Here is a 121,896-nt window from a genome sequence, read left to right on the forward strand (position 1 = left end):
TTAATGGGTGTAGAGGACTTCCCTGGTGGCCCAGTGATTAAGACTCCAGGCTTCCACTGTGGGGGGGCACAGGTTCAATCCCTGGTCAGGGAACTAAGATCCCACATACTCCATGGCACAGCCAAAAAAAAAGGGGTGTAGAGTTTCAGTTTTGCAAGATGAAGAGTTCTGGAGATTCGTTGTACAACAATGTGACTATACTTAACACCATTGAACTATACACTTAAAATGGTTAAAATGGTAACTTTTATATATATACATGTTTTTTAATTAATTTATTTATTTTTGGCTGCATGTGTCTTCGTTGCTGCGTGCGAGCTTCTCATCGCAGTGGCTTCTCTTGTTGTGGAGCACGGGCTGTAGGTGCGCAGGCTTCAGTAGTTGTGGCTCGCGGGCTCTAGAGCGCAGGCTCAGTAGTTGTGGCGCACGGGCTTAGTTGCTCCACGGCGTGCGGGATCTTCCCAGACCAGGGATCGAACCCATGTTCCCTGCACTGGGAGGTGGATTCTTAACCACTGCGCCACCAAGGAAGTCCCCAAAATGGAAACTTTTATGTTACGTATATTTTATCACAATAAAAAAAAAAACAGTAAGTGATAGGGATAATAAGCACATAGTAGGTGCTTGACTTCATGCAATAGAATCATAATAAATATTTGTTGAAGGAAGATGGGAAGAAGTGATGCTGACAGGTGATCTCAGACGTCAGGGTGAACATGAGAACGGACATCTTCCCTTTCCCAGGACAGCCTTCCAACTGACCTTCTCCTTGGGGTGATAAATCAGTTATCCTTCCTGTTCTCATCTCAACCCTAAACTTTCCTCCTCTCATCCCTTCTGACAACAGCATGGCTCCAAGTTCAACCTAAGCTGGAACGTCATCCCTGAGAACTGTATCTTCCCGGTCAGTGCTGTCGGTGGCGGCCATGTCTTTGTTGATTCCATGGCTACAAGTTCTCAGATCATAGAACTTCAAAACTGCAAGGGCTTTGAGCAGCCTCGTGAGATTTAAGAGATTTATGTCCTATCTAATAAAAATATATAAGTACAAAAAACATTTAAAACAGTGGCTTATCAAAAGCTCCAGAACAGGAAGCAGTGAGACAAGGCTAACCAGCCCCACCCCCTGGGGAGCAGCAGCCAGAGTGTGGGACAAGTTCCTCCCCTCAGTGCCTTGTGATGGGGTCACCGCCCTGCAAGAGGAAAGGCTCTCCTGTGGTCAGTGTCACTCCAAGGCCCATTGGTCCTAGTTTTTGCCAGGATAACAGGGCAGGTTGAGTCTGTTCATAGCAGGACTCTCGGCCCAGAGGTAGGTGTCAGATCCTCCAGGGCAAGCAAGGCAGAGAATCTGAGCCCCAAACTCGCTGGCTGGCTCTGCAACTGCCCGGACAGCTCCTGGAGCCCCTGTGGCCGAGCACTGGCCTTTGAGCAGCCCTGACTCACAACAGCTTCGCTGCCTGATTGTCCAGGACACACGGAATGCCGGACTGCATTGAAACATTGGTGGCCGTTGCAGGTAGAATTCATCCCAAGGGGATGGATTTTATTAAGACCCTCCCGCCCCCAGGATTTCTGGGCTTGGAGTGCTTCCTGAACTTCCCCTGAACAACTTTAACCCAGCGGGATGGAGAGGGAAGCTCATTTTGGGGCCAGAGGAGTTGGTAGCAATGAGTGGAAGCTCAAGTCTAGGGAAGAGAAGGGGAGATGGGATGTGCAAAGAGTCAGGAGGACCAAACCTGGGGCGCTACACCGCACCCGTCCACAGCCACGTGGATGTTTGAACAACCAGTTTCTCCCAGTTGCTTTGGTTGTCTGGGACCACTCCAGACCTCTATTTCTAAGTGGCAAGAACAAAAGGATACCACTGTACCCTCTCCCAAAGCCTTGCAAAGGACACCCCTTCACCTCTGCTCCCAGGTGTGGGATGAGATAAGAGAAGTCAGCATCTTCCCCCCCCAAGAGTCAAAGCCATAGGGTTTCTGATCTTGGAGAGCCCTTGCTGCATCCTGGGGGTCTGAGTGGCTTCATCCTGGCTTAATGCAGAAGCACAAGGGTCCCCAGGGACTGCTGGCCTTTATCCGAGGGCTCCTTTGTTTGATGGGTTTAATAACTACCTTCCAATTAGACCAAATCTCACCCACCCTGGGCTCGAGCAAGTTTCAGTTTCACCTTCATCATTCATTGTAGGCTCCAAATCTCACGTGGATGGTACCCAAGAACCCACGGGCTGCCCAGGTCATGCTGGGCTGGGTGAGATAGGGTGGATGGGGGCAAGAATCACATCCCTCCAGAGACAAATACAGGCAGTGGATCCTTCCCAGGAATGGGAGCTGGAGAGTAGATCAGAACACAAGTGTTTTACACTTTGCAGATCTCTTGCCTCACCCATTAACATTTCACTGGAGAAAAGCACTAAAGCTAAGATGACCATGGAAATACCATCCAAACTGGGACCCTTGTGATAGCAAAAGGGGGAGTCATTAATAATTATGCTGGGAAACAACATATAAAGGGCTACGATATAGATCATCCATTCCCCAGTGAAGGAACAGATCAAATAGGAGGAGAACCCAGTCATCACCATTTCTCTCCCTCCCTTACATGATTACAAAACAAAAGCATACGCCTCTCCTCATCAGAGCAGGTAGAACTGTCAGTTTCCAACAGGGACACCAAAACTAGCAAGCCATCAAACTAGGCACCCTTTGCCTGCCTAAGGCTATTCCCATGGGTGCAGTCAGCTCTGTCCCTTTTGGTCTGTGCTCAAATCAGAAGAAAATCTGGCTGGTAGTCCTTGTTACAAGGGGACAGCCAGGACCTCAGGGTGGGAACACAGATTTTTCAGTTATTAAGAAGCCACTCCCTGGAGGTGCAGCAATGGGGAGTACTTCCTCATAGGGAGGGAAACGTGTGTGCCAATGAGCACAAGCAGCCAATTCCATAATTCCACATTCAGCCTGCAGGGGGCAACATCTCTCTAGCAATGACCACAGTGCAAGCGACGCGGCAGGAAACCCTTTTAATCGGCCGAGGAATAGGGTTTTGTTTCAGTAAAAAATCAGGTCCATATATTTCCAGTAAGTAATTTTCACCCCTACATATTTTCACATAGGGATGTTACTCTTTTTCTATTTACAGTGCTAGGTACAGAGTAAGTTTTTAACAAATAAATACTTATGGATTGATCCGTTGGTTGACGATAACACAGACTTGCCTGAGGCGTGGAAAGTACAGGGTGAGATAGGAGGGAAGAAATTAGAGATTGGTGAATGTGCGTTAGAAAGCACTTTCCTCTCTGGTTAATAGCTTGCCCAGGCCGGGAAGTGCGTTTGAAAATTTCGGAAAGATCTCTCTCCAAGAACAAACCATTATTAATTTAATTCTTTAAAAACAGAAAATAAAATAGTAATCTTGGTTTCTAAAGCTTCCTCATTTTAAAGTCCATCCTACATACACGTTAGGTCAATGAGTTCAGGTTTATGCAGGTTTCTACACGTTTAAAGCTTTGACATTGAGACTCATGCCTTTCAGATGCATTGATTCTGAAGCACCTCCACCCCTATTCCCACCTAGGCTCGTAAGAGACTGGCTGAGGCCATCCAAGTCCACCCACCGCTGAGAAGGGACTGATGAGGTTCATTTCACCAGGCAGTCCTGCCCGCAGAGCAGGGCAGCCTGCCTGGCCTTGGCTGGCCCAGCCGTAGACACGCCCATGTTTTGAGTCAGTAACATTCCTTTTCCCACAGAACAGGCTGCAGGCCCCTGCCCTGCAGCCATCTGTCCACCTCTCAGACTGGGCTCCATTGTCCAAGCAGCAGACAATCAGCACCTTTAATACTACCCGTGCCCCTGAGCACCCTGACCCCAGGGAGACCCCTTTTCTGGAGAGACCGACAGACTCAGGCAGTTTCGGAGGGAAGGCCTGGAGGGAGAGGAGCCAGACAGTCTGTCCATGGGAGAGGGACACACAGTCCTTAGCACCCTGGAGGGCAGTGTCTCCCACAAAAGCTGCGAACAGATGTTTCAGCTTCGCCTCTGATGACCCTGGGCCAACCAATGGCCCCCCATCTTCCAGGGCTCGTGGTCACATTGTTTCACTGGGTAAAGCCTCTACGGGAGAGGAGGCAGCAAGGTGACCGAAGGAAGGGCAGCTGGGAGGGAGACCTCTGGGGTCCCGCAGCCCAGCAGGGCCATGGCAGCCAGAGGGAGCAGCCTCCCTGCCAGGCCAGGAGTGGACAATGCAGGAGCCCGCCGCCTTCTTCCACTCGCTGACTTGCTGCCTGTCCTCTGGGAGAGACCTCAGTTTCGCTGCTGGCCACAGCTCCCTCCCGCTCAGGGCCCTCGGTACATGCACAGGAGGAATGTCGGGGCCACATCTTCCCCGGAGGGGGCCGAGGCTGCAGGTGGGCGAGTCACCCTGAGTAGGGCAGGGAGCGGGTGGCCCCACAGCCAGGGCCCCGCCCTGGGAACGGTGTGTCTGGCGAGGGTGGCAGGCCACCGGCCCAGAAGCAGCGGTGGCAGCTCCCTTTCTTCCCTGCCCCGCGGTGTGGTCAAAGAGGGGCCTTGACCGAGGGACGCCTGTGGATCTCAGAAGCAAAGAGGGTTGGGAAGCCCTGGGAAGCAAGGGTCAACGTGGGGAGGGCGGCAGAGTCACAGAGAAGTACAGCGGGCACGGCAGAAGGTGGTGGGCCCGGCCCTGCCCATCCTGCTCCCCGGCCAGAAAAGTCTCTCCGTGCCGCCAGGCCCCATCCTTGCTTCACCATGACAACCAGGCGGCACCCAGCTTGGCCTGAGCTGACCCAAGGGTAGGGTCTGGGGTGAGGGTAAGGGAGGTGGCGCCCCTGTCCTTTGCGGGTGAGGCCGGCCCCCACGTGGAGCGCTGGCAAAGAGGAGCCGCGGAGAGTCAGGCCTCCCCCTCCCCCTCCCTCCTGCCCCCAGTGAGGAAGGACCTGGGCGGCGGGGAGGGGCGCCCATCACTTTCCCACCGCGGGAAGCGCAGAGGGCGCTCCGGGCTGGGTCGCCATGATGTGGTAGATGGACTCGCGGAAGCGCTGGTCCCGGCTGAGCCGCTTGGCCACCTCCTTCAGCTCCTGTATGTTGTTGGCTTCCAGCTGGGAGGTCATGAAGGACTGGGACGGCTTCACTGGGGATACGGTGGCCCCACGGGCCGGCCGTGAACAGCCCTCCCTCCACTGGGGCACAGCCCTGTCCCCAACCCCAGCCCCCCTCCCTCGCACCCCATCCTCCAGCCCCTCCCGGCCCATGGGCTTCCATGACCCCGGGAGAAGCCCAAGGTTGGGGGAGCCGGGCTCGGGCCACACTCGGGGCTGGGTGGGCCAGCCCCTCTCCCTCCCCGCCCTGCCCTCTTCCTGCCTAGTCACCGACAGCCCCTACCGTCCCACCCGCCAGGGCCCGGGGTGGGGGGGCGGGGGAACAGCCACACCCACCGTCATTCCAGGAGGTGCTGGACCGGCGCCGGTGGAAGCGGCAGCTCTTGATGCGGCGAGTGGCCGCCTTGTGGATGTACACGGAGTTCTTCATGATGACCGGCATCTTGGCCTCCAGCTCCGCATTCCGGATGCACTCTTCAAAGAACCCTGCGGCCGCAGTTCCACTGCACCCTCCCCTCCTGCCCGCCCCTCCCCTCCCCAGGATCCTGGTGGGGTGGAGAGGGAAATACGCTGACTCCCATCCCTTTGAAGACCTAAGTCACCTGCCAAAGGGGGCAGAACTTCAGGCTTTCCCCCCACCCCGGATCCAAGAGCCAAAGGCAGCCACGCCCAGGAGATGCCCATCAACACCTATGGGTCACCTAGTGCACACCAGGCCCCCGAGTGGCGCTCCGGCCCCAGGCCGGGCTCCGCAGGGCCTGGACGGCTGGGCAGAGCTCGAGGGCTGGGCCGGCGGCGGGGGCAGGGCTTACTCTTCAGGTGGCTCACGTCAGCCCGCATCCTCTCCTCCTTCTGCTTGTTCCGCACCTTGGAGTTGAGCCCTTGTTCCAGGCTCCGCAAGGCCCCCTCTGCCTCCCGCAGACGCCTCTCCAGTTCCACGCGGACCTTCACCTCAGCCTGAGGGGAGAGGCGAGGAGAGGGAAATGGGTCCTGGCGGGGCAGCTACCATCCCTTGGAGGCCTTCCCTGATCACCCGTGGCTCAGCGGGCTTTCTCGCCTCCGGACTGGGATGGAAGTTACCACATCCTGCTTCTTGTCTTACGCCCTCCACCCGATGGCCGATGGCTGGGACTCAGCCCCTGCACCGGACAGGTGTCTCCAATGATGCCCCGCCGCAGGTCAGGCTCAGGGCTTCCCCTCGTGGTGGCTGCACTGCCTGCACCTGGCTGGTCAGATTAGCGGGGCTCATTCAGGAAGTTGCCCGGTGAGGGGAGGGATGTGAGGGAAGTGTCTCCAGGTGAGGGAAGTAAGCCTCCACGTGAGGGGAGGGCCCCGAGCACCACGTGCTCCCAGTGGCCCAGCACCTTGAGCTCCCGCTCGGCCTGCTGCTTCTCCGCCGTCAGCTCCTGCAGCGAGTTCTGTAGCGCCTGGGATTGGCTGGAATAGAACTCCCGCTCCTCCTCCAGGGCCCGCGAGCGTTCCTCGTTCTCCTTCATCCTGCCCCGGGGAGAGGTGTTCACTCAGGACCCACTCACCAACGGGGCTTCCAGTGGGAGGGCGGCCCCTCGTAGGGACCTGGCTGGAGAAACCTGAAACCCTGCTTCATGAGCCCCAGAACTGGCTGGGTCCTGTCTCCCAGGTGGTGATGGGGGTAATGTGGTCAGTGAGGGGAGTCCTGGGTCCACGTCTTGCTAGTTCTGTGAGCTCAGGGAGGTCCTCCAACCCCTCCAAGGCTCAGTTTCCTCATCTGTAAAATGGGGCTGAGAGGACCTGCCCAGCCTGTCACAAAGCTCTGTTAGATAGGCCTAATGACTGTCTGTCTGGGTCACACCATTGCAAGAGACAATTATCAAGTCTGTTTAGGATAGTGAAGGATTGCTTCCCATTTGTCTGGTGGGGAAACTGAGTCCTAGCCAAAAGGAAGTGAGTGACCCATTTGATCGAGGACAACTAGAACCCAAGAGCCCAGGTGTCCAGTTCACGGAGAGTCTCCTCTATGGACTCAGGGGTTCAGGGCTCCCTCACCGCTTCTCCGCCAGGAGCTTCTCCTCCAAGAGCTGCTGCATCTTCTCCTCTATCTGCCTCAGGTTGCTATGGAGACCCCCACTGGGAGGGGGCTCCTCGCTCTGATTGGCCAGTGTCTGCAGCTGGTTCTCATTCTCCTCCAGCATTTCCAGGGTTTTCTTCTTCTCTATGGAGAGTTCCTGGCATGGAGGGAGGCGAAGAAGAGAAAGAGCCTAAGTCAGGTTCTCTGCCATGGCTGCCCTCACCTGGATTTCAATTCCGGGAAGTGAGGCTCTCCTCGCTCAGTCCTCTGAGGGACACCTGAAATGTCTTCATTCTTCCCTGAGGTAAAAGGCCAGCGAGGATCTCCTTCCTCCCACTGAGGCAAGGCTACTCCTCCACCGAGGAAGTCAGGGAGGAGCCCAGCTCGTGGCAGTGGACGTGGACGGGGCACCTACTACAACAGGGACCAAAGGCTCAAGGGCATCGTGAGCTTCTGGGGTCCTTGTTCCTCCAGGAACAAGTGAGGGAGTGTGCTGGGCTTGTGTGAAGAACACCCAACAGGAACCAGTCCAAGAGCAGACTTAGACATTCTCCCCACTTATCAGACTGGGATCTTGCACTACTAAGAAATTCTGGAGTTGAAACTACCCATAAGAACGACTTCCTGTGGTAAGACAGGGAAAGATAAACAAATAAAGGCACCACAAAGCCGCAGTCAGTCAAGGGAGAACAGAAACCTTGCGATCCGCAAGGCAGTTCATGAATCTGGTAACCATCACGGATCTCCCACGACATGCCAGGCTCACTCGAGGTGCTGGGCTTGGAGAGAACTTAAGATGCAACCTAGTGAAGCTCACTGTTGGGAAAACACAACGTCATGTGTCAAGTGCATTAACAGATGTACAAAGTGCCGTGGGGACCCAGAGCTCAGAGCAAATCCCTCCTTCGAAGAGTCAGGGAACCTTGACTACAGTGATATTTGAGCTGAGCTTTAGAAGGGTGAAAGTGTTCTCTAGGCAGAGAAGAGGTGAGAGCACGTTCTGGGGAGAAGGAGCAGTGTGGGCAAAGGTGTGGAGGATGGAGGTCACGGCTTCCTCGGGGCACTTGTGTTCAGTGGTTTAAACCAGATGTGGGGATGTCATTGTGCCGCGTGTGGAGGGGCAGCAGAGGGAGAGGGGACAGGAGGGTAGCAGAGGCTGGGGCCAGAGTGTGCACCTGGACGCCCTGCTAAAGAGTTGGCACCTTGTCCTTGACACATGCCCCCTCCTCCTCCTCCCTCGCTGTTTCCGTATCAAGTGGAGGTGATCTGGCAGTGGATTTTCCCTCACGCTCAATTTCACCAGGGAACAGCTCAGTGAATGAGCCGCAAGAAGGAAGTGGTGGGTGGCCGTGCAGCCCACCCTAATCGATCCTCCATCGAGTATAAAAATATAAGCACTGGGGCTTCCCTGGTGGCGCAGTGGTTGAGAGTCCGCCTGCCGATGCAGGGGACGCGGGTTCGTGCCCTGGTCCGGGAAGATCCCATCATGCCCCGGAGCGGCTGGGCCCGTGGGCCATGGCCGCTGAGCCTGCGTGTCCGGAGCCTGTGCTCCGCAACGGGAGAGGCCACAACAGTGAGAGGCCCACGTACCACAAAAAAAAATATATATATATATATATATATATATATAAGCACTAAAGAAGGTGGATTTCCAGTCATGGCCAGGGCAAACTTGAATTTGCCCTCAAGTGTCAGCTGGAGTTCCCAATGGTCCACAGAGAAGAAACCCTTTAGATCAGCTCCCCTTTGTGCCCCGTTTCCCTTGCAGATAACTCTCTGGGGCAACACTGCTGGAAAAAACTGTATCACGTGGCCCAACCGACCATGGCTCCCTCCAGGCAGCCAGCCTGCCAGTGGCCCCTCACCTCCAGCATCTGCTGTAAGGACTCTGTGAGGCGCCTCAGCTCCTTTTTCTCTTGCTCCACACCCTTGAGGCATCTTGCAGTCAGTTCTAGCTCCCTGCAGGGACAGAGGGCTGGGTATGGCAGTGTCCACCCCCCCCAGGCCCCTTCGTGGCTTCGGCTTCACAGAAGTCTATGCGGCTTCCCTATACAGCTCAGAGGGCTCTTTGGAAGGCCAGCCCCTCACGTGGCTGGGTGCTGCCAGCAGCTGTAGGAGCCCAGGGCTGAACGGAGGAGATCCCGGCCAAGTGGGGCTGAAGTCACTTGCTCCAGGTGTACATGAATCTGTCAAAATAAATCCAGGGCCACCCCAAGGGCAAAGAGGAGTACTGGAGAAACAATGGCCTCACCCTGTCTTCCCTGCACAGCCCTTGCTACAGTCTGCTCACTCTGACATGGGACATGGCTGAGGCCCTTCTCTGGGGTGACAAACTCCTTGCTGCTGTCTTAACAAGCCTGGGTCCCCTTGGGCCTTTACACCCGGTTTCCCTTCCTCCTGCTTGTGATGCCTTTTCCTTCTCCCACCCATTTTCCAACTCCTACCACCCTTCAAGGCCCAGCACAATCTAACCTCTGTTGAAACCCACATATATCTTAATTCCTATAAAACAGGGGGTCTGTGCTGTGCCCTTGAGCACCTGTTTGTACATCATTGTAAACACTGTTGATGTTTCCTGGGTGTGAGTCTGGTTTTCCCAACCAGAGCCTCAAGGGAGAGAGGGCTTATCTTCCATCCCAGGGTCTGGCACGATTCTGGAAGTGAGCAGGTGCTTGGCCATGAGTTGATGAGAGTCTCTGAGCTTCTCCCTCCCCAAAACACATGGCTAATGACTTTCTTTTATAAAGCTGTTTCAAGAACACTCTTTCTGGGCTATCACTGATAATCAGTAGTGATGATGGTGCTGGGGATGATAATGATGGTGATGGTGACAACAACCAGCACCATTAACAGTAACCAGAGCAGTTGTCTCCAAGTTCATGGATAGGCTACATAGAATGACCTGGAGGGACTTCCCTCGTGGCGCAGTGGTTAAGAATGCGCCCGTCAATGCAGGGGACATGGGTTTGATCCCCGGTCCGGGAAGACCCCACATGCCGTGGAGCACCTAAGCCCATGCTCCTCAACAAGAGAAGCCACCGCAATGAGAAGCCCGTGCACCGCAATGGAGAGTTGCCTCCGCTCGCCACAACTAGAGAAAGCCCGCGAGCAGCAATGAATAACCAACGCAGAAAAAAAAAAAAAAAAAGGAAAAGAAAAAGTAACGACCTGGAGAACTTTTTAAAGTACAGTAAGTCCCCTACATACGAACCTTCAAGTTGCAAACTTTCAAAGATGTGAACATGCATTCGCATGTCCAATCACGTAAGTTAGTTTACGTGTCTGGCGTACATTGTCACGTGCGTGCACCCTCTACAAATGGTTGTGCTTTTGTGTGCTTTACTGTACAGTACTGTATAGAGTACAGAGTACAGTATCTTTATCTCAAGCCCAGGAAAGAGCTACTACCCACACGTCACTGGATCGTTTTTTCAAGAGGGTGGATAGAATTGAATCCAGCAAGGAACCAGACCTGTGCCATCAGCGTCAGGCGTGAGTGAAATGGCAGCTCGCCCTCCACCTCCTGTTGCTGACAGTCCTTCAGCTCTACCATCTCCCACCTCCCCTCCCTCCTCCAGTCAGTAACTCTTCTTGCCTGTTCACTCGATGCCAGGCCCTGTATGCCAGTTGTACTGTACTACTGTACTTTTCAAGGTACTATGCTGTAAGATCAAAAAAGTTTTCTTTATTTTCTGTGTTTGTTTTATATGTATTATTTGTGTGAAAAGTATTATAAACCTATTACAGTACAGTACTATACAGCCGATTGGGTCAGTTGGGTACCTAGGCTAAATCTGTTGGACTTACAAATTGGACTTAGGAACAAGCTCTTGGAACGGAACTCGTTCATGTGTAGGGGACTTACTGTATAGATGTCTGGGTCCTAACTTCAGCAGATTCTAATCCTCTTAGATGATTATAATATGCAACTGGGTTTGCAAACCATACACAGACTAAAGATCCCAAGGGACAGACATCATTAGCCAGAATGTGAAGAGACTGTGCAGGAAAGACAGGGGATGTTGAGGATTTTGGCCAAGGGCACCTCCAGACCAGCCTGACCTGTCTGCCCCGGGTAAGGGAGGTTTGCCCGAGGCAGGAGGGGGTCGTTGCTCATGGGGATTTCTGATTGCACCTGCCCATGCGTCATGCTCCAGGGTGCAGAAGTGGCTCATCGGTGTGGGGTCTGCAGCTTTTTCTGGGCACACTCCAAGGCCTGGAGCATTGGGAGGACAGATCTAAACCAAGCCATCAAGCAGTGAGGATCTCCTGGGGGGAGGCCTCTCCAGCCTAATGGGAAACATGGGTCCTACATGTCCTAGCCTGGGTGCACCTTGCCCCCGCCCCATTCCCCCAGGCACCACCACCACCTCTTATTTTTTTTATTATTATTTTTTTTTGCGGTACGCGGGCCTCTCACTGCTGTGGCCTCTCCCGTTGCGGAGCACAGGCTCCGGACGCGCAGGCTCAGCAGCCATGGCTCACAGGCCCAGCCGCTCCGCGGCATGTGGGATCTTCCCGGACCAGGGCACGAACCCGCGTCCCCTGCATCAGCAGGCGGACTCTCAACCACTGCGCCACCAGGGAAGCCCCACCACCACCTCTTGATCTGCTCCTGTTCCATCTTCAGCTCCTGTACCACCTCCTCAAACTGCTGCTTCTCGGCCTCCAGCACCTGGTTCAGGCGCTCAAGCTCCTGAAGAGAATCAGAGAGGAAGAAAAGCGTCACAGGCAGCAAAGGGCTCCTGAGGCCAGGAAGCCCCGCTCTAACCCAGGGGACCCTCTGCGGTTCAGCACAGTCTGCACCAGACCTGGAATTAAGCCCTGAGGAGCCCTGGTCCCATTCAGTGACACACAGTCTCAATGAAACCGAGATCTGTGATGAACTGGGCTCACTTAAGACACACTTAGAATATATATGCATACGTGTGTGTGTGTGTGTGTGTGTATAGAAATGAATCACTTTGCTGTACACCTGAAACTAACACAACATTGTAAATCAACCATACTACAATAAAAATTTCAAAAATAAATAAAAAATGAAACAAAACAAGAACACACTTAGCATGCTGAGCTAGGGTTTAGAAAGGATCCCAACATTATCTCCTGCGACAGGATGTGATGATAATTCTAGATGTCTGCTCCACTAGGCAACTCCAGTCACTCGCACCCTAAGGCGTGTTGGCTGGCCCCCAAGCCCTGGAGGGAAACGTGTGTGTGTGTGTGTGTGTGTGTGTGTGTGTGTGTAGATTTCCATTAAAGATCCCTGGCGTGGCACCTGTTAGAAGCCGCAAAGGAAAGCTATTCCCAATCCCAAAGTCAGAGAGTAAAGCCCTTTTCCTCAAGGCATCTGGGAAACAATGAGCACAGGTGGCTGCAGCCTCCCCTGGACTCACCCGCAAGGGAACAGTATAGCCAGAAAGCCCAGGACAAGCTGGCCCGGGGAACCAGACCAGTCCCTTCAGGATTGCCGGCGAGCTCAAGTGTTTTCCCAGCAAGCAGGTGCCCCCCAGGGGTTCTGTTTTCCTGGGGTTCAGTGGCAGGTGGTATTGAGGGGTGCACTTCAAGCCAAGGGTGGTTAGAAGCATTCTGTGACAACTGTTTTGTCCTTCCACATTTTACGCTGTGGGAGGATATTATTTCTAGATCCACTTTCTCTCTCATCTTCTAGCTCCAAATTACGCCCTCATTCTTCACCCAGGGGCTTTGTTCTCAAGGAATGGAAACCCCACCAGGGGGTGGGGCTGCCTGTGGGGAGAAGTTGCCCTTGGCTGAGGAGAATCAGAGAAGGAATAAAACCCAAAGGAAAGGGAAGAGTCCGATTAGTGACCCTAGAGTCACTAAAACTAATGTTTTCAAAGAACGTTCAATGACATGGAAGACTGCTGAAGGTACAGTGTTAATGAAGGTAAAATGAAAGGTATCATGAAAAAGACCATAAAACTGAATATCTGATGTGATCCTATTATGTTTAAGATATATATAAGAATATTATATAGGAAAAAAGACCAAGGACAAACACCAAAAAGTTGACAGTAGGGGCTTCCCTGGTGGTGCAGTGGTTAGGAATCCACCTGTCAATGCAGGGGACACGGGTTCGAGCCCTGGTCCAGGAAGATCCCACATGCTGTGGAGCAACAAAGCCTGTGCGCCACAGCTACTGAGCCTGCGCTCTAGAGCCCGCGAGCCACAACTACTGAGCCTGCGCTCTAGAGCCTGCGAGCCACAACTACTGAGCCTGCACTCTGGAGCCCGCGAGCCACAACTACTGAAGCCCGTGGGCCTAGAGCCCGTGCTCCGCAACAAGAGAAGCCACCACAGTGAGAAGCCCGCGCACCGCAACGAAGAGCAGCCCCCGCTCGACGCAACTAGAGAGAAGCCCACGCGCAGCAACGAAGACCCAACACAGCCAAAACTAAATAAATAAAATAAATTAAAAAAAAAAAGTTGACAGTAATTACCGATCAGTTGTGGGGTTAAGGATAAAATATGTTTTCTTCTTCATGTTTTCCAAATTTTCTACAAAAAGCACGATTTCTACCATTAGGGGTTAAAGTTCTATATTAAAGAGGAAAAAGAAAGAAAATCTCCTTCCTGGTTGCTCCCTTCCTTTCCACCTTCCATTTCATCTGGGTGATTCTTAAATGAAGCTGATGTCCAGGTAGAGCCTAAGAATGCTGATGGGAGTGGAACACACAACCTGTAACTGAAGCAGCCAGAACTTTCTGTTCACACGGCCCAAGGCGGCATGAATGTTTGCGGCACCGCTGCCATGACTGGGGTCAGCTAAGACCCCCTGCAGCTGAAGGCTTTCTCCACCACATCATGCTTGTGCTTCTGACTTTTTTTTTTTCTTTTTTTTTTTTTTGCTTCTGACTCTTGCACCTGACTTAAGTTGCCAAAGTATGAGGTTGGAAAGAAGGCACTAGACGGCAAATTCCAGCTCCACGGAAGGAAGAGCTTCCAAATAGTGGAGCAATAATGCAAAGGATACCTCCGGAGGTAGTGAGCTGCCCATGCCAGAATCAGGATCAGTAACCATCAGGGAGGTCGGCAGAGAGCCTCACCTTGAAAGGGGCCGTCCTTTCCAGCTCCAAGAGTCTGAGTTCTGACTGGGAGCACCCCGCATGGCAGGAACCCTGCCTGACTTGGCCCTGGGCATTTCTGATTTCCCATGTGCCTGCCCACATGCAAGGCTGAGTTCTCACAGTTCAACCAGAAAAGGGAAGGTAGGCAGGCTGCCCTCCTCCAGGGGATAAGAGTGATGATAAGGGAGCCAGGGACAACTGAGGGACCTGCACCCAAGGAACGGCATTGTCTTCTGACCCCAGGGCAGAAGAGCCCAGGATGGTTCCCTTTGAACTCTCAGCTCGTACCCCAAGAGTTCCCTGCCCTTTCTGCCAAGTGGAGGATGTCAGAGCTGCACCATCACACAGCGCGTATCTGCACAGGCCTTACCGGTCCACAAAGCACTCCCTGGCTTCTATTTCACTGAGCCCCTCAGCAACCTGGGAGCTCGTCAGGCACAGCCATCACTCTTACTGGAGCATCACAGAGCCAAATTTGTCCAAGGTCACACAGTCAGTGATAGACTGGTACCAGACCCTGAGTCTCCTTTTAAACCAGACTGCCTCTTGGAGACCAGAGAATCTTCAGCTTCTCACTGGGCCATTGTACCAAATGCCTTTCTAAGTGGCCCAAGCAAGGTACTCCCAGACCATCTCTGTGACCTGCAGTGGAGATGGGAAAGGTAAAGGGGGCAGGTGGATCCATAATATAGATAAACAAGTTAAGGAAGGAAAACCCTTGACGGAAGGACTCCGTGAGTTCTATTCCCAATCTAGAGCACACAGCTGACACCGGAATGAGAACCTGAGCACATCCTCTCCCTCCTGCCAGCCCAGAGCAGTCTTCACCAAGGTGGACCCAAGCTGGACCCGAGTGAGTCTTGTTCACATTTTGTACCCAAAACCCAGGACGTTCACAGCTGGCAGGTCTCCTTCCTTCAGCGTGCTACGGCTTTAAGCAACGTCTGTGAGCAGTGGGTCTCTGCTGGCCTCATTTCCTGGCTAAAGACCTAGATAGAGTGTCTAAATTTTCCTCGGGCTGACTGCTGTCCCAGATTTAGTCTCTCTGATGGATAAGTCTGTCTCTCTCTGCCAGCGGCTGTGTCTGTCACTCCATCCCATCCCCTGGCTTCCTAAATTACCTGCTTTTAAGTTGCTGACAACCCACCAGAAGTCTCACTTTTCAAAATGTACAGAACTGTATGAAGAAAATGCCAAACTCCTAATGTGGGAAGAGCCCAGATGACAGCCCGGACCCAGCAGCCCACACGCTGCTGTGGGGGAGAAGGCTCAATGCCGTCATGGTGCCAATCCTCAGATCCGTGCAGTCCTAATACAAATCCTCAACAGATTTTCTTTTCTGTTTGTCTGGGTTTGGGTTTTTTGTTCATTTGTTTGTTTTGTAATTGACAAAATGATACTGAAGTCCAGCTGGAAGAAAAATAGGGCAAGAATATCTGATACATTTTTGGAAGAAGAAAAATGAGGGTGGATTGTCCTCAAGATGTAATGTAAAATTATAAGAATCAAAAATATTCATTCATCAAGTCATTCCACAACATTTATCATGCACCCATCCTGGGCCAGGTGCTCTGCCAGGCCCCGGGAGTGTTTGGGGTGCTACAGGGCCATGATGCTTCTTGACTGTCGGGCCCGTTTCTGAGCCCAGTGACGGGTGGTTGGAAAGGGTGGGGAGTTTGCAAGAGTCAAGTCAGAGAGGCAGGCACTGAGCCCAGGCTGATGGGCCCAGCCCTGGACTTGCCTGGGAGAGACAAGGAACAGGAACCAGGCAAAGAGAAGTGGACCAAATCAGGCCCTCCCTCTGCAGGCACCTCAGGGTATGCCACTCTGGGGCAGTTCAAGTGCAGGATGGGCTAATTAATGATCGTAACACTCACAAATGTAGATGTTCATTAAGCATGTACTATGTGCTAAGCACTTTCTATGTAACACCTCACTGAATCCTCAAAACATCCCTGATAAGATGGGTTCTATTATTATCCCCATTTTCCACATGAGACTATTAATGTTCAGAGAGGTTAGGTAACTTGCCCAAGGTCACACAGCCAGAAGCAGTGAAGGTCCAATCCAGACACAGGCAGCCTGACTTGAAGTCAGCACCGCTAACCACTACCCTACCCTGCCCTTCAGGGGTGGTCGTGATTTCTCAGAACAGGCAAGGCCCAGTGCTGCATGGAGATCCCAAACGGCATGGACTTCAGCAGCCCCCGTCTTCAAATGAGGCAAGGGTCTCCTTCACGCCGCAGCCTGCCCCCAGCCAATGCTTGGCCTCCTTAGAACTTGTACGTTGACATTTAGAGGATGAAGGAACCTCTGATATCATCCAACCCAATCACCTTTATGGTGCCAGAAGCCCCGCTGTGGATGAGAAAGGCCACCGCAGCCTCCTGTGAATATCACCAGTGACAAGCAGCTCATTACCTCCTGACACAGCTTATAAAATTTTTGAATGGCTCTTTCTCTAGAAAGTGATCACCCACTCTTTTTATTTTCCTCCCCCGCGACTGGCAAGGAGAAATACACTTCTTGCCAAGAAGCAACAGCAAGTCCCAAGCACTGTCATCTCATTGGCCTCCCTGCTCTGCCCGTCTGATTTCCCAGCGAGTTGTCTGGGTGCCCATCTCCCCTACACCACTCCCTAATGCCAGGAACACAAGTCAGTACACTGTGGCTGTGAAAGGGCCCACAGAGCGGGAGGCGGCGGGGAGCAGCCTCGATGCGCCCCTACCTCTCTCTGCTCCCTCTGAAGGCAGAGTTCTTCAGTCTCTTCCATCAGTTTGTCTGCCAAAGCAAGTACACACGCTGTCACGAAAAGCTCACTCCAGATCCAGTCCTGAGGGGTCAGTGCCTGCGATCGCCTCCACCACCCCCAGCTCCTCCCGAGGAAGAGGTCGGCACTGCCGTGCCCAGGCCAGAGGGGGTGGGGCAGCTCCCGGGGATGGACGCTCCACACTGGCCTGAGCTGCTACACTCCCGTCCCGGCGCTGTCCCTGCTTCGTGCATTCATAAGACAATGACAGCTCATCTTTGGAAGCTCAGGTGGGTCTCTGCACCCCCGGGTTAACCTCTGTGCTGGTGTCTGGCTAGTGAGGCAGGGCAGGTCCTGGGGGCAGAGGGTGTCTGGAGCAGGCAGAAGGGAACCAGTGCTGGGGCCCCACTTGTCTAAGCAGGGGAGAGGGTCCCAGGCAAAGGACCGACCTCCCAGGCTCACCTCCTTCTTTCTCAAACAGAGCATGCCTACCAGCCAGTCAGGAACAGAGGGGCCTAGAACCTTAAAGTGGGCTGGGGGTCATCACTGGGACCAAGTCCAGACCTTTGGGGCCCTGGGCAGGATAACGTCAATTCCATTAGTGGGACCCTTACCGCATGCCTGACACAAGAGCTTCCAGGCGTTTTCTTATTTAACCCGATCCTCATACCACCTCTAAAAGCTAGGAACAAAAATGTCTCCATTTTAAGGATGAGGAAACTGAAACTTAGGCTGAGCTGCCTAAAGATACACACAGCTGATGGAGAAATGACAAAGCTGGGTCCAGAGGCCAGGCTCCTAACCACCTGCCTCCTGCCTCCTGTCACGCTGGCCCAGAGGACATGTATCACGCCATAGAGCCCTCCAGGCTCCGAGCCAGTCTCTGGCTCCTCATAGCCTGCTAAGCCCCACCCAAGACACGCTCTCTCAGTCCTGCATCAAGCCCTGGGCTGCAGCCCCCGGCCCTGAAATGCTACCGTCAGGGAGCCTCAGTTTCCAGCCCATCCCTCAGCCAACCTAAATACTCCTGCTTCTCCTTGGCCAGCTGCAGCCCCTGGGCCTCTAGGCTTTTGATCATGGCTTCTCCCAGCTGGGCATTCTTCCAAGTCCTGGGGAGGGAGGGCAGATGGGACAGGAGAGAAGAGGAAGAAACACAAAATCGTTAAAACAGAAGGGTGGAGGAGAAAGAGAACGTGCATGGTGTGTACTCGCCATTCTTTCTCCTCCAGAATCCCAGCTCGCATTCACCTCGGCACCCGCGGCTCTGGGCACGCCACCAGCATCGATCAGTTACAGTCCCCGGAGGCTGGCCCAGGCTGCAAAGTGGGCCACCGTGGGCTGGGCCAACAGAACTTTGGGAGCAGGGAAGAGATTGCTTCCTGGACTGCTTTCTACACCATTGAATGCCCACCACCTGGCACAAGGCCTGGCACGGGGCAGGCACTCAGCATTATTTGTGGAACTAAAAGCACGACCCAGCATGAATAGGCAGGGGCTGGGACAGGGCTTTGTGTGCAAATGGATAGCGCTGGGCTGGAGGTTTCTGTGATCTGGACTCTGATGTACAAAGCACCAGCTCTGGTCTGAGCTAGGGTTAATTATGGGCCTGGGGAGATGAGACGGGTGTCAGGAGGCAGCCAAATCCTCCTAGCGATGCTGGGTTTGGTCCTGAGAGCTGGAGACAAACGGTGCCCACGTCTGCCACCTGTGACTCTAGACAAGCAAACTCACTTTGCTCAAAGCTCACTTAGGAGACCCCCCAAAGATGCTCGACATCTGGTCTGTCTCCTCTCCCCACAATAACCAGCTCCCACAGCCCTGTCCTCCCCACCCTGCCCTCTCCTAGGATGCTCAGTGCCCACCGGGATCCCAGCAGAGAGGCAGGGAGATCAGGGTCAGCACAGCCCACACCCTTTCCCCTTCTGGACCCTCAGGCTGACCCCTCCTGCCCATGCGCACTTACACCTTCCCGGACTCCTGCAGCATCTCCAGCCACTGGGTCTGCTCAAACTCCGACTCGGCAGCCAGCAAGATGTTCCCCTGCCGGGAAGAGGAGCCACGGTTGTGTCTGAGAGGAGGCCACCTTGAGGACCATGGAGGCCACGGCCAGGCCTCTGCAGGCCCTGTTCTGCTCTCCCACCCGACATCCCCAAGTCACTGACACTCTTCCCAGGCCAGCCCACTGGAGGGGTTGCCCTTAGGGAGCCTGGGGTCCCAGAGAAGCTGCTCTGCCCCTGCTGAGCCCAGGCCAAGGGGAGAGCCTTACTCACGTGGAAATCCTGGTGGGAGATTTTCATGGCGTAGGGCATGCTGGGCTCTTCCTTAGCCTCCACCAGGCAGCCCCCCAGAGGGATGACACCCTGAGAAAGAATCAGAAGAGGCGCCCGCCCAGCCCAGGTCACTCAAGGCCTCTGGGAGCCCTCAGCCATAGCCAGGTGTTGCCCAGGGCCCAAGAGGAAGCCAGACCAGAACTTTCCCAGAGGGGGCACTGGAGGGGTCCAGGGTGGCTTGTGCCCCCAGAAGGACTTGTTTTCCAGACTCCCTGACCAGAGCAGGACAACAGATGGTACCCTACCCTCAGAGGATACCAGCCCCTGTTTTCCCCACTGGGCCCTCCCCCGTTGTGGCCCTGGGGAGAGGCCCCCTCACCTTAGGATGTATATTGAAGTATTTGTTGGTTTCAAAGCTCTTTTTTTCACTCTCAGAGTAGTAAAGAAGAAAGCTCTCTTTGATGATGAAAAACCTATAGCAGGTGGTGGGGAAGGAGGGGCAACAGGAGAGAAGGGGTGAGGTTTCTCGGGACGATAAGAGTGACCTTGAGGGGCCCACGCTGACATGGGGAGCCCCTGGGGACACCAGCTCAGACTCATCCTCACCAACTCATGTGCCACATCCGGGCAAAGGCCTCAGCTGGTCAGTGGCACCAGTGGAAGTGGGCACAAGAGGCCTTCAGTGGCTTCCACAACCGGCTCCTCCAGCCCCTGAGCCGCCACACAGGGGGTTTCTGTGGTCCTTCCCCTCAGGTACCTTCAGCCCCGTGAGCCATCACCTTGGTCCCTTAGGGTCTACCCCAGGAGAGGCAGGAGGAGGGCACGAAGACACAGGATCCCGAGGTGGGTCTTTTGACAAGTGGTCCTGAAGACTGGCAGTCAAATGGGGTGTGGGTACCAGGCTGGTGAGGCCAGGCCTGCCGCCTACACGTGATACCCGCATTGCCTCTGGGCTCAGCTGCTCCACAGCCTCCTTCTGGGATGGGGGTCTAACTTAGGATCTCTGGGCCCTTGGTGCTTTCTGACTGATGCCCACAGCTGGAGCATGGCCTAGGGACTCTCACAGACCTCGCGCTTGGAGCTGACTAGGATAAGACACCAGGTGCCCTCCAGGGGAAGATCCAATTGGAACTGAGAGCCCCGAGGCTCTGGGACACTCAGAGTGGCTGGCTCCTTCCTCCTAGGGCCCCTGCTAATGTCACTGTTGGAGCCATGGGACTTGGGGGAGCCAGAAACAGCGCTCAGATGGGCTCATGACAGCCAACAGCATGAGTCTCCCCAGCTCTGTGTTCAGCGACACCGTACCGGTAGCTGATATCAGTCATACTGTGAGTATTTACACCTGAAAATCATCAAATGTTCCAAAGCAGTGCTGCACCCCACCCCCCTCCCAAGAGAGCCAGTTGTTAAATATTTATCAGCACATCACTGGTTGGACACACCCTCTTGGGAGGGGCTTGAAAAGTTGCTGGCGAATCTCTGAAGGTGCTACCAGCCCTGGGACCCTTCCTGAGGCCGCGGCTACCGCGGGAGGGTCGCTGGCATGGCTGACAGCTACCGTCTCACCTCCCCTAGGAAAGGAGCTCAGCTCTGTCCTCTGCTGTGTGCCTCACCCCAACCGCGTTCTTTATTTGCACCGACCCTCTCTGCCCAGCCAGATACTGAGGGGAGCTGTGGACCTCAGAGGTGACATCCTGCTAATGCCAACTCTTCCCTCAGTGGAGGAAGAGCACACGAATGCCACCCTCTGCGGAACCGCAGGCACCTCCTGGGCCCCCCAGCACCTGACCCCTGCCCACCTTCTTGGCCTTCCCACCACTTCTGCCCCTCAGCCTCTCTGCTCGAGGCGAACACCGAGCTCACTGCCTACTGCCTTACTATGTTTTGCGTGATCCTGCGAAGGAGATTGTGCAGCTCTCCCAGGAGTGCCCACTGGTTGAACCTGCCTCACCCTCGGTGACCAGCCCAGCCCACACTGCCGTCGGAGTTCCTCCCGCACTTGCTGACTGGCCATGAGCTTGGCACTTAGCTCCATAGCCACACCCCGTGTGTTCATCTTGTCTGGAGGGGACACTGGGCTCCTAGAGGGCGGGCCACGGTCCCTCAGTCCTGTGGGATGAGAGAGATGTCCCCAGAGAGTTGCAAGGGCAATTCAGAGTAGTTAAGAACACAGACCTGCCGCTTCTCAGCTGCGGGGCCTTGGGCAATAAGCTCACCTCTCTGAGCATCGTGTATTCACCTGTAGGATGAGGCTGATAATACCAACCTCGTCTGGTTGTTGCGAGGATCAAGTGAGATTGTGCTCATCGCTCTGCCAATTCACAGAAGACCCAGGACAGGGCTGAGTGACGCATTCCCAAGGTCCCATTACCCACAGGAAAACGGGAGGCAGCCACCTGCTGGGGACCCTTCTCCTCCCTTTTCAATGGCTTCTGAAATACTGCTATGGACTGAACTGTGTTCCCCCAGATTCATATGTTGAAGCCCTAACCCCCAATGTGACTGTATCTGGAGATAGGGTCTCTGGGCAGTAATTAAAGTTAAATGAGGTCAAGAAGTAGGGCCATAATCCAACATGACTGTGGCCTTCCAGGAGGAAGCATTTGCTCTCCCACTCTGCCACTTGAGAACAAAGTGAGAAGGCAGCCGTCTGCAAGCCAGGAAGAGGGTCCTTACCAGAACCTGCCTATGTCAGCACCTGATCTCAGACTTCCAGCCTCCAAGAACGGTGAGAAAATAAATTTCTGTTGTTTAGCAGAAGGGTTTAACAGTTCGACTGTTTACTCAGTCTGTGGTATTTGCCTGAACTAAGATAAATACCTTCGTGCCTTCCTGATACTTCTGCAGCACCCTCCTCACTCAGAGCAAAGCACTGTGTCAGGGATGGATGTGGGTGGCAGGTAGAAGGTCTCTAGACACACGGGCAGGGAGAGAACGGGGCTCTGGAGGCAAACTATCTCCATCCCTCAAGCCACAGCCTCAAGCAAGCTCCCTGCCTCACCGAGTCTTTCCTTCAAAGCTCCTCTATAAAAAAAAAAAAAAAAAAAAAAAAAAGCTCCTCTATAAAATGAGGGTGCAGATATCTGTCTCTTGGGGCTGATATGAAGATACATTCATTGATTCAGCAAAGAATCGCTGCACTCCCACCTACGCCAGGCAATGTTCTGGGTGTTGGGGAAAGAGTTGTCGACAAGAGACATGCAAATATCTGTCCCCATAGAGCTTATACTTGAATGAGTGTGTGTAGTGGGAAGGCAGATGGTAAATAAGTAAGAAAGAAATGCCATGTACTAGACGTCGATAAATGCTATGGAGGAAAATAAAACAGGGTAAGTTACGGGGTGAGGGGTGAGTCGGGGAGGTTTTGATATTAAACAGAATGGTCAGGAAGAGCCTGAAGGTAACATTTGCGGAGAGGTTAGTGTTCCAGGCAGAGGAACTGCAGGTGCAAAGGCCCTGGGGTCGGAAGTGTGCCTGGCTCTGGAAGGAACGGAGGCTGCAGCATGGCTGCAGCAGAGGGAGCCAGGTAGAAAGCAGATTGTGTAAGAGGCTGTTGGCTACTGTAATAACATTAATGATAAAGCTAATGTTCACTTAGCACTTATCCCAAGCCATGCCTTATTCCAAGCAGTTACCTCTGCTAATTCATTTAATACTATTATCCTATGAGGCAGGTGTCTGCGTATCTATGGGCAGAAATGAAGCAGAAAGGTGACACAACCCGCTGAAGGTCAGACTGCTAGTTGTTAGAGGCTGGTTTTTCCTCTAAGAGGTACGGCCACTGAGGGTTCTGAGAGGGGTGACATGATCTGACTCACACTGCAAAAGGTTCAGCCTGGCTGCTGGGCTGAGAACAGATTGTTGGCGGGGAGTGTCGGGGAGGGGGGGAGGCACAGGGATCCATTAGTGGCCACAAGAGGGGCAAGAAAGGATCCGGTGGATAAAGGCCCATAAAGTCCTCCGCACTTGTCTGCCACGCAGGATGTGTCCCCAGATGTCACGGCCCTCCTCCCCTTGCCCTCTGAAGGAGGGCACAGAGAGGCAGGGGAAGACGGATGTCCAGGGTAGCCTTTGTTCCACGCCAGCCAGACTTCAGCAGGCCTCAGGGCCCCCATGGCTGCAGGGGCTGTGAAGGGCCCATGCGCCATGCGTGCCAAGACTGGCCCTGTTGCAGCTGCTGTCGGTTTGGTTTGGGTAGGGGTGAGGGTCACAGGGAGGGGAGCCGGCACGGACCTGGAGGAGGAGGGTGACTCCCTGGCTGGCAAGGAAGAGGATGGCCCAAGAAAGGGCATATTTGGCCAGCACACTTCGAGGACCCAAAGGGCTGGCTTTGCTTATAACTCCGCCTCAGTGCCTGCCCACTGCTCCAGCTGATGACTCAGGCTTCACCTCAGCAGGTGGGGGCCCAGGGCCTGAGTGCCCCTGCACAGAAGGCCACTTCCTCTTCCTGCCCCTTTCTCCGAAGTCCCCTTACTCCCAGGCCTCTCATTCTGACTGCAAGCCAGGGGCCGCCTCCTTCTGGGCCTTGCAGAGTTGGGCTGGCTGAGTAAGGGTCGGAGATAGTCACTGATTACTTAGCTGTTCTCATGTACTGGCTTCCATGCAGAACGTACGTATCAGTATTGGATCCATGTAACAATCCTGGAAGGTAGGGCTTTTTGTTCCCATTTTACAGATGAGGAAACTGAGGCTTAGAGGTGAAGTAACACATGCAAGGTCACACAGCCAGGGCAGAGGTGGAGCTGGGACTGGAACCCAAAGACAACAGCCCCTGCTTCTACGCCCACACCACACTGTCTTGGGAGCTACTCTGGTCTTCGTGCCAGCGCCTGGGCAGGAGACAGATGGGCCAAAGGCAGTAGGTGTTAAGGCCGGGGTAGCCAAGGGTCAGAGCTCTGCCACTTACCAGCAGTGTGACCAGGGCAAGTCCCCTGATCTCTCTAGGTCTCAGGTCCCCCAGAGTAACTTGAGGATAATAATAGTACGTACATCTCTTAGGGCTGTCGGGATAATGAAATGAGTTTGTTCACATAAAGACTTCGAACATTGTGAGACACATGGTAAATATTCCTTAAGTGTTTACTTTTATTACTACTATTTTATTTATTATTATTAGGTTCAATGTCTGCCGCAGCCTCCCCTGACCTCTTTTCCCATTTGTGCTCACAAAAGCTCCTCCTGGCGGGAGCTCTTGGCTCCAGCCCAGCTGGCCAGCTCGCCATCCTCCAAACACACAGCACTTTCCTGCATTTGCCCCTCCCTCCTGTCCAAGGCCCACCCTTCTATCCAGGCCAACTTCAGTCCTGGGCGAAGCTTTGCCTCCAGCCCTGGCCCTCAGGGCCTCCCTGTCCAGCCCACTGTGCTGTGGGGAAGCCCAGAGAGTGTACGTGAGTCTGTGTCTGGGGGGTCAGTGTCTACCCTGGCTGCCTCTTCTCTCTGGTTTTAAAGAATTTAAGTATTTTCACCTCTAGACTAAGGAGCATTTATGAGATACCAAGACACTCATTTTTCTAAGTGTTTTATTGACATTATCTCATTTAAATCTCTCATAACAATTCTAAGAGATGGGGGTGTTTGTTTTTCCACTTCACTGGTGAGGAAACTGAGGCACAGAAAGATTCAGCAACTAGCAAAGGGCAAACTGGGAACTCAGCTCTGTCTGCCTGTTACCGAACCAGGTTCGTTTGCCTGACGCACAGCAAGCCAAATGCTGAGAGGCCGAGGTTTGCAGCAGAGACAGGGGCATATGTGGAGTGGCCGGTAGCTCCTGTTATGTGTATATTAATACCACATTGGCAGTTAAAACCTACTGAGAGAACATTAGACAACTTGGCTCCAACAAGGGTCATCACGAGAGCCTGGATCGACCTCTTGGGAAATATCTTCTTATGGATCCCATCAGGAATAAGGTCGATAATTGAGGGATTTACTTAAACTGTCATTTTTTATGTGCTTGCTAGGACCTATACTCCTTCTTGCTAAAACTCTGTACTTGCTCTTTGCCACGCACGCTTAAGCCCCAAGTTCTAATCCATACGATGACCAATCGATGACCAATCAACATAAAGACCCAGACCACCACCCCACCCCCCCTGCCAAAAAAAAAAAAGAAAAGACCCAGACCCAGAGCCTTGGTCCCATATTTGCAATGAAAGGCAAAACAATTCCATTCCTCAAATCCTCTGCAGGCCTTCGCCCCTTAACAGCAGAAAGTAGGCCTCTTCCCTCAAGACTGAGGAATTGGATCAAAAGATAGGGGAGGACTGAAACTGTGCCCCATAGGGTTCAAAACCCATAACAGAAACTGGTGACTCACAGAAACTCTCGAGCTTGTCTTACAGAACTGCAGATAAGGGAACGGCTTCTTTAAAACCCCTCTGCTTGTAACACAACAAAACCTGCTGAAACCGGAGGGACCCAACCCCGCAGATCCCAGTCTGCACAGAATAGACTTGCTTGCCCCATAGGTGACCTTTTGACGTCACAGCCCCAAATTCCCCCACGGTTCATACCAAACTCACCTGGAATTTGCACACGGGTCCCATGAAGAAGTCTGTAACTCAGATACGCCTGCGCAGAACACCTCTTTCCTCACCTCCTTCCCTCCAATCACCTCTCCCCATGCCTCAGACCACCCTGTTTGTTTATACCATAAATACCCCAAGCTCCTCGCCTTCCGGGAGACTTATTCTCCCGTCTCCTCACTTGGCTGCCTTGTGAATAAAACTTCCCTCTGCTGTAAACCTGGGTGGCTCAGTGCTTGGCTTGCTGTGCGTGGGGCAAACAAACCTGGTTGCGTCACATGCTGACAGAGCTCAGGTTCTCGAGTGCTGTGCTCTCTGATGCCTGCCCCTCATCGCTGCACTTGTCTCTCCTCATGGCTTCAGACCTGGCATCGTTGTTTGCCTTCTTAGAGCTTCTCTCTGCAAAGTGATTGTAAGCTCCTGGCCGGCTCAGGTCAGACAGCGCGAATGAATTACCTGGTACAGCCTGGGCCCTGGGGCTTGATGATTTCCTGCCCTCAGGGAGCAAATGCAGGAGCGAGAGTTGTATAAATCAATAATTTGAGAACTACTCAATGCTTATCAAGCTCCTCGTTTGTGCCAGGCACTGTTTTAGTAACATCAGAATGTTTGTTAACTACTCATTCCTCACGTGAGCTAGATGAGGTAAGTGGAGAACAGAGAGGTTAAGTAACATGCCCCAGCTTACACAGCTGGTAAGTGGGGAGCTGGGATCATTACAAAGCACCAGGGTGCCCTGTGACGTGGTAAGTTTGTATGAGACACCGGAAGAGTACAGACCAGTAAGCAACAAATGGTTTGGGTGTCCAGCCAAGGGAGTGGCAAGTGAGAGGAGGTGACAACTGAGCAGGGTTTGGAAGAATGAATAGGAGTATCTAGGAAACTGAGAGGAAGAGGAAAGGGGAGATGCATTCCAGACAGAAGCAACAGCAGATGCAACGAATAGTGTGTTCGAGGTTATCGGAATATGTCTGGCATTACTGGCAGGTAGGTGCCAAAGGGGTGGGCAGTGGTGTGGGAGGAGGGAGGGTAGGGGGTGAGTCAAGGTCAAAGAGACAAGTGGGGACCAGACCAGGGTGGGGCGTGTGGTCCTTGTGAGAAGGTGGGGCTGCTTCTTGCAGATGAAGGGAGCTGCCAGTGGGTTTCAAACAGGGCACTTGTGAGGTCAAATTGCAGTTGTAGACATGGTGACGGTGGCTTTGAGGGCTCCACACCCCGGCAAAGGCGCAGATTAGAGTTATTGGTTATAACAGAGTTATTGGTTATTGCTGATAAGAATCAGCAGGGCTTGTTGAATAGACAAGAGTGGGGAGAGCAGAGGGGATGACATGAGGGCCAGGCCCTAGCTTGGGTGACAGGGTGGACACAGGTGCAATCCAAGCTGAACTAGGGAAACTTCCTAAGCTATGCCTCCATTTTACTCCCCTCCTCAGTGCTCTGAAGGTTGACGAGGGCTCAAGCAGAGCTCGAGAGCTAACATAGGCCTCACAGTCGATCCAGCTGGAAGTGAGGGAAAAAATGTTACTTAGACCCACAGGTACCTTCTAGGCTGGGTGGGTCCTGGCAAAGAAAGGCCCATCTACTCTGCCCGAGCTCCTTAATGTTTGGAGATGCAAAAGCCAAGCGTGGGCGTACGGGCTGGAAAGGGCTTTGCATCACAGAGTGAGAGAAACTTGGAGTTGGGGGAAATCCTGGAGGGCGGTGGGGAGGAGGGGTGATGGGAGAATGCAGAGGAGAGAGGATGCAGGGAAGTTGCACGAGCCCCGGTCCTACAGGGTCAAGAGATAGCAGTGAACGATCCCAGCTCTGATGCTAGTGAGATGCGGTGCCTGGAAAGCTCGAGAAACTAGGGAGCTGACCCTCAACTAGGTGCTTGCACCTCTGGGATTTAAGTGCCTCCTCCACCCTGCTCTTTGCTGAACCTTCCCCTCAGCACAGTCTACTAGACCCCCAAAGACCTTGTGTGGAGGCTGGTGAATCTGTGTGGCGGGGGTGGGGTGGGCGCAAAGACGGAGGAACGAGCCGGAGTCCGTATCTGCTAGTGCAACAAGAAGCATCTACACTGGGCAGCCAATTCATCCAAAAACAAGGAAACAAGAGCTTAGAGCCCCTCGGGGATCAGCAGAAACCCTGCGCAGGCTTTACACTTCCTCAGGTCTTCCTGTGGGATGAGACCTTGGGCCAGACGTCTCACTCTCAAGAGGGCAGCCGGAGCCCAGCGGACGTGCGAGCTGCCCATGGGTTACGTTTCACGGGAAGGCGGGATACGCAGCCTGGCTGCCCCTCCTTCCCTGGGCACAAACGTCCAGCACAGAACCAGCACACAGGCTCCCCCATCCCTGAGCCCCTCAGGCACTGAGAACGGGGGTGTGGGGTTTGAAGCCAGGTAAACCCTAGAGCCAGGGAAGGACAGCTTATCAGAAGTGTCCCTTTCAGAAGTGACAGAAGGAAGGTAGAAATGACACAGCCCTCGGTGCGTGTCCCTTTTCATTCTTTCCGGGTGGCCTTGTATGCTCACGGGATGCTCATCCTGGCCTCTGCCACTTGCCTGGCTCTAGGTCTGAGATGACAGGACAGGAGGAATCCTGCCTGTGACGTATTGATACATGGGTGATGACAAGTTAGGGTTTAGGAAGAGATCATCAAGTCCAAGGGGCTCCAAAACATGTGAGGATTCTTCAAACAACACAGTAAAGACGAGCTTACTAGGTCAAGCAGGTAACCTTGCAAAGGCACTGGGTGAAATGGGAGGGGCCTTGGAGCCCCGCCTTCTCTCACTGCCCCCCTGTGGTGGAGTCGAGGCACTTGTAGGATCACCATGGAACAGAGTTTAAAAGCCACAATTTGATCCATTTCCATTCTGTGGATGAGACACTGCCAGCCAGTGAGATGTGACACAGCCATGCCTCGGCCTGAGTCATGCGCTGGTCACCGGCAGAGCTGGGACTGGAACTCAGAGGTCCTGCCTCTAAGCATGGGTTCACCTGCCACCAACGGCCACAGCTGCTCTCAAAAGAAATGGCTTTATATTTCCAAGTCTTGGACATAAGGAAGTTGAATTGCCTGAAAGGGTTCTGGCCCCCATTTTCAAAGAGGCCATCAACAGCCTCCACTGCCAGCTCCCTGGGAGGGCGGGGAGAGGAAGAAGTGTGTCTTGTCGGCACAACCAACTCCTTTAACTTTGGTGCAGGCGAATCAGCACAGGACCGCAGTGAAGCCTGAAATAATGGGTGTTAATTTCATCTTACAGCTGTGCTGCGATCCGGAGAGCGTACCCATCTCCTTAAGCTAAGGACTCCGTGTAACCTCGATACCACCACCTCAGAAGGGGCAGGGTGCGATGGACAGAGGGATCTGGGGAGATCCCTGCGCTGCCACCTAGCCACTGCCTACCACCAAATGCTGTCCTTCTAAAAGAAGTTTGGAGAACACAAGTTGATTAGAAAAAGAGGGGCCTGCGGGCACCCTCCAGCTGGGACAGAACAAGCAGAAATGCTGCAGCTGTGCTGGGGGGACACCTCCCAGTCAGCTGTGAGAAACGCTACATAAGCCAGAAAGTGAGACCAAATCCCAGTGTCACTAGCGTGAGGCAGAGCCTAGCGCATGGAGGTGATATGCTAGCTCTTCCCCTCAGCCCTTTGGGACAGCTCAGTACCGCAGTGTCACCTTTAGGAAGCGGCGCTCAGAGCCAAAGATGAAACTCCCGGACCCAAATCTCTGTGTGAAGAAAGTTTCCCCGAGTCTTTTTGGTATGATGACCACTAACTGCGCAGATCACCTCTCCACACCTGCGCAGGTTGTGGCCTGAGATTTGGGAAATCAAGCCACTGTCTCCATGGTTTCCCCGGCACCTCGTGGACACCGTGAGTCTCAGCTCCCTGAGGCAGGACCCACCGATGTTCCCCAAGAGTGAGCTGCTGCTGGGCTAGGCTCAGGGCCCACTAGTCACCTTACACCTGGGGGGCTGGGGGAGGAGGGACGGGAGTGTGGACGCTCCTGCTGCAGGAAGGAATGGGCTGGGCCCGCCTCATCAGGGGCTCCAGCCTTGGGAGGTGTTGGGAGGGATTTGGGAGAGGGACTGGAATGCTGGGGAAAGTATGAAGCCCTGAGAGAGAGCTGGCCTGTCTGCTGGACCAGCCCTACCACGGGGCTGACACCAGCCAAGGCAGAGATGCTCTACTCCCTTCCTCCTTGTCTCTGAGCACCCGCATCTCCACTGCTCACAGGTTAGGGGGAGGACAGAGTCATCCGCCTTGCCCTCTAGACACCTCTTCCAGATCCTCTTACCTCTGCTAAGGAATGTTTTTGATTCCTTTCTCTTTTCGTTGTTCATGGAAAACTAGCTGACCCTTCAGCTCAAAGGCACCTTCCCGCCCCGGGAAGGGCAGGACTGCTGGGGCACCAGGAGCTGGAGGCACAGCCCCGAAACACACCCTGAGCGGAAGAGGTTTTACAGAACCCAGCTGGCCGCAGCCGCCGCCATCCTGCCCGTTCGTTATTTATGTGGCTTGGGCGCCTTTCCAGGGCCCCTCCTCTTAGCTGTCCCCCTCCCAGGGCATCGATCGCCCTAATGGCAAGGCTCTGCAGTGGCGGGCCTGAGCGGCCCCTTCCCAGGCCTTCCTGCAGCTGCTAATTAGCTGGAGTCCACAGACTGCACTTCGCAGATGGGGAACTGGGACCCAGGGGCCCCTGCTGGGCGTTGAAAGGGAGCTACGCTTAGCATCATGCCTCCCGCATCCCAGACCCTCTCTGGCTGGCTGTTGCTGATCCAAGGCTAAATCGTGTGTGTGTGTGTGTGTGTGTGTGTGTGTGTGTGTGTGTGTGTGTGTCTGGTGTGTTCCCAGAACTGTGAACGTGGACAGAGGCCTAGAGTGGGCAGGGGGAGTCTTTTCACAGTGGCAACTCCAGAATTCCCCCAAAGGAAGGGAACAGAAGTGACAGTGTCCTTGGAAGGGGGCTGGAGGGCTTGACTTTGCAGGGCATGTACACTGCTCTGACTTGGATTGGACGGTTTCTGAGTGGCTGTAGGGGTTACTGGTGGAGCTCCTTGGGGTGGGGGCACTACAGCTCTCCAAGGCCCCCTTGGCTCCATCACTGTGCTTTTAGCTGGAGCTTTTGTCCCCAACACCTCCCAGCCCTGGAATCAACTGTAGCTGCAGGGGGCCAGGTCCCCACACCTGAGGGTTGCAGACCCCTAGCATTTACTAGGGATGCAATCAGGTGAAAATGCCTGGAAAGAGACATCTTGGATGTCCGGAGGTAATACCAAGGACAGCAGCCAGACCCAGTGGAGGAGTGTGGGCTGCCTGGAGCAGCTGAGGTAGAAGTGGTGATGGGCCACTCTGCTAATGGTTCTTAAAGTTATAAGCAGCCTTCCCACCACCACTCGGGCGCCCTGGTAGAGACAAGCTTGCTCCTGGCGCTCGGGAACTGCAGCTCAGACAGCATAGCCCTGGAAACCCCTCACAAGATGCTCTCCATGCTGCCCCAGGCCTCCATTCAGGGGATCAGAGATAAGCTGAACTTTGGAGGAACTCAAGGAGCCTACATCCCATTAAACCCTAGAGTGAAATCCAGCAGAACTAACAAAAGTATGCGAAACCAGGTATGTGAAACACCATCTACAGCTCCGTTTGTTCTGTGGTCTTGCAGACATATTAAATTATTCATCAAAACAGAACATCAGAACCAACCACTACCGTGTCTCCGTGAACTGTGTTCCTGGGAACATATGAAGCCCCCCCTGCTCAGGGGCAGACTCATAGTGTGGGTTGGGAAGGGGCATCTAGACACAATTCTAGTTTCCTGGGCAGGATCATGCCTCCAGGGAGGGGCCAATCAGGGTCTGAGTTCACTAGGCCATTCCATAGAAAACCTCAGAACTGAGATGGGCTTGTCCAGAAGGTGTCCCATTGCTCCTGAAACCAGCATTGGGAGCTTCCTGCAAATTCAGGGCTGTGAACTCCCCCTTCCTCCAATACCTTCCAGGCTCATTTATGAGTGGAAAGTAGCTACTGATGTCTGGGGAGTGTGGCCTCTGAGTTGGGACCAGGAAGCTGATGCTGAAAGACCCAGGCTGCTCTGACCTTCCCAACCACTCCTTCCAAGGGATCCATCCTTCTAACAGGACCAGTCCATCCTTTCCCCCACTTTCCTCAGTCTCTGCCCCATCTCCCTTGAAATATATGCATTTCAAGGGACAGTTGGAGGGGCTCCTAGCATCACTCCTCCAGGGGTGGGCACAGAGCCTTCTAGGCCCTTCTCCTGGCCGGTGCCTTTCAGAAGCTCTCTCAGTGTATGTACCAGTTGGGGGTAGGCGGAAGTGGGGGGTGGGACGTAGGACACCCATGTCCCACCTTAAGTGCACTTCTAGAAGCCTGGAGCAGGGGAGTTGTGAAGATGATGGAACCCAGTGGGGCCCCCAGGAGGCTATCTTTGGCTGGAGACAGGGCTTCTTCCTCCTCAGCAGAGTATGGCCCAATCTGACCCAGCTGGGCTCCTACCACGGCCACGATCTCTTCAGCCCACACCCACTCTCCCCAACCCGACTTAAATCCATTCTGCAGAGAACTCAGCGGTCCCACCCCAGCTCGACCAGCCTCGGGCGGAGATGACCCAGCCCAGGCTAGGATCCACATCTTCCAGGAGGAGCCAGCGTAGAGTGAAATGGGCCGAGGCCAAGGTCACAAAGGAGGGCAGAGGTAGGACGGTAATGAAGGGTTTGGTAGGGGGTCCTTCGGCCCTGGCTCCCTCCCCCGGCGGTCCTCACCGGGCGCGGCAGGGGCACTCACCGTCGGGACCACTTGGCCGACGGCCTCCCGAAGGGCCGCTTCCACAGCACACCATAGAGCTGCACTTTGGTGCTGATGTCCAGCGCGTCCGAGTCAGCCTGCTCCAGAGACGGCGAGGGCGACACCGAGTTGGATTTGGACGTGAACATCCTGCTTCAGCGGGGCTGCCCCAGCCGGGCCCACCCGCTCCCCGGGGCCGGCACGGATGCGGGGCTCCGGGCGAGGGCGGGCGCGGCGGGAGGCTGCGGGGCGTCGGCGTCGGCAGGCGCCTCCGGGCGCCGTCGGGGCGCGTCGCAGCCGGCGGAGACGCGAGGCGGCTCCGACCGAGAGCTGCTGCGTTAAAGCGCGCGGAGCCCGGAGCGCCGCGGCAACTGGCGAGGGGCACGCAGCCTGCGGCTAGGGCTCGGGGCTGCGCTGGGCCAGGCGGGAACTCGGCGGGGAGGGAGGCTCAGCCTCCAGCCAGCAGCATCGCCCACCCCCCTCCCTGAGACAGCCCCAATTCTGGTGGCCCCGATTGGCTGGGCGGGGCAGGTGAGCTGGCTGGAGGCCGGCCGCGAGCGCCAATCAGTGCGGGCGCCGGCGGTAGGGCCGGGCTCCGTGCGTCCGGAAGGTCCCGGCGGGTCGCGCGGCCCCGAGACTAGGCCCCAGCACTTCCCCACCCCCACCCCGCGTACCCATTTCTCCCCCGGGTTTCCTCTCGGTGGCAGCGCCCACATCGAAACCGGGAACACGTCTGCTCTGTGACGGGCTTGGAGTCACTGCTGCAGATCCCTACTCGCTCTGGGTGGGGGAGAGCAGATGACCGGGCTTGGAATCCCACCTCAGTCCTTACATGACTCCGTGAAGCTGCGGTGAGCCTCAGTTTTCTCTCCTGTAGAGCGGAGACGCCTGTACCTTCTCAGGCAGGGCGGGGACCAGGTAAGACTTCAGCCAGTGCCCGAGCGCCCGCCCCGAGAGGAGGCTCCATCGGGGCTGTCAGCCCCTCCCCGCCTGCTCTGTTGGGTCTCACTTTGTACCACCGCTGCCGCGCCCGGATCGGATTTCTTTTCCCAGAACTTGGCTGCCTGCGTCGGCATTTGGCACTCAGTGCCGATCCCGAACGGTCAGTGCAGCTACTGTCCGTGATTTATCTGCACGCCTGGCCCGTGCTCCCTGGGGCCTGGCGCTCCATCCACTTCCGCTCCTCTCGGCGCCTCTAGATGACCGGCTCACTTTCCGGCGGGTGCAGACGTCTGTCCTGCCTCTGGGGACCGCCCGCGGAGTGGCTCTGTTAGCGTCGCTGCGTGCAGGCACCGCTCCAAAGGCAGGGAAGTGAGTCTGCTCGGAGAGGCAGCCGGCTGGACCACGCGGCAGTCATCCTACTCTTGGCCGCGGAGTTGCAGGCCATCTCTGGACAGTCAGGATTCTTCCGGCACTTGGGAAAACCACTTACCCCCTCAGGGGCTCTGATGCCGCAGCTGTAAGATAAAGACGTCAGATTGGAGCAGAAGTTTGCAAATAGGTAGCCTGAGTGCCAAATCACTTTATAGATAGACGTTATTAATTTGCCCAAGCAAAAGTAAAAACTTGAGGTATAATTAAAATATGACAAAACGCACAGATCTCAGGTATTTATTTGATGAAGTTAATTTGATGAATGTATACACCAAGCCACCAGCACCCAAAGCAAGATGCAGAACATTTCCATCGCCCCAGAAAGTTCCCTTATGCTCCTGCTGGCCAACTTCCCATCCTCACTCCGACCCAGGCAAAGCACTTTCAGACTCTTATCAACATTGGCACGCCTTTTTAAAAGTTGAAAATTTTAATGTCTAAAATGGCATTCTCTACAGAGCAGCCATCCCCTGGAGTCCTTTGCTAAGCCTGCTTCACTCATTATTACCTGCCTGGCTTCTCGTTGCAGGCATTTGAATTTGTGATCCTCACTAGATGCTCCTCCGAGGCCTTCCCAGGCCTAACACGTTATGAGTCTAGTTAAGAAGGGGCTTAATAAAGGGCTTCCGCACCCTGGCACCCTTCCCCTAACCAAGTCTTGGGTTCCCAAGCCCAGGCAACACCCTCTTGTTTCTCACTGTCCAAAGGGGCCCATCTGAATTCCCTTGTGCCCCTCGGGGCTCATGTTTCCCTGCAGAACATCTCAGGCACAGCTTTAACACAGGGTCCAGGGCCTGAGTCCACCAGGCGGGAAGAGACAGGACTAGGAAGATGATGAGAGCCCATGGAGAGCATACAAAGTGGACACTTCACACTTTGGGAGGTTATTTTTGACATGTTTTCATGCTTGGAAAACTTGCCACTTTAGGAGTTTTGTTTTTTTCCAGATGGAAGCTAGAAAACTTGGGTCACAAGCTTGTGGTGTGGAGTTCACTGGTTGGGGCAACAGGACAGGACTAAGTTGCAGGGGACAAGCATGAGGGAAGAGAACGCACCGCCACCAGTTTCTCAAGGGTAAGTACCGGAGGCATCTGACTTGCTTTGGGGGTCAGCTGTGGCGGTAAGGTTGCGTGCCCAACGCAGCCAGCAGCATTTGACTGGCCACACGGACAGTCACAGGCAGGTGGGCTCCTGGCAGCACACACGTGGCAGCATCAACAGCCTCCCCGTCAGGCTGCTTCTGCCGCATGGTTCTGGATAGCATTCCTGGAAGCTTCACCCCAGGTCAGCCCCTGGTTCCTTAGCCCTGCCAATGTCCTTTTAATAAATTAATTCCTCTTCTGCTTAATCAGGTCAGTACCAGTTTTAGCTGCTTGTGATGAAGGACTGGGGATGAGCCATAGGTGGGAGAAAGGCAGGATGCCTGGAATCATTTTTAAGGGAGTCCTTCCCAAGGAGAAGGGCTGAGTGAGCCCAGATGGTTCCTGGGAAAGAACCATCTTCATTCTGTTTCTTCTGTGGAAGAAATAGAGCACAAGTTCCTTCAGCAGCAAAGAGAAAGCAATCTTTGCCCATTCCCTCTGCAGACAGGACATCTGAAGAGACCTTAGCTACTGGTAGTTAAGGAGAGGTGGAAACACTGCCCTGAGACAAACAGCATGAGTTTGATGGTCCACTAGGTACTTGAGTGGCTTCTGCTTCCCTCAACTAACCAGTCCAGATCATGCTAAGTCAGCCTTGGGAGACGCCGTTTCTGCTTCCACTCTGTGCTCCAGCTGGTGGCAGTGCTGAATGCCTGGCAGATGCTTCTGCATGAGACAAAACAAGCTGGGTGCCAATCCACTGCCCCGGCCCAAGTGTGGGCCAGGGCTGCCCAGTCTTATCGGGAAGCAAGTCGGGGTGGAAATTCAGGGACCTAGTGCTCTACAGGCTCAAATACAGAGATGATGTTCTGAATATATGATTTACATCTTATCTATTTCATTTCATTTTTGAAACAGCCCCGATGAGGTGTGTGTTACTTTTAGTTTTCCTGATGAAAAAAATGAAGTTCAAAAAAGTTGTCTAGGGCTTCCCTGGTGGAGCAATGGTTGAGAGTCCGCCTGCTGACGCAGGGGACACGGGTTCGTGCCCCGGTCCGGGAAGATCCCACATGCCGTGGAGCGGCTGGGCCCGTGAGCCATGGCCGCTGAGCCTGCGTGTCTGGAGCCTGTGCTCCACAACGGGAGAGGTCACAACAGTGAGAGGTCCGTGTACCGCAAATAAATAAATAAATAAATAAATAAATAAGTTATCTCCCTAAGGTCACCCAGCGAGTCATTTCCTGGAACGTGACAGACCCTCAGATACGTGTTGAATGAGGGAAAGGCAGGATGGAGAGACTTGATTTGGTCTGAATCCTAAGCCCATACCTGTCACACCGCAGCACACTGCCGAGTGAGGGGCAGTCTGGGAAAGTGCTGGACCTTTCTTTCAGTCTCTCCCCTTTTTTCTAGTAATTTCTCTCAATTGCCAACTCACCTAAGCCTCTGAGTTCCCGCAGAATTGAAAACTCCTTACACTGTAAAATTCCAGCCTCTCAGCTGTGTTCAGGGATAGACTCCTAATAATGAGCACACATTTTCTGATAGTTTTTATTTTCTCGCCAGCTTTCCTGAGATATGATTGACAAATAAAAATTGTATATATTTAGTATACAATATGATTTTTTAAAGATGTACAGTATGATAGTTTAATATACATATGCATTGGGAAATGCTTACCACAATCAAGTTAGTTAATACATCCATCACCTCACAGAGTTACTGTTTTTGTGTGTGTGTGGTGAGAACATTTAAGATCTACTCTATTGGAAACAGACTCACAGACATAGAGAACAGACTTATCGTTGCCAAGGGGGCAGGGGGATGAGAGACGGATGGAATGGGAGTTTGGGATTAGCAGATTCAAACTATTATATGTAGGTGTGTAAACAACAAGGTCCTACTGTATAGCACAGGGAACTATATTCAATATCCTGTGATAAACCATAATGGAAAAGAATATGCAAAAGAATGTACATATATGTATAACTGAATCACTTTGCTGTACAGCAGAAATTAACACAACATTGTAAATCAACTATACATCAATAAAATAAATTTTTAAAAAAAGATCTACTCTGTTGGCAAATTTCAAGTATACAATACAGTATTATTAAGTGTACATTATATCTCCAGGACTTATTCATCTTATAACTGAAAGTTTTACCCTTTGACCAACATCTCCCCATTTCTCCCACCTTCCAGCCCCTGGCAACCACTGTTCTACTGTCTGGTTCTATGAATTTGACTTTTTTAGATTCCACAGATAAGTGAAATCATACAGTATTTGTCTTTCTGTGTCTGACTTATTTCACTTAGCATGATGTCCTCCAGGTTCATCCACGTTGCTGCAAATGGCAGAATTTCCTTCTTTTTTATGGTAAAATAATATTCCAGTGTGTGTGTGTGTGTGTGTGTGTGTGTGTGTGTGTGTGTGTGTGAAATGTTCTTTCTCCATTCAGCCATCAACAGACACTTGCAGTTGTTTCCATATCTTGGCTATTGTAAATAATGCTGCAATGAACATGGGAATGCAGATAGCTCTTTAATACACTGATTTCATTTCCTTTGGATATATATTCCAGAAGTGGAATTGCTGGATCATATGGTAGTTCTATTTTTAATTTTTTGAGGAACCTCCATTCTGTATTCCATAGTGACTGTACCAATTTACATTCCCACCAACAGTGTACAAGGGTTCCCTTTTCTCTACATCCTCACAAATACTCATCTCTTGTCTTAATGAGAATAGCCATCCTAACAGGTGTGAAGTGCTATCTCATTGTGGTGTTTTTTGGGGGGTTTTTTGGTGTTTTTTTTTTGCGGTACGCGGACCTCTCACTGTTGTGGCCTCTCCCGTTGCGGAGCACAGTCTCCGGACGCACAGGCTCAGCGGCCATGGCTCACAGGCCCACCCACTCCACGGCATGTGGGATCCTCCCGGACTGGGGCACGAACCCACATCCCCTGCATCGGCAGGTGGACTCTCAACCACTGCGCCACCAGGGAAGCCCTCATTGTGGTTTTGATTTGCGTTTCCCTGATGATTAGTGATGCTGAACACCTTTTCATGTACCTGTTGGCCATTTGTATTTCTTCTTTAGAAATATGTCTATTCAGGTCCCTTGCCCATTTTTTTTTTTTTTTTAATTTGTGGTATGCGGGCCTCTCACTGTTGTGGCCTCTCCTGTTGCAGAGCACAGGCTCTGGACGTGCAGGCTCAGTGGCCATGGCTCACGGGCCCAGCCGCTCTGCGGCATGTGGGATCTTCCCAGACTGGGGCACGAACCCGTGTCCCCTGCATCGGCAGGCGGACTCAACCACTGCGCCACCGGGGAAGCCCTTGCCCACTTTTTAATCAGGTTGCTTTTTTGCTATTGAATTGTATGAGTTCCTTACATATTTTGGATGTTAACCCTTTATCAGATAAATTGTTTGCAACTCATTTCTCCCATTCCATAGTTTTTGTTTTTTTTTTCCATTTTGTTGATTGTTTTCTTTACTGTGAAAAACATACATTTTCATGATGTTGCTTTTATCCATGATCTGCAGGCTCATGTGATGGTCACCATTGTTCCATGAAACAGGTATTAGCATGGCTGTTGGATATGACCAGCCCATGGTAGTTAAATGTGTGAGTACTGACAGGGATCCAGCTCTCTGATCTTACACTTCAGCCAGAGCAAGCCAGACACAGAGTCTTACTTAACGCACTCCGGCCAGGGATGGGCAGGAAGACATTCTCAGACAGGGAACAGTGACAAGGGTCTTCCTGGAGTCACATCCTGATTGGGCCTCAAAAGCTCCCAGCAACTTGGACAGAAGTAGCTCTTCCCATAGTGCCATCTCCTCAGCCCTCAGCCCTCTCTGACCCTGACCCCACCCTCAGGCAAGCAAGCCAGGCTGATGCCAAGTGAAGGACCCAGGAACACTTCTACTGCAGGTTCCTTGAGCTGTCCCGGTGCCCATGTCGGTCTGATGGCTCGGCCCAGCCCAAGTATGCCTATAGGGCCAAGAAGCAGAAGAAACAGAAAAGATCTGGGCTCCAGGCCAGGCCTTGCTATAGTATCAAATCTCTTCCATAGAAGCTCTTTTCCTCCTCCAACGCTAATTCCATCATTCAGGCTCCTGTCCGGGATTCCACAGGGTATGGAACCAATTCAGCTGAAACTACACTCTCCTCTTGGTTCCTGGGGACCTTTGCCCATCCTTCCATCCTAGCACGTGTCTGTCTGCCTTGTTTGGAGTTTTTCTGTGTATGTCCCTTCCAGACTGTGAGCTCCTTGAAGAGAGGGTCCAGGGCATGTAGTAGGCGCTCAGCAAATGCTTAGTGAACTGATTTGTCTTCACTTGGCCCGTTCAGACGCGAGTTTCTTGTTTCAATTTGCCACCTGAGTGGAGACTGACTTCTCAGGCCCTCAGCTGACCCTCATCTACAAAACAGAATCTGTGGGGTGGCTGAGAATGGCCATGAAACAATCTTTAGATGGCAGGCTTGTCGCCTGCTTTTAGCGTTAAAGTGGGTTTAATTCCAGGTTCTGCCATTAGCTGTGTGAACTGAGAACAATCATTGGACTTCTCTGGGCTTCCCAGCTTGCTTCATGTAGTCAGTCCTCTTCCACTTGTACCCCTGAAAAGCCTTTTCAAATGACTCCCCACCTACAGCAGGATCCCCGAAGGAATCTCAGCTTGTCACCCTCACTCACATGATCTTCTCAAGACTCAAAGGTGATCATATGAGCCTCCTGTTTAAAGCCCTGGAATGGGTCTCCATTCCTTCAACTTCAGCTGCCAGCTCCTGACCTTTGACTAATACTCTCCACAATCTGGTCCCAACTTATTGTCACGGTCACCCCTTGTCACCTTGTCCCACATTCTCTGCTCCAGCCACACCGGTTCTAATATTCTGAGGAGCTACCACGCGCTTTCACATCTTCTTTTCACTTGTTCTCTCTAGAGTCTAGAATGTCTTTCTTAACTTCCCCAAATCCTACTTCAAGATTCAGCTCAAATGACTCTTCTTTTGTGAAGCCCTTTCTGATGCCACCCCTTCTGAGGATTGAAACACTTACCTCTTTTTATCGAATTGTATTCCACTTTGACTGCATTTCCTATGACCAAGGGTAGGTCTCAGACGCCTATACTAAGGGGCAGGGCTTGGCTGCCCACAGGGGAACCCGAGGGGGAAGGGAGGGGGGTAAATGGCACCACGGGTAAGGTCAAAGCCAGCAGCCGAAGGACGAAGGGGATGGGGGATCAAAGGAGCGCACGTGTGGGCCCCGGGCAAACCCCCATTCTAAACGTCTTGAGACCGAGAGGCCATTGCACCAAACTAGACAGCTCTGTTCTCATCAGCAGGGTCAGCCTCTTGCTAGGCTTCTACCCTCTCTGCCAAACACCTGCTCACACTCAGGGTTGCCAATGTGATGTATTTCTGGGGGTGGCCAAGGATCTCCTGCCCTGCCAGCCTTTTCACTGCACTGACGCGGGCTCTTGGTACCCAACGGCATTGCTGAGGACAGCACGCTGCTCAGAAACACTGAAGGTACAAAGGGCTCCCCCTCGTGGGTGATGTGTGGACTCAAATGTAAACATTAATTTGGCTTCTAAGAACAAGTATTGAATATAATATTTTATTAGGGGACGGGGGGCGGTGTTCAATCTGACCAAAAAGCCCATAGCCATTTGTTGTCTCAATCTCACACACTCCCAGAACGTCTGAGGGAGAGCCAGGATGCTGGTTCCTCCTCTAGAACAGAGCCAGCAGTTCATGGGACCAGGTGCCAGGGGCTTGGGTACCAGTGGTAGCTCCATCTTGACTCAGTGAAAAGACCTTGGGCAAGTTACTTTGAAACGTTTGTGACTTCATATATATCATATATGATATTTGATATATGAAGGGCCCCTTCATATATCAAAAGGGGCCCTTCCAACTCTCAGCATCACGTCATCCTTGGACTCTTTCTTCTAGGTCCAATAGCATGTTCTTTTCTGATTTCTCAAAGTACTGAGCAGGGGAAGGGCAGAGACAGAAGAGGAGAAGGTAACACAGGTTCTCCTCACATTCCCAGTCCCACCCCACCGTCAGCGCAGGGGAAGACTCATTTCACACAGGGGCTGGAGCGGGGGAGGAAACAAGAGGTGGAGGGTGGAGGCTCTGGTGAGACAGTGGTAACAAAGGAAGATGGTAGGCAGGACACTTCCCGATCCAGGACAAGTCCCCTTAAGTAAACCAGAGAGTTGGGGAGGGAGAAGCGAAGAGAGAAGGAAGATGGGGCACCCCTCCCAGGCCGGGTCAGGTCCTCTGAATATAACTAACACCAACGTTCAGAAGTGGAAGGAGGGAGTCCTTGGGCCCCAGCCAGGAAGTGGGGAAGGCAAGCAGGGATGAGGGAGGGAAAGTCACCAAGCCCCACCTTGAGGTACCAGCAGAGCCACCAGAGTGCAGGCTTCTACCTCCACAAGTCATCGTGTTGTGACAGGAGCTGAGGCCAGCCGGACTGCACCCGGGAGTGGCAGTTGAAGCAGGAATTACAAAGACACTGGCTGGGCCCAATTACCTGTAGGATTTCAAATCTGGAAGCTTCGAAGTCACCTAGGGAGCCAGCATGTCTCGCACACCAGCTCTCACCTCCCCTGTCCTCCAGCCGTGGCACCTCCTAGGCGGAGTCCATCTTCTTGTGCCACCAGGCCTCTGCCCTCATGGGTCCTCTCTTTCCCACCTTCACTAGCTCATTCTGCTCAGCCTTTGAGTTCAGCGCAGGTGCTATCTCCCTCTGATGTTCTCCCTGAAGCCTACCCTGGGTTCCTTGCCCCCAGGTGTTCTCTGAGCGCCCAGCATTGCCTTGGCTCCCAGCATTGCCAACTGTTTCCTTGTTCGAATGCCTCACTGAAGCATGAGCTCTTTAAGGACTGGAACTGACCCTTATTGCCTTCTGTACACTCAGCTCTGAGGAGTGCCTGGTCCATAGGAAGGGCTGTTAACCCTGCTGAATGAAGAGGTGGGTTAGTGGAGGAGAGGTGGGGGGCTCAGTCTACTTCCTGTTCCACCCACTGGAGAATATGGTATCTATACCCTCCTGCACCTGACAGCCCTTGAAGTATCTGGTGATGGTTATCAAATTCTGTCCCCAAGAGCATTCCAGACATAAGTAAACAATCCAGTCCCTTCTACACCACCTCCAAGGCCCTGGCTTCCCATCCCCTCTCCACTGGGCTCCCTCCTCTGACGGCTCTAGAATTTGTCAAGATCCCTTTATGAATGAGGCAACCAGATTGGGACACATGCTTTCACTCACGTCCTTATCCAAAATTTACAGAAATGGGCAATGGCTATCATTGCAACAGAAATCAGTAGCTAAGCCAGAAAGGAGAACCAGGTTTTCTGATCCCTAAATCAGTCACATAGTACCTTACTAACATTAGTTAGTACTGGATTAGTAACCTGAACCCAGTTAATTGCCCACCTATATGCTCAGTCTCCTGCCCTGACTCCCCGCCCCTTTGCTAACTCCCAAGCAGCCCTGGCTTCAGTGTGAGACAAAGGCGGAGCTACACATAAGGCCAGCAGCTGATTCTGCCATGAATCAGGGCAGAAGCTGGTGGGGTAAAAGGAGAGGAGAGCACAGATCACGAAAAAAGTGCCCCCTCAGGGCAGACCAATTCATTTAACAACATATTTTTTGAGAACCTAGCTCCCTGGAGCTTATATTTCAGCAGGGAAGAGGGACAAAACAAAGACATATATTATAAAGCAGATTAAAAGGTGATCAGTGCTACAGAAAAAGAAATAGGGTATGGGCTTTCCTGGTGGTGCAGTGGTTGAGAGTCCGCCTGCCGATGCAGGGGAAGCGGGTTCATGCCCCGGCGGCTGGGCCCATAAGCCATGGCCGCTGAGCCTGCGCGTCCGGAGCCTGCGGGAGAGGCTGCAACAGTGAGAGGCCTGCGTAGCGCAAAAAAAAAAAAAAAAGAAAAGAAATAGCAGGGTAAAGAACACTGGGGCGGGGGTGAGCAGATTACAGTTTTAAATACAGTGGTCACAGGAGGCCTAATTGAAGGAGACTCTGGACCAAGACCTGGAGGAGGTGAGGGAGCTGGAGGAGGGATGTTCTCGACACGGGGCAACCAGAGTGGGACACAAAGCAGGCTCATTTCCTAAAAACTACACTGCAGGATGCAGCTCTAGCTTGTAAGAATTAGAAATTAAACAGAATAAGGATTGCTGGCTATTTTGGCTAAAACTGTATATAGACACATGTGTAAATATGTATATGTATACACATACATCTATGTACATTTGGATCTCAGGGCAGTAGGATGAAAGGGCTGTTACTTAGTAATGCTGGCTTCTGAAGATTTCACAACCACCGCTTAAGGCAAAAGAGGGATGAGGCACTTCAGCTGAAAGCTTCCATCAGAGATGGCAGGAATCATAAATACCATGTCCTTTTGGCCTATTTTCTTATTTATGAGGAAAGGTTTTCAGGCAACATGTAACACTCTGGGCACAATCTTTGTAACCAGCTGTAGCACACGTGATACATATAGAAAGTCAGCACAAAGTAGACCAGTGATAATGAAATCTAATGAATAAACATAAGCTATACATTTAAATGATACATTGCTATACAGAGCGTTTATCGGTATATCAGTTAAAAAATGAGATCTAGTACTAAAGTCTACAGAGGGAGAAAACACTTATAAAATTCACAAATTGCACTTCTATTGAAATCTCTATTTCCAGAGTCAGTTGTTCATAGCGTCTACACACTCATATTAGTAACTGTGCCCTTTGAAATGCACCCACTGTGACTGGGATCTATTGGCCTGCTTCTCTTTTCTGGGATTAAATGGCTACCTTCGTAAAAAATATTTGCTAACAACAATGGCCATGGAAAAAAACTGTCAATAAATTGCTATCTTTTGGGGCAGATGGTGTATTGAGTGCTTAATCTCCCCTCCTCCTTTCCTTCCCTCCTTCCCTAAAGGATGTACATATAGACACATCTTTCCACTGTCCCTCAAAACTTTTCATTACCTTTTCTGATGTTCGAATGTGGGTCCAGTCTGGTCATCAAACAGAAAAAGAAAACTGCCGAGAGGATAAGTAATGAACCACTCACATAAGGTATGCACTAATAAAAATTTAATATCATAAAATAAACCAGAAAACAGCAAAAACATTTTTTTAAACCGTTCACAATTAAAGTGGAAAGAGACAAAATTATAAGGCAGCCATCCATGGAATGATTTCATGTTTACAAAGGATCCAGAAAAGGGGACATTTAAAATCACTGTTCAGGCTACTGAACCAGGGGAACTGCAGTGTTGTCCCACGAGACTTCCAACTTGGTAGAAGATGCTATGAGAAAACAGATCAAACCCAACCTCCGTGTGTTAGGCTGGGCATATCTAGAAAATTCCTAATGGTTGTCTAGCCCTTTTATGCAAGTCATACATTTCCCTCAGGTCTCCTCAGGTGAATCTAGATGTCTCAGGTACAAAGGGGCTACATCACTGGTTTTAATTTCATAGCATCTCCAACAGTGCTCTTGGGGTTATGTGGACCATTGTGTATTGAGCAGAAGTTTTGTAATGTAAGGAAGGTACCCCTGTGGAACGCCTATAGAGAGTTCTCGCCTTGCCCTACAGCAGTTTTGGATGAAGCCGGTCATTATTCTCAGTCTCCCAAGGGGGCCCCACAGACAGGAACGTTCTTTGGGGGCTTGTGCTGTTGACATACATACAGTTCCCACGTTCAGTACCTAGCTACCATGTGTCTGAGAGGCTGGCATGTCCTCCGAGTTCTAATCCTTGAAAAAGAGAAAAACCAGGCAATGACACTTAGAAATAGGCTGGTAAAAAACACAATTACATTTTCTCCTTTCTACAAAGAACTGACCACTCAAAACAGCCATCTCTCTCATTTTTCTAATGATTCAAAATACAGGAACAGACTTGGCTGTCTTGAATAGGGAAATAAAAAGGTGATGAGGGGAAGAGAGAACAACATAGCCTCTGTAGGTGGTACTGTTTCCAACTCTCTACACTCCAGTGCAGAACCTTTGCCTAAAAAATGAAATCTGGCAATAGCATGCACAGGAAAGCCATCAGACCTGGAACATCGCTACTTTGGGGATATGGGAACTGACAAGCAATTCACTGGCGAACAAGTGATGGGAATGCATCAGTAGTGTTTTTCAACTTAATCTGCCATTTAAGAGAGCACTTGAGATCTGAAGAAAGTCTATCCCTACCGAGGAAAGGGAGTCAAATTGCAATTCAGATTAACTTTGGTTATGAGGAAGTAAGGGCCATGCTTTTCATCATCAATTGCATCTCTCTGGTAGCCAATAATTCCATCTGTAATCACGGCAGCAACTTAAGTATTGCCAAGGTTTTCAAATGTGTGAGAGCATTAAGGCATCCACATCGAAGGAGGCAGTTTTAAACAAGAGGAAAATGGAACTGAAATGTGCCAATAAGTGACCATCAGTGTGACGTCTCCTGGGACACTGCCCACCATGAGCAAGTTCTTCCCCCCGTGAAGGAGGCCTCTGCCACGCTGCTCGGTTCCTTGCTGCCTTGAGATGCATTGAGCCCTGTAAGATTAGTATGGCTATTTCTGCCTGCTGACCAGGACGGAAGTAAGTGGTTCCGAGGCAGCAGCTTTAAAATCTGGGAAAGCCCATAGCTCTTGAGAGCTGATAGGCCGTGAAAGGTTTGCTTGTTAATGTGAGGTCCAGAGGGGAAGGCAAATTTGGAAGTTAGATGGTCTGATCCTTGCCAGAGTTCAAGGCCCTACCCAGCAAGATACTGTAGCCAAACTTTTAAGTGTGATGTCAAGGCACTGCTGAAAGAGGCTTTGGCCAGCAGAACAAATTTCTGATCATTGCACACAACAATATGATAGAAAGTGCCTCTATCCAAACCGAACCAGACACTAAAATGAGCTATTTACTTAACTAAGTAAATTTCCGGGTAGAGTCAAGGCAACCGTGTTATTTTGAAGGACCAGATGAAACCCTAGGACTCTCCTAAGTCAGAGTTGTTATCAGGAAAGTCACGCAGACTTTCATACTGTACCTTCTGTTGGTTTTAATGTCGTACACAATGGCTGCCAGCCACTATCCAGAACCAGATCCTGTTTATGCTACTTTGGTCTACAGCCAGCAGAGGGCTCTCAAGCTCTTTTTCCCCAGCTGCTGACCCAGTAACAAATCTAGGAAGGAAATAACGATATCCTGGGCATGCTGGCTTATGTGTCCTATAAAATGTTTTACAAACTCCTAAATCCAATGCCCTGACGAAAACAATCTTGGTTCCCCCTTTCTGTAATGTGGTGTGAAATGGTACAGAAAGTCAAAATAAATTAACAATATATCATATACTTATTTGATAACACAAGGTTTACAGGGATTTTGGCAAATATGGAAAAATTATCCTAGTTTGCTTAACACTTTTACTATCTCAATTGTTTAAATTACCAGAATATTAGTGATTGTGTCATCTCACATATGAGGAAGTGATATTTTAAGGGCTTAATAAAGCTGCATTTGACACAAAGGTAACTTCACTGAAAGGAATAAAGAACAGACACGAGACTATCTTCATCATCACAGTTCAAGAAGTGGTTGTCCTGATAAGAGAACTCAACTCACAAATATTAACATCACCACCAGCAGTAAGCAGCAAATTGTAGCGAGGAAGGGCTGGAGGGAAAAGTTAGGAGAAAAGCATGGAAAAGATGAAGAGACAAAAGACATGATTTTAATAAGCTTTAAATCAACAGGCAACACTTCCCATTTATGATACATCTTGACTTTCTTCACTGCTACAGGTGCTTATGTGACACTGACCTAGCAGTCCCCAAGGGGCACCAAGTATTTTGCCAGAGGGACTGCTGGTCTGCTAAGATAAATACTTAAAGAGACAAAAAAAGGACAACATAGGTTTTGGTAATCTTACTTTTAAAAAGGTTACTACAAAGATGTCAGTAACTATCCGAATTCACTTATAATTGAATCCCCTTTAATTTCCAAAGATACTTTGGGACCTGACTGTTCCTGAAGGAAAGCCTATGCCTAAGGAAAGCCCACCTACTAGAACCTGGCTCCTCTATAAAGAATGTGCTGTACAGGCAGCTACTCTACACAAAGGAGAACTTGAAAAGAAATGCTTTATAAAACACTAGTTACCTCTTTAAAAGCTAGTCCACCTCTGTTGCTCCATTTGATGGAATGGCAGGCTCTCTTTAAAGAGACAAGTGCAGAAGGAGGTGTTTAAAAGACTCTCCAGACATACCCTCTTCAGTGGATCTCTCTCTCAAGTAAAAAGTCAGCTTTCAATGTGTCTTGCCGTCCTTTTCCTGACTCTAGTCCCAAATGAACTACTTATCTTTAGCATCTAAGACAGTGGGCATTATGACCTTCATTCAAGGCATAGATGTGGCATAGATGCTAAAGCACCAGACTTACACGGCGAGAACCATGTTAAAAATCAATGGATTAAAGTGGCAGAGCCTCGAAACTAAGAAAGAGATTTAGCTTAATTACAGAACACTGTACTTTCATAATTATTTCATTATGAGTATGAAGGTCTCCACTTTTCCTTAAAACTAAATTCCATCTTCCCTGAGAATAGGGTTAAGGGAAACAACAAAACTCAAAATGCCAAGGGCCCTTGAAAAGACAACACATGGAATGTCTGTATCCTTCGCAGTGTGTTGTTTCTACTCGAAAAGCTTTCCATTACTCCAGGTTTTCATCTCACCTCCCTCCAGAATCTTTAGGGTTACGGGTGGAGATGGGCAAGGCGAGACAAGAGACTGAGGAAGTGAGCAGCTGTCACGTGCTGGCTGTTCTCACTGGATGGAAAACGGCCATGGCCTGAGGTTGGACCCTCAACAGTCAGTGCTGGTGTCCTACTGACAGAGCGAGCGGGATGAGGCAGCCCAGAACCAGGGCTGCTACCTCCAGGCGGCTGAGGCCTCTCCCTCCAGCGGGGTCGGGTTTGTGGCTGTGCCCCATTCCGCCTACCTCAGGGAGGACATGCACCGTGGCAACATAAAGAAATGTCCCAGCAGAGAAAAGCATGGCCACTCCAGTGGCATTGACCTCTGAAAGGGCTTCTTTACTGCTCTGTGAAGTAAGATAGAGAAGAAAAATTAAGTTAAGTAAAATCCAGAGGCAGGAAGAAGTCCCAATAAAAAAATACCCAATATTCATAACTCGTGTTATCTGGGGCACCGGGGACATCCTGAGATCAGAACGATCTTGTTATTTATGGGAAGCTTCCAAACAAGGGTTTAAGACTATTGGTGATGTACACAATTACTTTTTCAAACAAACTTCAAGTCTGGTTGAACAGGTTTGGCCGATATTATTAAGATGGAATCAACAGCATTAATGCAGATATCAAAGTTCATACATTCATTCATTTATTCTACTAATATTAACAAATATGCCATATGCACCAGGCTCTAGGCCAGTGCCTGAGATACAGTGGGAATCAAGACACAGTACTTGCCCTCACAGAGCCTAGAAATATCTCGTAAGCTAATCTTTATACAATTCATTTCAATTTTTTTTTTTTTTTTTTTTTTGCTGTACGCAGGCCTCTCACTGTTGTGGCCTCTCCCGTTGCGGAGCACAGGCTCCGGACGCGCAGGCTCAGCGGCCATGGCTCACGGGCCCAGCCGCTCCACAGCATGTGGGATCTTCCCGGACCGGGGCACGAACCCGTGTCCCCTGCATCGGCAGGCGGACTCTCAACCACTGTGCCACCAGGGAAGCCCTCATTTCAATTTTTTAAATGAAAAAAGTGCACCTACTAAGACAATTAATTGAAAATTTAAGAACATGCCATAAATGTAATATGTAACTCCATGCCTCCAAAATTATCATACCTTCCTCTCAAAAGTTCTAAAAACTTATATTGATCAATGCGGTAATAAATAGGGTAATATTTATTTATTTAGGCTGCACTGGGTCTCAGTTGCAGCATGTGAGATCTTTTAGTCACGGCATGCATGCAGGATCTAGTCCCCCGACCAGGGATCGACCCCAGACCCCCTGCCTTGCCAACGTGGAGTCTTACTCACTGGACCACCAGGGAAGTCCCAATAGGGTAATATTTAAAAGGGAACTATGTATTGCTCAGTGACTAAAAGACGATAAAGTTCACAATCAGGTGTTAGCAGTCCAGATCAACTAACCCTTGATTAACAGGAACTTAACCATTCTTTAACCATCTCATTTCTCATATATTCCTTTCAATACCAATTTTACTATATCAAATACGAATTGAATGACGCTCAGAAGAATCAGTGACCTTCAGAGACAGTGGGGGAAAGTGGTTTCCAGGAACTAGCCCTGAGTTGGTTTGGTTCTAAGATTTTCCTCCTGTTGCCTGCCAATTGATATTTAAGTAAAATGGGTAAGGCTGCTGCTAAGAACTGCGGCCCTAGTGGACAAAATTATAAAGCGTGGAAAGGTCCAACTGGAGCAACAGAGCAGAATGCCCGGGCTCTGAGGTGACAAGCGACACATGCCACTTCAGGTCTGGAGCTACACTGAGTGCAATGACGAAGCCCTGGGCACTTAACATGCAGTGATATGGGAGCTGGGAGTAGAAGAATCTGAGTCTCAGCTGAATACAGAGATCTCTGCTCATCGCTTACTGCTCTCAAAGCTGCTGCAACCTTGTCCCTCCCTCACTCTTCCTGTGCCTACTGAAACATTAAATACATTCTGTTGTGACTTATTATGTATCTGTCAAATAAAATTAGCATGTCTGATAAGGTTTAAGTTGTATTATTTTAAAGATCATATATTTGTGCAAGTATTTTTGGAACTGATGGGGAAGAAGTTTTCAAATTAAATGAATAAGAAAATGCTCCAAATTTATGAAGAGGATTGACTTGGAATTAAGATGTACACTTTGTACAGGTTTTTAATTCGAATTTTATCTTTAGTTTGGGGGGTAATTTAACTGAAAAATTCAATATAAGAGACTACACCTTCTAGTAGATCACAAAGAATTAGATACTTGTCTAGATAAGCTAGGAATGAGTCAGACTTACCTTACTTAGTCCTAAGTATGTCACCATGGACATAACTGGTGCTGCCAGTGCAAAGACCAGTAAGTGCTTTCTGATTCGATTCCGCTCGAGGCCTGCATGCATTAAGAAGGAAACCAGCCCAAACGCAGCTGGTGCCTGGAAAAGAAAAACTATCCCTTGTTACTCTGGAAGTTTGGATTGCTTCTACATTATGACGTACATATCATTTGACTGAATTCTCATACAAGAAAACCAGGCATACTAGTAAGTCTGGGCTTTGACTTTTATGAATTAATGTTCTAAGCTAGAAAATATCCCATTTGTGTGTGTGTGTGCATGTATGTGTGTCTGTGTAATAGTTAAGAAAAGAGTATAAAGAAATGAAGAATATTTATGAACAAAAATTACTATGAAATGTAGAAATCTGTAGAGGACTTAACAGTTTGTGTATATGACCATAAAAAAATAAAACCCCTTCAAGTATAAGGTTAAGAAAATGGTAGCAAAAGACCCAGCTATGAACAGATTTATTCAATTCTCTAAAATGAACAGCAATTACGAAAATAACTAAAAAAACTTTCCATTCCAGAAAACATAATGACCAAAGAGAAATTTTAATTATAAATGTAGTCAGTACCAAATCTTACACCAGAATTTTGCTTACCTTATGTAGCATTATTGCCACAAACACAATTAACTGGACACTAGTTTGTGAAGTAGAAGCTGCTGCTCCCAAAGCAACACCGTCAGCTGAATTTGGAAAAAGTGAAACATAAAACACTATAACTATAAATAACAACTATAATAGTTGGTGAGTGACTGTGTGGGCTTTAGAGTCAGATAGAGCTGGACTGGACTCTGGGACGGTTACTTAACCTTTCTGAACCTTAGCCTTCTCATTTCTACAATGGGTTCAATAAAGTATGTATTCCTAGGGTTTTCATGAGGTAACATATGTGAAGAGCTTAGCATAGGTGCTAATCAATATTCAATTTGTCAGTTATTGTTGCTGTTGTTGGAAAAGTATGATGCTCAAAAATCTACTGATTAATCAATCAAACTGTAATAACAGAAATATCAAAGAATTTCAAAGGAAGCATCTCTGCATCCTGCAGATGAAAAACCAAAATAAAGACACCGCGACTTGGCATAGATGATTTACACGTAATGAGTAAACAGTGGTTGAAATAGATGAATTTTTTTGTTAGAAAAGCATGTTTTACTAGCAAGTCCAGAAAAGACTGTGTCACCTTTCACATGCTTTTGTCATTTACAGAGCCCTACTACTCAGACTAGTTTTGGTTATGATTCCAAGGCATGCCCTGTCAGCAATGCTGAGACTTCGACACTCTACAGCCTACCTCTGCCTCACCTGGCACTTGGGTAGATACCCAGCACCAGGGCTACTGAGTACAAAAGTGAGCAGGCTCTTATGCAGATGAGATCCTACAGTAGAGGTCAGCAAACTTTTTGTTAAAGGGATAGATAGGAAGAATTTTAGCCTTCGTGAGTCATTTGGTCTCTTGCAACTACTCAACTCTACCATTGCGTGAAAGCAGCCACAGATAGTACGTAAACAAGTGGCCATGGCTGTGTTCCAATACAACTTTACTATGGACACCGAAATTTGAATTTCATATATTTTTCATGTGCCACAAATTATTTTCATCCATTAAGAAATACAGAACCATTCTTATTGCAACCCCAACACTGAGTACTCCAGGGCTCATGCTTCTGTTGGAGGCCTTCATTAAGCAACCCTTTCCCCAAAAGGCCAGCCCTAGAGTATTTCATGTGGATGGTCCCTGTGTGACAGAAAAGAAAGGGGTTCCACTGCAATGTGACCCTACCTGCAGCATGGACGACCAGACCCAGCGTGGTGGTGATTTTGGAATTGCTAGGCCTTGCTGTTTCTGGATCTGAAGTAAAAATAAGCAAGTCAGCCATGAAGCAACGTGAAACAGAAACTATTAGAACATTCACCTGCGGGTGGAAGAAGTCTTTGAAAGCTCTTAAAGTAGAACATTATTATTTTCCTCACTATTGTCTTTTTTCTTCTGCTTCAAACACTTGGAAGTTTCCCCTGTCCTGAAGAGGTGGGCAGGTGGAAACTCTTCATTTGACCCAGGCTTCCCTGAACAGACAAGATGTCACCCCAAACAGCCTCACACCTCTTAACGCTTCACCTCTCCAAGGAAAGTGCTCTGTGGCGTCTCACCACCTCTCTAGACCAATCTCATTGTCATTGCCTACCCCTCCCCCTCCCCCTCCCCAGCCTCCTGCAACTTTATCTGTATTCTAACATCAAAATGTCGTTCACATTTGCCTTTCTCCATTTTGTTGCCACCATCCTAACCTAAATTTTCATCACCTCAAACCTAAATTAGCAGTAGGCTCCCATCTGGTTGTCTCCCCTTACTCTCATTTCTCCCTAACCTAATTCATCTTACACATCCTTGTCGGATTCATCTTTCTGAATCACCACCCTTGTGATGGGTCAGTTAAGAATCTGCTGCTTTTCAAATTCAGTCCAAACTGCTCTATTAAGTAGGTCTTGAGCCCTCTATCAACTGGTATCATCTTTTTTTTTTAAATAAATTTATTTATTTTTGGCTGCACTGGGTCTTTGTTGCTGCTCACGGGCTTTCTCTAGTTGCGAGAGTGGGGACTACTCTTCATTGCAGTGCGCAGGCTTCTCCCTGTGGTGGCTTTTCTTTGTTGCAGAGCACAGGCTCTAGGCACGTGGGTTTCAGTAGTTGTGGCTCGCAGGCTCAGTAGTTGTGGCTCACAGTCTCTAGAGCACAGGCTCAGTAGCTGTGGCACACGGGCTTCGTTGCTCTGTGGCATGTGGGATCTTCCCAGACCAGGGCTCGAACCCGTGTCTCCTGCATTGGCAGGCAGATTCTTAACCACTGTGCCACCAGGGAAGTCCTCAACTGGTATCATCTTATTTCTTACTGTCCAGTCCAGTTAAACCAGTTTCTGTAACACCCTCTAACAAAAACTGTCTCATTCTCCTTTCCCCAAATCTCCTCACCCCTAATTCTTGGCATGTACTAAACTGCCCAGCTCATCAATCCAAAACCAAGACATTGTTCAAAGTCTTAATTCTAGGACCGCTTAGTCTGCAAAAGAATCAAAGATTAATTCCAGCTTAGAACAACTCTCCCCTTGCCTAGAAATGTACAGCTCTATGCACAGTCTCTACATGCTACTTCAAGGTTTCTTCTGTGTTCCACCTTAGATATACAAAACTGTTTTCACTTAAATGTGTCCCTCCCAATTGACTGTGAACTATACAGAATTAAATTTTATACTTCTTTCCATTTTTTTATTTGTCTTATAGAATGTATCATAGCACTGGTCACCGAACAGTTGCTTAATAAATCCTTGTTGGAGATTAAAAAAAGTATTTATCTGTATTACAGGTATTATAAGAAATATATAGGGCATCCCTGGTGGCGCAGTGGTTGAGAGTCTGCCTGCCAATGCAGGGGACGCGGGTTCGTGCCCCGGTCCGGGAAGATCCCACATGCCGCGGAGCGGCTGGGCCCATGAGCCATGGCCGCTGGGCCTGCACGTCTGGGGCCTGTGCTCCGCAACGGGAGAGGCCACAACAGTGAGAGGCCCGCGTACCGCAAAAAAAAAAAAAAAAAAAAAAAATTATCTTCTAATTAAAACACTGCAAGAAGGGAAGCTAAAGCCCCTAATCCCTCTGAGACAACAGATATTTCAATATCACCCCAAACTGGAAAGAACGATCATATTACACTGTGTGACAAGCTTGTTTTGGCTTTTCTTTACACAGTCTTGTGGTCTAATTATAAGTAGCATCTTAAAAAAAATTAGAGGGGGGCTTCCCTGGTGGCGCAGTGGTTGAGAATTTGCCTGCCAATGCAGGGGACACGGGTTCGAGCCCTGGTCTGGGAAGATCTTACATGCTGCGGAGCAACTGGGCCCGTGAGCCACAACTACTGAGCCTGCGCGTCTGGAGCCTGTGCTCCGCAACAAGAGAGGCCGCGACAGTGAGAGGCCCGTGCACCGCGATGAAGAGTGGCCCCCGCTCGCCACAACTAGAGAAAGCCCTCGCACAGAAACAAAGACCCAACACACCCAAAAATAAATTAATTAATTAATTTTAAAAAAATTAGAGGTTTAAAATTAAAACACAATTTCTATAAATCTATAGGAAAAGACTCTGATTCAGAATAAATTTAATAAACGAATTAACTTTTACTGATAATAATACATAAAATCCTGCAGGTAATAGGTAAAGTGAGGTCACCAGATACATGAAAACCAGCAAAAACAGTGACCTCTGAGACAAAGCAGGAGGAAAAATAAACACATACTACATTTAATTCTTTGTATGGGGCTACAGGACACTAATGCACCTATAAATGCATTTTAAATTTAAACTGACAAGAATTGCAAGAAAAATGTCATAAAGGCCACTATGGACAACTATGTAATGTAGCTGGAGTCAGATTCCATCCAACAGAGGGTGCTTCTCATTTGCTATTTGGAATAAAGCACATAAGTAAAACCTTTTACTCCAAAATCAATTTCCTAAAATAAGACTTGGTTAGTTAAAAAAAAAAAAAGTTGCAAGAATAGTTCAAAAAGCAATCATATACCCTTTTCTCAGAATGACTAATTGTCCAACATTTTGCCCCATTTGCTTTATCATTTGGGCTTATGCTCTCTTGTTTTCTATCTACACTACACAAATACACATATTTGTGTATATCTTTTTTTCTGTACCATTTAAGAGTAAATTGCATACATTGTAACTCTTTATACTTAGATACTTCAGTGTGTATTTCTGATGATAAAGGATATTTTCTTATATAATCACAGTAAAGTTATCAACTTCAGTAAATTTAACATTGATATTTTTTTCTACTCTCTTTTGCATATTCTAATTTGTCAATTGCCCAAGAATGTCTTTCAGGGCATTTTTCCTTTTCCAGGAAGGATCCAGCCTAAGATCATATGTTGCACCTAGTTTTATCTCTTTAGTCTCCTTTAACCTGAGACATTTTCTCTGCCTTTGACTTTGTGACATTGATATCTCTGAAGAATACATTTCCTTCCCTGCGCCTTTCTTGTTTTATAACAGAGTGGTCCTTCCTTTTGGATTTGTCTGATGTGTTCTTAGATGATGCATTCTTGGATGGAATACTACATAGGTGATGCTCCTCAGGCTATCACATCTAGAGGCACAGGATGAACATCTGCTGCTCACTGGTGGTGTGAATTCTGGATTATATATTGGATATTGTAAATGTTATCTTGTGGATACTATGGATTCTATTATATTCCTCCAAAGAGTGTTGATTTTTTGCTTTGCTTTACATAACTTGATTTGGCTCAAACTGCAAACTCTGTCTTCTGGGCAGCTGCCTAAATCTCAGTTTAGTTCTTTGACATTTAGCTGAGCTGTCTAGAGTCTGCCCAAGAAAGCATGGTTCAGGGCTTAGCCAGAGACTTGGGCAGTTTATACATAGAATTTGGGGCTGAGTTTCTCTGTCTCTCTCCTTTCTAAGATTCTCCCCTCACTTTCCAGGGGCTGGGTAGCTTGAACTCTGTCCTCCAGTTCCTTAGGCCAGAAAGACTGTCTTCTATCAGTTAGTTACCCCATAGGCACTGACTGCTAAAAGCAGTAAAAATAGGAACTAAAAGTAGTAAAAATAGGTTCCAAGTGTAGACTCCCTTCCAGAATTTGCCTCCTTTAGGTCACTCACTCTCCAATGTCTTCAGATAGTGGTTTTCAAAATTCTGTCCAAAGTTTACAGTTATCTGTACAGAGGCTGGTCTGGTAGGAACATTCTGCCCACACTGAAAGCAGAATACCAGTGACATTAATTTTGATCATCTGATCAAGGCATTGTCCGATTTCTTCATTTAGTTACTTATTTTTCCCTTGTAACTAATAAGCAAATCAAAATATACCCCCTAGATTTAACATTCATTGATGATTCTGGCCTGAGCCAATTTTTACTATGAAGGTTGCAAAGATGATTGTCCAACTCCAACTGCTTGCACATTTACCAACTGGCATTTAGCTTCTGCTGGAACCAAATGCCCTCCCTTCTCCTTTTATCTTTCTCCCATGTGGATGTGCCCATTGATTCCCATTTTTTCAATGATTTACGCTTTATTGATGTTCTTAATTATCTTGGTGCACAAACTGTCTGAGATCTGGCCAAGAGAAGCCCCTTCAAGCTGGTTCCTATATTCTGTGACATGTTTCCATCTTCTTTGAGCACTAGATGTTCCAAGCTCATTTTATCCTTACCCTGTCCTGTCCTAGAATCAGCCATTTCTCTGAAGAGCCCTGATATACTCATTGCTAGTGGGGTGTCTTTACTTCTAGGCCCTCTCTGCACACAGAACTAAGACATACATACATGTATACATAGACACACATGTATATGCACACATACACATATACGTTTTAGAAATCATGATTCCAATAGCTCCGATTCCAACCCATCCCTGTAGGGGTTCTTTCTTGCTTTCCCTCATTCCCTATTTGCATGTCCCTTCTTCCTCAGTGAGGACTCTGGTTCCACCAACAGCAACACATTTACTCATTTGCTCAATCTTGTAACATATCTAAACTAGTTTCAGAACTGTTTTGCCCACACCATTACAAAAAGCAAAGCCTATTAAAAAGAGTTCAGTACTGTTTACGCTTCTTCCCCAACTCTACTCACCACTAAAGGTATATAGTCAAATACTACATTCATAAGTTACTTGAATTAGTTTTTTCTGCATCCCCTTCAGTGTAACTGTGTTATTCATTTGAAGTATAGTTCATCTGTTTCAGTTAGGTCCCCCATCCTTTGTTGATTTCATTTTATATTTTGAATATGGAAAATATTAACATATTTCCCAAAGTCAAAACTATATCAAAAAGGCATGCCCGGGGAAGTGTCATGCCCTCCCAAAACCCTTCTACCTTATCCCACCCATGCCCTCACTCCTACAAGTAATCAACTTTGTTTTCTAGCTGATCCTTCATGTTTCCTTTTTGTAAAGATAGGCAAATATATACACGTATACTTGTTTCCCCTTCTTCTTTACACAAAACATAATATACGATGTATAATAACTTATTTTTGCTTTTTTTTTTCCCACTTAACAGTATTTCCCGGAAATCTCTCCATATTGGTTCACAGAGATCTGATTCCTTATTCTATTTCATGGCTACATAGAACTCCATTACATGGACACACCACACTACACTCAACCAATCTGCATGACTAGACATTGAAGTGTTTTTACAATGATAAACAATGCTGCGCTGATTAGTCTTGTGCATATATATTTTCATATTGGAGCCGATTCATCAGAACAGGTTCCTAGAAGTGCGATTTTGGGGTTGAAGGGTAAATTCTCCACTACAGGGGCTGTACCACTATGCATACCCACAGCAATAGACGAGAGTGCCTGTTTCTTCACAGCTTTGCCAACAGAGTATACTGCCAAGGTTTTGAATTTTTGCCTATCTGACAGGTGAGAAATGGCATCTCAGTGGAATTTTGATTTGATCTAAAGTCCACAGGCTTTAGACTGCTGAAAGGCTCCATGGCACAAAAAGGGTTAAGAACTTCTGCCCTAGACCTCCATCAAATGAGCTTTAAAATAACAAGGGTAATAATATAATAAACACTCCCTTGTGCCACATGTCACAACCCACTAGCTTTCTCAAATGAATGAAGTGTTCACCAGAACCTGAGAAAGTTTTAGCACTAAATAAGGCCACTGATACATACTGAATTATTCAATCACTGGTGATCACCTAAAATGCAAATGTTTTGCACTGCCCAGAAAACCTTGGAGCTACTTACCATCAGTAGAATGCACATGGGAGCTGCCAATCTGGTCCACCAGCAACATGAAAACAAAGCCCAGTACGAGGGAAACACCGATGTAGGCATGGAGCTGTGTGTGGTCATGGCTGTGCTCATGTTCATGGGCAACCGGTATTTCTGCTTTGTCTGACGCAATCACATTCTGTGTTTGACTCGCTTGGTGGTGTTTCCCTAGAGCAGAATGAACCATAAAGAGAAAATGTGTTTTCCCCCTCAAAACATCTTCATGTAGAAGCTTCCATTCTTTTGTATTTCAAGTTCTACAGATTTTACTGCAAAGACATTCACTTCCTGTGTTATAATCTAGCCAATCATAAACTCCCTTAACTTAAAGTTCATAATGAAAAAATTCCCAAGGGTCCTCTGCTTTTGGCATGCAGAGCTTTTAACTGCCTATTATTCCCAAAACCTAGGAAGTGGAAGCAAATCACCAAGAAAGCAGTCATATTCCCAAGGGATAGCATCCCCAAATCTTCCTTTCGGGCTAGAGAAATTCACACCAATCTCACCAGAAACTACAGTAAGGTTTATTTTGATGAAAATAGGCAAATGAAGAACAGTAACAGTGAAAATAATTACAATCAAATTTATCTAGTTTTACACTTAGGTTGATATAAAAATTGCAAATAAAGGGCAAACTGAGTATAAAACACTTTTTTTAAAAATCTCAGGGGACAATCACTAATTAGAAACCAAAAGGGCAGAGCAGTTTAAAAGAGACATTTCCTTCTAGAAAGATGATTGTTCTAGAAAGATGACTGTTCTAGAAATATGATTGTCAGGATACTCTGAATTACAGTAAATGACACCTGGCTAAGTAATACTGCTAGTTTATTATACTCACGTATTTGACACTCAAAACATAAACACTTCAAGGCCAGAATCCTGATCTTTGCTGTGTTTCATAAATACAGGCTAACATACTAAACACATTTCTTGCTTATAATTAGATTAAGCATTTTAATCTTTGACCAAAGAAATTACATAAGTCTGTTGCAATACTTTAGAGCCTGCCTTAATTCTTTAAAAGTCATTTTTGAGAAGCACAAAGCACATACCATCTTAAGATAATAAAAACTCATGTATTTTTCTAATTCTTGAAAGATTTTTTGTTTGTTTACACACCTTTTTTTAACTTTTAAAAAATGTGGTAAAATACACATTACATAAAATTTACTTACCATTTTAACCATTTTTAAGCATACAATTCTGTGGCTTTAAGTACACTCACATCATTCTACAACCATCATCCATCTCTAAAACTTTTTCATCTTCCCAAAGTAATTTTTTAATCTTAAGATTTTTTCCCTAATAGTGATTGCATTTACTTGTTTTAAAATATCTAAATCTCTCTCTTTTTTTTAATCAACTTTATTGAGGTATAGCTCACAAATGTAAAAACTCTAGTAACTACCACCAAGGTCAAGATATGGAACAGTACTTTAAAATATCAGAAAAATTGTCTTGTGCGTCCCTGGAGTCAATATGTCACTCTTGGTCCCAAGCAGGCACTGAAGAGCTTTTTGTCCCCAGAGTTTTCCCTGATCTAGGATTTCATATAAATGGAATTATGCAATATATCCTCTTTTGCATAAGGATTCTTTTGTTCAGAATAACATTTTGAGATTTATCTAAGCTTTGCATGTAGTTTGGTCCTCTTTTTTGTTGAGTAGTGTTCCATTGTATGGACATATCACAACTTGTTTATTCGTTCAGCTGTTGATAGACATTTAGGTAATTTCCAATTTTGGTCCATTATAAATAAAGCTGCTATGAGCATTCAGGTACAAGTCTTTCTGTGGATACACATTTTCTTTTCCCTTGGGTAAATACCTAGGATCAGAACTGACAGGTGTATGTATGTTTAACGTTATAAAAAAAACTGTCAAACTGTTTTCCGAAGTGGCTGTACCATTTTACAAACCCAACAGCAATGTCTGAGAGTACTAGTTGCTCCATTCCATTGTCAACATTTGATATTGTGAGGCTTTAAATTTTTAACCATTTTTACATAGGTGATCATGTCATCTGCAAACAGATAGTTTTACTTCTTGCCAATCTTTACGCCTTTTCTTTCTTTTTCTGGCCTTACTTCAGACTTGCGTCCGGCCAAGACCCCAAGTACAATGTTAAGTACAAGTGGTTGAGAGGAGACAGCCATGTTTTGTTCCCAGTGTTAGGCATCTTACCTGTAGGTTTTTCAAATATACCCTTTCTCAGTAAGGAAGTTCTTTCCTAGTTTGCTGAGAATTAGGAGTTTAATTCTGTCAAATGTTTATGCTTTTCTGTACCTGTTAAGGATGATCAAATGGTTTTTCTACTTTATTCGATTAAGATAATAAATTAAAATGGTTTTTGGATATTAATCCAACCCCTGATTTGCATTCCTAGGATAGACTCCAACTGGTCAAAATGTATTATCCTGTCTATATATTGCTGTATTCAATTTGCTAATATTTGGTAAAGAACTGTGCCATCTACATTCATGAGGGATATCTGTCTGCAATATTTTTTCTTGTAACATCTCTGTTTGAGTTACATTGGCATCTTAAAATGAGACGGAGTGCTCCTCCAAGAGACAGGCAGAAAAAAACTTCCTCCAGCCCCCCAATTTCCATTTTATTAATTTAAACAAGTTCTACGAGTATCAGCAGTTAATGTTAATGGTGCTAATGTTAAGCAGTTTTTGAAATTGCTGACATGAGACTTATGACAATGTTTTTTAAATTTTTAAGGACATGATCCCTAGTAAAAAATAAATTTTACATCATGATCTAGTAAACATAGATGAAAAACTAAATAAAAATTTGCAAAAAATAATACTTATCCTTACAGTGGTTACAACGCACTATTCTATTTCTTCATCTGTCTTGTCCCTCCTTTGTGCTCTTCTTAAATGCCAGTCACAAGTCCAACTTACTAAATTTATTTCAAGATCCAGAGTTGCTACCTTCAGTTTGGAAGCACTGCTGGAGGTAAAGAGAGACTTTCAGAGGAAGAAATGGATGATTTTGGAATAAAAGGTATTTCCTGGAAATCAGAAGCCTACGCTGCAGTGATCAATTAAAGAGAACTGAACGCTAGACAGGTCTAGGAGGAAAAGGTGGGCAGACAGAATGTGCCTACCCTGTCCTTCATGCAAGCAAAATTATTGTTAGCAGTAAGGATTTTAAGCCAGAGAACTTACTGAAAGCTCAGAGATGAAAAATAATTAAGTTTATGAGAGAAGCAATCTAAGAATTTTGATCAGTAGTGTTGGACAATTAAAATGTAGCCTCATGGTAAAAGGAGGGTGTTCAGTTTGTGAAAATCATTGAGCTATATACTGCCAATATGTGTACTTTCTTGTATGTATGACATATACTTTTTTGTATGCAATATTTCAATAAAAAGTTAATAAACTCAAAATGCAGTACCCTGATGACCAATACTGAGATGGCAGAACTCACTACTTTTCAAGTAGGTCTTTGTGTGCTGGGAGAATAGCTTAGCATGGCCTCAAGAATGTAAAATAAATAAACGAAGTAAAACAATTGACTTTCTCTAAAGACAAGGCAATTTTTGGTATGCTTCTGTTTTAACATACAAAACCAATTCTTCATATTTATAGATGTAAAGAAACTACACATGTGAAGTCAGTCATAGAATTTTGCTAACTACAATTTTCAACACTATTTAGAAAGATGCTATTGGAAAGGATTTGAACGATTATCTTTTCATAAGGTACCCACTAAATATTTAACAAAACGGGCTCCTGTCTCTGCCTCTGCTTAGACTCTGCAGGAGTTAATGAATCCATGGGCCTTCCATGCTGCTTCTCCTGGATAACACCTTGTCTTTCAAGACTCAGCTCATAAGTCCCTTCCTCCTTGAGATTTTCTGTGTCCTCCTCTAGTCATGTACACACAGAGTAGTAGTACGTGTCTACCATAGATTTTATATGACTATAACATAATTCAGACAGCAGCAAACTGCAGGACAGAGGCTCATGCCTAGCTCTGTAAATAAAATTTGCACTGGAACACAGCCATGCTCATTTGTTCATGGACTGTCTGGTTGCTTTCATGCTATGACAGCAGAGTTGAGTAACTGCAACAGAAACCATATGGCCCACAAAGCCTAAAATATTTACTATCTGGCCCTTTACAGAAAAAGTTTGCCAACCCCTGCTGTCACTGACTGTTAATTTATTCATTTTCCATCAGCTGTGAATTCTTGAAGGCAGGGGCTATATTGTGTATCTATGAACGGATAACAATCAATATAAGGCCATAAATTGAGTAGATACTCAACAAATTGATGTTGAAGGCAAAAAAATGGCCTTCACTTCTGTATTTTTTTTATGTGGCATTTCATCTCAAAAGTTATGCAATTAATTACTTCCTAAGCAAAAAGATTTTTTTAATGGAAATAAAATACAATCTTTTAGTTGTATGTTTTAAGGTAATTATGCACATGCTTCTTTATAAATCCAGACTTAATAGGTAACAGATGTACATGCTAAATTAGGTGAAAGGTCATGCTAAAGCGAGCTTAGGTACAAAGGTGGGTTAACACCTTATTAAAGGGTGTTAGTCATACTATTATTTGTGAACAGTTGCATAATAATTTTTAAAGATAATTAATTTTCGGGTGTCCATAGTTCTGAAACTAAATGTCAAGCCTAATTACAACTTTCAAAGGGTGGCCAAAATTACTTCCCTTCATAAGGTATAACTATATCAGAATTTTTAAATTTAAATGAGTATAAGATCCTTCTATATCTTATCCTAACAATGCTTTCTTTATCTAAATAATTTTGGAACTCTTGGCACAGCATTCAGAGTCACATTTATGAATCACAATAAAACTGTCATATTTTCTAGTATCACCAGCTTTTGATCTAAAATAATATTGAATAAACAGGTCACCTATCTTATCGAACAGATTGGCATTGAATAAGTTGTACATTTCTCTAAACCTAAACTACTTTCAAGGAAAATTCTGCTGCCACTGATGATTCTCATCTAAGTGTGCTGCATACTCTGGAGGTAAATTAAAGAAAGAGTTCCAACATTTTTTGAGCATTCACTGATACAAGTACATAATTTCCTGACGTTCCCATTTTGAAGGCGTTAACACCTAATTTTATGTAAAATTGTGGCAAATAAGTAAAATGTCAGCAACATTATTTTTTATATATATATATATATATACATGTTCACATACATATATATATATATGGCTTGAAATAAGTGTGCTGTTGATTGAAGCTTTCCATAAAAGACCTGAATACTTATACTTAAGTGGAATTTAACTTTATATAAAAACATGAAATATTTACTGGATTATATACAATGAATGGTAGGCATTATTGGTTTTATTTGCGAGCATTAGCCAAAACAAAACAAAAAAACTTTTCAAAGTGAGTGATAATCCCATGATCTTATTAGTACATAAACTGATTAGTAATGGGATCCAGATATTCAGTATTAACACATCCATCCTTCCTTCTACTCCAGGATATGAAACTCAACCTAGCAAAAACTGAGATCTTAAAACCCAGCTATTTACTATTTACAGTAGCCAAGACATGGAAACAACCTACATGTCCATCAACAGATGAATGGATAAAGAAGATGTAGTGTATATATACAATGGAATACTACTCAGCCATAAAAAGAATGAAATAATGCCATTTGTAGCAACATGGATGACCTAGAGAGTATCATACTAAGTGAAGTGAGTCAGAAAGAGAAAGACAAATACCATATGATATCACTTACATGTGGAATCTACAATATGACACAAGTGAACTTATCTACGAAACAGAAACAGACTCACAGACATAGAGAACAGACTTGTGGTTGCCAAGGGGGAGGGGGGTGGGCAAGGGATGGATTGGGAGTTTGGGATTAGCAGATGCAAACTACTATAAATAGAATGGATAAACAACAAGGTCCTCCTGTATAGCACAGGGAACTATATTCAATATCCTATAATAAACTATAATGGAAAAGAATATGAAAAAGAATGTATATATATGTATAACTGAATCACTCTGCCGCACAGCAGAAATTAACATCACATTGTAAATCAACTATACGTCAATAAAATAAAATTTTTTTAAAAACCAAGCTATTTAATTAAAATACATTACGTTGTGGACATGTGTTGCTCATTCTCAAAAGAACTTTCAGGTTGTTATCGTTGTATCTGTTTTACTCAGGGCACTGGTTGGTAATTCACATGCTGAGACATGTTCCACATCACATTCCCCACTGCAGAGTATATAAACCCAGTATTATCATTGGATATTGCTCATCAGACATATATTTCTCGTGCCACTAACAGAGTGTTCAGCAAATCATTATGGGCTTAATTCTTTCCCTAGATATTCATATAGGAGTCCTTCCAGTAAGTTCCATCAGTATAGTATGTAGCCTTTCTATGACACAGACACATACGTTAAATTTAATATAATAGAATCAATTTACCCTTTGAACAGATTTGTTGGAACTTCTTCTTCAGATTAACATGTACAAAGAACAAAGCATTCTAAGATTCAAACCTTCAGGTAATTTGTTTTTTTTTTTGTTTTTTTTGAGGTGATCCCCAGTTTTCAGTTTTGTATTTTTGGCCTTCACTGGTTGTTTTAAACTTCTTAACTTCTACTCACACCTTATAACCTTCACAGATTTTTACTATATACTTATCTTTTTCTGGCAAAGACAGACAGTTCTTTACACTTGACGTGTTTTCAGTAATAGGGTGGTGTAGCTCTTAATAATGATGCATTCTGTTTCTGATGTAAAACAGAAAACTGACCATAGTCAAATGTATAAAGCTGACATTTTAAAGGGATGTTAGTGAATCTTTTATCAAAATACTACCGTGTTTCTGAAAGACAAGAATCTCATTACAAGGTAGGAAACAGATTTCTTTAGCAGATAAACAGTGTTTTGGTAATGTGAAATTCCTTACAAAGTCCACCATGTAGCAGAGTGTCATTAAAAGTGTAGGCTTCACAGAAACTAACACATCATTGTAAAGCAATTATACTCCAATAAAGATGTTAAGAAAAAAAAAAAGTGTAGTCTTCCAAGTAAGACAGGCTGTGTTTCAAATCCTGGTCCTGACGCTTACTGGCTGAGTTCCTTGGGCAAATTATTTAACCTCTTTGTGGCTCAAAAGCCTCATCTACAAAATAGTATCCACCTCAGAGGGTTGCTGTGATGATCAGGCAATATATCCACACAATACCTGGTATGTGGTTAAGTGCTCACTGAATGTTTAGGAACACAGTTGCACATTAGATGGAATTAATTTGGGAGATTTATTTTTAAACATCTTATATGAAATAGTTGGCCTGATTATCTTGTCAGATACAATACTGAACAATAAAACAATGCTGGGGGTGGAGGGAGAGGAAGGGGCAGGGAAAAAGCAGAGACTAGACATTTTAGCAGACAGAATAAGAGGTAGATGAGATAGGTTGTATTAGTCCAGGATCATCCATGTTTCAGAATCCTGAAAGTAAAGTATAACAAGAGCCTTAAAGAGCTCCACTTTTATTAATGAATGATAGGATAAAAGTTAATTAAATATAATAGCAGATTTAACCCTCTACTTTAAATGCAGAGCAAAATGACAGAGAAAGCCATAAAATGATAACTGTATCTCTCTAAAGAACCTGACACACGGCATTCTTGGAGAAATAAGCGGGATAATCTATACTGAACTATTTCTGACCACAACAGTTTCAATGATCATCCAGTTATGAGCACATCACATTTATATTTAGGTCTTTGACCAACAGTCTGCCTTCCTAAACATATCAATTCTCATGTTCCAAAGAATTATGGTGGTTTCAAACATTAGCTCCACAGTAAACAAGGACTGCAGTACTCAATAAACTATGTCCTCAAAACTTCTGTTTCTAGGGCTTCCCTGGTGGTGCAGTGGTTGAGAGTCCGCCTGCCGATGCAGGGGACACGGGTTCGTGCCCCAGTCCGGGAAGATCCCACGGGCTTGGGCCCGTGAGCCATGGCCGCTGAGCCTGTGCGTCCGGAGCCTGTGCTCCGCAACGGGGGAGGCCACAACAGTGAGAGGCCTGCGTACCGCAAAAAAAAAAAAAAAACCTTCTGTTTCTACAGAAAGATGGTTTTCTCACATGAACGCTAATAATCATCTAAGGCCAGTGAGTTTAGAGCTATAAACACGGAAGAGTATGTGAGAGGTTCCTTTTTAAATTAATTCGTATTTAATAATGCTTATTAAAGTGTCAGAGCACTTAGTTAACATGGTACACTGAGCTCTGAAAAAATATGTTAATTATCATAATTATAAGGTTCACAGAAGAACTAAACCATAGCCTGTAGTTACATGTAAATAAACTCCTTTTTCAAAGTTTGGAGAAAAGTTGGTTTGATGTACAATAAAGAAAGAGTGGAAACGGGTGGAGGGAGAAAAAGATAAAGTAGCAGAAACTAAAGTGATGTGACTTATCAGTATAGAGAGAGATGAGGAAAATTTGGAGATAGCTTAGTTTAAAACTAACATTATGGTCGAGCTACCTCAAAATTTAATAAAGTGGAATATTAACATTTTACTTTTTAAAAAGAATGATGGGAGGGCTTCCCTGGTGGCGCAGTGGTTAGGAGTCCGCCTGCAAATGCAGGGGACATGGGTTCGAGCCCTGCTGCGGGAAGATCCCACATGCCGTGGAGCAACTGAGCCCATGTGCCACAACTACTGAAGCCCGCACGCCTAGAGCCCGTGCTCCGCAAGGAGAGAGGCCACCGCAATGGGAGGCCTGTGCGCCGTAACCAAGAGTAGCCCTCGCTCACCACAACTGGAGAAAGCCCGCACGCGGCAAAGAAGACCCAACGCAGACAAAAATAAATAAATAAAATAAATTTAAAAAAAATAAAAAGAATGATGGGGACTTCTGGTGCTGGCCAAGGTGGAGTAAACCTACTATAGTCTCAATCACACACTGATTATGACAAAAACTCTGGACAAAACACACAAAATACAACTACCTGAAGACTATTAAGAGTAAACAATAGCAAGAGGAGAGAGGGCAGCAAAAACTTCAAAAGAAACCCTGTCCTTCTAGCAGAGGACCAGGAAGAGGGACTGCTGAGAGGTGTTGGTGTGGAGGGAAGCCCTCCCCTTTTTTTTCCTTTTACTCTCCCTCTCTTTTCTTTCCCAGCCCTGCCTTGAAGGCAGCCCAGCTGCAGAACTTCATGGCAGTACCAACAGCAGTTAAAAACCCAAGAAATACACCATCTTTCTGGCCACAGTATCTAGGAAAAGGGCCCCAGTGGTCTGAAGAGTATGGGGGGAAAACAGGTTATTCTGTTCTCTCTTTTCTCCTGCCACTTTGCCCTGACAGCAGCTCAAGCTACATGGAGCTTATCAAATTTCTAAATACTAGAATATCGGAAACTGACATTTTTAAAGTAACATTTACAATTGCACAACAATATGAAATATTTAGGTATAAATCTAACAAAATATTTGCAGATCTGTATGCTAAAAACTACAATACTGATGAAAGAAATCAAAGAAGACCTAAATAAATGGAGAGATATATTGTGTTCATGGATTGGAAGGCACAATATTCTCAAAATGTCAACTCTCCCCAAATTAATCTATAGATTCAATTCGATATCAATCAGGATCCCAGCATGATTTTTTTTTGTAGATACTGACAAGCTGACTCTAAATTTTTATAGAAAGGCAAAGGAACTAGTTTAAGCAAAACAATTTTGAAAAATAAGAACAAAGTTAGAAGGACTTCACAATCTAATTTCAAAATCTGCTATAAAGATATAGTCATCAAGAAGACAAATGTAGTATTGGCAAAGGATAGACAAATAGATCAATGGAACAGAACAGAGAATCCAGAAATAGACCAACACAAACATGGTCAATTGATTTTTGACAAAGGTGCAAAGACAATTCAATAGAGATAGTCTTTTCAACAAACGGTGTTGGAACTATTGGACATCCATCCATATGCAAAAAATGAAGGACTTCCCTGTGGTGCAGTAGTTAAGAATCTGCCTGCCAATGCAGGGGACACGGGTTCGAGCCCTGGCCCAGGAAGATCCCACATGCTGCAGAGCAACTAAGCCTGTGTGCCACAACTACTGAGCCTGTGCGCTCTAGAGTTCATGAGCCACAACTGCTGAAGCCCGTGCACCTAGAGCCCATGCTCCTCAATAAGAGAAGCCACCGCAATGAGAAGCCCGTGCACCGCAACAGAGTAGCCCCCGCTCACGCAACTAGAGAAAGCCCGCGTGCAGCAACAAAGACCCAATGCAGCCAAAAATAAAAAATATAAATAAATTTATTTTTAAAAAAATGAACCTTTACATTGTGTTCAAAATTAACTCAAGATGGATCATAGACCTAAGTATAAAACCTAAAATTATAAAACTTCTAGAGGAAAACAAAAGAGAAAATCTTTGTGAACTTGGGTTTAGCAAAAGGTTTTAAAATATGACACCAAAAGCACAATTCATGAAAGAAAGAACTGATAAATTCACTTCATCAAAATTAAAAACTACTCTGTGAAAGATACTGTTAAGAGAATGAAGCCACAGACTAGGAGAAAATATTCGCAAATCACATATCTCAGTAAAGGACTTGTATCCAGAATACATGAAGAACTCTCCAGACTCAATAATAAGAAAACTCAATTTAAAATATGGACAAATGATTGGATACCATCAAAGAAGATACAGCAATGGCAATCAAGCACATGAAAAGATGTGCAACGTCATTTGCCATTAGGAAACTGCAAATTAAAACCACATTGAGATACCACTATCCACCTAATAGAGTGACTAATGAAAAGATGTTCAACGTCATTTGCTATTAGGAAATTGCAAATCAAAACCACATTGAGATACCACTACCCACCTATTAGAGTGACTAAAATAAAAAACTAAAACAAAATAGACAACATCAAGTGTTGGGAAGGGAATCAACTGGAACTCTCACACATTACTGAGGGGAACACAAAATGGTACAGGCACTTTGGAAACAAGTTTGGCAATTTCTTATGAAGGTAAACACACACTTACCATATAACCCAGCAATTCCACCTGTCAAAAGAAATAAAAATTCATGTTCGCACAAAGACCTGTACACAAATGCTTATAGTGACTTTACTGATAATCACCAACACTGGAAAAAACCCATGTCTTTCAACTGGTGAAGGAATAAACAAACTATGGTTCATCCAAACAATGGTTCATCCAAACAATGGCATACTACTCAGAAATAAAAAGGTACAAACCACTGATGCACAGAACAGCATGATGACTCTCAACCTCATTATGCTAACTGAAAGAAGTCAGACCCAAAGGCTACAAGATTGCATGTATATGACATTCAGAAAAGGCAAAACTATAGAGAGAGAGAAGAGATCAGAGGTTGCCCAAGGTTGGGGGAAAGGTTTGACTACAAAAGGGGATGAAGGTGATGGGACTGTTCTGCGTTTTGACTTTATGCATTTGGCAAAATGCAGTCATTCATGCCAAAAAGAGCGAATGTAAAATATATAAATGAAAATATTTTTTTTTTTTTTGCGGTACGCAGGCCTCTCACTGTTGTGGCCCTTCCCATTGCGGAGCACAGGCTCCGGACGTGCAGGCTCAGCGGCCACGGCTCATGGGCCCAGCCGCTCCGCGGCATGTGGGATCTTCCCAGACCGGGGCACGAACCCATGTCCCCTGCATCAGCAGGAGGACTCTCAACTACTGCGCCACCAGGGAAAATAATTTTTAAAGTTTTTTTTTCTTGTTTTTGGCAAGGCTCGGTGGCTTGTGGGATCTTAGTTCCCTGACCAGGGATAGAACCCACACGCCCTGCAGTGAAAGCATGGAGTCTTAACCACTGGACCGCCAGGGAAGTCCCTTAAAAGATTTTTTAATGATGGCTTAGGGCAGGAGAATAATCTATGGTGAAAAGGTTAAAGAGACCAGAACGCTTATTTTTGAAAAAACAGGTTTATACAGCACATACATTTTCAAATGAATCCACAAAATTATTTTAGAACAAAACCAGGAAAACTATTAAAATAAAGGAAAGCAACCCAACACATAGTAGCTACATTTAACTTTAAAACTATACCTGAAATATGGTATGTAAATTATGTCATAAACTGTTATTAAAAAACAAACAAACAAAAACTAAACCTGAAGCAGTTCTTTCCTCTACCCCAGTGTTTCCCAAACTTGTCTATTAAGAATCATTTGGGGCTTTCCTGGTGGCGCAGTGGTTGAGAGTCCGCCTGCCGATGCAGGGGACATGGGTTCCTGCCCCGGTCCGGGAGGATCCCACGTGCCGTGGCGTGGCTGGGCCCGTAAGCCATAGCCGCTGAGCCTGCGCGTCCGGAGCGTGTGCTCCGCAACGGGAGAGGCCACAACAGTGAGAGGCCCGCGTACCGCAAAAAAAAAAAAAAAAAAAAAAAAAAGAATCATTTGACAACTTGTTAAAATTAGACATTCCCAGGTCCCTTCCCTGGAAATTCTGATTCAGTAGTCTAGGTTGGGGGCCAGGAAACTACATTTTTAAAATGCACCCCTCCCTCAAGGAACTTTTATTATCAGGCAAGTTTAGGAAATAACTGCCACCCACAATTCTTAGCACAAAGACGAGCAAAACAAATTTTAATTGTCTATTTAATCATAGTCTGAATGTTTCCTAGGATATCAGGATAGTAATGATCACATGCAGAAAAATTCAAGATGATCCACTAGAATATGAAAGGACTTTAAACCTCATATTCCAAAATTTTCTATTTAAGGAGTGTGTTTTATAATGTATAGAGTAAATCAGTACAATAGCACGTGTGTATCTTTTTTCCCAATAGAATATATGATCAGAAAAGGGTGAAAACCACTGCTCTAAGGCTCCTGATTTATTATTTTTTTCCCCTAAGGCTGACCAATCCTCAGCTTCTGTCCTATTTTGCAATAAAATCTCCACAATCCTCACACTTTACCATTATGCCCATATTCATACCCTAGGCATAAGAGCATCATCAATCTGGATAAAAGACACAGTTCTTCTCCTCTACTGAGACCTGAAAGACTACTTATTATACTATAACTAGTAAGAAATTTGGAAGGTGTTTACCTCTTTATACTATTCTTAAAGTCCAACAGACTCTTGGCATTTGAAGATTCAGTTCACCAATTTAACATTTGTGGTTTCACTCCTTCACAGGTATCTGTGAAGTTTCATGACAAGTAGGAATCTGATTTTGCTGAATCACAAATTTGAATCAAGTATGCCTTCCAGCTGGTGTGAAGGACCAAATCATTTAACAGATGAGTGAACCAAGCTGACACTGCTCAGCATTTTCTCTTATACAGCTATACTGTTCTCTGCTTGTCAGGAAAGGTCTCTTTAATTTTTTAGTTATCCTTTACTACAGAGGTCCTCACTACAAAGCTTACTATAAAGGGTCCTTTAATCCAAATGTGTTTATCTATATATTTTTTTCAATTAAAAAACACTAAAAGGGGCTTCCCTGGTGGCGCAGTGGTTGAGAGTCCACCTGCCGACGCAGGGGACACGGGTTCATGCCCCAGTCCGGGAAGATCCCACATGCCGCGGAGCAGCTTGGGCCCGTGAGCCATGGCCACTGAGCCTGCACGTCTGGAGCCTGTGCTCCACAACGGGAGAGGCCACAACAGTGAGAGGCCCGCGTACCGCAAAAAAAAAAAAAAAAAAAAACACTAAAAATACAATCATTATCATGTAGGATCTTGGAAGTTTTTGCACGGACATTAAAAAATGACTGTCATACTTATAAAGCCCAGAGTTCATGCATTATTGCAAATAAATCTTAAGTGGTATTCATGGATTGAGGCATTCAATCACAAACTGCTATTGATGTGTTTATTGTCAAAGACGTCAAAAGATGTTTTGGCATATATTCTGTGGCGAACCTGAACTGTGTTCAGAAAAAAATACCACTAAGCTTCTCCTTTCAGCCCTCCACATCAATAACGTATCTCAAAGGCCTGTCTCTCTTTCTCACCCTCAAGAAAATCTTCATAAAGTGCATGTACTCCTTCAGGCACGATGACAGCAAGGGCAGTTCCACAGAGAAGGCCAGCACCCAAAACAGTCACCAGCTTTAGTCGCTCCTGGAAAGAAAACATAAGCTGTTGAAAAGACTGATGAATGAACGGGGTAAAGTTTCTGAAGTACCTGCAATGAAGACTGTGAGCTGCTTATCTGCGAGGCCAAAATCTACAATGGCCACTGAACATGAAAAAGCGTCAGCTTCATGAATAATAATGCCAATTAAAACAAGGAGATGCCATTTTTAAGTTTACCAGATTGGCAATGATGTGGGAAAACTTGTCTACTACCCACAATAGGGAGAAATGAGCATACTTGTCTAACACTGGAAGAAATATGAATTGCTGCAACCTACCTGGACCCCAATTTGGCAATTTAGATTTAAAGCCTCAAAAATGTGAATTCTTTGATCCAGCGATTTCACTTCTAGAAATTTATCCTAAGAAAGAAAGAACTATGCAAAGATGACCACTGCACATATTAAGAATGCAAACCTGAAAATAACCTAAATGTCCACGAAAGGAGACTAGCTAATAAACTTTAATACTTCATCACAGTAGCACAAGACTCAGTAATTAAAAATTATGATACAGGTCTATTCATGGATATAGAAAGTCATGATGTACTGTTATGAGGAAAAAGCTGGTGGCCAACAATATGCATTGATAATCTCGTAATTCTTTTGAAAAGGTATACATACAAGTAGAACAAGTATAAATTACATATTAACAAATTTTTTACTTTATAGATTATAAACATAATGTGTGATATATAATTTACAACACATTTTTAAAATTTATTTATTATTATTATTTTTTTGCTGTGTTGGGTCTTGGTTGCTGCATGCAGGCTTTCTCTAGTTGCAGCAAGTGGGGGCTACTCTTTGTTGCAGTGTGCGGGCTTCTCATTGCGGTGGCTTCTCTTGTTGCAGAGCATGGGCTCTAGGCGTGTGGGCTTCAGTAGTTGCAGCACGCGGGCTCAGTAGTTGTGGCTCGCGGGCTCTAGAGCGCAGGCTCAGTAGTTGTGGCACATGGGCTTAGTTGCTCCGTGGCATGTGGGATCTTCCCGGACCAGGGATCGAACCCATGTCCCCTGCATTGGCAGGTAGATTCTTAACCACTGTGCCAACAGTAAAGTCCCTACAACATATTTTAAATTTATCTGCAATGAACATCTATTACTCATACAATGAAAAAACATATTCAGTTTAAATTTATTTATTTTTGGCTGCGTTGGGTCTTCGTTGCTGCACACGGGCTTTCTCTATTTGCACCGAGTGAGGGCTACTCTTCGTTGCGGTGCGCACGCTTCTCATTGCAGTGGCTTCTCTTGTTGCAGAGCATGGGCTCTAGGCACACGGGCTTCAGTAGTTGTGGCACACAGGCTCAGTAGTTGTGGCTCGCGGGCTCTAGAGCACAGGCTCAGTAGTTGTGGTGCATGGGCTTAGCTGCTCCGCGGCATGTGGGATCTTCCCAGATGAGGGATCGAACCCGTGTCCCCTGCATTGGCAGGCGGATTGTTAACCACTGCACCACCAGTGAAGTCCCTGTATTCAGTTTGATGCTTAAATGTCCTATAGCTTTTTAAAAAACACTTGACTAAGATTGACATACTAGAGTTATAGATATTTACTGCATACAATTTTATGTGTTTGGAAATAAGTATACATCTGTGAAACCATCAACACAATCAATGCCATAAATGATCTATGGTTTTAATCCACTTAATCCCAGTATTTTCTTTTCACTCAGGTTTCTTTAAGAGACAGTATCCTGACATACAAGATATAAAAGATTAAGTTTCAAAATTTCTTGAAGCAGTGATGTACCCTATGTGGCTTCCTGAAGTCTTAGCGGTATGAAAAATGATCTTTAAAACTACAGGAAGGTGGACTTCCCTGGTGGCGCAGTGGTTGGGAATCCGCCTGCCAATGCAGGGGACACAGGTTTTAGCCCTGGTCCGGGAAGATCCCACATGCCACGGAGCAACTAAGCCCGTGAGCCACAACTACTGAGGGCCGAGCACCTAGAGCCTGGGCTCCGCAACAAGAGAAGACACACAATGAGAAGTCCGCACACCACAAGGAAGAATACTCCCTGCTCGCCACAACTAGAGAAAGCCCGTGCACAGCAACGAAGACCCAACGCAGCCAAAAATAAAATAAAAATAAAAAAACCCACAAGAGGGCATTTATGTTGCTTAGGACAAAGTTTTAACAATTTAATAGTATATCATGTACTTAACTTTTCTGTTTTAGTTTCTTTTATGAGGTTAGCAAAAATAACAATGGTTGTATTAGTTCTGATATACTACTGAACTTGCAACTGTGAAGCTGTGGGAATATATATGTACAAGTACTGCCTCTATAGGAAAATGGGTTTTTAGCTGAAAGGCTGGTTGAAACATTACCCACTCCTTGTTTGGGAACAAAGAAGGGATCTATACCTATTGTGTATCTATTGAAAATGGCGGAACTACATTTGCAGTGTCAGCACCAGCTAATACTTGCCCTATAGCAAGAGGGAAATCCCCTTAGCACCTAGGCCAGGTCACCCCTTCATACATTCAGGACAGCCATTAACTACTTATAAACTGAGAGTGTTCTGAATGCATCCAGTGGTTGGGGCACTGGCTTGGGAGGCAGAACTGACTCCATGTTCAAATTAGTTAACAAGTTAGCACCTCAACTCTTCTTATTTTTTAATTAATTAATTAATCAATTAATTTTTCGGCTGCGTTGGGTCTTCGTTGCTGTGCGCAGGCTTTCTCTAGTTGCAGTGAGCAGGAACTACTCTTTGTTGCGGTGTGCGGGCTTCTCATTGCGGTGGCTTCTCCTGTTGGGGATCACGGGCTCTAGGCGTGCAGGCTTCAGTAGTTGTGGCACGTGGGCTCAGTAGTTGTGGCTCACTGGCTCTAGAGCGCAGGCTTAGTAGTTGTGGCGCACAGGCTTAGCTACTCCGTGGCATGTGGGATCTCCCTGGACCAGGGCTTGAACCCGTGTCCTCTGCATTGACAGGTGGATTCCTAACCACTGTGCCACTGGGGAAGTCCCTCAACTTTTCTTCTGTAAAATAATATTTCTACATGTCTTGTGAAGATAGAGGAGTCAATAGGAGAAAGTGGCCAAAGCGTTTTGGAAAAATGACACCAGACAACTGGCGTTACTATTTTAATGCTCAATACTGAGCTATTCTAAGAGTCTTTGTCTTTTCCAAGTTACTAAACTCACTGAAGTACTGCTAATCACAGCATTCATTTGAGACAAACTGTCAGAGCATGGAGAACACAAGATGGAAAAACAGCTCTATTCTGTGTAGAAGGTGGCATGGTAATTAGTCTTTTCATCATTCTCTCTAAACAATTCATAAAAGTCACCTTTGTTTAAAAAAAATCATGAATGTCAAGTTTTACTGCTAAGGAAGGACAAAAATGAGGGTAAAACTGAACTGGACTGAGCATACCATTTCATCTGAAGGTCTCGGTTTCAGAACTCCACAATGCAAACTGATGAATAAATTACTAGGAAAGAAAATTGTCCTGTCAGCATTTTGACTATGCTCTACTCTGGGAAATGGAAATGAAAGATACCCCAGATTTGCAAATTAAGGGAAGATGAGAAGAGAGGAAAGGGATGTATGTACCGAAAAGAGAAAGAGCTAATTGCCCTCAAGAATTACTTGGGTTACCAGTAACCCAAGTTACACCTATAACCCAGTTACAGGTGTTACTCCCAAGAGCACTCCCCAATAAACTTCCTGCACGCAAATCTTCTCAGAGTCTGTTTTCTGGGGAACCCAACCTAAGACACTCACATCATACACAAAAGTTAATTCTTGATGGGTTATACACCTAAATATAAAACCTAAAACGCAAAAGCTGTTAGAAGAAAATGTAGAATATCTTGGCAATCACGGGGTTGGCAAAGATTTCTCAGCAGGGACACAAAAAACACAAACCATTTTAAGAGAAAAAATTCAATATCAGAATTTTAAATGTTTGCTGATCCATTAAGAAAATGAATTAGGCAAGCTGCATACTGGAAGAGAATACCCGCAGTACCTACATCCGTAATGGAAATACATATATCTGTGTAACGCTGCCCACATCAGCCCCCTTCAGGTTGGAGACACCTATTCCCCCAGCTGCTGGGGCTGTTGCCTGCTGATGGCTTGCAGCTGAGTCCCTCTGCGATACTGCCCTTGGGTCAAAGGAACTGGCTAGCCTCAAGTTATAGTCCCTCTCCCAGGGCAGTCCACATCCAGTGACTAGCCCACTTGGTGCTATGTGGAGGGAGGTACAAAGCCTCATCTCCTTGTCTCAATTCAGAATATCTCAGAAGGGGCATCCAGCTTCAGAGCCTTCTGTGGGTTGATCTGAGGCCTCTGGGGCAACTGAACGACAGTTCAACTTCTCCATCTGCTTAATCCTGCTCATTCTTTCACAGGTGTTACTCCCAAGAGCACTCCCCAATAAACTTCCTGCATGCAAATCTTCTCAGAGTCTGTTTTCTGGGGAACCCAACCTAAGACACTGACAAAGCACTTGTATTTGAAATATAAAGAATGAATACAACTCAATAAGAGACAAAATTAAAGTTAAAAAATAAAAACGGGTAAAACACTGAACAGATACTTCACAAAAGATATATGAATGGCCAGAAAGCCCATGAAAAGGTGCTCAACATCATTTAAGCATCATGAAAGTGCAAGTTTAAACTACAGTAAGATACCTCTTCACACCCACTAGAACGGCTAAAATTAAAAAGACTGAGAACACTAAATGATGGCAAGGATATAGAGCAACTGGAACTCTCATACATTGTTGGTGAGAGCATAAAATGGTACAACCACTTTGGAAAACTGGTCATCTCCTATAAGGTTAAACCAGCAATTCCACTTTGGGGTATTTACCAAGAGAAATGAAAGCATATGTCCCCACCAAAATTTGTATAAGAATGCTCATAGAAGCTTTATCCATAATAGCCAGAATCTGAATCAGATGTACAGCAATAGCAGAATGGATAAACAAACTGTGGTACACTTACACAATGGAATACCAATCAGTAACAAAAAGGAAAAAATGACTGCTTCATACAGCAACGTGAATCTCAAAAACATCACCCCAATGTCTGAAAGGCCTTACACAAAGAGAGCATGTACTGAGTCCATTTACATGAAGTTTAAAAGCAGGCCAAACTATCTATGGCAACAGAAATCAGAACAGCGGCTGCTTCTGGCAGGAGGGTTACACAGTGGCAGAAAAGACTAACTGGAAAATGGCACCAGGTTATTTTTTTAGGATGATGGAAGTGTTCTAAATCTTGATTGGGATGTGAGTTACATTTATAAACATTTGTCACATTTCAGCAAACTGTATTAAGATTTGTACCTTTTACTCTATAAAATTATCTGGAGAGTAATTTACTCAGCCAGGACCTCTGAAAGGATTCATTTCAGAACTATTCAATTTTAACAAGGCGTCTTCATGGCAGGTTTTCGAAACCAAGGTCAGAGGTCTATGGAGAATACCAAAAACCACTTTCAAAATGTTTTCTTGGGGAATTCCCTGGTGGCCTAGTGGTTAGGATTCTGGGCTTTCACTGCCATGGCCTGGGTTCAATCCCTGGTTGGGGAACTGAGATCCTGAAAGCTACGTGCTGCGGCCGAAAAAAAAATTCTTTTTTTCTTAATCTAATTTGTCATTCAGATAGTCCTTAAAAATCATTCACCAGAATTTTATGTAAATAACTGCATGCAGAAACCAGTGGTGCTTACAGTTGTGGATCAATCCACAAATTCACAAGGCACTTACCAGGTGCTTCATTATATTCTACACTGGAGTCACATGAAGCACTAGATTGAGACAAGTTTTACAAGCAGGAGCAGAAGGTTTTTGAGGCTTGCATACCACAAAATTAAGGTGCTGAAATAGTACCATTTAAGAGAACTGAGGGATACATGCCATCCAGGATAACTATGGACACTACAAAAAACACAAAAGCTTCAAATCTGTAAAGAAAGTAAAAAACAATTCTCCTAAAATGCTGTCTTTTAAATTTTAAGTAATTTAAAATAATCTAATATTTTTAGACATTGTTTCTAAGATGAAATTACTTATAATTCCATTCACGTATTTACATGGACCAGATTTCTGAACATTATCTATCACAAGAGATTTTATAAGAATTTCCCAAAGGCCCAAGCTAGAAAACAGTCAAATCTCCATGTGTAGCTAATATCATTACAAAAAAATTATGGTAAATCTTTAAAGTACATAGTCATGAAATTACACTTCTTTGTTAATCATGTATGAACAATTAAATGCTCTCAGCTGAAGAAATGTGAACGGGAGCCTGGTCCAAATTTTTAGAAAGACAGTAAAAATTTTTATTAATCTTTAGACACATACTTTTGAAAGTGTGATACTAGCTACCAAAGTTATCAACATGGAATCCAAGTTTAAGAACTGGAAGAAATTTAAGAAATGATCCTCGCTCTATGAAGATGGAGAATCAAAAGCCAAAAATGAGGGATGATTTGCCCAAGATCACACAGCTAGGCTAGTAGTGTAGAGGCATGATTAGATTTGACATCGTACTCTACTGCCCTGTGCATTCCAAGACAATGTCCTTCATATGGCACGAGACATATATCCATTACATAAAATTTACCTCTAAAAAAAAAGACAAAATCCAATCACACAACCTCTTTAAATAGTGTGTCAGAAAAATCCCTTAGCAACATCGAGAGGAAAACCAAAATTACAATTAGTTATAACTGTTCTCTGTTGACATTTTCTAAAGGTCTGTGGCAAAATGAGAAATAAGGACAATGTAATGAGCTTTTCATAACATTTTATTTCTTCAATGTAGAGGACTATTCTTTATTCTAAGATTATGTCCTACATACTCTTTTATGTTAAAATGTCCTTTCTTTTAAGAAATGATGGTGACAATAGTTTTTGTTTTTTAGTGTCCTTACTTGCAAAATTAAAGCAGGCAATACTTTACCAATTCTCCTGAATTTCAAATATATTACTGACCTGTGAAATCCAAAAGCCTGGAAAACCCTGGCCTACAACAGTGTAAGCATGAGATCAGTGTAAGCATGAGATCTGTATTACAATACCATAAAAAAAAAGTCAGAAAAAAAAGAATTTGAGAATCTGTAAAAAAGAGATCATTGAGGTAAACTTGAGTAAATCATCTAGCTTTGTAATATTTCCTCTGAGGAAAGGCAGTGTGAGCTAAAATTACTGTATTATGTTTTCAGTCTATTTTGAAATTAAAGCACATTTAATTTACCAAATGAAGTTAAACTTCCTATGTTTAACTAAGTTAACTAAATTGAACAAACTTATGTTTGTTCCTGGAACTCCTTACCCCAAAACTTTAAGTTCTATGAAGACAGAAACTTTTTTTTTTTTTTTTTTTTTTTTGCGGTACGCGGGCCTCTCACTGTTGTGGCCTCTCCCGTTGCGGAGCAACAGGCTCCGGACGCGCAGGCTCAGTGGCCATGGCTCACGGGCCCAGACGCTCCGCGGCATGTGGGATCTTCCCGGACCGGGGCATGAACCCATGTCCCCTGCATCGGCAGGCGGACTCTCAACCACTGCACCACCAGGGAAGCCCAAGGCAGAAACTTTTGTTTTTAATTTCCTGCTGAATACTCAGTTTATAGAACAGTATCTGGCACATAACAGATTCTCCCCTAAACATATACTAAGAGAATGAATGAAATGCCCAGCATCATGCAAGGCACTGGGGACTTGGTATCTGCCACTCCACTGGCCTTTAATATCAACAAATATATGAATGCACTGGAACCTCTTTAGAATACTTGTGCTAGGAAATAGGCCTTTTAAGGGAAAAAGTCCCTTAAAAGCATAACCATATCTAGAATTTTCAGTGGTTATTTGATTCAGAATTTATCCTTTGGCTCAAGGGGTATTAAAGTACATATAATGAAGAACCATAATAGAATTCCATCATAGTAAATGTGAGGCAATGCTGTCATGTCTCATTCATGCAAATACCTTAAATGATAACTGTTTTATTTCCAAGGAGCTCAAAACCTTGTTTCAATCTTCAGCACTGTTTCAATCACTGTTCAGTCACTGTTTCAATCTTCAGCAAAGCGATATAAAGATTATTTATTCTACAGAACTTTCATCAGCTTGATAAATGTGTACTAACTTTCTTACGGCAACCTAATTATAGAGGCAACACTTGTGATGAAAAAAAAATCAATAGTCAAAAAATAGGCATAATTGTCAAGGGTTATAGTTTCAATTTTTCTTAAAAAAATTTTTTTAACTACCTAAGTCATTTTAGACTCAATCTTACTTATTTCAAGCACTTGAGATGTGGCTCCATGTTATTTGTACAGCTGTATTCTTTCACACAACTTCACAACTTGTTAGTTAATCTCAAAACTATGTACATGTCAAAGTTAAAATGCTGACATTTTGCTTATGGTTCCCTCCTTTGCTTATGGTAAATCACTAAAAGGGTGTATTTAAATGAAGAACTACAAATTCCAAGTGTTGGTCCAAGATGAAAAGAGTTCCCAAAGCAATAGTTTCTGGTGGAGAAATGAAATATTTGCTCAAGAGAGGCATGCACTGTGCAATGTCATTCATTTTATGATATCTCATTTTACAATTTCACATCTGTAGCCTGACTAAGCCAAACGATTGACCGAAAGTATTCATTAAAACAACAGTTTGTATTCAATGCCATTAGCTATCAGTGCAGTGCAAAGCTTTGAAGTCAGTTTAGTTTTCTTGGCAGACACCAAGGTAGTTAAATGCTTTTTCTTTCCTTGCTCATAGAAACAGTCAATAAATTATTTGGTTCAACTAAACACATGCTGATAATTTTAAAAGCTTTTAATACCGAAGATTGTTTATTTCAATCTCCCTTATACCATGTTCATGTTAGTTCTGAAAGCATCAACTATAGTTTCCTAAAAAATCAAAGATGCATCTCATGTTATGAGACTGATTCCTTAAAAGCTCCAGGCACTGAAGAGATGAAATATCATACGGCACAAAGTAACTCTTGTTCAAGCAACAAAGGCTTTCTTTCTCCATATTCTTGCAAATAAGCCTGCTTCAAGGAGATACTTCCTAATGTCAATTTAACTACTACATTATCTGCTGCTAAGTGTCAGTAACAGATAACGAAGAAAACTCAAATATGAACTCGATTCTTCAAGTCCTTACAACTGAGGCAAGATGCCAAAAAGCTTCCTGCCTCTAAGTAGTGGCTCTGTGATACTGAGCAAGTTCAATATCCTTCAGGGTGGCCACTACTACCGCGATCATGTAGGAGTATGATGTTAGCACATTTAGCACAGAGTAGTTGTCATTATTACTTATCTTCAGCCTCATCAGTAGCATGCAGTAAATGCTTCTAAGCCCCTCCTCCACAAGAATCACGAAACAAAACCCAGATACTTGGACAGAAGTTCAAGTGAACAATGCTACCACAGTTGCCATTATGCCAGTGGCATATAGGCTTCCCCTTTCCTAATTCATTTGACATAGAGGTAAGAACAAGCAATACTTTATTGATGCCACTTCCTTCAATCTTGGAAAACAAGACTAACTTGTCTTTTTGTATGAGTCCTTTCTAAAAAGAAAAGGAAATCCCGTAAGATTGTTCGATGTGACTACAAAAACAAACAAAAACCCGTTGATGCATGGGAAAGACCTGGGAAAACACTGGCAATGAAATATTATATTATTAATACATAAGAAGTTTGACTGAATTGAGAAAATTAAAATAATAAACTACATTTTCTCTATCGAATTAGCAAAGTTTTAAAAATTAAAAATGATAGTACTCAGTGTTCGTGAGAACACAGTGTCATTTGCATTTGTTGAAAAAAAATGCATTAAAAAAAACTGGTAATAAAGATTGAGAACCTTCTTGAAGATGTTTATGCTCTTTAATCCTGTCATTCTACCCCGGAGGAAATAATCTGAAATATGATCATAGCTTTAGACACAAAAATATTCATTCAACACTATTATCATAGCAAAAACTTGAAAACAAATTAAATGCATAATAAGAATTTCTGTATGTAAAATAACTGAACGTAATGAAGACATTAAAAAGTGCCTATAGGGGACTTCCCCGGTGGCGCAGTGGTTAAGAATCTGCCTGCCAAGGCAGGGGACACGGGTTCGAGCCCTGGTCCGGGAAGATCCCACATGCCATGGAGCAACGAAGCCCATGCGCCACAACTATGGAGCCTGTGCTCTACAGCCCGCGAGCCACAACTACTGAGCCCACGTGCCACAACTACTGAAGCCCGCCGCGCCTAGATCCTGCGTTCCACAACAGAGAAGCCACTGCAATGAGAAGCCTGCACACCGCAACTAAGAGTAGCCCCCACTTGCGGCAACTAGAGAAAGCCTGCACGCAGCAACGAAGACCCAATACAGCCAAAAAAAAAAAAAGTGCCTATAGGGAATTCCCTGGTGGTCCAGTGGTTAGGACTTGGCACTTTCACTGCCAAGGGCCCAGGTTCAATCCCTGGATCCCACAAGCCGCGCAGCATGCCCCCCCCGCCCCAAAAAAGTGCATAGAACATGATTTTAATGATAAAGGAAAATGTTTATAATTACCAGGTAAAAGAAGGGGAAATGTAAATTTATACATATACCACATAATCAACCATATTAAAAATGCAAACAAATAGAAAAAAAAGAATGAAAAGAAACAAAAATGTTACTGGTGATTCTCACTGGACAGTGGGATAATGGATGATTTTATTTTCTTTTTACACATTATCATATTTTTTAAATTTGTCACAAAGAATCCCTATTATATAGCCAGGCTTAAAAAAATTTTTTTTGTTCATTTAATTAGAGGCTATATAAACAGTGGCTTTGAACTTAGTAAACCCTGAGGCTCAGTTTCCTCATCTATAAACAGGGTAAGAATTCTTCCCTTTCAAGGTTACTGTAAAATCAGTGCAGAACTTGACACATGAGTTGATACTGTAGCTACTGTTATTATTAATTATTATACTGTGGTGGGCTTAGAGAGCACAGTGCCCTTAATATGCACGTAGAGATGTTTTCCCCTTTACCAAGTGGTTCTAAACACATAGTAACACTTCAAATTACTACAAAACACTTAGGTTTTGTAGTAATTTGAAATGTTTTTCAGTCTCCTCCCTTGTTGTCGTGCTGTGACTTATTTCCTCTACTTGTTGCCCCACCCCTTCTAGTTTGCTCTTTCTACTTTACAGAGAGCTTAGAAATCAGACAGTCCAGCCCAGAGGATTGAGACTGGCAGTTCAAAACATAGGGGTTTTTTTGGTTTTGTTTCGTTTCGTTTTTGGCTGTGTTGGGTTTTTGTTACTGCATGCGGGCTTTCTCTAGTTGCAGCGAGCGGGGGGCTACTCTTCATTGCAGTGCGCAGGCTTCTCATTGCGGTGGCTTCTCTTGTTGCAGAGCACGGCCTCTAGGCACACGGGCTTCAGTAGTTGCAGCAATGGGCTCAGTAGTTGCAGCACGTGCGCCATAGAGCACAGGCTCAGTAGTTGTGGCACATGGGCTTAGTTGCTCCGTGGCACATGGGATCTTCCGGGACCAGGGATCGAACCCATGTCTCCTGCATTGGCAGGCGGATTCTTAACGACTGCACCACCAGGGAAGTCCAAAACACAGGTTTTTTGACCCACACAGCGACGCAATAATATTTGAATTAGTAGCCAAAGTATAAAATTTAGAAGGTTCATATAAGAATCCAGATTTCCAACTTCTGAAAAGTAGGAAGATTTGACAACAGCAGGGCTGGTGTCATCAAATGGCACATGCTCTTCTGTGCCACAGTTGACCACGGTTCTCACGACTCCCTTAGACTCCCAGGCACTGACACTGGAGGTTAGCTGCCACACATCATGACACTTGGACCATTTTATCTTCCTCCAGGCCTGATTCACTGTTCAGCCTCAATACTTATATGATTTTATGACCCGTTACCTAGCTGTATTAGTCAGGATTCAATCAAGAAATGGAAATCATAAAGTAATTTGAACCAGAAAAATTTAATACAAAGAGTAACTGTAAAAGGGGACTGGAGGGTTTCCCTGGTGGCGCAGTGGTTGAGAGTCCATCTGCCGATGCAGGGGACATGGGTTCGAGCCCCGGTCTGGGAAGATCCCACATGCCACGGAGCGGCTAGGCCCGTGAGCCATGGCCGCTGAGCCTGCGCACCCGGAGCCTGTGCTCCACAACGGGAGAGACCACAACAGTGAGAGGCCCGCGTACCGCAAAAAAAAAGAAAAGGGGGGGGCGGACAGGAATAATGAGAAATTAACCAGTAAGAAAGAACTCTGAAGAACATAAGAACTGCAGCTAAAAGGAGCAGTGACTACCCAGGACCAAAATAAGATTTGCTCAAAGAAGAAGTCTCATAAGGGTTGAGATCCAAACTCTGCTGGAGAGGGCATGGCTGGGGCTCAATGAACAGCAGTAAAAGGTCTGGGACCAATTCCGAGGTATATGTGTGGTGGTGGGGTGATTTGCTCAAAGAAGAGGTCTCATAAGGGTTGAGATCCAAACTCTGCTGGAGAGGGCATGGCTGGGGCTCAATGAACAGCAGTAAAAGGTCTGGGACCAATTCCGAGGTATATGTGTGGTGGTGGGGTTTCCCTAGACCAAGCAATGCTTGGACACCAGTAGGGTGTCCCACAATTCAGTTCAATTCTAACACTACCCGGAAATAGCATCAGGTCCTACAAGACCGGCCCCCTGTCATTTCAGATGCCAGTTCCAAGTCCAGGTTGTTACCAGTGCTTCTGACCAACTAGCTATAGGTCAGAGGTTCCTTGGGTTCAATTAATTGGCTAGAGTAGCTCACAGAACTCAGAAAAACATTTTACCTACTAGATTACCTGTTTATTATAAAAGAATATAACTCAAGAACAGCCAGATATAAGAGATTCATAGGCCAGGTATGGGGAAAGGTCACGGAGCTTCCATGCTCTCTGGGCATGCAACTCTCCTAGCACCTCCATGTGTTCACCGAACCAGATCTCCAAACCCTATCCTTTGGGGTTTTATGGAGGCTTCATTACATAGGCATGATTGATTAAATCACTGGCCACTGACGATTCATTCAACCTCCATCCCCTTTCCCCTCCCTGGTGGGACTGTTAAGTTCCAACCCTTGGAATCATGTGGTTGGTTCTCCAGGTGACAAGCCCCCATCCTTAGGTTACCTAGTGGCTTTCCAAAAGTCACCTCATTCACATAATAAGACACCTTTATGGCTCTTATCATTTAGGAAATTCCAAGGGTTTAGGAACTCTGTGCCAGGAAAAGCAAACACATACTTCTTATTGTAAATCACAATATCACAAGCACAGAAGTTTCTGGGGTGCCACACTGGTGTTAACTCACTGGAAATCTGTACTCTAGGGTGTTGGGAAAACTGTTCATGGGAAAGTGTCTCACCAGAGAGACTCTCCTAGAAAACCACCCAAGACGGGGTTGCCAGTGGGAACTCCTGACTGCTGGGTGCGAGAAGCTGTGTGTTCAGCAGGAGTCTGGGGCTTTGAAAGCCACCTGCAGTGCAGAAGCTGGACACTGGTGAGGCTGGCTGTGCTACAGGAATCAAGTCACCTAGGAGGCCTGCTGAGCAAGCATGCCAGAACCAAGAGGGAAAACCCCTTCTCCTTACAACTCCTCTCCAGTATCCTCTACTGACAAAGCTTAACATGGTGCCAGCTGGCAAAGGAAAAATATTTAAAGGGCCCACATCCATTTTTGCAGCATAGCTAATGAAGAGTGAATTTGGAGCTGAGAGGCAATAAATTGATAACTGGCACACCAGCTTACTAAAATTACATAAAAAGACACACAGGAGCCAAGTGAGAGCCAAGAACAGTAGACAGCAAGTAAAGTGCTTGCTCTTAAGGCTATCTATTTAGCTAATCAGAGACTTTTCTGGTCCTTTAGATTGCTGAGGCTTCTGGATGGACAAGTTCTGCATAACAGAGGTGCTATCAATATTCTTTTCCTTCACCTCTATTAATAATAATATTCACTAAGTACTTACTAAGCCAGGCACATTCAATTATAATCACCTTACATATATTAACTCATTTAATCCTCACAATAATCCTATAAGGTAGATACTTCTATTATCCCCACTTTGTACAACAGAGGCAGCGAAAGTTCAAGTAATTTGTCCAGGCTCACAAAGCCAGCAAATGGCAGAGCCATGATCTGAACCTACACAGTCTAGCTCCAGAATCTATACTCTTAAGCACCATGCTAAACTGCTTCTCTATAAAACCTATTTCATTGTTTCATCTTTTGCTTTTAGCACCTGTCTTCTTTCCCCAACTTGCCTTTGTCAAATGCATAACGAATTAATGAAAGGAACATATACAACAAGGTGCAGAAGCTAGGGTATAATTTTTTGGTTAATAGAAAATTGACCTCCAGATAAATACAGGGTTCACAATCGACTGTTTAATGTAATTATCTAGTAGTTAACCCCAAGACCCTGTCCCTTAAAAATCCATACAATCAGGGCAGAAGAATTTGCAGACCAACTAATACCTGCTTCTATTGCAATGAAGTTAGACATTGAATATTAGTATTAAAGGAGAATTGAGATTTTTATAATTCCATCATAAGTTTTAAGAAATACCTGTACTCATGGTTAGCATTACTACTTATTACTTGGAATTCCAAACTGAGCTACAGAGGCTCTTAAACTTCACTGTCATTCAACAAAGTCTCACATCTAAATTCTTCAATGAGAGGAGAGGTTAAGACTGTCATACAGAAGCATTCTGAATCCAGTTCAGGTCTTCTTCCCTCAAAAAGGATGTCAATTCTTGAAGAGCACAATTTAGAATGACTAAACTATGAAGATATCGAGATATCGAGTGTGAAGTTAATCTTGAATAGTTTAAAATGAGAACTGCTTCAGATTCCAATTTGGCAGGTGCTAATTTAAAGGGCATCTAAGACATATTCAGTCTTTCTTACAGGTTTCAATGGTATTCAGAGATTGTTTACCTCAGTGGTTTTAATTCTGCTACACTGAGTAAGCACAAGGCATGAGATATACTCTGGAAGGTAAAATGTTAGTGATGCAAGATATTCCTAGTTGGGGGAGCTAAAGGTGCTGATTTAGATCCATAATATTTTCATTCCTTCTTTACAATGTTCATTAGGAAGGAAAATATCATCTAATGGTCAAGTGCTTTGGACTGGTAATCAAACTGACTTAGTTCAAATCCCACCTCTACCAGGTATGTGATGTCTTCAAGCCTGAGTATCTATCTCATAGTCTCATCCTGAGGATTAAACAAGATAATGCACATCATTGCCTGGTACACAGAAGGAGCTCAATACGCATTAACTATTATTAGTATTATTATGCAGATAAATGTCAATGATGTTTATCCATATAACTTTTTCAGGAAAATAATACTGATCAGATTGCATCTAGACTTTGATTCAAACTTAGCTTTATCAAGCAAAGATACTTATGAGACAATACCAATATAAGACAATAATCTGAGGGAAGACAAAGTTACTGATTGCTTTCCAGATATGGATAAACTACAGAGAATTCAAAGTTTCAAAGTCTAAAATTTAGAAATGAAATTCCAAACAACTGTAAAATCTATTGTATTACCATAAAAGAATAAAAGGTTAATACACCAGAAAATGCAAAAGTCCTTAAAAATGAAACTTTGTCAAATCTATTTTAAAAATAATCAATTGTCAGAGAAAAAACATACTGAACAAATTCGTTCTTTAGACACAAACCTTTGATTTGGTGGTAACTCAAGAGCCAAAGAGATTTATTATGAATGAGTCAGTTATTATCATTAGACACAAAATAAAAACTTTAACACATGAAAAACAAAACAAAGCTTAAAATGAGAATAAGTATAATGAAGAAGAGAAAGTTAACTACTAAGAAAAATACTATAAAGCAGGGAGACCAAAGGAAAAGCCCTGGCCTCTCCAAATGAAACATTCATGGTGAACAGGAATGCCAACCCCTAAACAAGACTTTTTGGATTCCAAATTGCTGAGAAGTTTCATGATTTGGGGGTGGGGGGGGAGTTTACCCCTTAATAGAAGTCTGCTCCAAAATAAAAGGTTTAAAAATTATAATTTAGAACAAAGTTATAAAAATGAAAATCTTAAAAAAGTTTTTACAATTAGTACTGAGAATAATCCTCAGTGTTTTTTAAAGTTCTTATTATGTTCTAGATACAGTGTTAAGTCCTGTGCTTATGTTATTTCCTTACATCCTCACAACAATCCTATAAAGTCATTTAAGAGAAGAGTTGGATGTTGAACAGCTTGCTCAAGCAGACACTGATTTTGACCTACACTACCCATCTCAGACAGTTCCTTTTGAAATTAGTGCATTACTAATTACCTTAAAAACTTTATTGAAGTAAGAATAGCACTACTTTCATCTGCATATCTATGGATCTATACTGCTTCAACACATGAAAAATGTGGCATTATAATCCAAACTGGCCTGTAACAAGAAAAGTACGAAATGAGAGAAAGCCTTCAAAAAGTTTTATAGCAATATGATATTTACAGTTATAGGAGTAATTGTATGTCTGTTAAATCTCACAATACTGCATTTGGGCTTGTATTTTGTATGCTTTTTTTTTTAATTACTTGTTTTATTTTTGGCTGTGTTAGGTCTTCGTTGCTGTGCGTGGGCTTTCTCTAGTTGCGGCGAGCAGGGGCTACTCTTTGCTGTGGTGCATGGGCTTCTCATTGCAGTGGCTTCTCTTGCTACGGAGCACTGGCTCTAGGCGTGTGGACTTTAGTAATTGTGGCACGCTGGCTCAGTAGTGGTGCACAGGCTTAGCTGCTCTGGGAGTGTGGGATCTTCCTGGACCAGGGCTCGAACCCGTGTCCCCTGCATTGGCAGGCAGATTCTTAACCACTGCGCCACCAGGCAAGCCCTGTATGCCTTTTTTCCACTTCATTTTCTTAGTATTTCATTTCCACAAATATATTGCTCTGCAATGGAATGTAAGTTAAACAAAAACTGGCATGCACCAGAGAATTTGAGGAGTGCTGCCCTAGAGCTCTGGTGCAAATACTTTGCTTTCCCAGCTCTGTGACAAAAAGGAGACATGCTCAGGTAAATGACAATCCCCAGACCATCAATATAAAATCTCACTCTGGTCATCATTTATATCTGAACTTCATTCCTCAATCAGAGTACCTGCTAAGCTGGGTTGATCCTAGGTAATGTTAAGTTGCAGGCTCTCAACCTACTTATGTAGCATTTTCATTTAGAATCAAAGAAAACTGCTCATTAACAACTGAATCTTAAAACACAATATAGTACTACACTAGTGTGTCCAACTCTTTCATCCGACAAAACCTCATTTGTGTAAAGCATGTTTTGGCTGCCTTTACAAGTTTAATTTTTCTCCTGCCCATATGCTGAAGAAGAAAGCATCGTGATTATCAGTCACTTATAAATGCATTTGAGAATCAGATTTTGTTCCTTTGTTTTAGAAGTCATTTAGGCATAAGGAAGTTACAAAAGCATCAAGAAAGTTGGTTGGGGGGCAAGGCAGTGGAGAAAGCGACCAAAAAAATCAATGCCACACAAACCTCTTGACGGTCAGATATGGCAGCTAGACACCACTGCTACAGCAATTTCAGACTACTTGATTTCAACTCATTTCTAAATACTAATCCTGCCATAATTAATGGCTTTATTGATCTTTTATTCCTGCTCTGAGAAATTCTGAAGAAAAAAGTTTGGAATGACAAAGCAGCAGACAGATTAAGAACATGAATAAAAAGCGTATCTTTTCATATAAATGAAAGTGAACCGCAAAATAAATTAGGTTTATTGGTCCTTTTATTTATAATAACTCCAGTCCCCAAGAAAAGCTAGACTTCCTTAAAAAGAAAAGTTGTTTAGCCAATGTAGGAGTTAGGGGAGCTATTCTCTAAGGGTATAAACTGTGCTTCCTAGTCTCCATGAATGAAGTTTATTTTATTTTATTTTATTTTTGCAGTACGCGGGTCTCTCACTGTTGTGGCCTCTCCCATTGCGGAGCACAGGCTCCGGACGCGCAGGCTCAGCGGCCAGGGCTCACCGGCCCAGCTGCTCCGTGGCATGTGGGATCTTCCCGGACCGCGGCACGAACCCGTGTCCCCTGCATCGGCAGGCGGACTCTCAACCACTGCGCCACCAGGGAAGCCCTGAAGTTTATTTTTTACACATTTATCATCTCACTAGTTTCGCAATACATTGATCTATAATAATAGTATAATTTGTCTAGGAAAAAAATGCTAATTCCTAGGAGATAAAAATCACCAGTTGAATTCTAAAATGTCTTTAACTAAGTTACACATAACTTTTATTTTTGTCCTAACAGCTCAAAATGCAGTTACTGCTGTAATAATGAACAGATATTATGAATGATGACTTATAGCATTTCAAGACCTGCATCTGGAAAAAGACCATTCGATCATCCATTTAGAAAGCCATAAGTGACATATCATACTAATTATCCTTATTAATAGCCTAGTTAATTACACCACTCACGTACACATTTCCTTCAGTGAGAAAAGAAGATAGCGTATACCTGCATATTGCAAAAATCACTCAAGACAGTTTGAGAAAATACTGAAACTGGAAAAGGTCTAAGAATTTTATAGAAATAAAAAGTTCTATCAGTTCTTCATTTGAATTAATTATAATTCTTGATAAATGTTATCTCAATAAGTTTTTAAATATACAAACCAACTTAAACTTCACAAATGTCAGCTCTAATAATATCAACTCAATTCTACTGTAGTTATAAGACAATATGATTTATGCCAGAGGAGAGATAGCAGGTTCACAAAGGACTGGGCAGGCAGGTAGCCCAAATGAGTGAAGTAGGCTTCACAGCCAAGAAGGACCGTGACAATCTACCACTACTCAGCTCTAGCCAACTGTTACCTTGAGGAATAAAGACAAAAACCAATAATAATAAAATTAACATTCTGCTAATCTAATAAAGTAAGTCTGTAAGCTAGATTTGGGGCTACCAGTTTGCTACCTCTGCCACAAGGGACAGAGTGGCTAAGAACTGCTCTGAGTCAGAAAAACTGAGACTGAAAAAACAGCTGTGACTCTAACACACTTGATGAACTCATCCAAGTTACATGATCTAAGTGTCAGTCTCCTCACCTGCACCTCACTGGGTTTTTTAAATGAAATTAAGTAATGTATATGTTCAAAACATTGCAGCTCAATGTTATCATTAGATGCTGAAAGGAACGGATAAAAAAAGGAAACGGAAAAGGAGCAGCAGCAATTCAAGTCCCCCTTCTATCTGGCTGTGGGCTTTATTTCTCAAACTCATAATGCCTAGTTCCGCCTTCTTTCTCACCCACAGGTTATTTTCTTTACCAGCAATAAATGCCTCCTCTTTCCTCAGGTTTCCTCAAGGCCCACCTCACACCTCACCTATACCTTTCCTTTATATCAATACTTCAGGCCATTCTCCACTCCCCTTTTCTTTGAAAGCACTTTCAGGACTGGCAGTGAAACTATCTTACTGCTGAACCCCAAGGTATACTCAAGAAATCCTGAATGTAGTAGTTTTTCTCCCTCAATCTTTGAGCGCTATGCATGTTGTGAACTCCTTATGACAACCTGAAGAACCTATCTGCACTTTCATTGAAAAATGCTTTCATCATTTTTCCCTGTTAATGTTTGTTCAAGTAATGATAAAGAATCAAATAAATTAAACAAAATGTCAAACCATATTAACAAAAAATTCATTTCTAAACAAACATTTGAAAACAACTTCAAAAACCCATTCAATGGTCTCCTTCTTTAAAAGAAAATGTGACTTAAGAACAATCTAATTTAGTGTTTTTCTCACTTCATTCTTATTACAGGTATCCAAAAAAATACCTTTCCCCAAAAAGCTTTGCTTGATTTTCTCAAAAAGAGAAGTTATATTGATTTCAACTCATATGGACAAACAACATTCTCCATTTATATTTTGATTGCAATCTAGAATCTTGATTCTTTGGAACTTCTGGGTATCAAAAGAACATTATGGTGCCTCTCTCCCGTAAAATGCACAGAGTCCCAAATTTTGGTATGCAATTTCAGCGAGTTCAGAGTATTCCAGAATCTTCAGTGGATCCACCCACCCCCGTTATGAACTGTAGTGATGAAGAGAAGGTTTGTTTCTATTATTACATGTTATGCATCTTTCGAAAAGATAGTCTTCCTTAATAAGACCTTTAACTCTGATATTAACTGGGGAAGCAGCTTCCCTTTACAACTGTCACTACTTCCTAGCTGCCATCCTGACAGCTAACAGAAAATTGAGAACTTCTTACCTCCGAGAAATTAACAGCCAAAGGAATGATTCCAGCCACGTAACATCCCACCAACATAGCCAGAGACAGCAGACTAATGGAGATGAAATCCTCCATTCTGCCCTCCTTTATTCACCCACCACCAGCCTACAAATTCTCGAGGCTTCGAAGGGTGCTTAGGTTCTTAAACGCGTGTGGTTGTTCAAAGATAACAAGTGGACTTTCAGTTCTTTGGTCCTCCCCACAGGCAGATGTGTTCACGAGGCACTTTTCTCTTGAACGTACCTGGAAACAGCCCCTTTTTGCTAATACTAGCACCAGAGAGAACTTTCAGCAATTTTAGGCCCCTGCCCGTAAATTTTCCGATACCAGTCACTGGATTCCCGTGGGTTAACAGATGAGAAAAGTCAATGGGAAATATAAGAGTGAGCGATTTCTTCAGTCGTCGGAATAAGGGTAGCACAATGGGCCTACTTCCTCCACGAACAGCGTTCCAGACGGCAGCAGAAAAGCACGGAAGCCCAAGCGAACTCGTTCGTTCTTCCAGCGGTCCTATCTCTCCGGGGCCGCCCCGCCTGTGATCCTCAGGCTGGTCTGGGACCAGCCCACCAATCCCGGCAAACTCTCTTCCGAGTCTAGAATGAGGAAAGGAGTCCTGCAGATTTCTAACGATGGGCCTTAGGGGTTCAGTAGCGAAGCTGATACAAAGCTGTCTCTGCCCTATACCCAGTGCTGCCCATGTTACTCCACTCCGCGGGGCCTTGACCCGGAGCCACCGATACTACAGCTGCCATGGCCGCCAAGTGGCACCTCTTCATTACTCCACTTCCGGATTGCCCTACCACCCCCTCCTTTAGAAGGGTACTTCCGGGTTACAACTGACCTATGCCCCGGTATTCTTATACTGCCGCCATTTTTGAGTGGGGCCATTGAAAGATGACTTGTATCACTCTCTATACCAGTGATCAATTTAGCCGCATGCATAATAACGAGAGTACGGAAGACAGCGTCTTGAAAAAAAAATGATTCTTTTTCAAGTTCCGATACATTCCCCGTGGGTCTCGTCGCCCTTTTCCAAGATGGCTGAAACAGAGTCAGTATCTGCTCTAGCTGCCGGAAATATGTTAGTCTCTATGGTCCGAAAGGTTCTTTCGCGGTGTCCTTCTGACGACTTCCGGCGGCTCCTCTCGCGGGGATTGGCTGTTGGATACATTGCGGCTAAACTCGTGTGCGGCAGCGGAGTCGGCGGAGGAGTCGGCAGCGGCGTCGGCAGCGGCGGCAGCGAGAGTTTGGCGCGATGGTGAGAAAGGCCTAACCGGCTCCCCGAGCCCCCAGCCTCCAGGGTGACCCCAGTCCCTACCTCTTCTCCCCACCCAGTCCAGCGCGAGTATGCAGCTGCTCGGCCCTCCGGCGTGTGGGTCGACCCTTCCCCTTCCCGCCGCGGAGACGCTGGGCCTGGCGGTAGGCCCCGGAGCCAGGGTCCGCCCTGCGGTTGCGCGCCCGCCGGCTGGCTCGGGCAAGGCGTGCGGTGCGGAGGATGCGCTTTCTCCCGATTGCTGCTTGGTAGAGGCAGGCATGGGGAGGGTGCCTTTTCCCTCCAAACTCTCTAGCTTCCTGTGGGAACAATGGCCGAGGGATGTCTGACAATCCTGTCCCAAAGCTGACAGATTGAGTCTACTGCACCTAGCGTGTGGGCCAGGAGGGGTCGTCTTTGCTTTGTAGCGTGCTCTCTCGGCTATTCCCTTTTGTTTTTCTGTGCTCTGCTTTTTTGGAAAAATATGTAATATTTTTCTCTTCTCTAAGACCTTCAGAGGCCTGGTTTGGTGTGGGGTGTTTTTTTGGTTTTTTCAGCCCTTAATCCTGTGCTTATCGTTATTTATATTCTCTTGGGGCTGGAGGCAGGAAAGATAGGTTCAGCTGAAGGTCCAGGTTCCTTAGAATCTGACCGGGTTGGTAGTGGAGTGGGTGGGAAGGGTTGTTTGTGGTTTTTTGTTTTTTGCTTGTGTGTGTGTATTTTGTAATCCGCAAAAAGGAGACGCTTACAGGGATTCTGAGGAGTCATGGTTACTTCCACACTGCAATTTTCGTTTTCTGGTTGCTGCAGTTATTAACAGAAAATGCAGCTAATGTTAACAAGGAACTTTTTCAGGTTGTCCTTTTCTGAATTTCAATATTTGACCCAACATAATCTCCCAAAGAGGACTAGGAATTAGAAGACTGGGTTTCCAGTTCCTGTTTTGTTATAACTGGCAGTGTGACCTTGGGCAAGTCATTTCATCTCTGAGTTTCCTTCTTTCTGTGCCTTTTATGTCACTATTCGGTATTGTATTAAAATGCTTAGATTAAAATCTGGGAAAATGACAGCAGTTAATATCAACAACCCATTCTCGTTGAACAAATATCAGTGATAATTCCTTATGTCAAGAAGAAATAAAAATTGGAATTTGTATTTAAAGGGAACAATTATTGGTTCAAAAGTCTTAAGTACTTTTGCTTTACTGAAGATACCAGCTTCGATTTCTTTTTTTTTTATTTATTTTTGGTAGTTGAGGAGAAGCATTTGAAGCTAAAGAGCCAGTGTTATGTACTGTAGTATTTCTGCAACAGTAGAATGACTATTCTTAGGGTTCATGTTTGTGAGACTTTAAAAAAGTTAACAAAGCCAGATTAACTATTCATTAGAGTGAATCAAAGCCACTTGGTAATCAGAGAGAGTAAGGATTTTATTAAGGTAATCCTGCATAAATTTTATTTTTCTGATTTAGGTTTCACAGTGTTATCTCCCTATTGTGGCAAATATAAATATATATATGTTTGCCTATATGTACTTAAGTTTTGTATGTGTGTGTCTGTGTGTGTGTGTGTATGTGTATATGTATGGAACCGGTCATTCCCCTGAGAAAGAGTACCGTAAGGAAGGCCAGGACCAAATCTGTCCAGAAGAAGGAAAAAATTGATAGGGCAAATATATTTGGATTTTTAGTAAAACGAAAGGGTTCCAAAAATGGCTCCAATAAGAAGAAAGTGACCAAAATTGGTTTGAGAGGTATTATGATCTTAAACTGGTGACAGAAAGGCACTGTCACTTAAGAATAATAACCATTTTGACTACAGTTCTGTAAATTTAGTCATTTCTTGTTCTTAATTTTTAAGCCTTGTCTTTGGGCAGTAAGTACTGAAAACAGTAAACTTCGCTCAGGTTCACTTTAAGGGTAGATATAAAAAGCATACTGTATAGCCATTCCCATATCTTTACTCTTTTAAGTGACTTAATCCTTTATTTTGCATTAGAATAAGAACAAAATATAGTAGCAACTGGTATGGCTAGTGTATGGGGCAGGCCCTTTTGCAGGAATGCTAATATAGTTTATAAATTAATTTTCTTCTCAACATATGACCTATTGAAACTACTGGTGACTTATAAAAACTTATAAATAACACGTAATCTAATATGCTGCTTTCTTTAGCTTTTACTCACTATTTAAGAAAGGCCTTGATTGTGTTCAGGTCATTATAGGTGAGAATTAGTTTTCATCTCTTGTCATCAAGTTTTGTTTTATCTCAAATCCTCAAACTTTTAATCAGAATGACTCCATTTTTGATGGGGAGGGAGGAGTACGATAAATTCTTTTGTTTTTCATATTGTGTTCAAAGTACTATTTTTGGGGTAATTATTCAGAAAGTCTAGGCATCAGCTATTTCAGTTGCAGATTGTTGGTGGTTAAAAATTCTGATCATTTCAAAACAGTTTGGTTCCTGTAATTAGGAGATTTTGTTTGTTTGTTTTTTACCCAAAAATAATAGTACAGCAGAAGAGAAGAGAAAAATATGAATAGCTTGATTTAGGATTGGGTTTACAGTGAGGTTACATCATACTTGAATTTATTTAATAAGTCTTACACACTTGGCAAAAAATTGGAAGGGGTTGTACCCTCAACAGACCAGTGTCTGGGGGCATTTTTGGTGGTCACAGCTTGGCCAGGAGAGGGTGGGAGTGCAGATACTACTGGTAGTTAGTGGGAATAGACCAGGGATACTGCTGAACATCCTGCAATGCACAGGACAGCCTCTGCAACAAGGAATCTTCCAGCCCCAAATGTAGTAGTGCCAAGGTTGAGAAACCCTAAAATAGACCGACTAACAAAAACATTCTCCCCATTGAGGGTGAGATGGAAGATAAAAGTCTATCTGCTGTTCTTTAGGCCTGTTCACATCTCTTACAATGTGATCCTCTAGCTATTTTGTGTGATTCCAGAGTTTAAAAATACATAGCCCCTTAAGGTGAGTTATCTACTAGGTGAATAATTTAATGGATTTTCTAGGGTAATGTTAACTATATATACTAATTTTATATTGCCAATTTATCTTACGCCTTAATGTTTGAGTCTAATCCCTGGATAAGATGTGACTTCACTGTTGTGCTAAAGTTAGAAAAAGAACATAGATCGATGCAGTGCTTTGCAGTCATTATAGTGTTTTCCTTTTTCTCTCCTTTCATCAGCGCATATCTGTTTTTATTAGGGACTTAATAAGGCTAGAGCTAGAAAGTGACCAATGGAGATAGAACACCTAAGCAGGTTTATAATCTGGCTAGGAAGATAGGTGCAAAAGAGAAAAAACAGTACAGGGTAGCTTATGCTGAGTACTTGCAGCCAGTAAGTGCAATAAAAGTTTGAGAAAGCACTCATTAAGGACTGGGAGGCTAAGAGAGACCCTACAGAAGGTAATCCAGCTTCTGGTGCTACACTTGGGCAAAGGCACAAGTATTGTAGAAGGAGCACCCTGATTAATAGTGTTTTAATAACCAGTGATCATTTGTCATGAATGGAGATTCTGTCTCATACTATGAATTTCTCAAATATGAGTTGGAAACTTACATTGAAATCACTTTTCTTTCCACAGTCTCACACCATTTTGCTGGTACAGCCTACCAAGAGGCCAGAAGGCAGAACTTACGCTGACTACGAATCTGTAAATGAATGTATGGAAGGTAAGTTTAAACACTAGTCGAGGGGTAGAAATCTTTGCATTTGTTTCAGGGGTGGGGAGGTGTTGGGGGGTCGGGGGGGCTGGGCTGTAGAGACTCCCCATTCCTATGCTAGCGTCCACACCAGCTTGTTGACGCTGGCCCGGGGTGAGAGTGGTAGGTGCTGCAGCTCTCAGGTGTCTTGAGTTTGTGTTTTCCTCCAGATTTCTTGCATTGTTAATTTGAGCAAGGAAAGTAGATACTTAGGACTGTATTTGTGGAATATTTGAAATATAAATTATATATACTGTCTTTTTCTGTTGCAAATATTACTTTACGTTTTTTAATCAAGCTCATTATATAATGACTTTCCCAAGCCTCTGATTGTTATGTAAATGTTCTGTTATTTGTTATGTTATTTTGTTACTGTGTTATGTAAATATTTTACAGGTATTCCTTATATATTGTGGTTAAACTCAAGCACTATAGAGTTGTTAAGGCAGGCCCGAGGAACCTAATAGTGCCTACAGAACCTAATGTTCTGCTTATTAAACAAATAAATGTTAAAAGCTGGTCCATCAGAATGTTAAAAAATTAGCTCAGTGAATAAAGGCAAATGGAACCAAATCAGTATACTTTCATGTACATTTGATTAGCTGGCACCACCCTGAAGGGAAGTATTAGCCCTCAGTAAACCATTAGATGAGAGCACATAGATTGGATCATCACAAATTGGATTCATGTTTACATTTAATCATTATATCAAGTAAACCACCCTGCACCCTGTCTAGCAAATTGCACATTCTTCACTTCATATAAAGATTTTATAGTCGGTGTTTTTGCTGCTGGCATGTTCCCTGAATTTGTTGATTATCTGAAGCTAACAGGGTTAGACTTAAAATCTCTTCATTTAAAACCAACAATGGGTAGACCTGTGGGGGGAAAAAAGCTACTTCTAGTAATTAGAGACAGCTTCTACGCTTTCCTGATCCTGCCATCAGATTCTGCTCTAGAAGAGCAAGGCTCTTGTTCTTTTCTTAGGTCCCTTCCTCTGCTGATATCCTTACTTGCCATTAAGGTAGACTTTGTACCTACACTGTCTTTTTAATGAATACACTTTATTTCTAGAGCAGTTTTAGGTTTAAAGAAAAATTGAACAGGAAGTACAGAGAGTTCCCATATACTTCTCCCTAACCCCAGTTTCCCCTATTAATAAATCTTGCATTGGTATGCTACATTTGTTACAGTTGATGAACCAGTATTGATACATTATTATTAAAGTCCATAGTTTACATTAGAGTTCATTCTTTGTGTTATGCAGTTCCGTGGGTTTTGCCAAATGCATAATGTCATGTATCTACCATTAGAGTATCATATAAAATAGGCTCACTGTCCTAAAAATCCCCTGTGCTCCACCTATTCATCCCTCTTCACCCCATCCCTGCTGCCTGGCAACCACTGGTCTCCTTGCTGCCTCCATTGTTTTTGCCTTGTCATAGAATTGGAATCATTGCCATATGTACCCCTTTCAGACTAGCTTTTTTCACTTAGCAGTATGTATTTAAGGTTCTTCCATGTCTTTTTGTGGCTTGATAGCTCTTTGTTTTTTCTTTTCTTTTAAAATTAGAAATGGTGGTTTATTTTCCATTTTAAAAGTTAAAATGGAAATACTGGAATCAGTTCTCACATGGTGGTTGCCAAATGGTAATTTTCTTTCTTATTTTTCTTTGTTATAGTAGTTAATATTCCTCTGGAATACAGAGCTTTCCCTCCCCGCATCCCTTTTTTAAAATTAATAGATTTAATTTTTTTTAGAGTAGTTTCAGGTTTACAGGAAAATTGGTTAGAAAGTACAGTTCTATCATACCCCTGCTTCCTTCCCACCCCCTCCCAGTTTTCCCTATTATTTATATCCTGTATTAGTTTGATACGTTTGTTACAATTGTAGAATCAATACTGATACATTAATAACTAAAGTCTATAGTTTACGTTAATGTTTGCTTTGAACATTCTGTGGATTTTGACATGTGTAATGACCATTTACTACCCTAAAAATCCCCTGTGCTCCACCCACTCATCCATCTCATACATGGCGTGAGATGGGTCCAAGTTCTTTCTTCTGCATGTGAATGTACAGTTGTCCTAGCACCGTTTGTTAATAAAACTACTCTTTGTCCATTGGATTGTCTTGGTCTCCTTGTCGAAAAGCAGTTGACCATAGATGTGAGGGTTTATTTGTGGACTCTTGCTTCTATTCCATTAATCTGTGTGCCTGTCTTTATGCATAAGCAGTACCACACTGTCTTGATTACTGTAGTTTTGTAATAAGTTTTGGAATCAGGAAGTGTGAGTCTTCCAACTTTGTTCTTTTTCAGTATTGTTGACTATCCTGGACCCCTGTATTTCTGTATCAAATTTAGGATCAGCTTCTCAGTTTCTGCAAAAGTACCTCGGATTTTGATATGGATTGCATTAAATTTATAGATCGTTTGGGGGAGTATGACCATCTTGATACTGAGTCACCCATTCCATGAACATGAGATAGCATTCCATTTACTTAAATCTTTACTTTCATTGACATTTTATAGTTTTCAGTGTGTGTCTTGCATCTTTTTTATTAAATTTATTCATAAGAATTCTTTTTTGATGCTATTTATTTCCTTTTCAGATTGTTGGGATATAGAAATATTGATTTTTGTATATTGATCTTATATTATGCAGTCTTGCTGCACTCATTTATTAGTTCTAATAGTTTGTGTTTTGTAGTTTCCTTAAGATGTTCTGTATATAAGATCGTGTCACTTGTGAATAGAGATAGGTACACTTCTTCCTTTCCAATCTGAATGCTTGTTATTTCTTCTCCTTGCCAAATCAACCTGACTAGAACCTCCAATACAATGTTGAATAAGAGTGTCAAGAGCGGATATTCTAGTGTTCTTCTCATCTGAGTGGGAAAGCATTCAGTCTTTCACCGCTAAGTATGATGGTAACTGTGGGTCAGTGCGACAATGAAATTTCCTTCATTATGAAAGGTTTTTACTTCCTTTCCATTTCACCCTTTCTATTCAGGAACTTATGAGTGATGTTTCTGATCACAGTGTGTGTACCAGTACCAATCAAAAACCCTTACTAAGGGACTTCCCTGTTGGCGCAGTGGATAAGACTCCGTGTTCCCAATGCAGGGGGCCCGGGTTTGATCCCTGGTTAGGGAACTAGATCCCACGTGCATGCCACAACTAAGAGTTCGCATGCCACAACCAAGGAGCTGGCAAGCCACAACTAAGACCTGGCTCAACCAAAAAATAAATAAATAAATAAAATAACTAAAACTTAAAAAAAAACAAAACCCTTACTAAGATAGCTTTTGACAACTCTGTGGTTGAATATTACTTTTTCTTAGGAAATTTATGAAGTCAATTTAGAGGTACATGAAGACCTGTATGTACAGGATAGAACATATTTATTTGTTGAAAAACCTGCTAAGACACACACTGTCGGAATTCCCCGGCGGTCCAGTGGTTAGGACACTGCGCTTCCACGGCAGGGGGCCCAGGTTCGATCCCTGGTCAGGGAACTAAGTGCCACAAGCTGTGCGCAGTGCAGCCAAAAAAAAAAAAAGTTTTATTATTAAGGCACAAAATACCAACATTCTGGTGAATTTATAAAATTTTTAAAAATTTGCTAGTGGCAACAGTGAAAACAAAAGTGATCAACTTACTGTTCTTTTCCCAGCCCAACTTGATAAAAATAAATATTACGATATTAGCATATAACACTACTCATATCTAAAGTTCATATAATTGTAAGATCTTGGTTTTCCCCTCCCTCTTAGGTGTTTGTAAAATGTATGAAGAACATCTGAAGAGAATGAATCCCAACAGCCCCTCTATCACTTATGATATCAGTCAGTTATTTGACTTCATTGATGACCTGGCAGACCTCAGCTGCCTTGTGTAAGTATTAGCCACCATATCTCTTAAATTGTACTTTTCTATTGTTTGTTTGTTTGAGGCGATTTATGGTGTTGGGAACTCACTCTGCCTGACACTGATCGTTGTGTTTTGCTTACTATGTATTAATTAATATTTCTTCTGCATGTGGCTCATAAATTAAGTTGTCAACATAAAGCTAAAGGCACAGGAAAATCTTAAGAACTTTGCTAATTGATGCAGTTAGTATGCATCAACTTTGAGAACTTTGTTCCTTAAACTTAATAATTTTTTCTTAGTTTTTTTCCCCCATTATAGTCTTTATCCTAAAGCAGTTGGCTTTGGATTAAAACTAAGATTATTCTGTTTTCATGACATTATTTTTAGAATATAAATATATGTAGGACTGAAATGGAATGTAATTTTAATTCCACCCAGTGTTAATCAAGTATATTTTGGCATGTTAGAATGAGATTTTTTTTAATAGACCCTTATGTTTTCTATTCTCAGAGGTTTGTCAAATTAAAATTTTTTTCTAACATATTATGCTTGTTATAATTTATTTCGATAATTACTTATCACCACTATTACTAAGGAGCAAGTGAGTCTGTAATACTTACTCAGTCTCCTCAACATTTTTGGACAAGAGCCTGAGTATAAGTACAGCTAATTTTAAAAGGGAAAATGGAAGTACCTTATAATGAGATCTTCAGTCACCAGATGCCTTAATGTTTATTACATGCCAGACACTGCTAGAAGAAAAAAATATTTTTCAGTGGCGAAAAACATATAGGTCCTACTCTGAGGCATTTCCTGGATCACCACTGGAGCCAAGCCTGGACTTGCCGTCTCACCAAAGATTGCTGGTGAAAATAAGCATTTCCTTGCAATTTTTGAGTTTTGTTTTCTGCATCTCTTCATTGTGTTTCACTTATAGCCATTTCATTTTGCTCATTCAGAACATTCAGGTGATCCAGTTCTGGTCTTTAATGATACGTGTTTATAATTTTATTATTTTAATATAAAAACTCAGAAAACTGTTGAGGCCAGTAGAGCTATATATATTACGCTATGTTGGTTTGTAATGACTATAGTTGATCTGTTTATTGCCTGACGCACACAGAAAGAGACACATACATATTCATTTAACAAATATTTATGAAGTGCCAACTATGTACCATGTGTGTTCTAGGCACTGGGGATTGAGCAGTGAATAAATCAGGTTAAAAGGAACCCTGTGAAGCTGCAGAAGAATAAGTGAGGGGGAGAGTAGAGGGAGATGAATTTGGTGGGGCAGAGAGGGTGATATCCTAGAAGCCAACTCAAAAGTACTTCATATTATTGGTAGACCAAATTAATGAGGACTGAGAACCGACTCTTGGTTTAGCTGTGTGGAAGTTTTTGGTGACTTCCAGAGCAGCTTTGGTAGTGTGACAGGAGTAAAACCTTTATATCGTCCAGTGAGTTTAAGTTAATGAGAAGAGAGAAATTGTAGGCAGCCAACACAGACAACTTTTTTGAACAATTTAGCTCAGAAGCAGAGCAGAGAAATGGGGTTATAGCTAGAGAAAGGAATACTTTTTCTTTCCCTTTAATTTTGTTTTTAAGCTGAGAGAAATAATGGTAAGTTTGCGGGCTGTTGGGATGATATAGTAGAGAGGGGAAAATTGATGGCTTTAGGTAGGATCTTGGACAGTACGTTAATAGTAAAGTAGGAAGGATGGGCGGATATGGTGGAAGCTTGGGGAAGTTGTTTTCTAATTGCTTTAGTTACCTCAGGAAAATAGGAAGAAGGACACAATTTTAAATTAAGGGTGAGGGAGGAGGTGTCGGAGGCTTGTGAAAAGAGGTAAGGAATTATCTAGGAGGGTGAAGGGATTAGGGAATGTGTGGTTTAAGAGGTACTTGATAATGAAGTTAAATTAATCATGTGATAAATAGGTTTTTCCTAGTCACTCTAAACCTGAATGGTTACAGGTGAGTCTCTACAGGTAGAGAATCAGCAGAGATTTTGCTAACAGTTGAGGATGTATGCAAGGGAGTATTAATGCAAAGGACTGAATGACCATGTAGGGGTTGGGATGGCGTGGGGACAGGTAGGATCAATTAATTACAGGTCACAGTGGGGTCAAAGGATTGTTGAAGGTGGGGTATTGGGAAGTAGTGATCAGAGAACGAGGTGCTTGGAATTGGGAGATTGAAGTTGCTGGTAGTGAGAAGGTATAGGGATCTGGCCAAGGAAGGGCAGGGGATGAGATCATTGGAGGAGAGGAGTTCAAGGAACTGAGAGGCCCAGATGTTGGCAGGATCATCTAGTGGATATGAAATCACCAGTAATGTGTTTATTTACTTTCTAGAATTTGAGAACAGGGAGCTTTGTTTTTGTTCACTGCTGTATCCCCAGTGCCTAGAATAGTATTTGGCACATAGTTGGTATTGAGTAAATATTGGTTGTTAAAATACATGTCGTCAATATAATATGATTTGAGGCATAGCTTTTTTAAATTATTGGTAATCTTCCTTTTCTCTCATTTGCATTACAGAGCTACAGTCGGAAATGATAGGATGGTCTAAATAAAAGTGAAAGAATCTAATATGACTTCTTTCATGCTAAATTTTGCAGTGTCTTGTATTCTCAGAAATCTTTGATATTATTTATCTGATTAAGCTGTGGGTATTTTATATTATTTTTACACTGATGGAGAGTTTTGTTTGTTTTTGTTTTTGTTTTTTAATATATGTTCTAGGTGTATTTGGTGAAATATTCACACTTGAACTTAAACATTGGATGTTTCAGTTGGAACTTAAAATTTTAACAGAGCTAGTGTGCATATTCTCATTTCATTCTTTAAATGAATTGTTGATTTTATTTTAAAAATTAATGGCTGTCTTTCTGATTCTATAAAAATCACTTATTGAGACATTGGGTATCTAATCCTGATGGTTTGGGATATGGCACTCATTCGCAGCAGATGGGGAATTACTTACAACCTTGGGAGGTTATGGTTAAGATCTAACTGGAGTTTTAGGATTAGACATAGCTGAGTTTGAATCCTGGCTCTGTCATTTGCTAGCTCCCTTGGGCAAGTTAGCTTAATACTACTAAACCTCAGATTGCTTATTTGTAAAATTTAGATACATCTGCCTTACAGGACTACTGGTGAGGATGCAGTGCTTACTTAGCACAGCAGTATCAGGTATATGGCAGGAACTCCATTTTTAACTAGGTTGACATCAGGCAGGGTTTTATTTTTAATTACAATGAGGAGGTTGGTTCTTTAAAATTTGCCCCAAGTAGAATGATAGTTTCAAATTTCACAAGTGAGTTAAATCGTACTGTTAACGAATAAAGAGGTGTTGTGTTGGTTTTTTGACAGTGAAAGTTACACAGAGTAAAATAGTAGCTTTTATGGGGACATACTACAGGTATGTCATTAGTGATAGAACATAACGTTTCTAACTTCGTGCCATTAAGTGTAAACCAGAAACTACGTCTAGCATGCTAAAATGATTTCTAATACTTGCATTATTAAAGCAAAACAGAGGAAATACATCTTTAATTATATATATTATATACAATTATATATATTACAATAATTATTTAATTATTATAGATAATTCCTTCTAAGCTGTAGCAGTTCAGATAGTATAAAAGAGAGATTAATGGTAATCTATAGTTTTTAATTGTCTATAAAACTGTAAACTGTAGCTATTTATGTTTCTATCTCTAATGTTGAACTTTTGGCCTTTGAAAACTTTCAGAATCAAATTTGGATTTAGAACCATTTTGCTCATATGACTTTGTTATTTGAATGTTCCAGAGAAATAAGATTTCCAAAATTGCTTCCAAAGAGGTCACCTATTGCCATGGCATTTCCTATGACAGCACATCCTGCCCCTCTCCTTAATCAGGGATTGTGACTTGGCCAAGAATTGGCCTCAGACCAAGAATTAAGTTCATTTTTGGTTTGTAATTGTTGTGTACTTGTTGCTTGTATTAAGTTTAAATGGCAAGACATTTTTAATTATTTATTCTTAAACCGGTAGAGGAAGAATGGAATAAATAAGATACTTTGTTGACATAATTAAACCCAAAACAAACTGACCATGCATTAATAGTAAAATTTATTCATGAAGGATTTATATTTCATATATTTGAAATCAGAGTACAGATTTCTTCACAGTTCTGTGATCTGTAAGGTGGTTTTTTTTGTTTTTTCATTTTTTTTCTTTTTTAAATAGGCTTTTTTACAGATTAAGATAACAGCCTGTTGGCCTTTCGAAGATGAGGGCTTTTCTTGTTTGCTTAGAGACAGAGGGACATTTTTATCCTTAGTTATTGTAATAAGGAAGGTACTCCTTCCTAATCAGGAAGACAGCTTGATATCAGTGAAGACCCCAGCTGATTTCCCTGCTCAGATCCACAGCTTCTGTTCTTGCATAAACCTGCACTTAGTTTTATTCTTTTTTGGCCACAATGTAGGGCATGTGGGATCTTAGTTCCCTGACCAGGGATCAAACCCACACCCCCTGCATTGGGAGCGTGGAGTCTTAACCACTGGACTGCCAGGGAAGTCCCTAAACCTGCACTTACTGACCATAATAGTAGGCTAAATGATTTATCTGTACCAACAGCTAAGGATTTTATTAATGTACTTAACATTTAATTGTCTCATTTTCAAGTGTCAGTTAACAGCCATCAACATACAGCTTTCCATAAAGAAGGCATTATTAACTATTTCTTACGTTGGAAAATAGCATGCAAGTTGATGGATTCTGAAGTGATCTTGGTGGGATGAATGATCTAAATAAGGCTGTCCCACCCAGATATTATAGTTCTGAAAAATTCTTTTCCTTTTTTATTTCTGTTCCAGTGTTAATATAAATATTGTAGTCTATTCTGCCCTACCTTGGAGTAGACTAGATTAGCACTTATTTAATTAGGACATATGAACAGAGGATAGTCAAAGAACATTGGTTTACTTTTTAGGGTATTTCTCATTGTAACAAAAGGACATTAGTAAAAAGCCAAATGTTTTGTAAAAGTAGAAAGCTCATGCATTTTTAATAAACCAGATTCTGACCTTGCCATTCAGGGAAAGAATGTGATAATGGTGTAAGGCATTCCTACTTTGGAGTTTGTTTTTCTTCAAAAATTGGGTCATAGGTTTCTAGCTTAGTGGTTCATGGTAAGGACTCTGGTCAGGAGTGTTTAAGCTTTCACTCCTTGCCTGAAGTCACTTAGCTAATAAGTTACTGAACTTTTTTGAGCCTTGGTTTCCTCCTTTATAAAAAAAAAGGATAATAATTTTATCTACTCAACTGCTAGGTATTGCTTTAGGCACTCAATCCTGTTGTAAACAGGATGAAGTGAGTTGATTCAGATGAGTGCCTAAAGCAATACCTAGCAGTTGGCAACTTCTTAATAGGTATTTACTATCATTTGTATTTATGTATATAATTTTTTGCTGAGAAGCTAAAAAATGAGGCTTCTGGGTAAAATGAAACAGTAATTGATAAACTAGATATTTCATTTTTTTAGGGCATCCCTAAGGGTTTTTTGTTGTTTTTTTTTTTAAGGCAAGTTATATCCTTCGCCTCTCTTGAATGCCATGCGATGTTTCCACCAGATGGTGCACATGACTTTGAAACACTGTGATGTGCCTTGTATTTGTGCAATCTCTGCTTACTTATTGTCTGCTTTTTTTATACTATAGCTTTAGTTTTTTTTAACTCCAAAAAAATGAATTTACTGCTTAACCAGCTAGATTTCAGTTGTAGGTCAGCTGGAATGTTTCTGTTTTTTGAGTCCTCTAAAGATACCTTGAGTGGTTTGGCTATTAAGTCGATGCCTTGTACTCCCGAAACCCTGGAATCCTAGTGGAGCTTCATTGCTAATGCTACTCCTTGTACTCCAGACCCTTCCCAGCCTCTAGCATTGTTTATATTAAAAAGCAAATCCTAAAATACTGGATGTATATAAAAGTATTTCCTCCTGTTAATACTTTTCAGGGAAGAAATCTTTGTGGCAGTAACATGTTAAAGGCTTGTTTTTTTTAAGTTGATTCAAAGTAAATTTAGCAAATTTGAATTAGTGTTCAATTTTTGTTTTTTAATCACTAAAAGAACCATAAAAATAGTAACTATGTAGGAGAAAGAACACATGGTTTCTGGTCATACTTTGTCAAGAAGTAGATGTGTAACATTACACATATAACTTAAGATCTCTAGGCCTTGGTTTCTTTTTCTGCTGTAAGATAGTACTAGGTGATCTAAACTTCATATCGCTTAAAATTCAACAGTTATGTAATCGCTCTTTTACATTTTCATTAAGTTCATGTATGAACATGTGCACATCTGTACCATCATTGGGCAGTTATGATTTCAGGTTTTAAAAACGTGACAGTAATTGACCATTGTAACTTTGCTTATTACCTTTCTGTTCCTCAGTTACCGAGCTGATACCCAGACATACCAGCCTTATAACAAAGACTGGATTAAAGAGAAGATCTACGTGCTCCTTCGTCGACAGGCCCAACAGGCCGGGAAATAGTTGAGTTTGGAAGCGTTAGGGGGATGGGGGTGGGCTTGGAACACAGGTGTGTACAGTGTGCTGTAGTAGAAGTTTTGTATTATAGTAATCCTGTTTCCATTTTGGTACACTCTAGCCAGGATTGAATGTATTAGATAAAATAGGATCTTGTTCAATCTGAAACCCCCTTTGCCCCCTTCTCTCCACTCCTTTTTTTTTTACTTAAACATTTTTATGATGATTTAGGTGGAAGTTGGTTTTTGTCAGTTAATGTTGGTTCCAGTCCTTCAGACTGTTCGTATCTGCTTTATAACATTCACTGTACTAACCCTTCTTCAAATCAGGGTGGGGGTGGTTACGCGGCTTAGTTATGTCCTCAAGACAAAGTCTTAGTGAGAAACAAATAAATGTCCTTTAGTTATATTTTCCCCCTGAGTGATTTTTTTTTTTTTTTGTCTCTCAACTGAATTGGATTTTCTTGCCAAAGCATTATCAGTTTCTAAACCAGTAGTCTGCTACACAGTGAATTTGAAGAAAACCTATATATGTGCTGAATTTGTTTTGCTGTGGCTTATATGAAGCTAAAGAGCTTTTACCTCATTTTCCATCCTTGTAAGTGAATCTCAGTTGTATCTCCAAGGACTGTTGATGCAAACATTATGAAGCTCTTTCTGGGGACATAGCTTATCTACAGCAGCAGCCAGGTTAATTCCTTAGCTTTGGTGATGTACTTCTTCTGGAAGGTCCTTGTGCCTTCTCATAGCCTTCAGCAGTTGAATGCTGATTACCACCCCTGTATAGAAGCTATGAGGGTGAGGGAAAGACCACAGAGAAGTACAAGATAATCTTGGTTTTAGTGTAAAGTTTGTGGTCACATTGTGACTTGAACATACACTACATTGTACCTCCAGTCATATATGAGAACATTGCCTGATTCTACTATTATCACACTTCACCAATAGCAAATAATATCTTTACACACTATAAGATCGGCAGTTTTTTCGGAGGCTTCATGACTGGCCTCATATCTCCCTTGTCCCCGCCCTCACTTCCACATTAGAGCTTTAACTGTTTTGTTTTATGCAGAATGAAATTATATGTGTAGCTTTAGTTAATATTTTACTGTGAATCAGCTAATTTTTAAAGCTAAAATGTTCTCAGGAAAAAATATAGATCCAAAAGTAAGTCAGATTGGGCTTCCCTGGTGGCACAGTGGTTAAGAATCCACCTGCCAGTGCGGGGGACATGGGTTTGAGCCCTGGTCCAGGAAGATCCCACATGCTGCGTAGCAGCTAAGCCCATGCACCACAACTCTGAAGCCCTTGCACCTAGAGCCCATGCTCTGCAACAAGAGAAGCCACCGCAGTGAGAAGCCCGCGCACCTCAGCAAAGAGTAGTCCCCGCTCGCTGCAACTAGTTAAAGCCCACGCACAGCAACGAAGACCCAACACAGCCAAAAATAAATAAGAATTTTTTTTAAAGCCCAACAGATTAGACACTGCAGAATAAAAGTGCGATGAACTTGAAGTTAGAGCAATAGAAACTTAAACACTGAAGCATAGAAAGAAATAGGGGAAAAAAAGCTTCAGTGACCTGTAAGATAATAACAAATTGTCTAAAATGTATAATTGAGAGTCTCAGGAAAAAGGAGGATGTGGAGAGAACAAAATGTTGAAGAAATAATGCCAGAAATTTTCAAATTTGATGACAACTCTAAACTCAGATTCACAAAGCTCAACTAACCCTAAGTATGATAAATAAAACACACACATATCATAATTAAATAACTAAAAACTAGTGATAAAGAAAGAAAATCTAAACAATAAATGCTGGAGAGGGTGTGGAGAAAAGGGAACCCTCTAGCACTGTTGGTCAGAATGTAAATTGATACAGCCACTATGGAGAACAGTATGGAGGTTCCTTAAAAAGTAAAAATAGAACTACCATATGACCCAGTGATCCCACTACTGGGCATATACCCTGAGAAAACTATAATTCAAGAAGTCATGTACACAGTGTTCATTGCAGCTCTATTTACAATAACCATATTTATTTACAATAACATGGAAGCAACCTAAGTGTCCATCGATAGATGAATGGATAAAGAAGATGTGGCACGTATGTACAATGGAATATTACTCAGCCATAAAAAGAAATGAAATTGAGTTATTTATAGTGAGGTGGATGGACCTAGAGTCTGTCATACACGGTGAAGAAAGAGAAAAACAAATACCATATGCTAACACTTATACATGGAATCTAAAAAAAAAAAAAAAGTTCATGAAGAACCTAGGGGCAGGACGGGAATAAAGACGCAGACCTACTAGAGAATGGACTTGAGGACACGGGGAGGGGGAAGGGTAAGCTGGGACAAAGTGAGCGAGTGGCATGTACATATATACACTACCAAATGTAAAACCGATAGCTAGTGGGAAGCAGCCGCATAGCACGGAGATCAGCTCGGTGCTTTGTGACCACCTAGAGGGGTGGGACAGGGAGGGTGGGAGGGAGACACAAGAGGGAGGGGATATGGGGATATATGTATACATATAGCTGATTCACTTTGTTATACAACAAACTAACAACAGTGTAAAGCAATTATACTCCAATAAAGATGTTAAAACAAAAAGAAAGAAAATCTTAGCAGCCAGAGGAAAAACGCAGATTTGCATACAGAGGAACAAACAAGAATGACAGTAGAATTCTCATCCGGAACTATACAAGCCAGAAGAATGGAATGACATTTTTTTGATGCTAAGAGAAAAAACTGTCAACCTAAAATTCTGTATTCATTGGACATATTCAAAAAAAAGGGCAAAATAAAAGATTCTTCAGACAAACAGAATCTGAGATAATTGGTTGCTAGCAAACTTGTACTACAAGAAATGTTAAAGGAAGTTCCTCAGGCAGAAGGAAAATAAAAACAAACTTGGATCTACACAACAACATGAGAAGCACCAGAAATGGTACATATGTGGGCAAATACAATAGACTTTTTTCTCGTTTTTAAATTTTCTAGTAGATAATTTACTGTTTAAAGATGTACTGTGTGTTTGTAACATCTAGAATTAAACAACAATTGTGTAAAGGACAGTAGGGCGAAATGGAAATACATGCTTGAGAGATTTTTAACACCAACATGAAGTGGTATAATATTTGAAGATGTACTGTGAAAAGTGAAAGATACTGTAAACCTGACTGCAATCACTTAAAAAAAAAAACCCTCAATTCAAAAGAAGGCAGGATAATGTGGAAGCCTGGGGTTGGAGGGATTGCCATGGTAAAGCTAACTCCCTCTCACCCACATGCATTTGTTGTGGAGTATCTACTCTGTTCCAGGACCCCCAGAAGAAACAACAGGTGGTCAAATAGATAACAAATAGCAAAATGGTAGATTTAGACCCCATCATACTGGTAATTACATTAAATGTAAATGGTCTTAACCCTTAAATTTAAAGATTGGGGATGTCAGACTAGATCAATAAAGCAAGACACAACTATATGCTAAACCCACTTTAAATATAAAAGTATAAAAACAGGTTAAAAGTAAAAAGATGGGGGGGGCTCTCCTGGTGGCGCAAGTGGTTGAGAGTCCGCCTGCCGATGCAGGGGACGCGGGTTCGTGCCCCGTTCCTGGAAGATTCCACATGCCACGGAGCGGCTGGGCCCTTGAGCCATGGCCGCTAAGCCTGCGCGTCCGGAGCCTGTGCTCTGCAGCGGGAGAGGCCACAACAGTGAGAGGCCCGCGTACCGCAAAAAAAAAAAGTAAAAAGATGGGGGAAAAATAATGCCATGCAAACACTAAGCTTAAGAAACTGACCTATATAGTCAGTATCAGACAAAAGCAGACTTCATAATGAGGAATGTTACCAGGGGTAAAGAGGGATGTTGTATAATCATAAAAGGGTAAACTTACCAAGAGACATAATCTTAAATATGCCACTCAATAATGGAACTCAAAATATATGAAGTGAAAAACTTTTCGGGAGGTTCTGATGTGCTAGCACTACCTCTCATTCTGAATGTTGCATACCTCTTGCACCTAAATCTGCACCTAAAATGCAGATTTAGGTCAGTGGACTTTGACATTCTGCATTTTTAACAAACTTCCGGGTGCCCACACGTTGAGAGGCAAGATATCCTACACCACACTGCTTTCCAGGAGATAACATAGCAAAGTGCCTGGTGTGTATTAGATGTATAGTAAATAGTGAATCTGACTAAACATTGTGAAGTACATAATTAGCTACAAAAGTGAACAAAGAATGATCTTAGTATAAATCTCACCATCTAGTAGAGGGTAGATGAGAGCATAAATTTAGTACAAGAAACAATATAAAATTGTTATGGGAGGAATTCTAGGGTGGGGGAGGGGAGAGTTAAGGTGACAAGGGATCACAGGTAACAAGCATACTATCAAAAGGCTAACTGAGCTCTGGACTAGACACAAAGGCAAGTGAAAGATGGGCTAAGAGATAAGGAGGGGCTGAGAGACTGAAATCAAGAGGACAGTTGGGAGATGGAGAGATTGGAAGAAGCTAGTTGATGGTCTGGGGAATTTCAGTGAAAGAAACCGTAGAGGATGATAGTTTCTTAGTGATTCGCTTTCTTGTCTCCTCCACCACATAGTTTGACTTGTAAGCCTGAGCTAAGAAAGATATTTTACCTTTGGAGAAAATAGTAATCCCTTCAGCTACATTTAGAGGTCCTGTGTCAGTTTACCTAGCACACGCCTTTCTTTTCTGTAATTCAGCGCTTCAACAGGATGTTCAATTTCAGGCATATTGTGAAGAGCTTGGTTTAAAAGCCTCTTCTGTGCCAGAGGTAACTTTATGCTTTTCAGGAGAGTAGAGAGAAGGCTAATGAGAACTGATTACATCACGTAACTGAGATGGGCCCTGTGTCCTTGTCAACAGATGTTTGAATTTAAGGTCTCTGGATTGTAATTTAAGAGATATGGGGTAGATCATGGTTTCTTCTTCGGAAGACTGAGGTTGGAGGGGTTGCCATGGTGATGCTAACTCCTACCTTCACTTACTAGCATTTGTGGTGGAGTATCTACTCTGTTCCAAGACCCACCCAGGCTTGGTCAACTATATTGCCCCCTAGTCTTTGAGGGAAAGAATATGTTTGAGTCTTTTAGTACTGCTTCAGGATGAACAGTTTGAAGAGCACCAGACAATGCTGGGCCCCTTCTCTCCAAAGTCCTGGCCATTGATTGCAGAGATTGCTTTGTCCTTGACACTGTCCGTGAACACGGAAGCCTGTTAGAAGCATGGTCACCCGCTTCCTTTCACCTACAAAGCAATTCCAGAAAGGATTACCATAATGATCTTCCCAATGATTAAGCAAATCCCAGTGGGAGGGACTTCCCTGGTGGTCCAGTGGGTAAGACTCTACACTCCCCATGCAGGGGGTCCAGGTTCAATCCCAGGTTGGGAAACTAGATCCCACATGCATGCCGCAACTAAGCATTTGCATGCCGCAACAAAAGATCCCGTGTGCCACAACTAAGACCTGACGCAGCCTAAATTTAGATAGATAGATAGATAAATAAAAAATTTTAAAATCCCAATGGGAAGTGGCAGTTGTACTGACAGAAGGGGAGTTAGCCTCATTCTCCCTTCAGCGGGGTGTTACTAAAGGATTTGAAGGTACAGGTACTAATGAGGCAAATGCTCTTTAGCATGAGGTCCTGGTACAACGCTAAGGGATTTAAGACGGAAAGCCTTGATACCCCAGTATTTGGGGGCTTCTCTGAGCCAGGCCCTCTGGGTCTATTCAAGTACTTGGTTTGAGAAATTACATCTTTCCTTCATGTAAAAGGCTGATGGTCACTACTTAAAACAGCAGAGCATTTGAGGCCTATGTGACCTGTACATGAACAGCGACCATCTCTGTAATATTGCCCAGTAATTCCAGCAACTGACCATCTTAGATAGGGGGATTCTGTAGCAGTGCTTCAAGGGACCACCCACCATTGAGCCGGTGTTGGTATCAGCATGGAGCATGCTGTCCTGAGAGCCCATGGCTAGGACGGTCACTCAGGCTCCCCACGTGGACAGATTCTTCGCCCCACTGGGCTCTGACAGCCACCATCTGGCTACCCTCTGCACAGACATCTCCCCACTTAGTTCTGATTCCCACCTAGGCCACTCATGGAGAGGCCCCTCTCACTCTGCTCTTCCACAAAGATGATTTCACATGGTAAACACTTACATGACCAGCTGCCCTAATGGCTGTCATGCTGTTTACGTCCCATTTTTAGTGCCATTTTTACTGTTTAACTTAATCCTCAAGATAAATGTAAAGCTCAGTAAGTAACAACTGTTACTACAAAACAAACTCCTAGAGTTTTGTGCACTTTTCTCTCTCTCTATATGGTGTAGTTTAACAAAATGTATTCCCCAGAAATATTTAATACTGTTATTAAAACAATACTTCCAGAAAGAAGTCTAAAAAATTCACGTTACCGTGAAGTTATCCCTGTACCTTAGTAGAGGCCTGAGACCCTATGGCAGCCAATCAGCCAAAGAATCTGGTTCACCTCCCAGCACTTCTTGGTTCTCTAATGGGCTGTCCTTGCAGCACTGGGAAATGCCAAAAGGTCTGGTAAAAATGTGAGGGCTGCTGTTTAACTTCTCTTTTAGCCTATTTCAAGAAATGTTTTAAACATACTAGAGTTGCTAAGATATTGGTGATGATCCTAGTGTGGGCACAATCTTGCTTTGCTTTGATCTTTTTCCTTTTTTGTTCCTTTGCATTTGACACATTATTCCTTGAGGGATGAAGGGTAAAGGAGATGGGAGTGTGGGAGCCCCCTTTGCTCACTAGTATACGATTCCATCAGTGTTAAGGAATTGTTGTGAAGTTCCTTAGGTTTGATAATGGTATTGTGCTTTTTTTTTAATTGTTATCTTTTGGAGCATGTACTGAAATATTTACAGATAAAATGATATCATATCTATGATTTTTTTCAAAATAATCCAGTGGAATGATGTAGAAGAAATAAGGTTAGTCATAATTTAATAATTGTTGAAACTGGGAGATGGGCATTAATCTCTTTGCCTTTTTATATGCCTGAAATTTCTCATAATGAAAAGCTTGAAAGAAAATTGATAGCACAGTTACAATCTTGCCACTACTGTGCTAGTGGGCTATAGGTAGCTGTAATGCTGATCGTTTGTGAGGCTGGCAGTGAGCACTGGTCCCTTACCCCTGTGTAGTGCTTGGCCATTTACAGCACCTCATGTTCACTACTCCATTCCACCTGCCCAGCTCCCTCCTCGAAACCTGAGCTCAGAAGAGGGCATGCTGAATTCTTAAAGCAGGACATATGTGGGTCACAAAAGAAGGCTTTGCCCTGCACATTTTGGCCACCGTGGCAGAAGAGCTTACAAGGAAGCCTAGCTAGCTATGCTGTGTCAGGCTGGCGTTCCCGCAGGCCCGGGAGCAGCTTGGGATGTTTGGAGCCACTGAAGCTGCATTTCTGACACGTGTTAATGAGCTTTGCTCAGGAATGTAAACAGAGTCAGCCCTTCAAACTAAATTCTGGTAGAATTTAACAACCTTTGCTTAACCATCTCCCTAGACTGCTTCTGGGTGGACACAGAGTGTCAATCTAAAAGGGGGCATTTCCCACGTCTGACAGCTTTCCAACACCAGTGTTTAAAAAGCTGCCAGCTACACCCAGCCTGAGTGTGGGTATTTGCATTTGACACATTGTTCCTGTTAGAGGAAAGCAAATGTGTTTTCTGAATACCCGGTTTCAAACTTTTCTCGACTGCCTCCATAATCTTCCCCAGCCTGGCTGGGTGTAAGCTGTCATACCGGGGACGCTGGAGAATCATGCTGGGAGTCAGAAGGACTCATTAGGCTGACACTGGACAGCTGATTTTTGTCATGCTAATTTTAGACCATTCCTAATCAAGGACCACCAGGTCCCAAGGCAGTTGTGGTCGTTGCCTATTTGCCAAATTAGGTCTTTCTCTAGCTGAGTAAATAGACTTTGAGTACGTGTAGCTGCGTCCCTCAGTTACATGGTCAGAGCTAAGGAGGCCAATGACAGAGATGAACTCATGTAGACAGGTTAACATCTCTGTTCCCTAAGACTAGCCACTCCTTGAAAACACATGCCAGTAATTCAAAACCAAACTCATCACCCTTCCCCTTGACCCCATCCAAAGCAGCATTTCCTGTCTTGAATAGGACTGCAAGCCAGCCATTCAAGCCTGAGACCAGAGTACGATTTATTTCTCCCTCTTTCTCATTTTCTGTATCCTATCAGTCAGCAAGTCTTGCTTTTCCTTTGTCTCCCTGCCTTCATTCATTCATTTCCACTACTATGTGCCAGACACAGTGTTAACGTCTGGGGATAGAATGGTGAGTAAGAGAGTCCTATGTGACCCCTGCTTTCAGTTCTTATATGTTCTCCTATTTGGGCCCTAATCACCATTCCCAGTGCCCTAGGTCTGCCCTAAGTCAGCTCTCAGCTGTCTCACTCCAAGTTTCCTAACTTGCCTGCCTCAGTGTGACTCTGCAGCAGTCAGTCAGTTGTCTTCTTTCTTGTTACAAATGACAAAAACCCACCTGAATTACCTTAGGCAAAACTAGAGGAGGTGTCGTTTATTGACTTGTATAACCTAACTACGGGAATGGCCGGAGCACAAGTGAATCTCAGGGTCAGATTCAACCAGAAACACGGACAATCAGGAAAGCCTGCTATTTCCAGTCTCTGCTTCCCTTTCAGTGTCAGCTTCATTCTTCCCACAGACCAGCTTCTACTTGGTGGGGACCATGGCTGTCCACAGTCTTCAAGCTTCACCACTTTAGAAAGATTTCTTCTTCTGGTTGAGTGCACAAATCGCAAGGCAATGTTCAGGTTGCCCCAGTTGGGGTCACGTAGCCTAAGGAAGAGGCGGGGTCTGTGTGGTAGACAGCCCCTTAGATGGCCCCCCATGATCCCCACCTCGTGGTCGTCGTGCCCTTGAGTAAACCCCTACTCTTAAGTGAGGGCTGGACTTATTAATGATGCTCTTCTAATAAAAAGGATACAGCTGAAGTGATGGACTCTCACTTATATTAAGTTATGAAAACGCTGTGGCTGCCATCTTAGGCACACTCTCTCTCTCTCTCGGGCTGTTCACTTGGGGGGCAGCCAGCTGCCATGTTGTGAGACAGCCCTATGGAGAAGCCCTCATGAGTGGGCTTGGAAGCAGATCATCAGAGGCCTGCCAGCAGCCATGTGAGTGAGCTTGGAAGTGAATTCTCTAGGCCTGGTTGAGCTTTGAGATGCTTGCAGCCCTGGCTGACACCCTGACTGCAACCTCATGATGTCCCTGAGCCAGAACCGTCAGCTAATCCGTTCCTGGATCCCAGATCTACAGAAACTGTGAGATAATAAATATGAGTTGTTTTCAGTCACTAAATTGTGAGGTAATTTGGTACACAGTGATAGATAACTAATGCAGTCTCTAACAAAATGGAAGCCTCTATTCAAGCCACAAGAGAAGGCGCATTTCCCAGGAAAAGGAGGGGGCCGTTCTGCTGATAAAAGAACAGCTTCTACCACTACTCTCTCCTAGTCTATCCTCTTTCTTGCTGTGGAAGAGAGATTTTTCTATAATGAAAGTCATTTTCCTGCTTAAGATTCTTAAAGCTGTCTATGACTCTTAAAATAAAGTCCAAGTTTTTAGCCTGATGCCCAAGGCTTTTTATGATGAGCACCTTGCCACCTGTCAAACTTAGCTCCCACCACCCTCCTCCTGCTCCCACCACACTTCTTACGGTCCCTTGAGTACACCACGTCACCTCTGGCTTGCCTTTGCACAAGCCCTTCCTCTTATGATCATGTCCACAAGGCCCACACACTCTAACCCCTAATCACAGGTTAAGGCTTGACTCAGTATCACCACCTCCAGGAAGCCTTCCCTGATCACCTGATCCCTCCAGTCTTCTATCTTCTGAGCTCTAGTAGCATCCTCTGTCATGGTTCTTTTTTTTTTTTTTTTTTTGCAGTACGCGGGCCTCTCACTGTTGTGGCCTCTCCCGTTGCGGAGCACAGGCTGCGGACGCGCAGGCTCAGCGGCCATGGCTCACGGGCCCAGCCGCTCCGCGGCATGTGGGATCTTCCCAGACCGGGGCAAGAACCCGTATCCCCTGCATCGGCAGGCGGACTCTCAACCACTGCACGCCAGGGAAGCCCTGTCATGGTTCTTAATCCCACTGTGTGGAATTGTTGGTGTGATTGTCCACCTCCCTCGATATTCTCTGCTCTTTGAAGGAGGAACCAAATCTTTCATATTGGAATCCCTAGTTCCTTCTAAATAATATCAGTAGGTTCTCAAGATGTTGATTAATTAATCCATTAGCTAATTAATTGAGTTATGGTATCAAGGAGTTACTCTCACCTGCACTTGCCTATTAATCTGGTTCCATTATAAAAGAGTGTAGGCCTCGGGGGTCAACTTCATTTTATTACCTCAACTAGGGTTCATAAATGAATGAAATAGACATAATCCCAATCCATGATACCTTCATGATGCTTACAGTCAAAAGTAAAACTAGTGTGGTTACGACGATCTCCCTGGAGGTCCAGTGGTTAAGATTCCACCATTCCCCTTCAGGGCACAGGCTTGATCCCTGGTCAGGGAACTAACATCCTGCGTGCCGCTTGGCACGGCAAAAAAAAAAAAAAGCAAAACACACACACACACACACACACACAAAACTAATGTGGTTACTATTATGAAGGAAACCATTAGGGTTTTTTGAGAGAGAATAATATTTTGAGTTATTGGAGCTTGCAGAGGCAGAGGCCCCAAGAAGCCGTGACATTAAGCTGAGATTTGAAAAATGAGAAGGAGCCAGCCAGCCAGAGTGGGGGAGAAGCATGTTACAGGCAGAGGATCTGCTGTGCGAAGGCCCTAAGCGGGGAAGAGGTTGGTACATTTGAGGAGTTCAGAGAAGACTGGCACAGTGACGGCGAGGGGGAGCAGAACAAAATGAGGATGGACAGGTAGGCAGGGAGCAGAGCTCAGGACTCTAGCTCGCCACACAGGAAACCCCAGTACGGAGGTACCCGCCCAGCTGTGCGGTTCTTTCATTCTGGCCAAGGGCGTCTCCCGTGAGGCCTTGCACTCACTACTCCCTCTGCCCAGATGCTCTTCCCCAGACAGTCCTCTCCTAGCACTCAGGTCTTGCATCAGTTCCAATTCCTGCCCCATCTGAAGTTAGCCCTTTCCTTCCTAGTAACTGAGTCACATAGGCACCATTTACTTTCTGCATAACACCTATTAGTATCTCAGAATAATCTGGTACATCTTGTGGGTTACTTTTTTTTCTCTCCCTCTAGAATATATGCTCCATATCAGGACCTTGTAGGTATTGCTCACTGCTATATCCCCTGTGCCTAGAGCACTGCTTGGTATGTAGTAGTAGGTGAGTATTTATTGTTCATTCAGTTAGCCAACAGTTTTTTGTTTTTTTTTAAATTTTATTTATTTATTTTTGGGTGTGTTGGGTCTTCGTTTCTGTGCGAGGGCTTTCTCTAGTTGTGGCAAGCGGGGTCCACTCTTCATCGTGGTGTGCAGGCCTCTCACTGTCACGGCCTCTCTTGTTGCGGAGCACAGGCTCCAGACGCGCATGCTCAGTAGTTGTGGCTCACGGGCCTAGTTGCTCCGCGGCATGTGGGATCTTCCCAGACCAGGGCTCGAACCCGTGTCCCCTGCATCGGCAGGCAGGTTCTCAGTCACTGTGCCACCAGGGAAGCCCTAGCCAACAGTTTTTAAATGTCTGTCATGTGCCAGACCTAATGCCTTGTTCCAAGACAAAACAGACATGTTTCCACCAAGAACCCTGACTCAGGGCCGGCTTCTCAGGTGTGCAATGTGTGCAGTTTGTTCAGGGTGTTGTGCTTAGAAGGGCCCCATGCTGCTGTGATTGTTTTGAAATTCTTAATAGTTTATGCATTAGGTGACCCATATTTTCATTTTGCACCAAATCCTGCAAATTATGTAGCCAGCCGTACCCTAAAGATAACTCCAGACATCTCCTCAGCACATTCAGATTTGAAAACAGTTTAGGGACAAATCAGTAGATTCTACACATCACTGTTAATAATTTGGACCAGACTGCCTTGTATATTTAAAGCTCTGGAAAGGGTAAGTGATTTACAGAGCTAGTGTGGTTCAAGAATATAATTCTGGAAGCCAGACATCCTTGGAGCCCTGGTCCTGCCATTTCCTAGCTGTGTGACTTTGAGCGACTCATAACACCTGCTAACCTTGATTTCCTCGTTACAGATGGAGATAATGATAATGTCTACCCCCACAGAGCTGGCTTGAGAATTAAATGAAATAATACTTAAAACCCTTAGGTCCGGTTCTGCATGTCCTGAAAAGCAGGCCCAGTGGCCCAGCTGCCCACTCCCTTCTTTGCTCCCCTCCCTTTGGCTCCTCCCACTCTCCTGTATAGTCCCAGGTGGAAAATCTGGGTCAGTGTGAGTGACTGCTAAGTGAGAAGAACACTGAGGAGAAAAACCAAGGAATTATAGCCTTCAGGGAAGCAATAATATTTTACTTAAAAATTGCTTGAGGGAAGACTTTGTAGATGTTTGCAATTTGTATGCAAATATTGAAGACTCCAACACCCTGAGCCGGACATGGCCCTGGGCAGAAACTTCAAGAAGACCAAGGCTTGGACCACAGAGAAGCCTTCATCAGTTTCTCTCTGCTGCCAGTTTAAACTAAAACCTTAGATAATCCCAAAGCTGCCATTTTCACTGCCTTGGCCTTTAATGTATTCATTAGTATGTAAGGCAGTTTTCTAACAAGGTAGGTGCATCCCCGTCTGTATTTGCTGCATCATCTCTGCTGTATTATCCTTGTTCTCACATTCATTGTCTGTTTAATCAAGCACTGATTTGGCATTAACTTGCAAATGCTGGGTCTCCCTGCCTGATGAAAAAGTATTTTCACTGGTCAAACCTCACCTGATTCCTTGAAAACCCAAATCAACAGCCAGTTTAGAAGAGAAAGCTGAGAAAAAATTGACCTGCACACCAAACCCTGCTTTCTAAGGCTAAAGACTCTCAGAACTGAGAGAACAGAAGCTTTATTGCAGTCATTCAACAAACATTTATTGAACACCTGCCATGTGCTAGGTGTTTACCAGGTGCTGTGGATATGTCTTTATCTTCCTGCAGTTTGCATTCTAGTGGGAATGTAGAATACAACCCCGATTCAAGGTAAAAGGGGGAAATATGGACGCTCAGGGAACCTTTAGGAAGACCCCTCCCCCAGTGGCTAGGGATGGAGGTGGAGAATCTCAGGGAAGCTCCCAGCATTCTTGCCGATGAATTACATCCATTTGTCCATCTCTCAGATCCGGGCCTGCCAGGACTCCTCTGTCTGCAAAGTTAACAAGCCTGACATGTACCTATCTTGAATACATGCCCCCTTTTGGAGTCCTGGGGACCCTGGACCAGGGCTGGGGCTAAAGTTGGAGTCAAGGCCTTCCCAAGGAGACTCGTTTGCTTCCCACTGAGCTACACTCATTCATTCGTTCATTCATCCACATTTATTGAGCACATCCTCTGCGTCAAGCTCTGGGGGTCCAGCTGCAAACGAGACAAATACTTCCCCCCTCACAGAGTTTGGGCACCCCTCTAGGCACCATGCCCCCTTTTCTTTGTTTATTCCTGTCCATTCACAAATGTCACCTCGTTCAGCTCTTACTACATCGCTAAGAAGCAGGTAGTGTTTTCCCTGTTTTACCAGGGAGGGGACTGAGGTTCAGAAAGGTGAGGTGACTTGCTGTAGGTTATCCAGCTAGTCAGAGAAACAGCCGGGCCACAGCTTTCAGTGTGGCTCCCCAGCCGCTGCTTTTTCTGCCCCACCAGGCAGAGCGAACCCTGGGCTGGGAAGGGGCCTCCCGACAATGACACAGGGGCTTTCTCTGTGTCATTGATTAATATCTGCGGGGCCTTCTCAAAGTGTGGCTTTGTCATGCCCCCTCAGGCCT

At 44.6% G+C, this 121,896-nt stretch overlaps 3 protein-coding genes across 7 annotated transcripts; 1 reads left to right on the plus strand and 2 right to left on the minus strand.

The window, feature by feature from the left end:
* Positions 1–3,009: 3,009 nt before the first annotated feature.
* On the minus strand, positions 3,010–32,729 carry PLEKHD1 (pleckstrin homology and coiled-coil domain containing D1). Its single transcript, XM_060140454.1, has 13 exons — positions 32,581–32,729; positions 19,645–19,738; positions 19,266–19,355; positions 18,959–19,035; positions 18,013–18,104; positions 16,975–17,027; positions 11,760–11,854; positions 9,024–9,117; positions 7,137–7,315; positions 6,476–6,608; positions 5,924–6,068; positions 5,448–5,597; positions 3,010–5,143 (listed from the first exon to the last, which is right to left on the minus strand). The coding sequence occupies exons 1-13, from the start codon at positions 32,727–32,729 to the stop codon at positions 4,974–4,976; spliced, it is 1,521 nt and encodes a 506-aa protein (XP_059996437.1). The 3' UTR covers positions 3,010–4,973.
* An 11,437-nt stretch (positions 32,730–44,166) lies between these two features.
* Positions 44,167–93,245, minus strand: SLC39A9 (solute carrier family 39 member 9). Of its 5 annotated transcripts, none has more exons than XR_009538982.1 (8): positions 92,469–93,245; positions 72,028–72,136; positions 57,957–58,151; positions 51,948–52,016; positions 50,762–50,847; positions 50,119–50,253; positions 47,234–48,175; positions 44,167–46,747 (listed from the first exon to the last, which is right to left on the minus strand). XR_009538982.1 is itself a non-coding variant. In XM_060140478.1 (8 exons), the coding sequence occupies exons 1-8, from the start codon at positions 92,562–92,564 to the stop codon at positions 46,688–46,690; spliced, it is 852 nt and encodes a 283-aa protein (XP_059996461.1). In that variant the 5' UTR covers positions 92,565–93,245; the 3' UTR covers positions 44,167–46,687. The 5 variants fall into 5 exon arrangements, 4 of the variants coding, with proteins under 4 accessions (XP_059996461.1, XP_059996449.1, XP_059996469.1 ...); XM_060140478.1 differs by having other exon boundaries at positions 48,074–48,175; XM_060140466.1 differs by having other exon boundaries at positions 44,167–48,175.
* A 375-nt stretch (positions 93,246–93,620) lies between these two features.
* ERH (ERH mRNA splicing and mitosis factor) lies at positions 93,621–108,297 on the plus strand. Its single transcript, XM_060140403.1, has 4 exons — positions 93,621–93,747; positions 97,350–97,437; positions 101,246–101,366; positions 107,793–108,297. Exons 1-4 carry the CDS (start codon positions 93,745–93,747, stop codon positions 107,893–107,895), a joined length of 315 nt encoding a protein of 104 aa, XP_059996386.1. The 5' UTR covers positions 93,621–93,744; the 3' UTR covers positions 107,896–108,297.
* The last annotated feature ends 13,599 nt before the right edge of the window (positions 108,298–121,896 follow it).

This window comes from Lagenorhynchus albirostris, chromosome 1 (genome assembly GCF_949774975.1).
Source record: "Lagenorhynchus albirostris chromosome 1, mLagAlb1.1, whole genome shotgun sequence".
NCBI lineage: Eukaryota > Metazoa > Chordata > Mammalia > Artiodactyla > Delphinidae > Lagenorhynchus > Lagenorhynchus albirostris.

Excerpts from the sequence above, each read along its gene's own strand:
- PLEKHD1 (XM_060140454.1), bottom strand. The coding sequence starts at position 32,729 with ATGTTCACGTCCAAATCCAACTCGGTGTCGCCCTCGCCGTCTCTGGAG. Across the intron at positions 17,028-18,012 it reads GGAGAAGCAGGAGTATTTAG|ACAAACTGATGGAAGAGACT; the intron begins GTTGGCTGAGGG and ends TTGCTTTGGCAG. Across the intron at positions 6,069-6,475 it reads AGGCCGAGCGGGAGCTCAAG|GCTGAGGTGAAGGTCCGCGT; the intron begins GTGCTGGGCCAC and ends CTCTCCCCTCAG.
- ERH (XM_060140403.1), top strand. Across the intron at positions 97,438-101,245 it reads TGTAAATGAATGTATGGAAG|GTGTTTGTAAAATGTATGAA; the intron begins GTAAGTTTAAAC and ends CCTCCCTCTTAG. Across the intron at positions 101,367-107,792 it reads GCAGACCTCAGCTGCCTTGT|TTACCGAGCTGATACCCAGA; the intron begins GTAAGTATTAGC and ends TCTGTTCCTCAG.
- SLC39A9 (XM_060140466.1), bottom strand. The coding sequence starts at position 92,564 with ATGGAGGATTTCATCTCCATTAGTCTGCTGTCTCTGGCTATGTTGGTG. Across the intron at positions 52,017-57,956 it reads CCATGTGCATTCTACTGATG|ATCCAGAAACAGCAAGGCCT; the intron begins GTAAGTAGCTCC and ends TTTTTACTTCAG. Across the intron at positions 50,254-50,761 it reads TGGCAATAATGCTACATAAG|GCACCAGCTGCGTTTGGGCT; the intron begins GTAAGCAAAATT and ends TTTCTTTTCCAG.